This window comes from Thermobia domestica, chromosome 5 (genome assembly GCF_964235325.1).
Source record: "Thermobia domestica chromosome 5, izTheDome1.hap1.1, whole genome shotgun sequence".
NCBI lineage: Eukaryota > Metazoa > Arthropoda > Insecta > Zygentoma > Lepismatidae > Thermobia > Thermobia domestica.
Genome location: NC_137458.1, coordinates 65224010 through 65368188, shown reverse-complemented (window position 1 = coordinate 65368188; position 144179 = coordinate 65224010).

Sequence of the window (144179 nt, the reverse complement as noted above, 5' to 3'; positions counted from 1 at the left end):
AGCTTGAGGACTAATCTGCCACATAGTAAATGCATGGAAAGTAGACTACAATTTGACAATGAGATTGGTTATGATACTCATATAAAATACTACATGTAGTATGTTTAAAGATTGTAGGAGTCTGGGGGGGGGGGCAGTGTAGGTGGCAGTCAGGGGGACAAAAGTAGCTACTAGGGGGCGAACGCCCCCTTGCCCCCCTCTGGCGTCGTCACTGGGGTGAAATAGTCAGTTGTCATCCTTTGCTCATTGTGAGTGCCTGTTAAGGTTTTTGGCACTCATCTCGTCCACAGTGATAAATCAGGCTTTCAGTCAAAATACGATTGAAAAGCAAATTCTCGTTAACGTGTTCCACCAGATTGTCTGTCTAAACACTTGGTCTTCCGCTGCGCTCATTACTGTGAATATTTGAACGTCCTTTTCCAAAACTCTCTGCATCATTACCTGACTTTTCCTTACTTATTACTGTCGATCCCTAAATGACACAAAATTCTAGCATCATTCTGTCCTTTTGCTTTCGGGAAACGTATGACAGATGTTATTTCACATTTGGCGGGATTTTGTATTACGGCAGCCATTTTACCTTACTGTTACTTGCAAGTATGCAACTCCACATGGACAATTCTATCTCTGTTGCAAGCACAGAATACTAGGACATGCTTAACTTCATCAGTGTTGCCAATCCTCGTTATCGGCACATTTTTTTAATGAGCCTTGTATATACAGGGTGTTAATGAACTATACTGACAAACTGTAAGAAGTGATTCCTCACATCAAAATAAGAGAAAAAGTTCATATGGACCTATGGCGAAAATTGCATAGTTTCAGAGCTAGGACTGTCTAAAATCACGAAAAACCTCATTTTCAATATGCCGTATTTTGAATTCCAGAAACTGTGGATGGTGTTTCTTGGCGTCAAGGAAGCCACGCATACAGAATCCAAAAGTATATATTTCATCAATTGTCAATAGGTGTAGAGGGTATTCCCTTCAGAGTGTAATTTTCAGATGTGTTTTCAATAGAGTTTTCAGATATACCCTGATATCAAGAAGGGTCCAAAGTAGGCCGGAGGTAAACCTTGACAACAATGGACATCCAATGCTTCGGAGGGAATGCGGAAGTTTTAAGAACCGGCAGCTCCATACTTCTTTGAGTTCGGAATAACGTGTGATATGCATTTCGTCACGGTATATTTTATGATTTCTTCACTTATAAGCGTGAAAGAAAACATCGCAGGATGCGTTTTCCAGAGTACGAAAAACCGTGCTGCTGACGATCCTTAACACTTCAGACATCGCGCCAAAGGACTTCGTGTTCACTGCTATAAAGGCTTATCGTTTGCCTACTTTGGACCAACTATAAATTCAGAGCATATCTCAAAATTTGGTTGATGGCATGTCTGGGAATTTCATCCTGCAGGGAATAATCTGTACACCCATTGAACATTAATGAAATATGCAATTTTGGATTGTGTATGCGTGATTTCCTTTATGCTGATAAGGTCCACCATCCACAGTCTCTCGAATTCGAAATAGGACTTCTTGAAGTTTGTTTTTTTTTCGCGATTTTGGACAGCCCTAGCTCTGAAACTATGCACTTTTCGCAATAGATTAATATGAAGTTTTTCTCTTATTTTGATATAAGGAATCACCCCTTAAATTTTGTCGATATAGTTCATTAACACCCTGTATATATGAGATATACAGATATTGTAGCACCAATAGAATAAAGAATGGATCAGGTTGCTCCGACCCTAATATAAAAAGAATAGCAACACCGGAGAATTATGTACCTAGGTAGAAAAGTAGAAAAATACCAAACTACTACTACTCTTTCTATATTAGGGTCGGATCAACCTTGTTACCCCTCGTATATTACCTACTAGTCACTCTTTAATTCAAAATTCTTTTTCACTCATTCAGTATCTCTCTATTTGATACACACGAAACACTATAGATAATAGATAGATAAATAAACGAAACAAAAACAATAGAAAGCGCATATCATTTTTTTAAATGATGATTATGAATTTTCAAAGAAATTTACTCACACTGGCGTGCTTTTATCATTAAAGAACAAAGAAAATCTATTGAACTATTTTTTTTAGATCACTTATAACGTAGAAATATGGGACAAACGCGTCTCAATTGAACACAGTGTTATGTCTATTTAGTTCATATGCGATTAGAGAAGACGACTTTTCAGTGAGGCTTTTACGGCATTAATTCTATTTATGCATGTCTGAGCCTTTATTAAAAAATTACAGAGCAAAAAATAATGTTCACTTCTTTGTTCTAAATTTTCTATTGAAACAAAAAGGGAGAGTTTTTTTATTCCTAAGAATTTCAAACTTTTAACAGTTTCATTCTTTGAACACAGCTCTACAATATTCATAGTGTATAAGAAGAACAAAAGAACATCTTTTTTCTGATTAAAAGTAAAAGTCTTGTGTTAACGAAATTGGTAATTACCTCTTGCGACCTAATTTCTTCTGTGTAGATTTTTTTCTTTTCTTAGAATGAGAAAAGGGGGTAAAACTTAAAAGGTAGAGAAGGAACTAGTCTTGGTTATGATCGCACAACAATATACACTGTGACAATCGCTTCCACTTGCTCTTTTTTTTTCTATTTCTTTCTTTGTAATAAGAGGACAACAATAGGGAGCAAGGATTCATCTTTCGAAGAGAAGGAGCGAGCAATCTCAGATCCTCCATTGTCCCGTGTTTCGGCTTCATTGTGCCTTCGCCTTTCGCTTACCTCATTATTTCACGCGGCTAACAATTGTTTTGCCCGTCCCCTGGGTCCACTCCGATTCCATAATTTTAAACTTGGAACTGCTTCGCCTGTTCCTTCGTTAATTGGCCTCGCCTCATTCCAGCGATAACTATAATTCTTATCGCCCGTTTCAATGCGTTTGGGAGGGGACACGGCAGAGTGGGTGGGAAAAGGAAGGAGAAGCAGGCGAAGGAATCCAGCTCTCACACCAGATAAAAAAAAAAAGAAAAAAAGAAACGTGGTACAGAGAGAGAGCTAGAGAGAAGCAGGAAGGAAGTAATATTCAGAGATTGTCTCTCCTCTTCGTTGCTAGTGTTGGCGATCGCAACTGATATAGTTTCGCAAAATGGGAAATATATGTGTACAGCAGATTTATATGATTTTCCAGCAACAAGAATAGCAATTTATACGTAACACACAATATGTACAGTCAAGTTCAAAAGACAAGACTATCAACTTTCTTCACAAAATCATTTACCTATTTTTGAAACTACTTTTTTTTCTTGTACCGTTTAAGTATCGCTAAAATGCTAAAAAAATTACCCATTTCTTGGGCTGCAGTTAAAAGCGTGTTTTTCTTTAGCTCTAGGAAACAGAAGAAACAAACAGACAGGTTACCTATTCCTTCCATGTTGTGTAAAGTTCATTTTAATTCCTTTATGTTACAGCTCCTTTTCAGACATTGCTAAATGTCGTAATAACGCCAGCCAATGTTTAAATATATAAGTTAGCCTGCAATTTACTACTTTATATATATATATATATATATATATATATATATATATATATATATATATATAGGCGGATCCAAGGGGAAGACTATAGGGGCTATAGCCCAGTCCCCTCTTTGACGCTCAAGTATACACTGGATAAAACGGGGGCTTCAATCCTACTTTCTTCACACTGGATAAAGCGGCGAACTATGGTATAGTCCCCCCTCTGATCATAACTTGGATCCGCGGCTGTATATATATAAGGAGCTATCAACTGGAACCAGTTCGTTCTATGTATTATTGGTATAGTGTGTAGGACGATATTCTTTTGTTTAATAGTGTGTAATGGCTAATGTCTGTGTGTGTTGGGTGTAGGAATGTTGTTGATACGTGTTTCCATTTTGCAGGTATAACGAGTGGAAGATGGCGTTCAAGATCATCAATCCGTCCAAACAGGACTAGCGTGCCGTCATCCAGTTTCTGAGTGCCGAAGGTTGTTCCTGCTGAAGCTGAACCAACTGAAGCGTTCCTACGTATGAAAGACGTGTATGGTGATGCATGCGTCTCCAAAACAACAGTGGTGGACTGGGCGGCTATAGCTGCGGATAGACGCATTAGTATTCAATCCACAGCAAATGGGTTAAACATGAGTTATGGTACTGCTCAGAATTTTGTGAAAGATCTGGAGTATCATAAAGTGTGCGCGCAGTGGATCCCCAGGGTGAAGACGGAAGACCAAAAGTTGGAGCGTATGGGTTGCCCCATTGAACATTTGTCACGTTACCATTTGGAAGGTAACGACTTCTTGCTGCGCAATGTTGCTGAGGATAAAACTTGGTGCCATTATTTTGAATCGAATTCAAAGTCTTCCTGAATGTAGTGGAAACACCCCTCATCCCCACGTCCCAAAAAGTTCAAAACGCAACCGTCTGCGCGGAAAGTTATGGTGTCTGTGTTCTTTGATTGCCATGGACCATTATTGCTCGACTTCAAGGAGCCAGGACAGTCCATCAACGCCGCACGCTACTGTCAGACCGTTACACAGTTACAGAGAGCCATCAAAAACAAAAATGCTGGTTTATTGACCGCTGGAGTCATTGTGTTGCATGACAACGCGCATTCACACGTTGCAAACCAAGTGCAGGATTTGTTTTAACGATTCAAGTGGGAAATGTTGCGACACCCGCCCTACAGCCCTGACCTTTCACCTTGTGACTTTCACATCTTTGGAACTCTAAAGAAGGCATTGAAAGGTCAGAAATTTCAGTCTGACGCTGAGGTTCAGGACGCTGTGCGTGATTGGTTTGATAGTCAGCCTTCCAAATTTTACATGGACGGCATTTGTAAGTTAGTGACACAGTGGAACAAGTGTCTCAACTCTCATGATTTGGTGGCTTCTTCTGAACAATTTTTTTACTGCACGCTAACCATAGACGCCTTTAGATAGTGTACAAGTTTCCGCTCGAATTAAAATTTATTTCATGAATTATGACCACTGAACGGGTTCAGTTGATCGCTCCTTATATATATATATATATATATATATATATATATATATATATATATACTACTTTATTTACGTTATCTGAATATAGGGCTTATGCTGATTATTTTCTGTACAACCCCTTTGTCTATCATCTTTCAGTAACAGCAAGTGCTCAAATTCACTACCTCTTACATCTATGTGTTTAGTAACCTATGCTTCGAATGATTCTACGCAACTTAAAAATGTGTATGTAGTTATTCGCTCAATCATGTAGAGTTTTTAGCACTTGTTGATGTACTCTATCTTTTAGGAAATACCACTAAAAAATCTAACCAAGTAAGGCCCTGCCAGAGTATCCATAAATCAGAATTATTTCGTTTTTCTCTTGTACAAACAGATAATAATCCATACTTATGGAGTGAAAGTAGAACTGATGTGACACTACAAAATTTAACAAAATGAAATAACGAAACTAGGCAAAATAAAAGTTCAAAAACAACAAATGAACGTAGTTCAAAGTAAATGAAACAAATCAACGAACGTAGTGAAAAAAAATGCAATCTGAATGTAGTGTCAGTAGCATTCAAAATGTGAAATAAAATAGGCCTTGAAAGTAATACAAAATAAATAAATTAAGGACTAATAAACGACTTTCTTGTCAAATATATTTATATCTTTTCGAATTAAATAAGTGTAAAATAATAAAAAATCAGATAGTTTGTAAGTACCGTAGATGTGGACCACTACACGGAGAAATGGAGCCGATAAAATCCTTCGTAGTCAACTATGACTACCACCGCTCTCTGCACCTAGTTGTACTACCACAAGTGACACATTTAAATTATCTGAATTCACGCAGAATGAAGAGCCATCTTTCACATAATCTTTCATGTCATCTATCACGAGTCATGAAGAAGTTAAAACCTATAGAGATTGGTATTGTTCATCGCGTATCGTAGGGTCTCCCAATTCAGGAACCTTAGTGAAATTAATTTTCACTGCTCACAGCGCCATCTATAACGAATCGAGAAAATATTTTGAATAAGATTTACTTATCTCCCCCCCCCATAATATCCGAATCTGCAATAAAAAATGGGGGTTGCTAGTTTCAGTTTTCAATATTGACCCCCACCCCTACTCCCAGGAGGACAGGAGCCAGCAAATTGTGTCACAGATAAATTTTCCCCTCAAAAATGTTAATTTTCTTGATTTCAAACATGTTTCCCCGTCCTATGCTTATTTTTCCAGATATTTTGTAGCCCCAAGTTAATAGCCTCATCTTAATTCAGTCTATAGCTTTGAAATGATTATACCACGAAAAAAAATCAAACGACCTTTCTTATTTAGAATTTTGTAAACTACAATTTTCCTCATAATTAAGGAGTTTGAAACAATAAGGGCGTAAGTGAGGTTACGCCCTTTTTGCATCTAAAGCATAAGTGGCTTTTACAGTGCTTATTTAGCCTCCTGTCAAAATTTAAAACTCAATATCGGAATAAAATGCTGCATATTACATTTTTTTTTATGTAAGGAAAGAAACATTACTTAAATTTTCAACATTGTTTTTCTTCAAATGCATATATCGGAATTACGCCCTCAAATTTATCAATTATTTACCTCGAAAATTTTTATAATTTTGGGATAATTACAAAAAACAAAGGAAAGAGAATTACCCCTTTATCACTTAAAAATCAAATTCCACGCTTCAAATTAAGGGTACATTTCAGTATATGCTGAAGACATGAAAGTAAAGGTATCCATAAAAATCAGAATTCTTTTAAATCAGTCTAATTTTACTGGGCTACAGACGTTAAAAATCAAAATAAATATTACCCAAAAAATGCGTTTAAAATACCCGTGCACATTACATTGATTTCTAGTTTGTTCTTAAACATTTAGTTACTTAAAATCGATGAAGTTCATTTGATTAAAAGCAATCGCTTTGCTCTAATATAAATTCATACTATGATGTTTATATCTAATTAATTCGTATTTTTTTTTTTTTTTACAAAAAATGTAATGGAATGTAATAGTTCCTTGTTACTGGCGTTTAGTTTATTACTAGATTTATGTACTGGTAGAATGTGCACGCCCTTCTTATGAGATGTAATTTACAACAACGTAGCAAAACATTAAATGTATTTGCAAAACTAGTAGCAATTTCAACCATATAAGTTTTCATTATTTTATGTAACATGGAATATTTTCTGCAGCTGGTGTACTATTAAATTGTTTTAACTACTTTGATTACCTCTATTTCTTTAATGGTAGAAAATCCAATGCGAGAGCACTATTAATACTAATAATATAAGACTACATTAAAACATTTGTAACACGCTTTCCTGAAATATTCCATCAATTTGTTTCTTTCTTTAGCTACGGTGGCTCAGTGGTAGAGCGTTCACCTCCGGTGCTTGGGTTCCCGGGTTCGATCCCAGCCTCGCCAAGTGAACTTTGTGGTGGACAAACACCGTGTGCGTGGGTTTTCTCGGGGTTCTCCCGTTTCCTCCCACTTTCTTCATTCCACCACTTCACCCATTACTCATCTTCACCGTCTCCTTTAGCCTAACCGGCATAACCGCGGGACGTAAAACTCAAAAATTTCATTTTTTTTCTTTAGCTAAAATGATTTGCGTGTCATAAAAATGGTTATATCAATAAAAACATAGTAGTTTATACGGTTTACCCAACATTGTTAGGGTCGTCAAGTCTAGGAGGCTTAGGTGGGCAGGTCATGTAGCTAGAATGGAAGAGAGTAGAAACGCTTTCAAAGTCTTGACTGGTAGACCCATAGGAAAACGACCACTAGGAAGACCTAGGCGCAGATGGGAGGATAATATTAAGATGGATCTCGCAGAGATAGGAATACAAAGTAGAAACTGGATGCAATTAGCTAAGGATAGAAGTCAGTGGAGAGCTTTTGTGAACGCGGCACTGAACCTCCGGGTTCCATAGGCCATAGAGTTAGTTAGTTAGTTAGTTAGAGGAAAGGACAAAGCGAATCAGTTAACTTCAACAGTCTCAAGTGACAACTAAAATTAGGACAAGGAAACTAAAACTTTGAGGAAATATTTTATGATTATTAAATTTCCAAATGATATAAGAATAATGAGAATCTCATATACATAAATGACATTACGTAATGGTCGGGCAAAGAGGATCATGATAGTGCAGATCACGAACGTCGATGTCTTGACCCTCATAATCAGTGCAATTTTCGTGAAACCATGACAGACAAATAGAGCATTGAATCCAGTCTAGTAGGTGCGTGTGAATAGTATTAATGACAAAACTTGCACTGGTAACTACTGTCTTCTTCTTCTCAAGATTTTGAAAGTGATTTTTTCTTTGTAATTCCACGTGCACTTCATATATCTATAGGAGCAGCAAAAATAGTTCTTCTTGCAGAAATATCTTGATCAGTACATTTCCTTCTTTTTTCTGGTAATTATTTCAAGGAAAGTGCACTAGTACCTGCTTTCTTAGTCTTAATGGACTTGCTATACGTCTTCGTACTCTTCTTTTGTAGAGATTCGTTGATAATGAATTGTTATTCTTTTTGCCCCACACTGCCACACGAAACAAAAGAATATCTACAGCATAAGGACTGCGTAGTTACGATTACTTCCAAATATGATAATAAATGTAAGACCCCATCCTATTCATGGATGCTATGTTCACAAACATTCTGCCAAATAGTAGGGAAAGATTTTGAAAACCTTACTTTGTATTTTTTTTAAAAAGCAAAATGCAAATTTTCTTTTCTTCTTCCTTCTCGTGGACACAACAACACGTAGACATTACAAATTAACGTCCCTCTTTTCTTCCACTAGTGGCGCCATAAGCTTGGTCAATCATTTCCTGCCATCTGTATTCAATTGACTGTAAATTACGTTATTCGCTTTACCTCATATATTCACTTAGTCTCCCCTTCTTCTACTAGCTATTCTGATAAATAGGAATTTGCCATCTTATTATGAGACTACTTGGTATAAGTAAGCAGTTCACTCTTGGAACTTTATTGCATCACAGTTATCATTCCTATGCTAGTTATGCAGTGTACCTTTCCTTTGTTTTAAATATGAAGTAGTAACTAGCTTTGAAAATATTCGAGATTTGCCAAAAAACACCAACAAAGTAAATAACAAATTTTACTTCTATCAGGTATCAAGTTTGTTTATATGTTTTAATAGACGTGGATTTTAAGTTTTTTTTTTGTTTTTCGAAAATAAACTTCTTACTGAATATACAGGATACTTCTAGAATTTATCAACACTTAAAGATACACAAATCATTACATACTATACTCCAATAACAAAATATGTTTTAAATATTTTTATATCACACCTTTTGTGGTCCTCTTGTGACATGAAAGGGTCCGATACCGTAGTGATGAAATTAAGAAAAGTCATAAATTGACAAAATGAGACGAGAAAACTTTCAAAATGACGATAAAAGGTTTCTGAAAATCGAGACGAGTCTACACTTACATGTACTCTTCTTTCCTTGTATCCAACTACCCCAAATTTTGTTCATTTTTTCTCTTTACTACTCCTAACACTTCTTCGTTGGTTTTCCACTTGAATTGAGTTGAGTTGAGTTGATTTTGACTTTAACGTTCCTTTCAGCAGCGAGGCTATAGAAGACGGGACCTCCTGATTAACGTGGAATCCGAACCACATGAGCTCTCACCAGGAATCGAACCCGGGTCTCCCACTCCACTTGAATTGAGTTCGAGAACTACACCTAGAGACGGTAGTCTACTAGCTGCTTTCCAAGCCTCCCTCCCACAATATTTTATATTTGTATTTTCGTAGATTAAAATACTCCGCACGAAACATTTGATGAACTTTTCTCTTAACCGTTTATTTAGAGTCGTACCCGGTGCACTTTTTTTCTGGCGATACGCAACTTTGCGCTGTACAGGCATATTTTACTGTTGCTTTTTAAACATGCAATTCTCCAGCTACATTTATGATGAGTACTGTTCCCAGATTAAGAAAAACACATCCCACAAAATAACTTGTTTCTTCCTAAATTTTTTGTTTTCGTTTCCCCATCAATTTTCATATTTCCATTGTTAATTCTACCTAAAAGATAGAAACTAGTGTAGATGATACACATATATTATCATCATCATATATATTTTTCCATTATTGGCAGGTCAATTGCCACACCTGAAAAGCTTTCATGTACTACCGTCTTAAGCTAACCTCTTCGTCATCACGTACGGATTCTTTTGTTTTAATACCATTCGCTAACTGTAGCCGCGATCGTTTCTGCTTCGTTTAGTAGCAAGTCTTTCATAATACAGTTCTTTCTAACTTAGTAACCCAAAGAGTTTTTCTTCCTCTCTTCAATTACATATAAAATTGTTTTTCTTTTTAACTATTTCCAACATTTTCATTCGTGTTCCGTTGGACCACTTAATTCTCTCAGTCCTTCTCCACATTCAGTTCTCAAAAGTCTCCAGTCCTTTTCCATCGCTTGTGCGTACTGCCTTGTGTTTCTGCTCCATAGATTATAATATTCGGCACGAACAATTTTATTAGTCTTTCCCTAATTCTCTATTCAAGGACCCCCCCCCCAAAAAAACAGATTTTTCTTCCTAGTACTGTAAATTACACTTGAGCCCTTCTTATCTTTATTTGTACCGCCTGTGATTTTGATTGATCAAAAGATGGTTTCAGACACACTAATCAAGTCAGTCCTAAGTTCGAAAACAATGTCTGAAATTTAAATTGACCTTCAGGAATGCATTCAACTAAGCACTTAGACAAGTAACGATCTTGTTAGACCAACTTCAGGTGATACTTTTTTTTTACTTGTATCTCGTCCTAATTGTTTCATATGTTTAATATATTTTATTCACTTCAGTTCTTAAAACAATTGTCACATTAGCTTTTTTCTGTTTCAGTCTTCTGTTGGTTATATTCTGATCATTTTAATTTCTCGTAAGATAAGTGACTCTTATATCATGTAGACCTAGGTTCCATTCCCGATGAGACGTCATGTGCCTTGAATCCCGCGTTAAACACTAGGTTCATTTCTCATATAGCCTCACTGCTGAAAGAGACGGTAGACTCTAATCAACAAACTGATATCACATTGCTGCTCTTAAAATATCCTTTGAATCAATACTTGTCTCATCTCGTTTCATGAGTTTTTATATTTTTGTGTGTTTCAACTGAATTCTCTACCCTGACTTGAAATATCTCACAAAGTGTCTGAATTTACTTTCTTTAATCTACGAAGTGTACACCAAAACTACGTGCTGTATCATTCTAATTTTCAAGAAGAAGGAAATACAGAGAACTGATCTGTGGCTATGTCTCAACAAACTCTCCTTCTTTACTAATACACAGTTGCCATCACTCCGTCCATTTTGTGTAGCATGTGGCGTAGTCATCTTTGGAGTGTTCCAGATAATGGAAAATATCACTTCCCAGGGATGATCTACTGGTAAAATGGCGTCTACAAAGAGAATCCTTGAGGTTTGAAAAAAACACAGAATTATCTCATGGCAAAATCTGGTGAGGAGGGTGGGTATGGCAGAGGATCAACACCGTGGTCAGCCAAGAATAAGGTCACAACATTAGCGCGGTGTGGGGTGCATTGTCTATGTGAAGGATGCAATTTTCATTTGTCATTTGTGGTCGTTTTTAAGTCAATTTTGGCAAAACGTCTGTACCTAAAATTTACAAAAGTACTCGCCTGTAATTTTATGACCCTTCCGAACAGGGTGGAACAATATCACTTGCTGGGAATCAAAGAAGATAGGGTACAGCACTTTGTCATTGGGTACCACCTGACGAAATTTTTTGAGAGGTGGTGAATCTGTGTGTTTCCATTGCATCGACTGCCTTTTTGTTTCTAGGTTGAATAATGCAATATGTGATTCAACCATTGTTACACTTCCTCCCCCCCCAAAATTTCGTCGTTCTCTTTCAAAATATGTCGAATTTGCAACACTTAATCGAATCCTCGCTTCTTTTCAATCCTCATTAAGCATTCGTGGAACCTAATGAGAAGGAACTTTCCTTAGGCCCAGTACGTTTGCAATTATTCATTTTACTGTTCGTATTGTTAGCTCATCCCTCCACACACAAATCTCGTGTATGGTGACAAGCTTATCTTCCATTATGAACACGGGCAATGTTAGCGTCAGTTAATACTGTTTTTGGATGTCCAGACCTCTGCTCATCTTTCACACTCATTTACCCTGCTTTGAACTCACATATCCACTTACTAACAGTGTTCCCCTACAAGAGCACTATCAACACACACATTCTCAAACTGGCGATGAATTTCGGCTGATCCGTTGTCCTTCAACCGAAAAGTCCATATCTCTGGGCAGTATCAGTAACACATTTTACTTGTTCAGGCACTGTGACTCAACTGCTGCCATCTAGTAAATGAAACCTGGGCAAATTTCAATTGAATTAACAATTAACAATTAATCTGTAAATTTAATTGTTAATTGCAATTAACAATTGAAATAAGTAATGATTAATTGTTAATTGCAGTTGGCCATTAAAAAAGGAGAATCAATTGCAATTGATCAATTGATTGAAAGTAATTGCAGTGGAAAGTAATTGCAATTGAATTCTGCAATTCAATTGCAATTGAAATTAATTGGCAATTGATTCAATTGCAATTGATTTCCACAGCAATTACTTTCAATTGATTGATCAATTGCAATTGATTTTCACTGATTAATTTTCAACACTGTAGTTCAGAGAGGGCGTGGGGCAATGAAAACTTTAGCCACGACCAATTGACTCACCACCCGTCGTGACCCACGACCCACCGTAACCCACTCTGACCCACCACCCATCATAAACCACTCTTACCCACTGTGACCCACCAAAACCCATTGTCATCAACTCTGACCCATGATTCACGCCCTCTTCTCTACTGACTAAAGAGTTTAAACTTGTAATAAAACAAGCCTATAAAATTATCACTCATCGGAGTTTGAATTTCTACGATCAATCGCTCAAGCACCGCACTAATACAATAACGGCGGATCTGACCTTTCTAATATAAATAAAATAGAGTTTGTTCGTGTGTCTGTCTGTCTATGTGCGGCCTGTGGACGAGACGAGTGGACCGAAACTTTTCAAAATTTGGTCACGGGTAGCTTGGTCTAGGCCCCAGACCAAGACGATGATTTTTTTAAAAGTTTCTTACTAGGGGGTCTCCAGGGGACGTTTACCGGGACCGGCCTGGGGACCAGAAAAGTCGACCGAGAGTTACCAAATTTTGGTCAAAGATACCTTAGTTCAGGTCCCACACCAAGGCAAAGCGTTTTCAACAAAATTCGAACCAGGGGGTCTCAGGGGGGCGTTTAACGGGACATGTAAAAGTAGAACGATATCAATGTCGATTTCATAGTTTTCGCGGTCGCTGAGATCAATGCTGAAACTCCGATCGCATTAACTTCCAAATTCACCGTATTCGGCTGCGGGCCGTGGGTCAACGGGGGGGGGGGGGGTGATACCGAAACGTAAAAGTAATCCAAAATGACCGATATTAGTGTCAAATCCATAGTTTTCGCGGTTGCTGATATCAATGACGACACTACCATTAGCGATGACTTTCAAATTCATCCACCGTTGTATGCGGGCCTTGGGTCACCAGAGGGGGGAATTCCGAGACATGTAAAAATAATCGAAAATGACCAATACTAATGTCAAATCCATAATTTTCGGGATAGCTGAGCTCAATGGTGAAACTCAAGACCGCGTTTACTTTCATATTTAGCCCCCATCAGCTAAGAAAGGGGGGCATTAGAAAGGGGGGCATCACGAGACATGTAAAAATAATCCACAATGACAGATGTCAAATCCGTTGTTTTCGCGGTGGCTGAGATCAATGGTGATACTTCCATTAGCGATGATTTTCAAATTTAGCCACCATTGTATGCGGGCCGGGAGTCACCGGGGGTGGGGAATTGCGAGACATGTAAAAATAATGGAAAGTGACCGATATTAGTGTCAAATCCATAGTTTTTGCTGTCGCTGAGATGAATGGTGATACTTCCACAGGAGTTGACTTCCAAATACAGCCCCCATCGGCTGTGGGCCAGAGGCATTGTTTTTTTTTCAAAATTGGAATCAGAGGATTATAGGGACTTTTACCGGCATATGTAAAAAGTAGTAGAAAATGGCAGATGTTAGTGTCACATTCATAGTTTTCGCGGTATTGGTTGTGGGTTGGTGGGGGCCAGAGGAGATTTTTTCACAATACGAACCAAGGCGGTCTTGAGGGGGGGTTCACCGGGACATGTAAAAGTAGTCGATTTGTGTCGAATCCATATTTATTGGGGTTGCTCAGACGTATAGTGACACCCCCGATAGTGTTTACGTTCGAATTCAGCCCCCATCGGCCTTCCCAGTGAAAACACATGTACGTTGTTGGATATATATTCACACAAAATATATCCAATTTTAGAAATGTTTCTTAATTGTTCTCCCGTTGTTCAGTTTGTTTACATTGATATTTTATCTGTCCGTGCGAAGAACGGGCATAACAGCTAGTATGAAATGGTAAAGTGTTTGTTATGGAACAAATTACAATGAATTCAATTATATAGATAATAATTATAATTATAATTAATAATTATTTCCTTGTTGAATTATAGATACTTTTCAGTGGAAAACTGAATAAAATTTAAAAGTCCCAAATCAACGTAAAGTAGACCAACGTAAAGGAAAAATGTATAAAATTTTCCATATAATTAAGCTTACAAACTTAAATGGAAATTTAGCTTAATTACGTGGAAATTTTTTGTGTCGTTTTGTGCGCCTATTTCCTCGTTTTCTGCGTCACCAGAAATGGTCAATGTTATCCTACAAATATGGCGGAACAAGTTAATGCTGTTCCGTCAGGAACGATTTCGAGGTCGTTTCCTTCACATCATCTTGTGCGTGTTTTCTACCGTTTTGTAAGCCTATTTCCACGTTTTGTGAATCAATGGTAGTGGGTCAAAATGAGCATTCAAAGTGGGAAGAAAAATGATCCACTCTCCCACCAGTATCGAATTTCAAGGTCGCTTTTTTGCATTGTTTAGTGCATGTTTTTACCGTTTCTGCGTATATTTTCACGTTTTGTAGACCAACAAAAGTGGGTCAATGCGGGAGACCCGGGTTCGATTCCCGGCGGGAGCTCATGTGGTTCGGATTCCACGTTAATCAGTAGGTCCACGTCTCATATAGCCTCGCTGCTGAACGGGACGTAAAACTCAAAATCAATCAATCAATCAAAAGTGGGTCAAAGACGACCTACCAATATGGCAGAAAAAGACATATCCATTCCACTTTCAAGGTCTATTTTGACCCTCTCCCACTGATGCACAAAGCGACACAAATCATGCATAGAAAATATGAAGAAAACGACCTCGACATTCGATGGTGACGGAACAGCATTAAGTTATTCCGCTATACTTGTAGGCCCTTTTGACCCATTTTCGTTGTCGCACTAAAGTGGAAATAGGAGCACAAAACAGTACAAAGCAGGCACTATACGGTGCGAAAGAAATGACCTCCAAATTCGATAGTGGCGGAACAATGACTCTATTTCCTCACACATTGATGGACCATTTTGACGCATTTCTGGTGATGCTCAAAACGTGGAAGTAGGCGAACAGAACGGTACAAAATACACACTAAACGATACGAAAGAACCAACCCCGAAATTCGATAGTGGCGGAACAGTGAGCCATTTAACTCCCACTTTAAAGCCCCGTTTAACTCACCTCGGGTGATGCACAAGACGAGAAATAGGCGCAGAAAACTTAAAAAAAGGGCACTAAACGATGCGAAAGAAACGACCTAGATACTCGATAGTGTCGGAACAATGGGTCATTTTGGTCACACTTTGGAGCCCCATTTTGACACACTTCTGGTGACGTGCAAAACGTGGAAATAAGGGCACGAAACGGCACGAAACATTCACTAGTCGATGCGAAAGGAAGGACCACGAAATTTGGTAGTGGCGGAGCAGTGGGCCATTTTCGTCCCACATTCGAGGCCCATTTTGACCGTCTTCCAGTGACGCACAAAACATCGAAATACTCGCACAAAAAGGTACGGGATGTGAAATTAACGACCTCGAAATTCGATAGTGGCGGAACTCTTGGTCATTTTCGTCCCATCTTGGAAGCCCATTTTGACCCACTTCCGGTGACGCACAAAACGTGGAAATAAGGGCACGAAACGGCACGACACATTCACTAGTTGATGCGAAAGAAAGAACCTCAAAATTCGGTAGTGGCGGAGCAGTGGGTCAATTTCGTCCCACCTTTGAGGCCCATTTTGACCGTCTTCAAGCGACGCACAAAACGTCGAAATAGACGCACAAAAGGATACGCGATGTGAAATTAACGACCTCGAGATTTAATAGTGGCGTAACTCTTGGCCATTTTAACCCACTTCCCATGACGCACAAAACGGAAGTAGACGCACAAAACGGCACAAAACGATGTGAAGGAAACGAACTCGAAATTCATTGGTGGCGGAAGAGCAATAATTTGTTCCGCCATATTTGTAGGCCCATTTTGACCCACTTCCGGTGATGCACAAAATGTGGGAATAGGCGCACAAAGCGACACAAAACACGCACAAAAGATGCAAAACAAAGTACCTCGAAATTCGTTGGTGGTGGAACAAGTTAATGACGCCGTGAGCACCAATATAAGTATATACTGTAGTTCTTACCAGGGGGCGCGGTGGGTCAGTGTTAGAGCGTTCACCTCCGGTGCTTGAGGTTCCTGGTTCGATCCCAGCTCGCGCAGTTTGGACTTTGTGGTGGACAAACACCGTGCTCGTGGATTTTCTCGGGGTTCTCCCGTTTCCTCCCACTTTCTTCATTTCATTCATTTACCATCATCACCGTCTCCTTTAGCCTAACCGGCATAATCGTGGGACGTAAAACTAAAGATTTCATATCATTTTTTGTAGTTCTTACCATCAAGGCTGAGAACTGCACGGTCCAATTTTTTAGCCAAAGTAGAAGCCCAACCGGAATAGTGATGATGTCAAATGGCCCGGCTCGGTTTAACTGAGCGTACAGCTTTAGCTGGCTTGGTTGGGATTACCCATCGACTGGGCTCAATTTGAGCCAATGGCTTGAACCGGCTCGGTAAAGACGAATTATCGACTCGGCTTGATTGGAGCCAATGGCTCGAACCAGCTCCGTTGAAACGAGTCCATAGGCTGGGTTCGAGTTAGCTTAACTAAGCCAATGGTTCGAACTGGCTCGGTTGGGGTAAGCAATCAGCTCGGTTCGGTTCAACTCGTGTGAGCCTTAGGCTCGAGCTGGCTCAGTTGGATGAGCTGTTGGCTCGGCTCACTTCTCGGTTCGACTCGACTAGTGAATGAGCTGTGAGCGAGCCGCTTGAGTCGTTGACAACCCTAAACCCGGGTCGAGCAGTTTTAAACATGTTTGGCTGGAGTCCCATAACTTCTAACAATTTTTGGCTCGAGCCCGAATACTTGCTCCTCCTGAACTCAAACCAAGAACCTCGAGACCGATGTCCTTGCCTCCTGAAGATTTCTTGACTACCGAGATCGACAGTTAACTAATTTTTAGTATTCCGATACAAACCGCCTATATTCCATGTTTATACATGTACACGGTGTTATAATAATATTTAGTTATAGTAGTAGTAGTATCATTGATAATTATATTGTCTATGTAGGATACTTGAAGATAGTAGTACTTGGAACTACACAAAGGATTTAGCTCGAATTGGCTCGACTCGACTGGAAACTCGATCCGAATTCGAGTCGAGTTGGGGGAAATTTTTCGAGCCGAGATCTCGAGTCGAGCTCAAAGATGTCTGCTTCGAGTCGAGTCGAGTTTTAAAGAAAACTCGCTCGAACTCGCTCGTGCTCATTCCTATTGTATGCATGACGGGCATATAGAGTTCTTTCGAGGGGGATAGAACCATAAACATAATATATTTAAAAAATACTTAGTTTGACGGCTTTCTTCCCAGGGGGGGAGAGGGATGGTAGGTATCCAGCATTTCTTATAAGTACCTTATTTGAAATGTGTAAAACAATAACAAGTGGACAATACAATATACACACATCTTATCTTCAGTTTTAATTGAAATTTCAATTGCAATTAACAATTACAATTAACAATTACAAGTTTCAATTGCCAATTGCAATTAACAATTGAATGTTTCAATTGCACCCTTTGCAATTGACAATTAACAATTAAAAGTTTCAATTACCTGGTGACCAATTAACAATTAACAATTGACAAAAATTTAATTGCAAATTTTATGATTGAATTCAATTGCAATTGAAATTAATTGTCAATTACAAATTGAAATCAATTGCAATTGAAATCAATTGCAATTGATTTTCAGAGCAATTACTTTCAATTGATTGATCAATTGCAATTGATTTCAATTGATTTTGCCCAACACTGACCTACACTGCTTAGAGAGGAAGGATGGAAATCTCCAACTTTGCAGTTGCTTTTCTAAAACGACGAAAAGTGTGCACTTTCGAACAAAGCGGCACATACTTTTGGTGTGCACCTCGTATAATCATCACATCGAGTATCAGTTTGTTTTGGGCTTGAATGATAAGGTCTTCCTCTTTTAATTTTTAAACCCTATCTGTGTTCATACATACTTAATCCATGTTTTGTTTGTGTTCATGTTTAAGCCATATTTTCTTTCCCATTACCCAACTTATCAGTGCACTTATTGTGGCATGTCTATTTAAAATTTGTTTGGACACCATAAGAAAAACAGTAGCATGGGTCAGTGAAATATTAATTCACATATGCAAATGAATGCCTGTATAATGGTATCATCATTTCTTAGTGCTTATATACAAGCATCCCTAATCCCTACTTGCAATCTTCACATATGCTACTTCTATTTGAGAAGAAAAAACTTACAGTACGTGGGAAAGAAATGGGTCGCCTCGCTCAACTAATCTAGTATTGTGTAACTAGGCAACTGAACTAGAACCTTTGTTCAAGCAGAATACGTGGAGCTAATTTTACCTGAACCGTCAAGTATAAAGGTACGTTAAATGGGAATACCATCCCCATTGTAACGCTGCGTAGTATCATATACCAAGAGCACACGAGTAGTACTGTCGTTTTGTCTTCGGGCACAGGGAATATCATTCCTATTGTAACGCTGCCTAGTATCATACACCAAGAGCACACGAATAGTACTTCTTTTTGTCTTCGGGCACAGGGAATATCATTTCTATTGTAACGCTGCCTAGTATCATATACCAAGAGCACACGAGTAGTACTGTCGTTTTGTCTTCGGGCACAGGGAATATCATTCCTATTGTAACGCTGCCTAGTATCATATACCAAGAGCACACGAGTAGTACTGTCGTTTTGTCTGCGCTCACAGGGAATATCACTCCTATTGTAACGATGCCTAGTATCATACACCAAGAGCACACGAGTAGTATTGTCGTTTTGTCTTCGGGCACAGGGAATACCATTCCTACTGTAAGGCTGCCTAGTATCATACACCAAGAGCACACGAGTAGTATTGTCGTTTTGTCTTCGGGCACAGGGAATATCATTCCTATTGTAACGCTGCCTAGTATCATACACCAAGAGCACACGAGTAGTACTGTCGTTTTGTCTTCGGGCACAGGGAATATCATTTCTATTGTAACGCTGCCTAGTATCATACACCAAGAGCACACGAGTAGTATTGTCGTTTTGTCTTCGGGCACAGGGAATATCATTCCTATTGTAACGCTGCCTAGTATCATACACCAAGAGCACACGAGTAGTATTGTCGTTTTGTCTTCGGGCACAGGGAATATCATTCCTATTGTAACGCTGCCTAGTATCATACACCAAGAGCACACGAGTAGTATTGTCGTTTTGTCTTCGGGCACAGGGAATATCATTCCTATTGTAACGCTGCCTAGTATCATACACCAAGAGCACACGAGTAGTATTGTCGTTTTGTCTTCGGGCACAGGGAATATCATTCCTATTGTAACGCTGCCTAGTATCATACACCAAGAGCACACGAGTAGTATTGTCGTTTTGTCTTCGGGCACAGGGAATATCATTCCTATTGTAACGCTGCCTAGTATTATACACCAAGAGCACACGAGTAGTACTGTCGTTTTGTCTTCGGGCACAGGGAATATCATTCCTATTGTAACGCTGCCTAGTATCATACACCAAGAGCACACGAGTAGTACTTCGTTTTGTCTTCGGGCACAGGGAATCTCATTCCTATTTTAACGCTGCCTAGTATCATATACCAAGAGCACACGAGTAGTATTGTCGTTTTGTCTTCGGGCACAGGGAATATCATTCCTATTGTAACGCTGCCTAGTATCATATACCAAGAGCACACGAGTAGTATTGTCGTTTGGTCTTCGGGCACAGGGAATACCATTCCTACTGTAAGGCTGCCTAGTATCATATACCAAGAGCACACGAGTGGTACTTTCGTTTTGTCTTCGGGCACAAGGAATATCATTCCTATTGTAACGCTGCCTAGTATCATATACTAAGAGCACACGAGTAGTACTGTCGTTTTGTCTTCGGGCACAGGGAATACCATTCCTATTGTAACGCTGCCTAGTATCATATACCAAGAGCACACGAGTAGTACTGTCGTTTTGTCTTCGGGCACAGGGAATACCATTCCTACTGTAAGGCTGCCTAGTATCATATACCAAGAGCACACGAGTAGTATTGTCGTTTGGTCTTCGGGCACAGGGAATATCATTCCTATTGTAACGCTGCCTAGTATCACATACCAAGAGCACACGAGTAGTACTGTCGTTTTGTCTTCGGGCACGGGGAATACCATTCCTATTGTAAGGCTGCCTAGTATCATATACCAAGTGCACACGAGTGGTACTTTCGTTTTGTCTTCGGGCACAGGGAATACCATTCCTATTGTAAGGCTGCCTAGTATCATACACCAAGAGCACACGAGTAGTACTGTCGTTTTGTATTCGGGCACATCCACACAGTGAGATTTTGGTAGGTTCAGAAAAATTATATTGATTACAATTACAGTTAATTAAATATATGCTAGTTTCAATAAAAAAAATCGCAGTAAATATGCTGAATAAAAGTAGTATACTCCTGTTACTTTACGAAAAATACATGTATAATTGTAAATGATAATATAACATTTCAACTATTTCCTTTATAACATGCAAACTGTAATATACTGCATTTGGCATTACACAGGAAATATACATTCCCAAAAAGAAAGTTTTTACTAACATATAGCTTCAATAAGTTTTCAACGGCTTTCTCTTTTTTGCCTTTGGCGTGGGAGGCCCGGGTTCGATTCCCGGCGGGAGCTCATGTGGTTCGGATTCCACGTTAATCAGTAGGTCCACGTCTCATATAGCCTCGCTGCTGAAAAGGGACATTAAACTCAAAATCAATTCAACTCAAAGCTTCTTCTTTCCAGTTTAACATAAATTTTTGAATAATAATAATAATAATAATAATAATAATAATAATAATAATAATAATAATAATAATAATAATAATAATAATAATAATAATAATTTCATAATTTGGTTTCGAATGTGAAGCCACTTCTTATACTATGAATAATCAGATTAACAAATAACTCACCAATAATTTCAACAAAAATTAACCAATTCAAATGGCTTCCTTATATATATATCACACATTCGGAATGTCCACTAGTAATGCACGTAAAAAACATGCTCGTTTTGACCACTACTATTCTCATACTAATATGGAATACGTATCCAATGAAACAATTATACGGTACTTACTCTTCTAACATTCACAGAGATCACTTAAATACATAAACATTCCATTAAACTGTAAACTTTCGGCTTCAAAAAATTTGACTATGAATTCCCATTATACAGACTTTCCAATCACTATACAAAATTCTTTCATTTCGTTACTAGCTGTTTTGTATGCTCGCACTTTTGTATTCAACACCTAAGTAATCTAAATGAAGAATTTTATAGTTAGATATAACTCCACCATTCGCACTGTTTCTCGAGGTGAAACTTACTGAAAGTTACATTCTTTTTAAACAGATCATTACACCATTCACAATAGTTTCATTCCTTTAAAATAACAGTGATTAGGAATGCGCACGAGGCGAGTCGAGACAAGATTTTCCTGACAAAATTCGAGTCGAAACACGGCTCTTCCAATACAAAAATATACATTTTTCGAGTTGATACATCACTTTTACAACACATTTTCGAGACGAAACAACCCCAAATCTTGTCTCATGCGCATCCTTAACAGTGATTGACACTATACCTTAACAAATGTCCTTTCATAATGCCAAATCTACATAAATTGTTATTGATGTGCTTCATTTCCTCGTATGCAAATGACTAGCAGAATCCTCACGTTGAGTTCTTTTTTGAATTAAGAATATTATAGAATTTTAATATTATAGGAATTGTTTCTTTTCTTCCCTTTGGGAACAGGATTTTTTAAAACATTGACACACGTTTTTAGTCAGGTTTAATGATATGGTCCATGTTCATCTTTCTAAATTAAGAAATTCATCAGATGCTCACCTTTTTGAAGCAGAAACTTTTCTTTCCTCTTTCTTTAGGGTATGTGTTATATTAAAAAAAATATTTCTCAACACTCACTTTTGTGACTCAAAAAGTTTTCCTTTCTTATTTCACCTTTCTTGCTGTAATAGTATACCATTGACCTTGATGAATAAGTAAACACGTACCTCATTGAGTAAAATATACTTTTACTTATATATTTAACTTTACTTATAGTTTAAACATAAAAGACGTCTTTGATAACAGTATTTCTCTGATTTGTGTAAATTTACAATCTATTTCAACAAGTTTTACCAAATGAGTAATTATTGGGGGATACATGCTGCTTTATGTTACTTGCTTCTCTCTTTTGTCTAACTGAAATATCTGGGGCTACAGGTAAATCGTTCAGTAGAAGGTAATTCTCGTCGTTGTTTCCGCAGAAGGATTAAGCCACGAAGGCGAAATTGTAAGTAATACCAGGCCATCAGAGCTCCGTCGTCCTGATTAAAACAGAGAATCGTCTTACGTCACAAGAAGACATCTTAATTTATTGCACCTCTCAACGAAACACAATTTAATCCTAAAGGTTGGCACAGCTCCCAGAAGCCACCACGACGATATTGGTTCATTTTCTCTATCTTCCTTCCCCTCCATCCTCGTTTCAGTTCTTCTTGGTTATAATCCACCCGCCCACCTGTCTCATGACCTGTAAAAATGTCTTTTGCATGACAGCTCACCGCCACATCTCTTTCCAAGAAGGAAATCTTAAATATTTCTTCCTTCTTTCTTTCCTTCCCCACCACTGTCTGCTAACCTTTTTACTTTTATCTAGTGGTGGAAACACACCAAGATGAAATATTAGTGTAGCCAGATTTCTCAATGTCACCAGACATTAACCACGATGACATTTTGTTAATAATCTAAAACACAACTCGTTTAAATGGGAAACTCATTTGAAACCCTTGCGTGTTATTTATTAACAGCTTCTTCCGTTTACATTCACTCGGTTAGTTTCCATCTCTTATTTTTAGGTTAATGTTACATAAATCATGATACAGGCATTATTCATAATTTTTCAACGGCTTGTAATATAACCTTTTCTGTAATAAGGTGAACATTATTAAATTTGTAACATGTAATATCGGACAGCAAATATCTTTTTTTCCTTATGTATGTATATCTATATAATATTTTTTCTAACTCAAACGTTTAATTAATTAGATCGTCAAACTATTATATTACCAGTCTTGTATATACATATAGATTGCTTTTATATTAATATTTTTGTAAATATTTCGAATTTGTTTACTTAATATATTAAATTGTCATTACCCTCATCATAGGTATTCTATAATTATTCCCTAGTAGCAAGAAAGCTCTCGGCCAGTTGGAGCGTGCTTGGCTTTTGGATTTCTACGCTTGCACTTGAAATGCATGCTTTCATACAATCTGCCATTTGTTGTACTTGCAAGCGATGCTTTAGACAGCTTTTCCTAACGTGAGATCCGTGGACCCACAGGGGTCCACGAGGTAATTTCAGGGGGTTCCCAAGGCAATCTGAGAAAGGCTCACACATTGGTGAGTAAGAACACCATTTTCTACTTTTCTCTATACCTGATAGGTAGACTGTGTTTAGTTTTGTTTGCGTACTGGATTTATATATGTAAAACATGCTACTCAAGGTGTCGGGCCCCAGGTTCGAAACCAAGGACCACCTGATTACGGAATAGGCATCATACCACTCTAACATGATTATACCAATGCAACGAAATACAAAAACACCTGCACCCCTAACATGAGGAAGAAATATAAATACTAACCGTATATATTCCAAGGAGTCCTTCACATGTATGTGGACTCTAAAGGGGGCCGAAGTGTGGAAAAGATTGAGAAATGCTGCTTTAGACCCTTCGCAGAGTGTCATAGCATCACTGGCCGTTCATTGGCTATTGATTTGACTTCTAACACGCTTGCGTAAAACTTGAACAGAACGCTGAATACAAGATTGCTCCCACGTAACTTCGTTACTGGAATCCAGTTTGCGGAATGCTTGCATGTTTTCCAATCAAGCTGGATGCAAGCTTGGACGACTTGCACTTCAAGCTTACAGCAAGCGTTTTGCAAGTTGTCTCGGCTACTAGGGTTGGGAAGATGCATGTTAGAATTTTATTAGCTTGTATAAGCTTGGACTATGTGTAATCTTTTTATCATTTTATCTCCACGTAAGAATTACTTTTATCTTATAAATTTGTTTTTATCCTGTACTTCATCATCCTTAGGTAAAAGTGATAACATAATCTTCTAACCCAACTCTCTTGCAATCGAGATAGTGTGATGAAGAACCGTCTTTATTGTAAGGATTTTTATTGTTGTAAGTTCTACGCAGTCGCCAACGGCAGTGGATTCAAGCCAAGGTCGTGATTTAAGCACTGGAGCTTACGTTAATAATATATCTTCCATATCCCTAGCAGTGCTCTAAAACACATACAAAAACCATCCTCCTTAATAAGGAAATTTCTTCTCATGTAATACAATAATCAGTTTGTATTTTCCTCATCTTAGCTATACCTACACTGACAAAAATCCATTATCCGGACAGCGGCATATTGTAGAAATATACGGAATGCATATGTTTACTTCAAAATTCTCTACGGAGCATACATTATCCATATGTTACATACCTATCGCATTTTCCCGCTTATATGTTACATTATGCCACCGCTGTGTGACATCTAGTAGTTTTTGTATATTACATACGTATACTTATGTTACGTACGTCTGCTATATGTTTTATACGTCCATCTGTATGTGAAATCAGTACTGCCTCTCTTTGTTTCATACGCAAAGTACTTAGATGAAACACTTATACGGAAAGTATTATAAAACATACGTTCTTAGTTATACGTTTGCTGCGGGGTGTTATATATTGTCGCACGTTAAGTCCGAAAACTACACGATTTTCGCATATAATATACGTTTTTACGTATGCCACAGACAGTTTTTCTCCCTGTGTAGTAGACTCTCATTCCATTCTCTGAAATCTGTTGGGTTGGTACTACGTTTTTGTCAATTTGTTTTTGGACAAAACCCGAGAGAATGTTGGGTTATGCCAATTAGTCAGGCAAGGTATTGGTTACGTATAACGAGACAAAGTGTTGGAAAATTGTAACAACAAATAAAGGACGTTACTATGTAAAAACAAATAGTGTGTTTTTGTATTAATGACCAGAATGGAGCCATAACTGGCTAAAGTTATTTGAATGTAGGAACCGTAAGTGGCTGAAGTTGTTTGTAAAAGGAATATGAGCCAAGAATGGCTGAGTGCATTGTAAAGTTGTTGAAATGCAGTATCTCTGAACCTTGATGGTTATAACGGAGTATGTTAATGTACCCAGAGATATATATGTAGACATATTAAAAGGTTGATATAGTCTGGAAGTTGGATAGACATTCATTGTAGAACATTAGTAAGATAGTACGTTATTAAAAAGTCAACATTTTGGTCTAGTTAATGATTTACAAAATCAAATGATAATTAAATGAAATCTTTCAGTTTAACGTCACATGATAATGTCACTTAGACCAAGAGAAACAGAGGATTAAAGCAAATGAATGATAATGCAAGAATTGGTGGAATACGAACGTGGGAGGAAAATGAAGCCCTCTGAAAAACCCACCAACACGCTGTTGTCCACCATAAACTTATATGGCTGGAGATCGAACCAGAAATCCCCATGCACCAGAGGTTACCACTGTACACTGAGTCACCATGACTCGCTCATTTTATTCATTCAAATCGTTTCTAACACGCGAGTTTGTGATGGACAACGTCGACTTCGTGTGATTTCTAGAGATTCCTGTTCCACTAATTCATTTTCCCAGTAATTTTCTTTACATTGTACGTACAATGTTTTACACGATGCGTTATGTCTTATTCCTAACTTTCTGTTTAAAGATTCGCAAGACGCTCTTCCTCGAAGATTACTTCATTCATCATTCTTATCTTTGAATTTCATGCCCATTCACATGTTAGATCCCTAATAATAATAATAATAATAATAATAATAATAATAATAATAATAATAATAATAATAATAATAATAATAATAATAATAATAATAATAATAATAATAATAATAATAATAACTCTATTTTCTGTGTTGTGAACAGCTCATTGGCAAAAATACAGCACTATGTTAAGACTATTATACAATCTATTAAAACAGAGAAGAAAATTGGTAATACAGAATAAATATTAACATTTTAAGACCCTTGTCAGAAAGTTAATATATTCACATTACAAGATTAAAGCTGATTATAAAAGAAGATTAAAATGGGTACAGTCAATATAATAAAATACTATTTACAGAACTATGGAAATTAAATCTTCATTTAACTATCGTTTAAATAATGAGTCAACCTTGCTTAAAATTTCGTATCCGCTATGTAAAATATTCTGATTACCTATTGTCACATTTTCATATAAAATATTGTTTCTTTGAATAAAATGTTATAACTAAAAATATTCTGTAAATATATAATAACAATAAAATCAAGACCCTTGTCATAAAGTTAAAACAGTTTATTTTTTGGGAAACTAGAATAAAATAAAATAACCGCTCTATTGTTTCTCCCAACATATGTTCATTATAAACTGTTATAAGACATTGTCACTCTTCTCAATATTTCACGTTTTGAATTTAGTGCTACCAATGTCGACTGACATCTTACACTATAACTGGGAACCTTTATTCTTATATTTTCCAAGCAATAATCACTACTATATTTATTATCAAATACCATTTGAATAAAGTATTTATCTATAAAATTTCTTCTTTTTGCTAGAGATTGAAGTCCCCAGAAAGTTAATCAATATTCATACTCGTGTGAATAGTAGTTCTTTTTTCCATTTTATAACATAATAGTCGTATAAAACATTTCTCTACTTCGAGTCTGTTAATAAGTATATTAGATTAACTATTCCAAACGACTGAACCAAACTCAAGTTTGGATCTAACAAGTGTCTTATAAAAGTACACATAAGAACTACTATTTAAAGAATCAGGCCATTGATTAAAGATAAAACCTATTGTTTTTCTCGTTGATTGCACTAAATCATTTACGTGATTACCGAATTTCAATTGTCTGTCATACATAATACCAAGAGTTTTAATTTGTTCTACTTTGTTTATTCTTACTTCATGAATTTTATGTTTGCTGACAAAACATTGAGTTTTATTAGTAAATGTCATATATTTTGTTTTTCCAGAATTAATCGTTATTAAATTATTTTTGCAGCAATGACTTACTGCATCTAAGTCTTTCTGCAGGAGATAATTATACTCATTATTAAATATTCTAAAGAACTTTATGGCATCTGCGTATAACAGTATTTTTGAGTACCTGACTTTTCCTGGTAGATCATTGATAAATTGAGAAAAAAGAAGCGGACCCAGGGGAGACCCTTGAGGTATTCCCTTCCCTGTTTGACCTTGACTAGATGTTACCCTACCAATTTTTACTTTAAAAGTTCTATTTGATAAGTAATTTTCAAACCATCTTATATAAGATAGTGATAGGCCAATGTTTGGTAATTTATTCAGAAGTAATTTATTGCCGGTAGAGTCAAAGGCGCAGTCTCGCAACATTTATGAATTACATTTAATTGTATATTTAGTGATTTTACATTTATTGAGTTTTCTAAGTTGAGAGTTAATGCCTCCAGGAACAAAAATGTGATTGGGGCAATATACATTTTATGAGATTTATTATTATTCAAGGTTTATTTTCAGAATTAAAGCCTTCTTTAGTTTCTAAAAAAGAAAACTTTGTAAATTGGAAATTTATTACAGCATCGATTTAGGACTTTATTTTGCGACACAAACACATACGCGCGGGCGCGCATCGTCAAAGTTTATCCCCGGCCCGGCTCGCAGAAATAACATGATATTTTTACATGGAATAAGTATTTTCTTTCTATATATTTATCAAAAACATCCCCCTCTAGTTCGGAAGTTTAATTCAAATACTGGTTTGGTAGGATGGCCCTATAGGTTTGGTGGGAGATGGTAGAAATGACTCTATATCTGTCAGTAATTTTATTTTCTAGATCTGGCAACACTTTAACGAACCGGAAGAATTGGGTCGTATTGTGTTGTGAGGAGTTCTTTTGTTGTCTACAAGCGCTTTCGGTGGTATAAAATCATCTTTATAATGTAAAATAACCCTTCAAGGAAACGACCAAAACGTGTAAATGTTGATAGTGGCGACGATATTCTAGAAGAGCCAAATATTGCTGGAGACCTCTAACGAGGGAACCTATCCAAGTGTAACTCTGACTTCGAGTCGAGACTAGGGCCGTTGAATAACACGAAAAGGGATACATCCTAGATATCAACCTCTGCGGAGATAGAAGCGTGAAAAGTTAGAAATTGAGCTCCATAGTATACATTACAAAGTCAGATTCCGGGTCAGATTTTTCGGAAACGGTCGAGTAAGAAACTCAGCGAATACATATCAAATTTGTGTGGGGAGCCCAGCAGCTTTTGAATGAAAACAATGTGTCTCCGGGGAACTTGCAGGGTCCCAGGCGGGCTCCAACTCAAAATTTGCAAATGGAACCGGGAGTCAAGTAGCATATTGTATGAAAGCTATTGTTAAATAAAATAAGATAGAATAAAGCTTAATTCTCTAAGATAACCCTGTGCAAACGGACAACTGGTCAAAATGTCAATACAAAAAAATGAAATGAAATGAAATGAAACCTTTGAGCTTTACGTCCCACGGATATGCCGGTTAGGCTAAAGAAGACGGTGATGATGAGTAATGAATGAAATGGTGGAATGAAGAAAGTAGGAAGAAACGGGAGAACCCGAGGAAACCCACGAACACGGTGTTTGTCCACTACCAAGTTCACTTGGCGGGGACTGGGATCGAACCCAGGACCCCAAGCACTAAAGGTGAACGCTCTTCCACCGAGCCACCACGGCCCTCAAAATGACAATCAGAAAATCTATGGCCACGCTTCTAAATCCATTAAGTTGCGACAATAACAAAACATAAAAACACGTTTAAAACTGCAAGGTATTGAAGTAAAGCAAATTGCTGCAGAGTTTCTCTCTCAAAAGCATCCTCCGATATATTTTATTTCTGCACCATTATTCCAGTTTTCTCCAACTCCACTCCTCTCCAAGTTGCCTGGCGGTTTCAAGGTCCTTTTCGTCTTTACCATCATGTTTCTTGTTCAGCAATTCCCCTGATGGAAATTTCACAGTGCAATCTGTGAATTTGCGGTCCCGATGCGCGAAGCATATACCGTTGCCTTTTGACCTTCTCACCCTCCACGACGGTTGCGATTGACAATCTATCCTTTTTCTTATAGGACACGAAATCTAATGGTCATTGTTATTCTATGGTCCATTGGTAATTCGGACTTATACTTGGATAAGGTCCGTTGTGCGACTCTGTGAGAGATTCTGCAGCAATTTGATTTACTTCAATACCTTGCACTTTTAAACGTGTTTTTCTGTTTTGTTATTGTCGCAACTTTACAGATTTAGAAGCGGGCTATAGATTTTCTGATGTAGGTTGTATTAACATTTTGATCAGTTACCTGTTTGCACAGGGTTATCGTAGAGAATTGAGATTTGTTCTATCTTCTTTTATTTAACAATAGCTTTCATACAATATGCTACTTGACTCCCGGTTCTATTTGCAAATTTTGAGTTGGACCCCGCCTGGGACCCTGCAAGTGCCCCGGAGACACATTGTTTTCATTCAAAAGCTGCTGGGCTCCCCACACAAATTTGATATGTATTCGCTGAATTTCTTACCGGACCGTTTCCGAAAAATCTGACCCGGAATCTGACTTTGTAATATAGTATGGAGTTCAATTTCGAACTTTTCACGCTTGTATCTCCGCAACGGTTGCGATCGAGAGTGTATCCCTTTTCGTGTTATGTTCTTTTGGGACAAGGTATCCAACGGCCATAGTCTTGACTCGAAGTCAGAATTACACTTGGATAGGTTCCCTCGTAAGCTGGAAAACAATGTTGGATCCAGCAACAATTTATGCTGGGTTTGCTGTAAATTATACTATTAATTTGACGAAAATTAATGGTCCAGTAATCAAATTCCAGCACAAATTGTTGCAAAATTTTGATCCAGAATATATGCGAGACTGCGAGACCATGCGAGAAAGTCTCGCGCGAGACGCGAGACAAGACTCAAAATTTTATGCGGGACGCGAGACGAGACTTCACATTTGCGAGACGAGATGCGAGACGAGACCAACATTTGAGGCTGCGAGACGAGACGAGACTTTTCATTTCTCGTCTCGTCCCGCGTGCATCCCTATTTGCATTACATACAATATCAAACTCATTTTCTTGTTCACTTACATAAAATGAGTAACTGTTATGTTTGGTTTTTAGTTTTAAGTACTTTCCAACTTCAATATTTACATTTTCTTTCACAAACTCACTAACATCATTACAAGAAACGGTTGGGTCAAACCGTGTAACGAATAAAGCAGCCACACGAGACGGCTTCTGATTGACCTTCAGCTTATCAGTGTTCATTTTTCCTTTCATTAAATTGTAACGATTTCTTTAGGTAGACCTGATTCGCTTTTGGTTTGTTTCTGTCTGCCTTCCTTGGATATTACGCTTCGGGTGTTTGGTAACAACCTGCCACTCACTATCATCAACACTTCTGTCTTCTTGTGATGTGCTGCCATTGACCTTCCTAGTCGTGTTTATATTTTTCCCTTGTACACCGTTCTGAAATGAAATGAAATCTTAGAGTTTTAAGTCCCACGGTTATACCGGTTAGGCTAAAGGAGACGGTGATGATGAGAAATGAATGAAATGGTTTAACAAAGAAAATGAGAGGAAACAGGAGAACCCCGAGGAAACCCACACGATATTTGTGCACCACAAAGTTCACTTGGAACGAGCTGGGATCGAACCAGAAACCCCATGCACCAGAGGTAAACGCTCTATCACTGAGCCACCGCGGCTCCACTGTAGAAGGTTTTGTTTATTTGACGGTGGACTATTTACTACCTCAGCAAATGTTTCATTTCCACTCAATATTAATTCATTCGATTTTATATTTTCTTGTTTAACTGATATTATTTCAGCGTTCAATGAATCATATTTTTCATTCATGTTCTTTAATAATGGTAACACTTGACAGTTATTGAATATAGCAAAGGTAGTACGAATCAGTTAATCATTTTTGGTATACTATTCGTATTGAACTCTCTTTACAACTCCACTCTCGACTCCTTTCTTTTCTTCTAGTCTAAACCATTCTCATTGACTCATACATTAATTGTTCCTCCCAAGCTTCTTCAGTTTTACGTTATAATATTTGAATTCAGGCCAGTAAAAGCTTATTATTCTAGACCAACAAGAATACCTCTCTCCCTCCCTCTCTCTCTCTCTTTTTTTTTGGGGGGGGGTAAATCCTTCATCGATCGCCCTAATAGGCGAACCTTATCTATCTTGCCCTTTACCTCTTTCTGAAACCAAACTGTTCCTCCCCAACCTTTCGTTTATATTAATATATTGTATAATCCCCTATTCAATTCCAATACAATTTTCATTGTCATAGTGATAAATTTGTATATACAGAGTGGCCCAAAGTAGGTATACAGACCTATATATAAAAACATACAGGACTCTATACCTACTTTTGGGGCAGCCTGTAGTATACATAATGTTTAACAACTTGTCATAGGCGTAGGTCTCGAGCCACTTAGTACACATGCAATATATTTTCTCTATTATTGACTATTAAGTTAGGCTGTGGAATAAGTCAATTATTCGTAAAAGAAGAAAAAATACTACTTGGGATGTAGAATAACAAGTAGCAGTGTCGCGTATACACCATGTAAAGGAGTTTGGTTTATATAATATGATATTTTCTCAATTAGTATTAAAACCAGAAGTGGTCGTATATTTCTAATATAGAGTGGAGGTGGAGGTGGAATATGTTTTTGGGATACTTAATTGATTGCCGAAAGCCACTTCTTCCTATATATAATCGTTTTCCATTCTAATAACCATCAACGTTAAACTCGGAAGTTGTATATGTCAAACACTTCCAGTTTTAGTGGAGAAAATGAAATGAAATCTTTTAGATAATGTCTCGCGATTATACACTTTAAGCTAAGGGATACAGATGATTAAGACAAATGAATGATGATGCAAAAAATATGGAAGTGAAACGTGGGAGGAAACGGGAATACCTTGAGAAAACTCAAGGGCACGATGTTGCCTATCACAAACGTACTTGGCCGAGGTTCGAACCAGGAACCTCAGACACTAGAGGTAAGGGCTCTCCCACTGAGCCACTACACTCCCTAGTTTTAGTAGAGGAATTAGAGTGATAATGAAATATCATCTTAAGAGTTCCTAATCTTTGGCTCTCTACAGGATGACCAAATTCGATGGCGTTTCATCTACGGGTGTTCGATAAGGCTCAGGACCTACCCGAATTTCGAGAGTGAAACTTTATCGAGTTGTCATCTTACTCCAAACTGTTCGAATATTTGAAATTATCGAAATTTCGAGTATTATCCAAGCAAGCTAACCCACTTTGCTAGCAAGGTTGTCATGAAATCTTAACCCTTTTCCGCATGATTTTTTTTTCTTTCAGAGAAAGAAATAATCACAGTTGAACATTCTCATAAGGGAACTTGAAAAATGCATTAAAACTTGAATTTTAGATTTTTCCCTTAATTCCGACCAGAAATAAGTACGTGCAATGTATGGTACACTATGAAGTAAGGTAAACTTTCCTAAAAGTGTGTAGGGAATGGATCTTGCCATATACAGTACGTTCCACGAATAACACTAAGGCCCGTCTCCTCAAGAAACCAAGGCAGATAGAAACATGAAATCTTTTGTAACCTTCAAGGGACATAAAAGATAATATTGTGCTGATCAGTGGCGGATCTAGCCCGAGGCCGGGTGGGGAGGGGGGGGGGAACTAGACCCCCTAATTTTCAGAGTGACAAAAATAATTTAAGCTATTATTTATATGTTTTTGAAAGTTTATAGTAAGCTCATGATATACCTATCATAGTCTCGAATCTGTAGACCCCCAGTTTTTACCGTCTAGATCCGCTACTGATGCTGATATGGAGAACTCCCATGAGGTGCGCTCAAGGGGGTTACGGGAGGTGACTACAAAATTTAAAAAGCAACACTAACTGTGTGCTATCTCGTTTGAAAGGTAATCACGTGTGGAGACCAATTTTGGAAACTAAATGTCGCTAGTGTGTCCCTATCTACCATGGCGTTCATTTGTGAAGTACGGTCGAAGTACGTTCCACGCATAACATTAAGGCCCGTTTCCTGATGAAACCAAGAAGATAGAAACATGAAACCTTTTGTAATCGTCAAGGGACATAATATACAACATTATGCTGATAAGGAAAATCCATCAAGAGGGAGGCCTAAGGGAGTTACAGTGGGTAACTACAAAATTTTAAATAGCAACCTCCACCATGTGGTACCTCGTTAGAAAGGTAATCATGTGTAGAGACCGGTTTTGGAAACTAGATGTCGCTAACGTGTCCCTATCCAACATGGCGGAAACTCGTAAGTACGGTCGAAGTACGTTCCACGCATAACACTAAGGCCCGTCTTCTGAAGAAACCAAGGCAGATAGAAGCATGAAACGTTTTGTAACCTTGAAGGGACATTAAAGACAACATTATGCTGATAAGAAGAATCCCCCACGAGAGTAGGCTGACAGGACTACCGTACTTTACGGATGGCCGCCATGTTGGATAGGGGAAAGCTAGCGACTTGTAGTTTCCAAAATTGTTCTCTACATATGATTACCTTTCAAACGAAATACTACACGGTGGGGATTGCTATTTAAAATTTTGTACTTACCCCCGTAACTCCCTTGATCGCACCTCATGGGGGTTCTTCATGTCAGCATAATGTTGTCTTTTATGTCCCTTGAAGGTTACAAAAGGTTTCATGTTTCTATCTGGCTTGGTTTCTTTAGGAGACGGGCCTTAGTGCTATTCGTGGAACGCACTGTATATTTCACTTCATGCGGTAATATTTATACTACAGGGCTACTATATCTATACTATACTCTCAGTTCTTTGGGATTCTAATACTATGCGTCAAGTATCTTACATATACATGTACATATATACTTCCTCAGTACAAATGTTTAGGAAATAAGTGGTCATATTTGTTGTTTTCAGTATAAAACTTTCTCTTTACTGCATTTTTATAATTTTGATAATATTTTTTTCATGGGAACAACAGCAGTTTTTCCTTTCTTTTTTTCTACTTCTTATTCAACTACTACTCTACTTCATTGCTTGGTCTTCTACGTTTTCTTGAACCTGACTATTTAGCTTTTTTTAAACAATGTGCTACTAATAATGTGAAGTCTACCAAAGGTTCTCCTCCAAAGAAGCCAGGCGTTGACGCACACTAAATCAAATAAGTGGAACATTATTTTATGGTACCCCTTCTTTGATCTAATATTTTTCCTATAAGACAATAGTACTGACAAGGGAAGAGATGGAGATTATATATCGAAGTGGAAGATGGTTTATACACCAATCGAAAGCACTAATGACACCTTTTACGAAACTGTAAAAAAATTTCCGAATGCATATACTGTGCGAGTTATATTAATATACAGAGTGTCTAGAAACTCCGTTTCCACCCCTAGAAATCGCAAACGGTACGACAGATGCCAAAACAGGATAAAACGTGTTTGATCATTTTAAAAGTACAATGTATCAAAGCAAAAATTGTTGTCCCAGGGCCACCTGCAGGGTCCCAGGCGGGCTCCAACTCAAACTTTGCAAATTGTGACGAGATCAAGTAGCGTATCGTTGGAAAGCTGTTCCGAAATGAACGAAGATGAAACAAGCCTCTACTCTCTAAAATTGTCATGTGCGAAATGGTAGCCGGTCAAAATGTTAGCAAAAGCGTCATTGTAAAGTCTATGCTTACTCTCATAAACCTGAAATGGTGAGACAGATGTCAAAACAGGAAAACACGTGAGTCATCATTTCGAAAGTAGAATGATTGAAAGTAAAAATATTTGTCCCAAGGTCCTCCACAGGGTCCCAGACGGGAACTCCTAACTGAAAACTTTCAAATTTCAAGGGGACCAAGTAGCATATTGTTTGAAAACTGTTGTTAAATGAAAGTAGATGGAAGAAGTCTGGACGTTCTACGATAACTCTGTGCAAACATCTTGCGTTTTAGTTTTCTTTTTTTTTCTGTAGTCGGGTGTTCGTTTGTTTTCACTTTAATTCGTGTACGCAATGTAAAGAAAGGAAATGCACCTACTATGAGATTCTGCTCTTCGGGGCCCATCAATATGTAAAGAAAGAAAGAACGAGAGAAAGAAAAAGAAAAGAAACGACAAGAACAAAAAACGAAAAGGGACGGAGATTATTATATTGAAGTGGAAGATGGCTTATACATTAATCGAAAGCACAAACTATGCTAATTAAGAAACTGTAATATTATTATTGGTCCGAATGCATGTACGGTGCGAGTCATATGCATGTTTAATTGTAAGTTTCCCCATTTTCACCGAATATTGTATTAAATAGCATCAGAAATGGTTTGATTAAAGTCTGAAACTGATTTTCTAGACATTTGTGTTTGACAAAAGTGCTAAATCGTAGTTAAATTTTACATGCACAGTGAATAACTACTTCCATACACATGTAGTTGTTTCATTTAACAACAGCTTTCAAACAATATTCTATTTGAACTCCCTTGAAATTTGAAAATTTCGAGTAGGACCCCGTCTGGGACCCTGTGGAGGATCCTAGGACAAATATTTTTACTTTCACTGATATTATTTTCGAAATGATGACTCACGTGTTTACCTGTTTTGACATCTGTCGCACCATTTCAGATTTATGAGGGTGGCCATAGGCTTTACAATGGTGGCTTTGCTGACATTTTGACCGGCCACCATTTTGCATATAGTAATTTTAGAGAGTAGAGACTTGTTTCGTCTTCGCTCATTTTCCAACAGATTTCCAATGATACGCTACTTGATCTCGTCACCATTTGCAATTTTTGCTTTCGATTGGTGTATAAAGTATTTTCCACTTCGATATATAATCTCCCTCTCTTCCCTTGTGAGTCTAAAAGGTCATCACCATCCATATGACTAGTCACTAGTCACTAGTGTAAACAAAAATTGAGTATGGGTATGGAATAATTTTATAAGTTTTCTATTTTCTAAAATATCTTTTTCTCACTTGTAAGCTTGCTCCCTGCGTATGTCGACAACGTATTTGCAGTTTTGTTATCATACAATGTCACAAGTGGACTTTCAACATCTTCCGCTGCAGACACATTTTCTTTCAATGAACTCCTTTTTTTCTCTTTATTTCAGGTTCAGCAAGGCCATCGCAATTTAGGATACGATTCGTATACACTGTGCCTAAGGATAGAATGTCTTACTTCTTGAGATACAATTCTAAGGGTACACATGTAATCCAATTTCGAATAATATTTAGAGGTTTATATTTCGAGATACAGACTGAGTCAACCAAACATCAACATTACTACTATCGCCTAAGTCTGGAGCCGCAGTAGGAACAAAATTACAATCATAACTGAAACCTGAAATTCCACTCAGAACAAATGTTTTATAACCCCATTTGTGAGGTTTCTTTGTGTTACATTGTTTTGTCAATGATCCACAGTTTATGGGAATGATTTGATCATCCACTGCCAAGAATTCTTCTTGGGGACATCTCTTAGACCAAAAGGTCAGATCTGTTCAAGAAAAGGGCAAATCTTATGAAGTATGCCATGGGCAAGTTCTCCTGCAGGAACAAAAGTTGAATTGCTATTGAAATGAATAAATCGTTTGATCTTTTCAAACCGATCACAACTCATCACCTGATTTACAGCATCATGACCAAACCTTTCGTTCCAGTAAGGTCTAATAGTTGCGAGTTCAATAATTGGCATGTAGAAATCCATACGATAAGCTGTTCAAGTTTATTTGTAGTCATACAAAATGATTTTGTTGGCCGAACTTGCGTTGAATATAGGTTTGACTGTTTAACTGCGTAGTGAAGAATCTCATCGGTTAAAAAGTAGTTTAAATATTCAATAGGCGTTGATAGCTGTTTTATTTCTTCAAATAAGTCCTGAGGTCCTTGAAATTTTATATCTTCTTGGGACTTTTCCATGTTTCTAGGTTTCCGCTTGATGATTTTCAAATCGCTCGATGACGTAGACCCCTTATCCTGAGAATTATTTATGCGACAGAGAGGGGCACCATCAGCATCAGAATTCATTTCTTCATCGGAATTGGGTATGATGATCCTCTCAGGGGCAGGAATGTTGGTATTTCTTGGATCTAGTGCTGATTCATCTTCGGATTAATCTGATAATTCACTGTCGTCACCATTTGGAAGTTTCTGACAGCTACTGATGAACGTCCATCATAAAAGAAAGCCTTGGATCCATTGCTGTAACAGAATTGCAGAACTACCATAGTAGTTGTCACTTCCGCACTTCAAGGACATGGAAGTACCCGTGAACGCATGGTGTGACATATATGACACATACGTTTTTATCCACATTCCTCCAATACGAACATACAAAATGAATATCATATTGTTGGAAATACATCTCAAAGTACTTATCTTCGATGTAATATTTTTGTTTGGGAAAACTGCGCACAATGTGTCGACAAAAAATTATTTTCACTCACAAAAATCCACTGCTTCACAAAAAACACATGTCAACGTTTTTCCGTCTAATACAACTCACAAAGAACATGCCAGATGACACCAAAATCTTTTATTCATACTTGTCAATATCTCACACAGCAGAGGAACAATCATTTGGGGTCTTTGATAAATCACACAAAAGCTAAAGTGTAAAAAAGGGGATGTTCCATATATGCCACGGCATGCGGTAAGGAGTTAAGTGCCAGTGACAATGCGGAAATTAAAAATATGTCAGGCATGAAAGGAAAAAGTGTTTATTAATGCTTGATATTTTACCAGTAATTTACAAGTTTTGGAGTTTTCTAATGTCGCCCCATACGAAAGAGAGCGAATGCTAGATGTTAAGTTTGCTTTTCAAAAAAAAAAAAAAAAAAAAAAAAAAAAAAAAAAAAAAAGTGATTCAGATTCAAACCTTATAGCCGTCGAGCCATCCACCCATTTTTTCTATCCTCTTTAGTCCGCTCTATAAGAAGGGGTGGGCTAATGTAACTGCTCGAGCAGTGTATGCGTGTGTCTGTGTCATGTAAAGGGCACCAAATAAAGCAATGCTCTTTTGCACACACTAACATTTTAAGTTAATATCACAGACAACAGAACCGGCACAGTAAGATCAGTGTTTCCCCCAGATTGTTTTTGGGGCACTGCCTCCCGGGGCTCTAGAAGTCCCCCACCGTCTCCGGAGGAAACAAAATTTATACGTCTGTAATGTAATAATAGATTAGTACCATGTGAAAATAGTATGTGCTTCTCCGAATACTAAATATGCCCCCTCCCGGAATATTTTTCTGAAAGAAATATTGGGTAAAACTTGTCAGGTGCACCATTTCATTTCAAGAAAGTGGCCAAAAGAAAATGGAGGCAACGGGAAAGTGACGAAGTATAATCGTGCTAATGTTCTAAACTGGTGAACTTAATCGAGTGATTCATTGCACGATTACATTCCTTACTCACCAAAAGTTAAGAGAAAATATTAAATAACTTGTAATCATATTTTCTTTTCTCATAAAGTACTTCGGCGATCCTGAAGAAAATGTTGTATGTTAGATCTTTAGATAAAAGTTGTGAATAATATCACAAATGTGCTTTTAGATACGAAAACCAAAGTCACGCGTTAGCCAATTCCCTAGTACAATGCTAACTAACATGTTACATGTAAAATTGTTTGTGAATATGATTCATAGTGTTTACAAATTGCGTGGCCCATAATTATGTATATGATCTGACTGACTGTAGTATTTGTAATTCTGTACAAAGTGTTTCGATATGTCAACACTGTGTATCCTAAAAGTGGGGAAAACGGTCATTGGACTTGGAACCGTTGGTGCCATACCAGTGCAAGAATGGCTAAACAAAACATTTCCGAACAGCTGAATCGGTCGACGTGGGTCTGTGTGATGGCCAGCTTGATCTCCCGATTTGAACCCACCCGACTTTTCCTTCTGAAGTGTTTCAAAGAATGAAGTGTATCAATATCACATACGCAATTTGGCCCAACTACAAGCTAGCATAGAAGAGTTCCACAGGATACGAGCAAGAATCTGTCAAGCTGCTTGTGACAACGTTAGTGCTTCGTCTCCAGGCATGTATCGATTTGTATGGTGCAACCATGCCATGAAGAAAAAAGATTAAAATGCTTGTAAGGAAAGATATGAGAGTAATGTGTTTCTGTTCAAGTTATGTTGCTAGTTTATTTCCCGCAGTCTTTGAAATATCATATACATAACTATTGCCCGTCCTGTATATTACAACTTTGCTAAAAGGAAAGATAACACTTTTTTCTGCAATCTAGGACACGGTTGCTTGCCGGTGGAGCGCACTTTTCAGGTGCGCGAAGGAACCCTATTGTTTCGATCCCAGGTCACGCCAGTTGTAATGGACAATTTGTGTCCGCAGGTTTTTTTTGCGATCTCTCCCACATTCCCATTCCACTAATTATTTCATAATCAAATACTTTCATCCATCTTTTTAATCTAAAGGGCATAATATGGGACGCAAATCAATTAATTCGTTTCAGTTTTGATTTTCTTTTACGCAATCGAGAAGTTTAATATCTATCTAGAAGAGATAGTGAACAAGAGTCTACAAAATGAAGACGACATTTCAGTAGAGGGTAGAATGATTAAGTGTATACGGTTTGCAAATGATATTGCACTTGTTGCGGAATTAGAAGAGAAAATCAATAAGATGTTACAAAACTTCAGTAAGGGCTGTGAAGAATATGGGATGAAAAGAAATGTGTGAAACAGTCTTGGGAAGTAACGTAACGCAAGTAACGCGTTACTTGTAACGCGTTACTTTTTAAGTAACGTTTCCTAGTAACGCGTTACACTTTTTCCAAAGTAACTGTAACGGTAACGCGTTACAAATTTTTAAGTAACGTACTTAGTTTGCGTTACTTTTTTCGCGTTACATTTCGGATGAGTAACTACAATATATGTATACTTTTTTTTTCGGAAACAAATGTTTCTTTCCTGTAAGTGAATTTCTCAGAATGAAACTATCGAGCATGAACTACGTATGTCAGTGACCGACAGTCACAGACACACATAGAAATAGATAAGTTCGTAGTGCCACTTGCTGTTATTTGAAGATGAGGACAGCCTTAGGGAAATTACATGTACTGATTGCAAGCACCTGGAAGATTTTGTCATAGATTTTGACAGCTCCAAATCAATACATGCAATGAATGAGCTAGGAGTGCAATGATACCGGTAGTCTATTTTACTTTGATTGGTGTTGTTTTTATACAGATGGAGAACGAAAATATTTTACCGATCGAACATTTGAAAGAATACTTTTTTCTTAAGAGCTGAGGACACAGACTTTAAAAGTAAAGTGTCTGCAGTGCCCCGGCGGAAAATATTTATCAACAATTAGGGTGACATACTTAACGATTTACACTAAGAGGTTAATATGAATAAACTGTGTTCTGATGAGCAGGCCTACTTTATTACTAGAAAATAGTTTGCTGATGGTATGTAATATTGGGGTTCTTTCAGATCTGTTTACTTATAATAGAGTCCAATTGATTATAGAGTTTGAAACTAGCTTTAAAAAGCATGCATCGATTTTAGAGTTACTGGCAAGTTTTGATTCACTCCCAGTTCATGTGTTCTCATTTTATTAGTTGTAGTGTAATGTTTCTCTATATTCTGTATTTTTAATTTTACATAACAACATTGTTATTATTATATAATTAGTTTAGCAGAATAATAATAAGCAACAATTTTTTCTAACGCATAGGGATGAGCACGAGTCAAGCTAAAACTCGACTCGATTCGAATTCAAGTCGAGTTTCGAGTCAAGTCGAAGGTAATATCCTCGAGTCGAGTTCCGAGCCGATTCAGTTTTTCGCGTCGAGTTTCGAGTCCATTAGAGTTTCATAAATGGCTCGTTCGTTGTAACTCGTCTTGAAATCATGGCCTGATTACACTGGAAAACGAAAGCCATGAGAAATGTAAGCTAAGCAGCAATATGGAATACTTTTTTTTATAACAAGCTCAGCTCGACTCTGCTCAACTGAGAAGATGGCTCGAACCGGCTAACTTGGGGTGAACCATCGGCTCGAGCTGGCTTGGTAGGAATGAGCCATCTGCTCGGTTCGCCTCAACTGAGCCGAGGGCTGTAGCCGAGACGGTTGGTTGAGCTGTTGGCTCGGCTCACTTCTTGGTTCGGGTCGATAGTGAGTGAGCTCTGAGCCGAGCTGCTCGAGTCGTCGACAATTCTAAGCCCGGGCTGAGCAGTTTTGGAGATATTTGGCCAGTGCCCTATAACTTTTAACAGTGTTTGGCTCGAGCCCGAATACTCAACCTAGAGCCTCAACCCAAATTCAGAAGCTCGTGAACAATGTCCTTGACTCATAGACTTCACGACTACCGAGGTTGGCAATCAACTAGTTTTTTTAGTATTCAAATACAAACCGCCTATCTTGCAGTTTTATATACAGTGTTGTTATAATAATAATAATAATAATAATAATAATAATAATAATAATAATAATAATAATAATAATAATAATAATAATAATAATAATAAAGTTGTAGTAGTAGTAGTGTCATTGATAATAATTATACTGTCTATGTAATATACTTGAAGAATGTACTCGAAACTACACACCAGATTTTGCTCAACTCGACTCGAAACTCGACCCCAATTCGAGTCCAGTTGGAGGAAATTTTTCGAGTCGAGTTCTCAGGTCGAGCTCAAAGATGTCTGTTTCTAGTCGAATCGAGTTTCAAAGAAAACTCGCTTGAACTCGCTCGTGTGCATCCCTACGAGTAACGCAGTATGGCATTTTATCAATGTTACATTATATGAAAATGTTTATAAATCAAGTAAAAATTTGTGCTTGTATTTACATAAAGCGATTCAGAACGTGCAATAATAATAATAATAATAATAATAACAGCGGTAGTAATAGTATTGCGGAAAATTGAAGTCATAATATTTTTCACATTTTTAAAGTTTCGGACCTAAAAGTAACGCGTTAGTAACGCGTTACTTTCGAAGTAAAGTAACAGTTACTTTTGGGGGCAAGTAACGCGTTACTAACGCGTTACATTTTAACTGAAAGTAAAGTAACTTGTAACGCGTTACATTTTTACAAGTAACTTACCCAACACTGGTGTGAAAGACAAAGGTTATGGTGATTGGAACGAAGCGTTCGATGTCAAATATAGAAGTAGAAGGGAAGAAAATAGAACATGTGTCTAGTTTTCGATACCTGGGTAGTATTATTAGTGACGATATGAAGTGTGAAGGTAAAATAAAATCAAGGATAGGAACAGCGAAAAAAACCTTTAGGAGGAAGAAAATACTATTATGTGGGATTTTAAATAAAGAGTTGAGAAAAAGACTCATAAAAAGCTTCGTGTAGAATATTATACTGTATAGGTCAGAAATGTAGTCATTACGCAAAAATGCTGAAAAACGACTGGAAGCTTTCAAAATGTGGGTGTGAAGAAGAATAGTAAAATTAGCTGAGTCAAGCGGAAAACGAATGAGAGGGTCTTGGAAATGGTGGAAGAGAAAATAACAATTTTAGATATTATTAAGAAGAGGAAGAGCAACTAGATGGGAAACACTGACTAAGAAGGAACTTCATTATGAGAGCGTGCTAGAGGGTATGGTGACAGGAAAGATAGGGAGGGAGCGAAGGAGACTACAATTAATGAACAATATCAAAGCAGAAAAATTGTTTGTGAAGATAATGAGGCCAGCAGAAATCCATAGAGCATAGAGGCCTGACCTGTCAATAATAGCAGAATACCTATGATGATGATGATGATGGTTCTGGGAGCCATTATTATAAGTTCAATTATCCACATTATTTAATCCTGTTTTCTTTTTGTCATTATTTAATTTTGAAACACATCAATGTTCTACAAGGGAAATTGACTATTTCTTAATCTAATGCATATTAAAGGATGTGTTACATTCACATCAGAAAACTATTCTTTAACGTAAAAGTAACTGAAGACAAAGAAGTAGTCTAAAATAGCTTCAGCACTCAGTCTTACTAAGAACCAGATCTGACATTAATCAAAGTAATTAGTCATATATATTATTTTAGTGTTAGTTCGTTGTAGACCATACTAATATTTCGTGTTTGTGAAAGCCTTGGCATAACTTTGAAGTTATTAAGGAAAATGGGTTTGAAACACAATACACAACTCCCTGTTTTCTGAACAAGAGAAGTAATTAAGCCCTTAGGGAGAACAAAACCCAGATGAACAGATATCTTACATAACAAGTAGGTTCTTCTGACACAATAAGCATTATTTTTTGTGTGGAAACGTTTCGAGCGGAAAGAAACAATGGCCTTCTGTCGTCTTATATGGTAAAGGTAAAATCGAAATTCTCCCACGAGATGCAGAAGTAAGCATCTTAAGTTTAAAGTAAAAGATTTCAATGTTATAAGTCTTAGATTTCGAAGATTTGTGTAAGAAGAATGGGAAATAACATATTTCTTGTAAGTACTGTGCGCTTTACTGAAGAAAAGGTACTTTGTCATAATATTTCTTTGTTTTTATTTAGAGAGAAGGTAGAAACAATTTCCCAAGTAAAAATATAAGATTACTATGGTTTAGTAGGTTCAAGAAAATAGGTGTAACTGTTATACACTTGTTAATGTGTACGAAAGTAAATATTCGAATCTAGGATGAGGGGAACAAGGTCACTCAGTGGTAGAACGGTCACCTCTGGTACTAAAGGGTGTGATTTTTGTTTACGCATATTTTACAAGTGGTATGTGCGTCACTGATACGAGAAATTGAACAACAATATGGGTACAATCTGCGAATGAATTCCCAAACACATTACTTAAATTAATAAAGAAAATTTGCTTTAGCAGAATAGTAACTATTAACTGTATCAGATTTGCAACGAATGCCCATACTTGTTAAGGTCAAAAAAGTTCTATTTTTAATGATTTACTAGGAAACTACACATCGTCGCTGCGCCTCGAAGAACCGCTGTGTGTTAAAACCACAACTTTTCAGGAGAAGCAAAAAACATTCCGAACTCTTAAAATTTTGCCAAATACACGGAAACACTTGAAAAATATAATAAAAGTGGTTCTGCGTATATTATACACTGAACACTTTTGTAGCTTGCTTCAACAATATTATATTACTATTTTTGTGTTTACGTAGCACCTTTTGAGACTTTATAAGCACATAGAGGATTTGTATACATTATTCAATACGTACGTGATGAGAACCTGAAGCCTATTTATTCACTGTTGTGGTGAAACAATTGAATATTCACTTATCATATTGTGAAGATATGTGTATTTGGACACATGGCAAAGTATCTTATTTTGAACAACGGGACATTTTATTTTAAAACAACATTACAGTGAAAAGAATAACTATTCATTTTAAGTTAAATCACCTTTCGACTTTTTTTTTTTCTAAGTTCGTTTGCCTTTGCTGTCTGTATTTACTTCTTACGTTTGTAATTTCTCAATTAATAAAATAACAGATTGCTTACCCGTCCGCATTCCTATCATCACCTTACCTTGGTTAATCTACAAGCATGCACTTTTTTCATCGAGACGCAATCAGAGTGAATAACCCAGGATATGAACCCGGAAGGAACGCCATACAAAATCGATTGAAAGACTTTTGGAAGAGACAGTCGACATGGAGCGAGAGACGAGTTAGAATGTAGACCACGAACTTCATTTTGAAATTTACGCTTGATAGCCTTGCTCTGTCCTATAGAGCATCTTTGTTTCGGCTAACGCCAGATAGCCATCTACGACGATGTATTGCTTTTTGAGAAGAAGTTTTGAGTTTAACTAAAATTGCGGTCCTCGTGAAGTTGGTTTCTCAGTCCGGGTTTCGCTGACTCTTAACCTTGGTTACTTGAACGCCCAGCCAGCCAAACAGAGGGATGGACGGACGTCGGACCGTTGGAGGAATTGTCAAGAGGACAACGATCAGACCTGCAAGTAAGTGCGAGTAGATTAACCTATCCTGAAAGTTACTCCCTTCTTACCCCTTTTCATTCCCTTTTACATCAGTCTGTTTCTTTTGTACGTGTTGGATTTTATTTAAATGCAACCCAGGTTGGATCCCGTACCTCGTATCTTGTTAAGTCCTATGTTTGCAAATCCTGGGCGCAACTTGTCGGTTCTGTCATCCCCAATCACGTCACTTTTAAGTAAATAATCTGAGCTTTCAGACCGACAAGGGGCGACTGCACAATATTATAAGAGACGCTGCCTGACAGCTTTCTGGTTTATTTGCACGACGCTACTCATTTTCGACAAAATTGTCACATAGCGGTTCTTCGAGGCGCAGGGACGACATTATAATTTCTTCTCAAGTATTCTCATTCTGTTTAACTCTATGCCATCACTCGAATGATCTCATCTTTGTACAACGGTATGATGAAACAAGTATTAAAGTTTACGAGACAATTTTATGCTATATTTCATTAGCCATACTCAGACGCGCATACAGATTCTTGTTGGGAAGAGTCGAAAGTTTGGGGGTAGGTGCAATACTACATAATACTATATCTATGTAGTATTGAACCGGTTTTATTCTACAACCAAAAATAATAAATATAGAAAAATAAAATCTTTGAGTTTTACCCCCCACGTTTATGTCGGGTAGGCTAAAGGAGACGGTGGTGAATGAAATGGTGGAATGAAGAAAGTGGGGAGGAAACGGGAGAACCCCGAGAAAACCTACGCACACGGTGTTTGTCCACCACAAAGTTCACGTGGCGCGAGCTGGAATCGAAACAGGGACCCCATGCATCCCAGAGCTGAGCGCTCTACCACTGAACCACCGCGCCCCTTGAAAAATAAAGAACTAGATTGTTTTTATAAGAAAATAAAGCGTGCATATGGACTGTAACAACAAGTTTTTATGCTGCATCTGTCATTTCTCTGGTAAACAAGTAAAATTTTATTTTTTTAAAAAAATGTACAAAATAGGCTTGAGTATGCCCTCAAGTCCAGTTTTTTACAATTTACAGGACAGCAAATTTTTTGTTGCAGAAAATCTACATGTATTACCGCAATGGCACCTAGTATTTGTGAAAGAGCTGTAATAAGCAATAAGTTTGGCAGACAAAATTAAATTTGAAAATATTTATATTTCGAAATATAAATCGAAAAGTGTAAAATTTTCACCAAAAAATGAGACTTAAACAAAAACAAAAATTGCATGGGCATAAAACTGCTAAGTGTGGAGTTAAAACAACAATTTCGCTCATAGAGAGTTTTAGAAAAGGAAAAAAATAAAGCCATACATTGATGTGATTTGTCTTTGCTTTGCAATGCTCTGTTACCAGTATGTCATATTAGAAGGTTAGTTCTAATAGTTTGTTTCCAAGGTGAGTTCTGTGGAAAAATTATACGTAATGTTATATTTCCATGTTCATACAGTGTTTATTGAGCAACTTGAAAGCTAACTATTATATTCCTAGCCTCTTGTGAATAATGATTATAAAGTAAAAACAACACATGACAGCTGGCCTTAACAACTGCCATATTTTCATATTACGATATCATTGTTCAGGAAATATATAATCAAATAACTAAACATTGTCTATTCTTTGATGTAAAACAAAATATTATGAATATTTAAGTCAAGAAGAAAAAGCTTAAAATACATTAGTAAGGGATAGTAATACTATATGCAACACTCTTTTCTTGTTAAAGTTATGCAGGAAAACAATGAGCAAACCAAGTTACACCTGCAATGATATCTACACAATATCCAGTGATATGAAGTGATGGAAAAGCAAAGATTAGATTGGAAACAAGTGTCTTTTCCCAAAAAATCAAATATCAGATCCATACCTTTCAACCTGAATGTGTGGCTTCATCCAGAAAAGCTTCTGTTTTGTTTGGCACATTGGCCTCGTAACATGTACAAGAGACTTTCTCCACTGACTGTTTCTTTATTTGGATAAGGTCTCATACTTGACATGCTAGATATTCACTTCAAGATAAGACCCTTCCCAAATGTCCCAAAACTGCCAAAAAAAAAAGAGTTATTTTCGCTAATTTTGGACATGAGACCTTATCCAATTTAACCCTTCATACATGTCGAGATACGAAATTTTAGGGGGGTCCTGACCCGATTGACCTCCAGCATGGTTGGAACCCCGGCCTACTGTATACCGTTATGTTCCTAGTGTCGTGATACATAGCTCAATTAGTATATACTTCAGGATCAGCTTCAACTTCATAGGCGTCCTAAGGATCAATTTTTAATTTTACAAAACATAATAGTTTTCCTTGATTTTTGCGAAAACTGAATGAGAATTAAAACTTATCCATATCATTTTCTTTATTTAAATAAGATATACCGATTACTATTTGTTTCTTTTTTGGACATTGTTTTTCATTAGACACTAACAACGAAGATATTTTTTTTTTTTCAGTTTTCTAAAATAACTCCAAAATACAGTGTTAGAGCAAGGCAATCTCTCTTGCGTACACTCCTGTTGACATGAATAGTTTAAAAACCATGATATGGATCTTACCCCAGATAGCACGAATACTTGCGGCAAATTTTTGCTTCGTTTAGTGGAGCAAACAATCTGAAAGTTTGCGAAGGCAAAATTTCTTAATATTTATTAAAAGCTTTCAATATGATCTGCAAACTTTCGCTAATTTATAAAAATAAATTCACCACTGTAATTAATTTGCATCTTTTTTGAAAATATAGCGTCGAAAGTTTGCCGTCGCAAACAGTTTGCAACTCTGTAAAAAACTTGTTTCGAAAAACTTGCTGAAAGCAAATATGTGATGATATTACCGAGTGCGCGCGCATGATACCCAGAATTCACTGCGCTACATCAACTGTGACAAAACAAGCGGGAAACTAGAATCGAGAAAAACCAATACATCAGAGGACTCCAGAATAAACTCACTGGTCTCTTATCAGATGTTTTTATTGACCCTGGCAGCCTGACGTTATTTTGTGAATGTAGTGAGAGTAAGCACAGGGATATGATCGTTGAGTAAGTAGATAAATTGCGATATCCTTTGTCTGTGCGTTTATCGTTCGCAAGTTTCTTATCTTTGGCAAATAGCTAAAGATGTTTAATGCTTGCCACTAAGAAAAGACGGATCCACATTATAAAAATTTTGATGTTTCATAAAGTTAGGTTTCACTGTATAAATTTGCAGCAAACATTACCTGATACATTTGCAGCAAACATTACCTGATACATTTGCAGCAAATATGATCTTGCGATCGTGAAAACACTTTCTGCAATGTTGCTGCAAACCTTTTAATATTTTCACCAAATTCATCAGCTCATTTTCGGAAATTTTGCCAAAGAACATTTGCACAAAATATTTGCAGCAAAGTCCTGGTAAACTTTCTTGCTGTGCAGTCGCAAACATTTCGTTTGTATTGGCAGATGTTTTCATTTTCTGAGGCAACTTTGCTGCAAACTCAGCCAGCGTCAACTTCGTTATTTGCATTGAACTTCCGGCAAATTTTCTCATTTGAAAAGGCAAGTTTTTTGCAAACTTTTTAATTTGCCTTTGCAAATTTTTAAACATTTTTAAAAAGTTTTCTTTGCTATCTGGGACGTTATGTAATATAGGCTAATAAACGCAGGTGATAAAACAAGTGAATAGAATGTTGTACAATAGAATTGATAAAATGAAAAAAAAAATAAGTTGGGAAAACAAGAGAAGTCTAGAATTCTATAAAAGTTTGTACACCATAAATGTATCTACGACATAAAGACCCTTTGTTCAGAACTAGGCATTGTGTCACCTAGGCATCGCACTCATATGTTAAGACGAAAGGTAACACCCGTTTCTGGTGCTAGATTACATTTTCACTCGCAAAGCTGGTTTCAAAGTAAACAAACATGAAATAAAGTTTATAGTTTCTCTGCTAGGATATGTTTCCTAAATGGTGAGAGAAAGATAAAGTAAATCTAGTAAATTTAAACTGTGTCAAATAATAACCTAATTACAAGAACAACACAGTCAGTAACCGAACTCGGAAGCTTACCAATGGAAAGTGGCATCGGTTACTAGGCAATTTGACTACCAAATTTTGCTAGAATCCGGTCAGTAGTTACCGAGAAGTAGAGTACTACATACAAGGCAAGCCGAGCCAATCTGAACCGAGTCCCTGGTTAACCTTGGACACAAACTATAGCAATCTTTACTCCTTAGACAGTGTACTGCTTCGGCAAAAAAAAAAAAAAAAAAAAAAAAAAGTTCTGATTCGGTAAGTAATTACCGGGAAATAAAGAACCAAATACAAGACAAGTCGAGCCCATCCTTAACCATGCTTGGCCACTAAATATAGCGCTCCTTATTCTTTACACAATGCGCTATTCGTCTACGAAATTTGATTTAGATTCGAATAATGGTAACTGAGAAATGAAGTACTACATACATATTGTAAATATTTGGAATGAAACTATAGGCCTCTTACGCTTACTCTGGGAACTAATATTAATTATAATAGAAGATCTTTCATTTGTTTCTTTGTTAGTTACATTTTATTTATTTATTTATTTATTTATTTTTGTTATGGCGAAGGAAATATAAAATAAAAGAAATTATTGGCATTTTACGTGAAAAATACTTCAGAATCCTGCAGTACTTCCGCAACAATTTTTATAGATGTAGTTAGTGAGTACTTCAGATTATATGCCCGTAACCAAACTGCCTGTATAAAAATTGTTACGTGAGTACCTTAGGATTCTGAAACATGTACTTTTGGATAGAGCACATATTAGTTCCTAAGTAAAGTCTTGACCCGACTACGATAGGTCGCATAATTTTAGAGCTATGGACCTTTAAAGTTCATTTTTTCATGTTTTCGGCAACCTATAACTCCGAAAGGAAGCATTTGTGCACCCAGGTTGGTCTATACTTTCGTCTTATTTTGGTGTCAGGAATCACCTCCCAAATGTTGCGGTGTTGTTTTGAAACACCTTGTAGACTGATTAATGCTACTATTAATTTATAAAATATGAACAAAATTCACTGTTTATGTTCAGTACTCGCTTGAATCAAATCTACATAGTCTACTTTAATTGAAAGAAGGTTTTCTATGCTCGATCACATTTTAAGTTCTAAAGGGTCACGCCTGACAAGAAAATCTTGTAGCTCATCTAAACTGTGCAAATTAATTAATCTCGTCACACTGGTGCAAATGAAGATATGGAGAGTAAGGTAGGTAACTAAACTTTTGTTCTTAAGTATTAATTTGATTGCAGTATGTACTTGTTTAATTTCATAGTATCTTATAAATATAAGTTTTCGAGTCGCTTGTGCGTTACGTTTGGGAGCAGATGTCTGTGAACAACACCAGTGCCCTGCTTGCGGAAGTTTAGTGGATAAGAAAGGTATACATGGCCTATCATGTGTTCACAGTGCTGGCAGATACTCTCGACACTCCACTGTTAACGATCTCATTATGAGAGCCCTCATCTCCTCTGGAACGCCTTCTGTGAGAGAGCCAATAGGGTGTAGTCGCTCTGATGGCAAGAGACCTGACGGAATGTCTTTGGTGCCTTGGAAACGAGGGAAGGCTTTAATATGGGATTTCACTTGTACTGATACCCTAGCCCCCTCTAATCTTCCCTCATCTTCCACAAAAGCTGGGACGGTTGCAACTCGCAGAGAATATGAAAAGAGACGAAAATATAACAACCTCTTGGACAAATACCACTTCGTCACCATAGCCATTGAAACTTGTGGGTCCTGGGGTCAGGAAGGTCTAAACTTCATTAAGGAAGTTGGACACCGCATAACTATTAACACAGAAGACACCCGAGCCTCATCCTATCTTATTCAAAGAATAAGTATGGCTGTGCAAAGAGGGAACGTAGCCGCGATACTAGGAACTCTCCCTCCGGGAAAAGCTTTGGACGAAATTTTCCTTTTGTAATCAATCTCCTCTCACCAAACTCCTTGTGGCATTCACTTCGAAAGTTTCCAATTTTGGACAGAATATTTTATGTTACAGAAATAGCTACATTCCTCATCAAATAATAAGTATATTTGATTGTTAAATTTTAAATGTAAAATAACTAGGCAAAAATCGCTTTATTTGTGATTAACAATTTATAATATATGGATATAAGATTAATTGTCGTTTTCACGATTGTAAATTATAATACTGTTCTATGTTCTGTGTTTATTGCATCAGTTTTAGTTTCCTATTTAAAAATACTCAAAACATTTTACAATGTATGTACATAAGGATTTTTAGCATTCAAATAAAATAAAAACTATTGTTGTAATGTAAAAAAATCTAAAAAATATTAAAGTGAAATGTATAATATTGAATTATGTAAATAAATAAACTTCACTATTTAAAAAATTAAATAAAATAAAAATAAATTTATCATATTGATAAATAGCATTTGATCCCAAATCTGAACAATGATAACACATGTGCCGAGTGCAGTCCGGGCGCGTTCACGGTTTGTGCATAGTGTAACGACCCTTAGATATACGGGTTAGCTGCGTAATAAGCAAGCATTCTTTACATATAAGCAGTTGCAAACAAACACAGCTAGAGAAAAAAAAATCCGACAGCAAATCCTGGTACTCCAGGTTGGGTTTTGACATCGGGATCAATCCATGCAAATTGATCGAGAAAAAAGAAAAATTGTCGCTCGACATTTTCAAAAAAACAAATCTATTTTTTTATGAATGTTTATCCTATATCAGGGTACTTTAAAACCACAATTAATTATGTTTTACAACATCCCAAGGCGACGCAATGGCTGCCGCCATTTTGAATTTTTTCCATTTTAGGCGTTTACGTTGTTTTGAATATCTCAGCATGCATTTGTCCTAACAAATTGAAAATTTCTGGACGTCTCCAACTTGTGCAGAGCTAAAATTTTGATCTCAACATTTTTGCCTAAAACCATTTGAAGGGTGTGAAATCAGGGCCTACAGTAGGAAAGTTTTTGGGGGGCCTGGATAAAAAAATCTTAAATTTTGTTAATAGTTAGTCCTTTTAGTATACCATAACACACAACAAAGCGCGTTTTGTGTTTTAGAGCAGAAGGGGGTCAAAGTATTAAGGAATGATGTCATACTCTAGAAGGTGTTTTGTTCATAAAACCTTTTTTGGACGTTGAACACTTGTTTGGGAGGAGAAAACAACTGATGTAGAGGTCTGAATTTGTGTGTGCATGTAGTCCGGGATCATATGTTAATACACAAAAATTTACAGACCCGTATCTGCCCCCAAAGATCTGGAAAAAAAAACATCGTAAATTTGGGGAATTATTCCAATTTAGCATATTTCACTGTCCAATATCTCCAATGGGCCTTTATAGAGAAATCTGAAATTTTTAGAATAGTTAGTCCTTTAGTATACCATAACACACAATAAAGCGCGTTTTGTGTTTTTGAGCAGAAGGGGGTCAAAGTATTAAGTAATGAGGTCATACTCTAGGAGGTGTTCATAAAATCTTTTTCGGACATTGAAAACATGTTTGGGAAGAGGAAGCAACTTACGTAGAGGTCTGAATTTGTGAGTACATGTTGTCCGGGGTCATAAGTTAATACAAAAAAAATTAAAGACATGTAGCTGCTCCCAAAGGCCCGAAAAAATCGTAAAGAGGCATTTTGACTTTCCTTGCCTTTTGCTTATAGCGGTATTCTTCACCAGTGCTACTGTGGGTCTGATAAGACAGTGTTACAACTAGGGAAAAGAAACGAGCTTGAGGACCTTGACTGGACTAACTTTTTTGTATAAATTTTTGTGTATTAACTTATGACTCCGGACTATATGTGCTCACAAACTCAGGCCTCTACGTAAGTTGTTTTCTGTTCCCAAACATGTTTTCAGTGTCCAGAAAAGATTTTATGAACAAAACACCTTCTAGAGTATGACGTCATTACTTAGTACTTTGACCCCCTTTGTGCTGAAAAGTACAAAACGCGCTTTGTTGTGCGTTATGGTATACTAAAGGACTAACTATTCCCAAAATTTCAGATTTTTCTATAAAGGCCCATTGGAGATATTGGACAGTAAAATAGGCTAAATTGGCTTAATTCCCGAAATTTACGATTTTTTTCAGATCTTTGGAAGTAGCTACAGGTCTGTAATTTTTTTTTTATTAACTTATGACCCCGGACTACATGTACGCACAAATTCAAACCTCTACGTAGGTTGTTTCCTCTTCCCAAACACGTGTTCAATATCCAAAAATGTTGCTACTGCAGACCCTGATTTCACCCCTTAAAGTGATTTTAGGACAAAATGTTAAGAGATCAAATTTTTAGCTCTGCACGAGTTGGAGACGTCCAGCAATTTTTAATTTGTTAGGACAAATGCATGCTGAGATATTCAAAAAAACGTAAACGCCTAAAATCAAAAAAGCGCAAAATGGCGCCAGCCCCTGTGTTGCCATGGGATGTTATAAAAAATAATTAATTGTGGTTTTAAAGTACCCTAATATAGGAGAAACATTCATGTAGAATATAGGTTTTTTGAAGATGATTGAGCAGCACATGCTTGATCACTTAGAATGGATTGACTCATCGGTTTACAGGTGGAAACATTTATGAATCGCAAAAGAGTAGGAAGGAGAAAAAACTTATGGTGTAACCCAAAAGCGACGAGCGGATCGATCGTCTTAAGACCGTGAGAGGTGAGTATGGGCTACCTCTTAAAAATAAACAGAAGGAGCTAAATATGCGAACCCAAAAGCAGTAGAAGATCAGGATAGGAACGTGGAACTAAAATACCTTGACAACTAGAAGTTGAGAGTTATTGGAAGCGTTAGCAAGGAGAATACTAAGCATAGTATGCATTTGAAAGGTTAAATGGAAGGGTCCAAGAGGGCAAAGAAAGTAGAAAACGGATATAGGTATCTATCTATCTATCTATCTATCTATCTATCTATCTATCTATCTATCTATCTATATATATATATATATATATATATATATATATATATATATATATATATATATAGATAGATAGATTAGGACCTATGTTCATATTAACTTTTTTTGCTTAGAATCACTCATACTACCATTTCCCAAAATATACGAGGGACAACATAGAAATAATGATGTTGGAATTATCTCGTATAAGAATATGAAGAGAAAGTATTTTACTTCAAGAGATTAAGAAACAGAACTGTGATAACATAGAAAGGATTGTATAAAGATGACAGATGTACCAATCAACAGATCTCGTTGAGTTAAGCAAACTGATATGGGTTAGTGTAAATACTCATACATATTTTTCGAAAAATTGTAAAACTTTATTTATTTATTTATTTATTTATTTTGGTAAAATAAAAAATGATGCCATTATAGAAAAAGGCCACTTTATTAACATGAAATTGATATTGAAATATAGTCTGATAAAGCTGGTTATTATGACCCTAGCAGTATAAAAGTGCATACAATATGGATAAAGAAATATAGCAGAAACTTATGAATGACAAATAGAATTATATTGCCTGTTTTAATCAAGGATGTTATAAAGTAGATGATCTGCCCATATGTATCGTCATCCTATTAACTCAAGGAAGCCAAGAAAACAACCGAGCATTGGCTTATCTGGTTGGCTACTTCCCTTTCCACTATGAATTCTGGCTCGAAACATAGCGATTTTATTGGGCGGAATAGAAGTGGGGAAACTGTGGCGTATGGCTTCATGAAATTATTGTATAGGCAGATTCTCTATTTTATAACATCCTTGACTTTAATAGCACAAACATATGTAGTTTGTTGTCAAGTAATACTGTAATTGCTACTGTTTATTTAGCTGGAAGAGATTAATTATTTATTTACTCTTACACTTCGTATGTACGAGGATGATTCAGAAAGTAATGCCTCCACCCCCATTACTTGGCCAATAGTACTGCTAACACTCTTAACTGTTTAGCATTTGATACACTGATGTTTAGGCTATAGAATGTCACTTTTTCACATTCCTATCTCTTCTCGTTCCTGAGTAATGAAGCAATTCATGGTATACAATGGTGACGTCCAATTGAAGCAGCGGGCTGTCATTGAAGTTCTGACTGCGGGCATTCAGATGTCTAACCTGACAACCTGAAGATACTGCGGGCCAGATTAAGGATCCAAACTTAAGGATCACCTTAAGGGCCAATGCTACACTTGTGACGAGGAGGTGGAAGTACCGCCAGCAGCCACCCAAATTCTTCGCCGATGGTATGAAAAACCTTGTTTCGCGTTGGCGCAAATGTGTTGCCTGTTATGAGGATTATGTTGAAAAATAATGCCATCATTTGTACCTGACATTGCAAGCTTTTCCCTTATACCTGTAACGGTGCTACCTGTCAAATACAGAAAAAGATGTCACCCTAGATGCATTACGTTCTGAATCATCCTCGTAAATATACACTGTTTACTAGGAAGTCGTATATATTATTATTTTTTTCTCCTCAGAGGCTACACACATACTCTTAACAGTATCATAGATACTGTTATAATATATGTTACGATGAAACCATGAAAGTAATATTATTTTTCCCGAACATTTCCTCCTTTAAAACATATTACTGTACGAGTGAATTCTAACATGAGCTTGTTAATACTTTTAATCCTAGAACATAAAAAAGAAAAAAACACGTTTCTTGCTACCTAAACTTTTAAAAAAAGTCAACGAAAGGTCACTTTTGACTGCGTGCTCCCCTGTCTTGTAAATATATCTCTTCCCGTAGCATTTTCAACTCTCAGGTTAAGTACCCACATTGTACACAGCATCCGCAAGCTTTTACATGTAAGTACAGCAAACATACGTGACGGAGTTAAAAAGCGAAAAGCAGCATTATAATTCTTCCTTGTAACGTAGCGTGCACACAAAAGGTTAACCCACAAAATGTGTACGTTAGACTATTTTGTAACTTTCCGTGTGTTTACTACTACATGTGTATGTGTGTGTGTGTTACTTTTCCGCGAAGAGATCGTATAGAGAGAGACGGGGAGAGGAAGAAGAACCGTGGATAAAACTCGTTGTTATTCGGCGCTGTCTTAATTGGAGGCAGCAGAGCAAACGCATCGTGGCCCTACCGCATTAATCCACCATTAAAACTGAAGCTGGCCATATAAATCTAAGGATTTGGACTGCGTATTAATCTGTACGCTTTAAGCCACTTCTTGACTCACGGGGCCTAACCAACGTACTTGATTAACTTCATCTCTCTCTTTTCATTTCCCTCCTTTCCCTTCTTTTCTGTTCCTCATTTTTCCTGCTCTATGTCCATCCTTCCTTATTCGCCATGTGCGCAACCCCTTATTACCTAATTAACTGTTTTTTTTTTCTTTTTCGTTAACGTTTTCGACGGGTAAGCCGTTCTCAAGTAACAAATACGAACCTGAAAGCATGCATTTTTATTCCAGATGAACTCAGAAATACAAGTAAGAAAAGCAACGTTTCTACACAGAGATAGAAATTTTAGATGCAAAAGTTTGGTTTTAAAAAGGTGCAAAATCTTGGTTAAAAAAATGTACAAAATTTTGAGGAAAAACTTGCAAAATTCCAATTTAAATATTCATTGCAAAAAGTACAAAATTATCAAGTAAAAATTGCCAAAGCTGATTACATCATATTTAAGCACTCAAAATTCACTCATGTAGCCTATTAAAAAGTCCACCTAAAACAAATCCCAGAAAATAGTGTTTCAAAGTCAGAACTCACAAGGGGGGCAGAAAACTAATAAAACAGATAACTAATAACTAGAGACCGGATGTTAGGCAAAATGCCTATTCTTTAATATTAAAGATATGATCAAAAATAACGTTTTAAAGCTTATATGGGGGGTTATAGTTTCGATTTAAGCCAATTTTATTTTGCCTATTTTGCCTATTTCGACCTTTACTGCCTAAATAATTGCTTTAGTGCCTAATATTTGCCTATTCTATGCATTTTCTTCAAAATAAGCCTTCATTGGGAAAATATATAATTTACGTAACATAATACACACATATTTACTTATATTATGTGTTTGTAAACACAAGCTCGTGGTACGTTACAATATACATACAGGATGAACTTCAAAGATGTTCACATACTTCGGGAGGTGATTCGTGACATGAAAAGAAGATAAAAGTCCTCTTGAATTTCCCAAATCATCATCTGAAGTATGTGCGCACCTTTATGTCCCGTTCCAATGGTCAGGATTCGATTTCGATTCCAATTTGGCACCCCTGTCACTCGAACACGACGAATTCGACAACATGCAACAGCACTTTTTGTCTTCTTTTCATATCACGAATCACCTCCCGAAGTATGTGCACATCTTTCAGATTCACCCAGTATGTGAAATGCATAACATCCCTCGTTTTTGTATATACAGTAAAAAAAGATATTATTTAACAACCAAGTATGTTTCTATATTCTTTGAACATTATCCATGACTTGAATCTATTTTTAATGGTATTGAGTATTTATCTTCATTATTTTGGGTTACATTTGAGTGCTTATTTTACTGCCTATTTTTAAATTTTAACTGCCTATTTGCCTGCCTATTTTTCATGTTTTAGTGCCTAAACATCCGGTCTCTACTAATAACATTTCAATTTCTTGTAGTGAGATTGTATTTTCGGTCAGTAGAGTCTCACAAACTTCACTGAATATGGGCTAAGAGAGTGGCAAGTTACCGAAAGAGTTGAGTTTTACGGAATAAGGGAGGGGGGCATTCATAACTCATAATATGTTTGCCTCATATCACTCTAATGTGAAAGTTCAAGTTACAATAGAGCAAAGGCATACCTATTAACCTTCTGGCAAGCCTGCTAACGGTTAGCGACAATAGAAAGCAATACGAATGGTGATTGGCAACGCCTACCGGACTCTCTTCAGCCACTTCGTCACTAAGAGGGAGAATGACGTAAATTGGAACTTCCACGAAGGAAACGAAACACGTTACCAAATTCTTTAGACAAATCCAAAATGGGCTTATCCGGTTGCAATGATGTCTGAAATTCAGCTCAAATGTTGAAGAGACGATGTAGATTCTATATTATAAAAGCAAATTGTCCTCAAATGGATGGAACATAGCCCCCCTCCCCTGCAAAAAAAAAAACCGAAATATTAACGTTATTTTCAATTGAAAATCAGTGAAAAACAAATAATTTCTCCACTTATCTCAAAAACCAAAACAGGTAGATCCCTGAAATTTAGCTTAAATATAAAAGGGACTATATAGATTCTATACTTCAAAAGCAAATTGTCTTAGAATGGATGGAACATAGTAAAAAACCAAACATTAACATTAATGTCAATGGAAAATCAATGGAAAACAAATAATTCCTCCACTTATCTGAAAACCCAAATGAGAGAGATGACTAACATTCAGCTCAAATGTATAAGAGACTATGTAAATTCTATATTTCACAAGCAACTTGTCTAAAATGGAAGAACATAGTAAAACATCACGAAACATGAACTTAAAGTCAATGGAAAATCGATATATAAAATGAATTCATCCACATATCTCAAAAACTACAATAAGGAGATGGCTAATTAAAAGCCTATTGTAAAGACATAATGAAGAGCTTAAAAACGATGTATAACACGTAAGATAAATATGGATAGAACATTCTCAAAAGTCAAGGTATTTAAGTAAAATAAATAATAATGATAAAGTATATGCATCTTCTTTGAATTACACAGGGCGCCCCACGAGGAGGTTGTGTGCTTGAAGTATCTCACAACTGGATTTGGAATATCCTGACTTGATTCCAGCATGCAACATAGCTTTTGACTTGATCACATGACACAGCCTGATCCTTATGGCAAACCGGATAGGCTCTTAGAGTAACAAAGAAAAAGGGACAACAGCTCCAAAAACTGAATACCGTAACAAATTTTTGAACAGAGCAGGAAAGCATCTGGACATTCGTGCTCATAATTATGTGTCGTACTATATTTATAATAATACAGTAACTAAAACGTACCTTATACTGCTTTCACCGTATAGGCGATATTAAAAATTATTACAGTTTACAGAAATTATTACAGTAATATTAGAAATTATTATCCCACTAAGTAAGGTTTGTGAAGACAAACACCATGTGGGCAGTCTTCTCGAGGTTATCCCGTTTTTTCCATTTCTTTTACCCCATGACTATCATCCAACTTTTCATCACCTTCTCCTTTACCCTTGATTCATAATTATGGGATGTTAAACTGAAATAAAAAAAACTTGCTGAAACAGACTGAAAAAATCATGGTAGTTATTCTGGAATGTGTTTGAAGCAAGAGAAAAACAGTATTAGCAACATGGTTTAAGTAATAAACTTTATTTTTCTTCTGTACTATACTTAAAGATTATTAGGTTTTACTTTTCTTTATTCAAATTCTATTTTAATTGTTTTGCGTATTAAATCATTACTCAGTTACAGTTTATTCAAATCGTAATAGTGTTGAAACATTATGTTTGAGATACATAGGTTAAATCACAATATTGAGTTTATAGAAATTGAAATTGTTGTAAAATACAGTATAATGTTCTCAAAGGACCTGATTAAGCTTAAGTTTATTCAAATTGTAATTGTTTTGAAACATGATTACTGACAGACGTACCTTACATCATAAGTAATTTTAAGTTTACTCAAATTGTAATTGTTATCAAACATTATGTTCTAAAAGACCAATCTTATTTTATGAGTGCGTTTAGGTTTATATACTTAACTCACTCATAATATAGGTTTATGTACTATACACATATTTTGTGTTCTATATTTTAACTTTAAACACTATAAATTTGACAGTCTGTTTGATAACTAATCATGATGAAATTGAAGTAAGAGTAAAATTGCAAAATAATGATCACCAAAGAAAGATAATGTTTGGCAGACCAAACAATTTACGACTTCCGGAGGAGTTTATGGTTGGAAAACTTTAAATGATGCATCAAAAGAGAAAGGATATTTCCCCTTAACAACCGGATATTCAATATAGATATATATAAGACTTCTTTCTGTGGAAACATGTTGATTTTTTCCTCTTCTTCTTTCCCAACAGGAAGGCATTTCCTGCAGTTTCGAAGGCCCCCCAGTGGTGCTTGGAAGAAACGGACCATCTTCTTCCTCAAAGGTCGCTGCGAAAATCTCCCAGTAATGAGTTGGCTGGATTGATGCCTGCAGCAGCTTGCAATTGATTTCCAATACCAGACTTGAGAAACATGATCCCTGTCAACAAGCAGGCAGTAATCTTTCTCCAAGAGTCTCATCAACTGCTGCTCAGCCTTCAAGCCTCAAGGAACGCGTCTTCACATGGAAAGAGAGAGACGGAAAAAGAGAAAGAAAGAACCGAAGAAAACGGAAGCAAAATACAGGTGGAAAGAAAAAGTGACGAAAGTTTCTTTTGTTATTTAAGGAATTCACTTTTACATGAAGCACTTCTAATTCAGTAAAAATCTCCTATTTCACTTCCTTCTTTATCAGCTTACACAAAATGGAATTTTGCTTTCTTTCTTTCTTCTGGTTGTTAGAGATTTCGTAGAAGAAGCCCTCCAACAGAGCGAGAGACAGAGACAGAGAGATTGATTGAGAGAGAGAGATGAAAAGCTACATAGAAGAAATTCTATGGAGGAACATTCTGTCTTTTCAAAGATTGGCCTAAACATAACCCTTGTACATGAATCTACTCTTAACTCTATTATCAAAGCTAGAGATAGTATTTTTTTAAACTTTAAACTTCATACACCTTAGGAAGCTCAGTTCTGGTGTATACCACATGTCTTACAAAAATCATCTCTTCTTTTTTCACATAATTTCGTGTAAGTTATTCTTAATATAAACGAATGTCATCTCGCCTTCTTATATCTTTGTCTTTGCACACGTACATTTCAGATTCCAGAAACCTGCACTTATTTACCAATAACCGCATATCACCACTTCATAAGAGTAAGGCACATTTTATTATGCTAATTACCTGAGCTTCTTATTAGACTAATCTGGCTGATTTGAGGAATTTCACTTAGCACACTCAATTTTGTTTATCTTTATCGCAAGTTTGATCACGTTCCTAGAAGTAATTTTTAATTTGCCTTAAAACAGTTTATATTCAAAAAGAAAACTAGGTTTAGTTTTAAATATAACTTTTTATTATCTTTGAAAATGATCTTATTCTACAGCAAAGATTCTAAAAAATGGTAAATAATCACATAAAATGAAAATTGGCGTTCTTCGACTTTTAACGATTTCCACTCGACAATACATAATTTTAGAAAACTGGCATAAGTTTTAAATAACTAATCAAAGCTACCTCTTATATACAGTACAATGTGAGATGCAAGAATTCTCCTCATAAATTTGTATTCAACTCTCGCACTCCTGGATATCAGTTTCTGTAAATGGTAAGGAACGGTAACTTCTGTTGTAATAATTTGTATTAGGCATTAAATTAAACTGTTTCACTGACTTGTTATCAGTATGGATCTTAGTTCTTAAAAAATCTTTGGTTGCAGTTATTCCTTTTATTTTACGTGGTTTCTTAGATTATTTAAGCAACCTCAACTCAGTTCCAAGTTAACAGAAGTTGGTACCCTATGCTGCACTTTCGAACCCATGTCCTCGTCAAAAGAATACAATTTTTACGTTGTCCTAACTATCACGTTGTCGTCGATAATGAATTCAATATTAAGTCGCGAACACAAAATCTCATTGTTGAATTCATATTTATATAGCAGGATCCAGCGGCGTAGCATAAGGGAACGCCGGTATGCCCGGCATCCCCTCTTAATAAGAAAAAGTACATATTTCATTATATATAAATTGTTTGCTTGTAATTATCACCATTATTTCCAGTGCAATCTTCTCCATGTAGTCTCTCGCCTTGTTTTGACAAATGGAACCTGCGCATGCGCGTCACGCAGATGCATATTTTCTGTCTTTCCTCTTGCCGTATGCTATGTTCTTTGGGCATCCAGGTCTACTGAAATTGATTGAAAGGGTTTATATGGGCGCGTCGACATCGAGGTCTTTTGCACCCTTCTCTGACAGGAAAAATGAAGTATCCAAGAACAAAATAGCATAGTATCACAGATATAATAAAGTAAAAGCAAAGTCTGGAGTACGTAAAAGTTGTTCGGTCATTTATGAATTAAAATGTCATAGCATTCAAGAAATGTGCAAACTCGATACAGAAACACAAGGACGGGTTAGTACACAACAGCATGTTAATCTTCTCTGCCGGGGCAGCTCGGCAATAGGTGCACACACGTGGGGCAGCCCATAATTAGTAATGAATATGACAGTGCAGTAAAGAAGATAAAAGCAAGGAAATGCTATGACAAGCATAAAACCACCATGAAAAAACACAAACGGAATATAAAAGCAGAAATAAATTAATTAAAATAAATGTGAGAAATGCATTCACAGATCACGCAAGACGTGCAAAACTGCAAGTAGGTGAAAACTTGGTGGATCACCTGGACATCGTCTCCAAGCAAGGTAGACAGATCAGCTGGTAAGCCAAGGCGGGCTCGCTCAGGAGCAAGAGGAACACATTCCACAAGAAGGTGGCGGATGGTCGGGAATGCACCACACTGGGTGCAGGAAGGCGGGTTCTGACGACGTAACAGATAGCCATGGGTCAGATGGCTGTGCCCGATACGTAATCGTGCCAATCGTCGTTCTTCCAGTCTTGAAGGACGAGAACTCGTGGCCCAAACACCAAGTCGCGGCTTGACAGCATGCAATTTATTCTGAAGTTGCTCATCCCAGTTTGTCTGCCAGCGCTGAAGGAGAAGATGGCTGATTACAGGGCGTATATCAGAGCTGTTGGAGCGGTGACGGATACTCAGGTCCTGTAAGGGCAGCTTCTTTGGCAACACGGTCAGCACGCTCGTTCCCTGGAATACCAGCATGGCCAGGCACCCAACAAAATTGGACATCGGAATCTGCAAGTCGTAAGGAATGGCAAGAGAGTAGAATTTGCTGAACTATAGGGTGCACAGTTGACACATCCGTGAGACTATGGAAAGCGCTGCTGGAGTCAGAGCACAGGAGAACATGTCGGAGATGGCGTCGACGAATATAATGCAGAGTCTCCAGAATAGCAACCAATTCAGCAGTAAACACAGTGGAAGTAGGATGGATCTTCAAGCCAGCGCTATGATCATCCGTGACGAAGGCACAGCCAACAGAATCTCCATGCTTCGAACCATCCGTGTAGAAGACAGCGTAGGTACGGTACGCATCCAGAAACGAGAACAACTCCTGACAAAATTGTTGATTGCTGGTAACAGACTTCTTAAATTGCGTTAGATGAAAGCTGACAACTGGTGGAAGAACTGTCCATGGAGGAATGGGCAGGAGGCCCAATGGATAGATGGCAGGGACATGGAGTCCAAGAGAAGCCCCAAGGTCTATAGCACGAATGCCAAAAGGCCGGGTAGCAGTAGGTCGTGCTTGATATCTGTCATAGCGAGCACCAGCCTCAAGGGCAAAGGCCGAAGGATGGTCAGGTACGGCACGGATATGAATGTAATAGCGCAGGAGCAGGCAGTCCCGACGGTGGGAAAGAGATGGTTCATGAGCCTCGACATCGAGACTAGGAATAGGGCTAGTTAGGAAAGCTCCAAGCGCCAAACGAAGGCCAAGATGATGAACAGAATCCAGATGACGTAGGATGGAAGGTCGAGCAGAACCATATGCAACACAGCCATAATCCAATTGGGAGCGGATGAGGCTACGATATAGACGCAACATCACCACACGGTCAGCACCCCACGAAAGATGGGACACCAAACGTAGTAAGTTCATGGAGCGGAGACAGCGGTACTTCAGGTCTTGAACGTGAAAAGCCCAGGTAAGTCGTCGGTCAAACTCCAAGCCCAGAAAACGAACATGATCCACATAGGACAATCGAGAACAGCCAAGGAACAGCTCAGGATCATAGGCACAGTGACGAAGGCGACAAAAATGTACGCAGTGTGTTTTGGTGAGAGAAAAGCTGAAACCAGTAGTGGTAGACCATCGGTGAAGGCGGTTGAGCGCTAACTGCAACTGGCGAGTAACTGTACGGAGATCACGTGAGCGACAGTAGATAGTAAAGTCATCCACATAAAGCAGCCCATGAACAGAAGGGGAGAGATGCGACATCACACTGTTCACTGCAACAGCAAACAATGTGACACTCAACACACTACCCTGTGGAACGCCATTCTCTTGTGGAAACGGAGCAGAAAGAGTAGCTCCAAGCTTAACTCTAAAAGAACGTTGTTGGAGAAAATTCTGGATGAAGAGAGCCAAGTGGCCACGTAAGCCCCAGAGATGGAGTTGCCGCAAAATGCCATATCGCCAAGCGGTGTCAAAAGCCTTTTCAAGGTCAAAGAAGATGGCTATTATACGTTCTTGATGAGGAAATGCATCCTGAATAGCACTTTCAAGATGCGCCAAATGATCAGTAGTGGAACGGAAGCGCCGAAAGCCACACTGAAGATTGGAAATGAGGCCATGGTGTTCAAGAAACCAGACTAAGCGGGTATTGATCATCTTCTCCAAAAGTTTACACAGACAGCTAGTCAAGGCGATCGGGCGGTAGCTTCCAATGGACGTGGCAGGTTTAGCAGGCTTCAAAATAGGAATAATGTATGCTTCACGCCAGGCATCGGGGAAGGAGTCTTCAAGCCAGATGCGATTGTACAGGTCAAGAAGATGTTGCTTGCCATCGTCAGGCAGGTGCCTGAGCATAGCATAACAGATGCCATCAGGACCAGGTGCCGTGTCCTTCGTAGAATCCAAAACAGCAGCAAGTTCAGCAGTAGTAAAAGGCAGATTATAAGCTTCAGCGGTTTCAGAGCGGAACTGAAGTGGCGTACGTTCGGTGCGTTGTTTATAAGTGAGGAATCCAGCTGAGTAGTGAGTAGAACTGGATACATCCGCAAAATGACGACCTAATGCAGCAGCAATTCTGTCCTGATCAGTGACCATTACACCATCGATAATAAGGGATGGAACCGCAACGGAGGAAACATGTCCCTGTAGACGACGAATTTGCGTCCAGACCGCTGTCATGGAGCTGCCAGCAGTAAGAGAAGAAACATAAGTGCGCCAGCTATGGCGCTTAGCTTGCTTAATCAGATAGCGGGCTCGAGCACGAAGAAGACGAAATTGAGCCAAATTATCAGCTGTAGGAGCACGATGAAAAGTACGTAGTGCTCGACGTCGGGCCAGAATAGCGTCACGAATCTCCTCAGACCACCAGGGAACGGTGCGTTTACACCGGGAACCAGCATAGATAGGAATAGAGTCGTGTGCAGCTGCTAGGATACTCTGCTGAAAGGCCTCACAATGACCATCAACAGTAAAACGAGGTTCTAAAGTGAAATGAAAAGTGGCGGAAAAATGATCCCAGTCTGCTTGACGTAGATTATAGGCAGTGAACGGAGCAGAATGGATGAGCGGAAGACCATGCACAAGAATAGGAAAGTGGTCACTGCCACAGAGATCATCATGCACGCGCCAAGTAAGATGGGCACCAAGTTGAGGACTGCAAATGGAGGGGTCCAAATGAGAGTAGGTACCAGTAGCAGTAGTAAAATGTGTGGGACTGCCATCATTGAGGAGCAATGAGTTTGTGTTGTCAAGGAAAGTGGCAATCTCTTGACCTCGCGGCTCAGTACGAGGAGAGCCCCACACTACATGGTAGGAGTCAAAGTCACCAACAAACAGAAATGGGGATGGAAGCTGTCGGGCAATCTGTTCAAGATCGACAGCAGTAAAGACGGCATGACGCGTAAGGTAGATACAACAAAAAGTAACAGGTTGTCTTAAGAAGACACGAACAGCTATAAGCTGGAAAGCACTATTCACATGGATGAGAGCAGAATGGTAAGCATCAGAGACCCCGATTGCTACACCACCTGCTGCACGACCTGCAGTAAGCTGATCATGACGATATACAGTGTAACCAGAGAGAACTGAGTTGCTAGTAGAGGTAAAATGCGTTTCCTGAAGACAGAATATGGTAGGATGAAACAATGTCAGTAACTGCTTAAATTCCTCGTAGCAAGTGGAATAGCCATTTAAATTCCATTGAAGAAGAGACATGTTCAACGAGCATCGAGAACAAGAAGCGAGGTACTGCGCTTGCCTTTTTCACGGCCTTCCACAAAGGTAAAATTATCGAGCTCCTCCTCCACCATATCATCCATAAGAGACTCGTCATCACTAGGTGGACTACGTGACGTATGCTTCTGTTTCTTCGCCCCAGGTGGGCTAGAAGACTGGGTGCGTGAAGATTTCTTCGATGCCTTGGTAGAAGAAGCTATGGAGGAGGGAGAGGCAGCCTTGGAAGCTTGAGCCTGGAGCTGTTTTTCCGTTCCTTCTTAGTGAGGGGTTTGGTAGGAGGCTGGCTGTTTGACTGCTTCAAAAACTGGGTTATGGAGTGATTAGGGGCAGACGAGATAGAGCCAGCTGCCGGAGCGGCAGGAGGCTGAGAAGCAGGAATTGGCTTAACGATTCGTGGAGGCGAATGATCATTCAATGGAAGCTTAGGCTGCGAAGCGGATGATGATCGGTGCTTCGTGCGGGATAGTCCTTTGTTCACAGAAGAAGCAGTGGTACGGGATGCCTTGGAAGAGACTGGCGCACTGGGAACCTCAACGTCAGTCTGGGTAGCAGAATTGACTGTCTGAGTACCTTGTGATCTGCTGGTCTTTAGAAGGGAAGAGAAACTGGTGCCGAAGGTAATTTTTGGCTGTAGCCTTCGTTTAGCCTCAGCCGCGGAGATCTTCTCGATTACCATCAGTTCACGGATCTTCTTCTCAGCCATAAAATTAGGACAGTCACGTGACCAAGCTGGGTGGCCACCTTTACAATTAGCGCACTTCGATGGGGCCGCACATGGGGCCGGACCATGAGCTGCGAAACTACAATTGCCACAGATGGCAGAGGCATGACAAGAAGGGGCTGAGTGGCCAAAATGTTGGCAGTTAAAGCACCGTAAGGGTAGTGGTATGTACGGGCGGACCTTCAAACGGTGGTAAGCAACGTTCAAATGCGTTGGAAGGTCAGGTAGAGCGAAAGTAATGATATAGGAATCCGTGGGCTGTACTGTACCATTTCTCTTCGTAGTAATTCGATGGACGTCTGTCACATGGTTATCCGTAAGTTCGGCACATATTTCCGCCTCTGGTAACTCTCTCAAATCGAAGCATGTGATGACTCCTTTGCTAGTATTTAACTGCCGATGAGGCTCAACCAGAATAGGAACAGGTCCTAACTGAGTACTAGCTAAAAGTAATTGAGATTGTTTTTCTGATGTCGTTTGAACAAGTAGCGTCCCATTTCGTAATTTACGAATATGTCCAGGAGGAAACGTTCCTGTGGTTATATGATGAAGCTGACGATGAACTATAAAGGGTGACAATTTACTTAAGGCTCCAACTGTGTCAGTTGATCTGTCTTTGATAATTAAATATCTTGGTGCAAGAACAAGCTTTTCCTCTCTCTCTATCCTGGGTGGGTGGTTGATGCGAAGCCATAACTGAAGAAAGCCCAAAATCCTCTCAGCTTCCCCGTCGTGGTTCGAAGTGGCCAACGAGGCTGGCAGGTCCTACCTGCATGACCCTTGTCAGCAAGCTAAGCTGTGACACCAAGTCAAAATGACAAGGAGGCAGAGCCACTTGCACCGCCGACTGATGGGTACTTTTGAGAGGACCCATGTCCCACCGTGTAAGGGAAGGGACCAATGGTTCATTGGAGATTCCCGCACCGCAGACTCTCAGCATTTCCTTTCAGGGCATCACTCCTTCCGGTCCTGCTGGGTGCGCATGCGCTGCACTCTTCCGTCCCACGGCCCCGGGTCCAGCGTCATCCAAGAAAATCCAAAAGCAAAACCAGTCCATAGCAAGCTTGTCTTCTAGAAAGAGCAGTCCATATCCGAGGCTTATATTTTAACGACGCTAGATCGCAGGTTTTAAATGCCGGGTGATCGGCCCGGCACAAGCCCCAACCTGGAGGACCAGTGGCTGATTGCACTTCCGAAGAACTGGGCGATGGGGGCGCCACATCCCGACACCACTGGTAGGCCAAGAGAGCCAGCACGCTCCGCCCCTCGCAAAGAGTGCATATGCCCTTCAGTATCTGGATATCTGACAAAGAAATAGGTATTTGCATCTTCAAATGATATATACACTCAGCCCCATATTCCCGAACGGGTGTCTGAGGGTCGGACCTAAGATGACAAATTTCTAGGGGCATTTTTTTAAAGAACGAGATTGAAGTATAATATGCGGCGAAAGAAGCTGACCACGAGAGAGAAATAAAGGGAATTATACTGGAAACAATGTTCCTACAACAGTAGGGCCGAGTTTTCTCGTCACAACGGTAGTGACAAGAAGGAGCTGAGACAATTGCTTATTGGTTTCTAACGTAATCCACGCAATTACCTATGTATGCCTTACTAGACCCGCAATTAGGGGGGCCTGCCTCCCTAATTTTTTTATAACCCTATATTTCCCCTCGAAATAGCTGTGTATTGCTGATTGCAGTAGTATTGTATCGCAGAGTGACTAACTTTGGCATCCCCATTTCGGAATACCACGCTACGCTACTGGCAGGATCACTTGCGAACAACATAACATTTTTATGTAATCTGTAATACAGTCACCAAAACAGGAAATTTCTAGTGCAGTAAATTACTTTATTTTGTAATATAGTAGATGCGTCTCGAAGAACCGCTATGAGACATTTTTGTCGAAATTGAGTTATGTCGTGCAAATAAACCAGAAATCTGTCAGGCAGCGTCCCTTATAATGTCATAAGTCAATATTCAATTGTTTCTGCACAACAATCAAAAATTATACATTGAAATTCTTCTAGTTCTCATCAAATTCTTCTGGTTCTCATCACGTACCCATTGATTAATGTATACAAATCCTCTATGTGCTTATAAAGGCGCAAAGCTGCTACGTAAACTCAAAAATAGTAATATAATGCTGTTGAAGCAAGCTACAACAATGTCCAGTGCGTAAGATACGTAGAACCTATTTTATTATATTTTCCAAATGTTTCCGTGTATTTGGCAAAACTTTAAGAGTTCGGAATATTTTTTTGCTTCTCCTAAAAAGTTGTGGTTTTAACACATGCCGTCTAAGGCTCAATTCTATTTAGCGTAGGTGCGAACATAAACTGCCACAACTCAAAGTTTCCAACATAATATTTCATTATTAACCCTAACATATGATTAAGTCAATTTTTCTAATGGATGAAAAAAAAATGAAATGAAATCTTTAAGTTTTACGTTCCACAATTATGCCTGCTGGGCTGAAGGAGACGATGATGATGAGAAATATTTGAAATAGTGGAATGAAGAAAGAGGGGTAAACGAGATAATTCCGAGAAAACCTACGCATACAGCGAATGCCCACCATAAATTCCACTTGGTGCGAGCTGGGATCTAACCAGCGATACTACCCTATGTATGGCCAACTAGGTGCTCTGCTAGGATAAAATATATTGCATCAACACACAAACAACAGCTCTGATGAAATGGAGAATAGAGTCGTAAAAGTCGTGAATGGGAGCTAGTAGGATATTACATTACTCAGCGTGCATTGCGTCTCTGAGTTCTGTGAGCCGGAAATTTACGGCGAACTCGTGCCTCCAACTGGACCAGATATGTTGAAATATATTTAGATCCGAGAACGGGATAGGCCATGGGAGAAGCTATACTTCATTTCATTGTTCTTCAAACCATGCCCTAACGGTTCTAGCTAGTATATGGAATCATTACCCGGAAACATCTGGGCCAATGAATCCTCTAAAATAGGACACAATCATGGGAAGTGACACTATCTGTAATCATCACCAAAGAGCTAACTGAAAACGTGAATATTACGGACCAAACCATCACAGAACCGTTTAAGTGTTTTACGGTTGGGTTGAAACACTGCGGATCATACGCGTTTTGGGGGTCCGTCACACAAACATGGCCCTTGTTTGAAATAAGATGAACGATGATTCATCTGACCTTATCACACGTATCCAGTTATCAGTGGTCCATGTTGCGTGTTCGTGGCACAATTGGAGCATTGCTAAAATTATTACGGTCCCTTGTAAGCGGTTTTTCCCGTGTAACACAATGACGCATGTCCATATTATTCAACTGCGTCACTCAGTGATTGTCAAAACAGATTCTAGGAAGTGCTGCTCGAGTTTCTTCGTTGCTTGCACCACAATCGCACGACGGATCCGAGTGAAGATTCCCTTTTACTAAGGGCTCTCTTCCGACCGCTGTTTATCTTCACCGATGCAGTGTTGCCGTGGCTTTTCTAGGTCATTTCCTTGGACACTGTTCATTGCGATACATCTAACACTCTTGCTACTTTCTCCTGTTCGTGCCACATAAACTACCGCCAACAATTCGACCTCTTTGGGAATCAGAGATGTTGCCCATGTTATGCTATCACCGTCTGCTCAATTCACTGCTCACTGCCGTTCTATCGCTCCTGCCCCAACACAAAACCGCCAAGCACAGGAATGCGAGTGCCGCTTGACCGTTGCTAACCCAGACATTTGACTATGCTATTTTATTAATCATGTCTATTAATTACGTAAACAACTTTCAATTTTATCCAGCTTGGATACCTAGCTCGAACTTTAATATAAATATTATAAAAGTTGATATAACAATTATCAAAACTGAAACAACTCTCAAATAAACAGAGTTATGACTAGTATGTGTTAGAAAAGATTCTCTGCGCATACTTATCAAAAGGGCGAATTCGTATTCCAATCCCAACTAGAGTAACTTGGGTAAAGATACCGCATTTTTTCATTATTATCCATTTTCCACTCCTGCAATCGAAGTGAGGTTGAATTTATAATCAATTAGAAGATTAATGTCTTGTTTGTAATATCTCGAAAGACAATTTTATTTCAGTAAGTTTAAGAACTTGAAATAAACAATTTACAAAACCTTGAAGTGGGGCGTCTTCGGCATGCATGTTGGGGAAAGATTCCCCAGTTTCACAATTTTTCAAAATGTGTTCATAAACATCATAGAAACAGGCAACTACGCTTTTGTACCACTAATATTACTAACTTTAATTTCTACTAACTATCTACCTAATTATAAATAAAATTTTCAACAAAATGACAAGTATTCACAATGTTTATTTTCTAAATCCATTTTTAAACAATGGATAAAAATAAAAGAAAAGGGATTGAGAACCTTACATATTATTATCATTTGTTCATTTTCTTCGAACTTGGATTCTTACGATCACTATTAATGCAGTGACATGCAGTGAACCTACAATTTAAATTCATACAACTGTAATCGTTCAAATTTTCAAAGGCGTTCACACCAGGAATCGAACCCGGGATTTCGTGCACCAAAGGAACACGTACTTGCCATTAGACCTGAGGAGAGGAAGGCTTTCTTTTAATATGTATAAACCTGCTCCCTGAAAAAAAGTAATGCTTCCCCTTATAACAACATGCTAGCTACGACACTGCTACACCTATGATGATATCTGATTTATTAGTAAAAATGCTGTTCATTTTGCAGAGAAGGGATATTTGATTCACCATTTCAAAATAATTCAACTAGATAAAGGAAGTTGTAATAAATCAAGAATGTCGCAAGACTCCTCTCTCAAGGATATATTTTAATATTTTGAACCACCCTCATACATATTCAGCTCGCATAAATGGCTTAAAACTCAATCTATGCACATTTTTCTGATTCAGCTTGCTGACCTACTAAGGTCATATACTGTACATATATGTGAAGTTCATTCAGTCCAATATAGATCACGTAAGGAGCGAAAAGAAAATAGATCATAAATAAAATATGACATCGTTGAAAGCAGAAACCCAACCAGGAGACCAATCCCTTACTCTAAACGGGAATTTCCCGTTTGCTTCTGAGTGAACAATTAATTACAAGTTATTGCAGAACAATTAGTTTTCATATTTAAACCAAACATAGTTTAAAACATAACGAACGTACGAATCCTTGCAACACCTCATGAACTGGTTGTCCCGAACAGAAATCTTAAAATGTTAATGTTATAATGTGGGACATCTTTGCTTCGATTCCACTGGGGCAACTTTCCCAATTTTGAAGCAAAGACGCTCCAGTCGATCACGTGACATACTCATAGACGCAGAAACACAAGAAACCACATCAGCGTTTTTAAAGACTGAAGTTCTTAAGCAATTAGGTTTTACTTAAGTACTTCTATTTAACTACCATCAAGAGCATTACTATGTTTCAATCTCTGAAATTGTAGACACTGAAACTAAGAGCAACTAAGCTTTGTCAACAAGCCTGAACAAAAGCAGTTTCTTTCTCCGATGCAACTTCCACATATATTTACTCAAGACAGTGTACCCTGTCACGTGTATGGCAAGTGCTGTGACCACGAGTAACAGGTCTTGAGCAATTCGAGCAGGGGCGTCTTCACTCAGTGCGGCATCTTTATCCAAGATCTATATACTAACATCATTAAAACTGGATTGGATTGTCAAAGACCAATAACGAACTTTCTTTCTGCAAAGATGAACTTGCAGTTTATTTAGGTGAAAAATTTTATTAAGGAAGGTCTTACGAAACATTTTTTTTAAGTAACTGATTAGAACTTCTGAGCATAAGAACTATTAGCTCTCCCTTTCCCAAGAGAAAAAAATCATGGATTACAGACCTTATTGTACGTTCCATAAGGATCAGCATGATTTACTATTAATACAAAATACATCTTTTTCCTTCCTAATTTGTAACCGTTTTCTTTTATTATCCCTGTTCTGAACTGGAATCATTAGTTTACGTGGGATTATTTTAGCAGAGACTCACATATTAGTACATCATTGCAGAAGATACAAACTTCATTAGCTTACATTTTATTTCAGTTGTCATTCATTCAGTAAGCGTTATCACCCACAATTGGAAGATTTGTTTCCATCTGGACAATATGACTCATTACATCACTCCGGTATTCAGGCCTCGCTTTAGTATTGGATAATCCAATGTCGTAATTCCCACGATCTTGTCCTCCCTGCTGGAAGTTACAGTGAAAGGACCTCTTCAAGTGTAATTACATCGTTCATCTTGGTTTGCTTTCATTGAGAACTGCGCTGCAACCCTTCCCCAACAATAGGTTATGAGAAACATGAGTCATTGTGATATGCAATAATACGCTTTCAGCGCCCTTGGGTTAATTAAACTTGTACGTACATCTAATCCTAATTATATATATGAACGGTGTATATAATTTTGTCTACTTTGAAGTGTACTTCATACAATACAAGTTACTTGGTAATAATGCAAAGATTTGAATGAGATTCAATAAATGACAAGAAGATTAAATGACGAAAGCGTAATCCTGAGGATAATTAAGTTGTTTGTTCCTTTTTTTTATGATAAAGTGTTGACAATAGGAAAATAAATTGTGTATAGGGTATTTTATGTGAAACTACACACAGTAAATTTTTCAAGAAAATAGTTTTTCTTTTTTGTACAGGGTGTTTCAAAACAAAACCAAAAATCTTCGGGAAAGGAATCCTCATGAAAAGGCATGGAAAATGAATTTTTCATACATTCATAGCCCACCAAGGGTTAAAGATTTCGATTTGTTATATATACAGGGTGTTTGGAAACCACACCTGATAACCCTGAGATATGAAAATGTTTAAGTTTCAACTCTCATGTTATGCCGGCTGGGCTAAATGAGATGGTGATGATTGAAATGGTGGAATGAAGAAATTGGGAGGAAACGGGAGAACCCCGAGAAAACCCACGCACACGGTGTTTGCCCGCCACAAAGCTCATTTGACACGAGCTGAGATCGAACCAGGAACCCCATGCACCAAAGATAAACGCTTTACCATATAGACACCGTTGCCCTTCTGGGATATGAATCCTCACACGAAAATATTTTTCAAATATTAGACCAACATATGTACACAAATGCAGGAAGAGAACTGTGAGATTTTAATTATTATAATAAAATGTCCATATTTTGCCAGCTGTAAGACATGAGGACATTTTCTAGTTTAAGATATATTGCTTGAAGAAAGTATGATATCTGTAGAGAATATTTGTCTAGCAAAAGCATATCCTGAATAAATTAAAAGAAATTGACATTTTCCGATATTTTCGTACAGAAAAGAGAGCGCAGGGAGAGAGGAAAGTAATTCGAACAAAAATAACACGCTGAGTAGTGGTATTCAACTTAGGGTACATGTATTCCAAGCGGAACGCAATGGCTTCATAGGAGATACATAAAATAATACAGTTTTATAAAGTAGCTATTAAATTTATAGCGTAATTCTCCTGTTCATAGTAAAACTTGGTTATTTCATAAATATGTAGTAAATTCTATAATTTATTTTTTGACGTACTTAACTTCAGTTTTAATTCAGAATATTTTAAATTTGGAGATACACGCTTAAATAGGAACTACATAAAATAAAAGAAAAGTTCAATGAAAACCACTGATTTATTTATACTCGTCAAACTAGCATGAAAATTGTATTTTAGTAAATGTTCTGCCGCCTTACCACAGTTAATATTTTCAACTTTTCTTGTGGCGTCTACACATGCGTGCCCCATATTGAATTCACACACTAGATTAACATACACGTATTAGATACCTTGTAAGCAGAAATTTCAAGTGGCCTTGTCTTTAACAATTCAAAAAAATATAGAAACTAATAATATTTAAAAGGTTTCCCGTCTTCAATTTTCAAAATTGGATAACGATAAATTCAAGATCATTAAAATCTACTTAAAATATTGATCTATCATATCAAAAATAATGGCGATATAGGAGGCACATTTTCCATAAACTTAAGAACATTTTACAAATTTAATACTTTCAATTTTAATTTTAATTAATCATATTTTAAATCTATTTCCCATTTCTGTATTGAATGTTCAAAAATTAAATATAGTTGAAACCATTCCCAATTAATGACTTATGATACTATAACAACAACAAATAATAATAATAGCCTATTCAGAAAGCAATGTTTTCCTTCAAACCAGCATATACGAAAATAATGAAAATCTCTGCTGCTGTTTCGTCATGTTGGATTTTTACAAATGAATGAGTTGTTTATAATTTCGGCATGATAAAGCCTCTTATCATATCAAGTGTTATGTCCTTTCGTAACTAATAACTAGAAAGAATTCTATACTAGTAAAAAATAATGTGTGTGTCTATAGAAAGACAGAAAGGATCCGATCCACATAGAAAGGATCATATAGAGCTACCAAATGTTATATGTAGATAGATCTTTAGGAGATCTAACCGCGTACAAAGCCGTTTTTCGATTTTCAGCTGCAGGGGAGATTGGCGGGGTGTCTATATATATTCACATTTCTGGTTGTTTCTAAGAACGCCGTACATGAATGCAACGAATAATACATATTTTTTTATGCGAGCTTACATAATAGGAGAATATAAAGGTGTTCTTCTCTTCTTATTTATGTCACTCATCCTTTTTTTAAAAACTTTCTTATATTTTGCATAATTTTTATAATCACCGTGCGAAGAACTGGCATTTGAGCTAACACTTAATACTATTTTCCCTTTCCTTTTCTGAGAGCTGAAATTTTCAAAACTTTGAACTCGTACTAACAAGTTTCAGGAGGTGTTATATTACCATACCTAAAAATGACACCTAATCATGCAATTTCTAATCTACGTGTTAGACAAAAACATCTAATACCACATTTATTGTTCAATGTTTGAAACTAAGTATAATATAGTATCACAAGGACCTTTTCCCAAACAATTTTGGGAATCTCTACAACAGTAATAACGCAAGTGAGACAGACAGGGGAGTGTATATGTACAGTACTTTAGTGTAGAATACTATGATAATGATATAATTTGTTTGGAATATATAGGAACAATAAATATTGATTGAAAATTTGACGTCTTTCAAAATGTTTTCTTAGGGAAAAGTGCTTATACAAGTACCATAGGCAATCGTATTTCATTTTCGTTAGAGATAAATATCGGTATGACGTTTACAGCAGTTTCATATCTCAAACCATTCCGGAGACATGATAAGATTTGGTAAAGTTTGCAATACCGATTGTAACTTACTATTATTACATCCATCTACCAAAAACTGTTGCTGTAATGTTAAAGAATACATACAAACAAAAGCAATAATTATTTTTAAAAATTCCCACAAATATTACATTTTAAGCATTATAGCGATCTCGATCCATTTGTTTCCCACATCTCTGGATCAACATGGGACGTCAAATTGCTGTTGTCTGCCTGAGTACAACTATATTCATCACGACACCACGAAAATTTCATTGGTGGAGCAAGTTCTTGACCACTACGGTTGCCCGATTTAACAATTGTAGACCTCTATATAAGGTGCCAAATTAAATAAACAAATTTTATTTCTCATCTTCGTAGAAGTGTAGACGACATGTAGATTCGGATAAAAAAAAATACTCTATTTCAACCATCGTTACGGAAACTCAGATTGTTCCCATTAACTGGTTGTTCCAACGACACAAATATTAAATTGAGTAGAATAAGTACTATTATATAAATATTGAAAAATAGAAATACGCGTACTAACTCTTGCACGAAACGCCATGAATTTTGTTGAATTTGACAATAGGTTAAAAGAGAGATAATAGGTCTCTAGGTTTGAAAATAGGTTAAGGTTGACAATAGGTTTCTATATGATAATATTTTTGACAATAGGTTAAGGATCTTTAAAAGTTGACACTTTATCTAAATTCTTAAAATTGAAAATAACAACATAACAATTATAATAGTCAATTCAAACATTAAATGAAGCATGAACAGTTATATTTAGGACCAGGATATGTTGTACTTAAATCTAAGAAATAAAATACGATATCACATGATCAAATGGTCTGACAGACTATTTGACCTTTACTTTTGTCTCCAGTTACTAAAATCCAAAAGTTCTACATGAATTTCTACGGGGTTGAGGAATTCAGGAGCGTATTTTGAGTCAAATTTATTTCAAACAAATATATTGCACGAAATAATCGATAAAATGCCCTACATGGCTCCGCAATATAAATCTCCCGAACTAGACTCAAGACTTTGTCCTACCAAATTCTAAATTGCAAAAGTATTATTGAACGACATATCACGCAAAGCGTTCGAAAGCAATAGAGCCAAATGAAAATTTGGCGGCAATCTCGAGAATATGCAGAATTCGGTTGTATTTCTCTTCGTGGCTTTGGTCACATTGGTTATATGAGTATGGGCGTTGTCGTGTTACACAGCTTCTCAACCTTTTCCATTGAGTGAATGCAGTTCATTTTAGTTTTTATATCAAAATCTGTCTTTTTCAAATATTCTATGATCGCTTCACATGGTGTTCCGTAAAAGAAAAAAAAAGGTAATTCAATCTCTATTCATCGAACCTAATTGGTCGCTTTGGCTTTGAGTTCAAAATTCCCATTTTGAAGCTCTCCTTCTCTATACACAACACAAATATCACGAGCAGATTCGGCCCTAGTAAATCCTTGATTAAATATAAAAAACTAAATTATGTCAAATATGTTCAGTTTTGTCCATTTCGCTTTCATTTTAGTGATCTGAAAAGACTAGACACGCACCCAGAATTTTTTGTTGGGAGGGGTTAAACTTTCGGTGGGGGTCCAATACAACAAGCCATGTCTATGTAGTATTGAGCAGGTATTGTTCTCTGCACTCACTAGACAAGACAATAAGTGACTAAAATACTTCCATCTAAATTTTCAGAAAAAAATGAAAAAACTAGATTGTTTTTATAAAATGAAGAGTAAAATCAAATTGAAGTGTAAAATCAAATTTTCATACTACACGAATCATTTCGCTGTTAAACAAGGATAGTTTTATTCAGAAAGTATACATGTATGTTGAGTTAGGAATTTTGAGGGGTCCAGACTTGGTGGACTCCTCCCGTGGGCGCGCCTCTGGAAAAAAAGCACAAAAATGAATTACATTGGAAAATAAACAACACTCTCTTGAAGAGAGATTACTTCTCTCTTAAATATTACGAAACATTTTACAAAACTGTTTTATATCTGCATGTATTATTTTAATTTGAAGCCACATAAAATATTCCCTAACTCAATAATAATAACAGTATAATGTAACCATACATTTAGAATTCCTAAATTTCTAGAAATATCACTATTTGCAGCATGGTCTTACACATGTAAATAAAATAGTTTAATATAGCCGATTCAATACAATTCCCCTTGCCCGGTATAAACACAATTCATCGTAAACAGTATAATTCTAGCTTCCAATTAAAGCAAAAGTTCCGAAAACAGATTAACCAAAACTTTTAATTCCAACAAGTCATAGTGTCATGTGATACAGTTGTGTTGCATATTACAAGTGGTAATACATGAATACGTATCTACACATACACACAGGGGTACTTAAAACAACACCGACAACGTTTGGTAGGTAATTATTGACACCAAGATAAGACAAAAAGTATAGACCAATCTGGGTGCACAAATGCTTCCTTTTGGGGTTATAGACAGCCAAACACATGAAAAAATGAACTTTAAAGGTCCATAGCTCCAAAACTATGTGACCTACCGCACTCTGGTCAAGATTTCACTTAGGAATTTATATATGCGCTATCCCAAACTACATGTTTCAAAATCCTAAGGAACTCATGGAAGAATTTTTATAGAGAGTATTTACGGGCATATAATTTGAAGTACTCAAAAACTACTTCTGTAAATATTGTTGCGGAAGTACCGCAGAATCCTGAAACTTGGAAGTTTGGATACGACACATAATACTTCTTAAGTAAAGCTTTGACCCTACTACGGTAGGTAACATAGTTTTGGAACTATAGACCTTTAAAGTTCATTTTTTCATGATTTCGGCAGTTTATAACTTCGAATTGAAGCATTTGTGCACCCAGATTGGTCTACGCTTTTCGTCATATCTTGGTGTCAGGAATCACCTCCCAAGCGTTGTCGATGTTATTTTGAAACACTCTGTATTTATATATGGGAAATCGACTTTTTGCGATCTATATTTTGGGATCAACTGGATGGATTACCTGCATTCACGAATTCTATTTGTGACTTTTGACTTCAAACATCCTGGTCAAAATTATTGGTGATCCCTCGAGTAATGGACTTCAGTCATGACATAATAGGAGATAACACTGAGCATTCGTTAAATAGATTTCAAATTGTAGTGTTTAGTAACACGACTCGCAATATTATATTTTCATCACGAATCAATTTTTGTGAAGCAAATTTTCGAACTCCCTATATTATTATTATTATTAATATTATTATTATTATTATTATTATTATTATTATTATTATTATTATTATTAGTAGTAGTAGTAGTAGTAGTAGTAGTAGTAGTAGTAGTAGTATCATTTTGTAACTAAGATCAAACCTTTAATGAATACTTTTTGAATATTAATTTTTTATGTTTCATAGATGTATATTTGATGGTGAATTAAATTGTTTTTTTTTTTCTGTTTCATGTTACATTTTTAAACGAGAAAAGGTCTGTAAAATCTCATATGAATTAATAAATATTTGCAGTAGCGCATACGAGTCAACAGAAGTTGTTAGGAAAACAAACCATGAGATTACGTTCAAATACAAACTACCTGTCAGATATTAATAATAAAAATTATGTTGCTAAATATGGAATTCAGTTACCATACTACATAAAAAGTGTGAATTTGTCAATATTTATTATTCAGAGATGTGTTTCGTATTTAAACAAACTAATTTTTTTTAAATTAGTATACATATACTGTAAATTTACGTATATGGAATCTCAAAGGATATATAACCTGTTTGCTGTTAATACAAAGTGTGTTGTCAGTAACGATAAAAACCTAATATTAAACTTTCCACAAGTTAGAAAACAGTAATTAATATTAACGAAAAATTACACGTTTTCCATAACATTACTGCAGCTGACAAATAAACTGAATGGTTGAGCAAGACTTCATCTATAGATAGTTAATTCAAGTGGCATTTGGTCCAGACACAATTCATCCAGAAATATTTGGTACTAAGAAAATTTCGTCCGAAAGACATTGCGTCCAATAGACATTTGGTCCAAAATGCAATTCGTCTATTAGATATTTGGTCCAAAAGACATTTGGTTCGGAGCTGTAAAGATATCAGCTTTAATTACTTGGGGAAAGAAAGTGGAGGGCCAAGGACATTTTTGGGAGGAGCTTTTTGGTGTATATTAAATATAAGAGTTTCGTATTACTTGAGTTACATTATAACACATCATGACTGCAGTGTCGGATCAAGAAAGTGAAAACTGGTGGAAGGCATCCAGAACCCGATTATGATAGATATAACATGGATTTACTATAAGCTTTCAAAAATATATAGCTAAATAAATACAAATTACTTTTGTCACTCAGAAACTGGGGTTCTAGTCTCCCGTCCCCGGGCTGGACCTGCCAATGCACCCAGGCATCCATAACCTTTCTTAATATGTAATATGTCAGGGAATTTAGTTTTAGTTTACCTTAAAGAAAAGTTTGCGATCACACACACACACACACACACACACACACAATATATTCAAATGAATTCAAAAATGAAGGTTTCTGTGGAATTCCTTCAGATGATATTTTCCTGAAGGAAAGTATGATAGAGAAACAAAATTTTAAAAAAAAGGTCGATATATTGGCCGTCTTGGGTTTCTAAATGTTTATATATTATTTTTTTGTATTCTGTTTTGATAGAAAGTATCACAAAAATATATGAATGTAAAAAAAAAAGTATGCATGCTTTTAGAAAATTGTTTTAGACAAGAAAGTCTGAATACCACAAAAGTATTACTTTCGTAGAAATCGAGTTTCTATTTTTCCTAGAATATCTTTTCCCTCTTTCTCTCTCTTTAAATGTATTCATTTCGAAAGGCAAAATGAAATAAAATAAATAAATAAAAATCGTTTGAAAAGCTCATCGAAATCATAGACGAAGTTTCTCCTTTTTCTTCCTGTCAGTCACTTCTTTATATTGGATAGCATGTCTGATCAATTGCTACAAAGACTTTCTGTCGTGAATAGGGTTCCATGCAAAGACGAATGTTTTTTTTTTTTTTTCAAAACATTCGCCTTAGAAATACAGTTTAAATTCCAGAAGCGAGGAGAGATTGCCAATGAAAAGTAAGAGATCTTAATGAGGTTATTATGTATACATAAACAGAAAAATGTAAAAAACACGACTTAGGTATAAACATCTCTTTTTAGAAATATCAAGTGTCACTTGCTTCACTCTACATTCTACTTATTTCTGCCTTTTTTGACAGTAAAGACTTGAACACTTATCGTAATTAAAAACATCAAAGCGGTCAGGTTCTTTTCCTTAATTCACCAAGTTGTTGAAAAATGCTGTTAAGATGTTTTTTTCTTTTTTTCTTATTAAGAAAAGGAACCATTTATTTCTACGAGTCTTTTAGCAACTTAAAACGTTCATTCAGAGTCTCAATATCTTCTTTAAATTGGATTCACAGTCATACCGAATGTTCAAAAAGTAATGTAAATTTATGGTGAAAGGATGTTTTTACATTGCATGCTTGAAACATCAAAAGAAAACGGTGCTAATTTGCTTCATACCACTTGATATGTTGAAACGTATTTTCGAACTGATGTGGTGACACGTGTTTGTGATTTTCTATTCTTATTACACATCAGATATTCCCTGCATTTAGAGAAACAGTACCAACCAAGACCAGTGTTTCTTCCAGACCTGTTTTCTGGGGGCGCTGACCCCTCCCTTAGAGCTCTGAAAGTGCCCCCGGAGCAGACCAAAATAATACGTTTGTAATATAATAGTAAATAGAATAGTATCAGTAGTGCCCTCCTTCCCCGGAATACTAAGTATGCTTCCCCGGAACATTATTTTTGAAAAAAAAAAAACTGATTAAGACAAAAACAAATTTCATCTTGTCAGTACACATGAATTTTCCTTCCCACCTGATGTCACAGATTGTAAGAAATACAGTAAGTTTTGATCGCATTCTTGTCTACAAGTAGCCATAATTACATGATGATTAACATGCACTGTTCATAAGGGCCTTATAGTTTGATTTGCGACGTCCGTATACTTTTGAGAACCCCTATGTGAAAAATTGAGATTATTTTTATATGGTACATTCGTTTGTTACGTGCACTTTGGTATACAAGCGCTATACTAAAATATGCTACAAAAAAGTCCTATACTGTAACACTAACTGAACAAGAAGTCTCCTATGGTGTGGATGATAAAGATTTTGAACTGTATAACAATTACATTCCCTGAATCAGTCAGTTATAAAAGTTGGTGTTAGTTCTGTTAAGATACCGTGCTCAGCGAAATCAAGTAATACGATGTATGCATAAAGAAAGCACATGTGAGTACACCAGATCAAAACTGATCAAATTCTTCAAAGTAGAAATTTCATCTTGAGGAGATAATGAACCAGAAGAAACTTGTGAAACTTGTGCAGGATTTTTTTAAACCTTGCCTAGCACAGAAGTTGAATTGTATGAATTCTATAACACCATATTCCATGTGCAATACAATATATGGTGGACAAAACAAGAAATATGTGGTCTGCAAACGGAGGATTTCAATCTCGGATTCCTATTATGATCCTGTGAATGAAGCAGATATGTACAATTAGCACAGTAATTTTATTTAGGAAATAAATGGAACTACTCTCGCCAAAGTGCCAACAAAGAAAGCATTATCCTATAACAGTTATAGAGAGTGATGAAACTGAAAAAAAAAAAAAAAACATATGACCTGCAGTATTAAAACGCTTTCGCTATATATACAAAACAACATTTAGAATTCCGCACTATGGTGTAAGTGGGTGCATCTACACAGATGTCTGTTTATGTGCATATAGGTATTGTGCTAATTTTGAAATTCTCGTGTCCTGGAGAAGGAAGACTAACTTTATACATTTGGTCAAGAAAACATAACAGAAGACTCTTCTGAGGTTAGGGGAATAATACAGTTTGAAGACAGATGTCGCTCATGGGAATGGAGAAGAGTTGAGCCCCTTCTCTTTAGTTGTCGCTAACTTGTTGTCAAACTCCAATTTGATAATTAATAAATAAACTAGATTAAATCTTGTGTTTTCCTTTTCTACATATGTTTCATTATTAGTTAATTAATATCAGACTTCCGAAGAAAACATCAACTGAATTTATTGACCGTGTCTATAGTAACAACTCCCAGTCACGACCTCTCTTCAGTTTTATTTAAAAGTAAGAAAGAGTGCAGAAGAGATATATGAAAGTCGAGAAGGGAGATAGAAGAAAAGAAGAGAAAAAAATAGAAGCAGAAAGAAAGAAAGAGGAAGCTAGAAAATGAAGAAATACTGGATAATCATGGAAATATAGTAAGAAGGTTTCAATACGTATTAAAAGGTAATTCATACCCGAATTTTATTAATTGAGAATGAATTCTAAATTGTTCTTGATGAGACACATGTTTGTTCCCTCATAGTACTCTGACCTGGATCCAGGTAACTGCACAAGTGGGAGTTACCCTGACCCAGCCCAAATGATAAGAAATATTAATTTAATTGGTTGTCTATTATTTCGGAGCATTAAACCACTCTTATCCAGTCATTGAATTTCCATAGTGGAGGTCAAACAAGTTTGAATTAGCCAACGAAAGAAAAAAATTCACATAGTACATATGCTTTCCATAATTTGGAGTTCCTGAAATTCTTGAAAAGACAGTCGTTATCCCAGCTTATTCTGTTATTTCGGCTTTCCTTCCAGAGCCGATTTAGATTAATTCGGAGTTAGTTATCATTCATGACCTCGACCACGAACTGATACACACATATTATAGTAATACACACATATTGTAAACACTATCATCATAAATCAAGATTAAAGACTACCACTTAAAACTAAAGTTATTATTCATTCACACACACAAGCAACATACAGGACAATGTATTGATATAGGTAAATCAACTTTGAAGGAAACTATCAACTAGCTACAATTTGTCAACATTTATTACATCTATTAAAAATAAGCACAGAAAATGTAAATAACATGCAAATGGGTATACATATAAATGTATCATTACACATGGAATCTTGGCTTACATCAATATAGATTCAATATTACAAGGAGGATGAAAGAAAAAAGAAAAAAAAAACTAAAATTTTTATAAAGCGTAAATTTGAAAATTTAGTTACATCCTATTATATCTCATATGAAGAAAAACTTATATGAACTCATATGAATATGATGGTTATACGAGTCTTTTCTCGTGGTTTCAGGTAATATTTTATATTGCGTGTCCCTAATGCACACTTTTTGTGTCCATGCATGTTACAACTTTATTTAGATACGCATATAAAACAATATTTACACACTTGTGAATTACACTTATTCAGTTTGTAAAATTATTCATTTAAGCATTTCCAATTCATAGATTGAGAAAGCAAAGTTTTGGCATAAATTTCTCTGTGACTATATCATCCATTTCGTTATTCCATTTGTTATCATATCTGTCCACTAATTTTTAAATTGCTATCACATTTTATCATGTTAAACTCACATCTTGGTAGTTATAGTATTAATACAGTCTAAAGAAAACACAATTTTCCTTAAATCAAAGAGGTTTTGGTTGTACGTACTTTCGTATCAAGACCACAATCACTCATTCAGAAAACACTATTCGAGTTCGAAGGTTGTAAATGACAAATGAAATTGAAGAATAATTGTACGGGTGATACTAGGTTTACTGACTTGAAGATGAATTTAATGTTAACTAAGGGTTACGACAACCTGCTTCAATTAAATGCCACATGCAATTAGTACAACAATAGGAGATGTTAATACATACCCATAGAGGTTAACTACGTCTCAAGGATTAAGGATAATGTTTAACATGGGACAGTTTATTCTAAATTTACATTTGTCGAATTTTCTGAAATTATGGCAACCAACTTAACAGTTCGGGGTCGTTAATAACATCCTTTATACATATTTTTCGAGTAAATCAACATTATATGCTTCCCTTCAATATCACACATATTCATTACATATTTATATTTCATCAAAGACATATTTATTCATTATTTAACCTTTTAAATTAATTACTCCACGCAATATAATTCTTAGGTTGCAACACTACATACAATAAAATTAATTCGACTATATAATGAATGAATAACCGCGCATTATGAAAAACTTTTATATTTTTGACAATTTCGAAATAGTGGACATTTAAAGTGCAAGGCAGTTACGTAAATAAATTACAATATAGAAATTTTATTTTTACAATTTGTCATCCGGATGATGAAATCTTAAAATTTAACAACACCTATGGGACCAAACATCCACACGAAATCCATCTCCATTGTACTTAATACAAACAAAAGTGGAGACAACGAATAATACAACGGTGAACTCCAATTAAAGAATGGTAAGGGAGACGAAAGCAAAGTTAAATTGTATACCGGACAATCGGTCTCTACTACAGTGGGTCGAATTGTGATGAAAAAACGGTCCCTTGATATCTGACGAAAGTGAATACCTCCACGAATTGTGTCTCGCAATATCTCAATTGAGTATTCAGGTTCAAATGATGTTCGTTAAGTGGTAAAAATTTGTCTAGTTAAAACCTGGGGGGAAGGTTAAAAGAATTCTTAGAGGAGAGAATAGAAATATAGCACTGTTCAACAACGAAAATGTAAATTGAACAAAATCAGCTAATTCTTATTGATTTTGTGGTGCTGATCACGAATTTGAAAGTTATTTTCGAATATTAGCTCTACTTTTCGTTTTACAGGCTTGTCTAATAATAACGCTTTAAAAATAAATATATTCGCTTCGTTTGGGGTAAAATGTTACACTGATCCGGCAACACTGGAGAAACTATATGAACACTTGGTTTCATTGTGTTTCTTATCTCAGTAGTGTTCTGCTATTGTTAGAAAAGACAGGTTTAGTGCAGTTATCAGCGTTTTGGGTGTGACGTTTGTGTAGTGTAGGACATAAAAATACAACTACAAGTACGCAAAAATACTGGTATTTCGAATGTATATTTTTAAATAGTTGTCGGAACTATTTCAAGTGACATTTTGAGGATTTCAATAAACAAAAATGCCGCGAAATTGTGTAAACAGTGCGGATAGCTTCTGCTACGTGAGTGGGGAAGTGACATTTTCCTCACAAAAGCAGACTATAACACCACTAATAAGAAAAGCCTATCAATATTACTTTGGTTGTAAAATTGGAGACCAAGATAAATCTTGGGCACCCCACATTGTGTGTAACACTTGTGCCAGCAATCTAAGAAATTGGATTAATGGGAAGGGGCGCTCAATGCCTTTTGCAGTGCCCATGATTTGGAGGGAGCCAAGCGACCACAACAGAGACTGTTATTTTTGTATGGTTCCTTCCGTCAAGAAGGGAATTTCCACGAAGAAGAAGCGGGCCTTGATCTCTCCTAACATTCCTTCTGCAATGCGCCCTGTTCCACATGGAGAAGGACTACCTGTTCCTGACCCACCTAAAGAATACGATCTTTTTTCTGATGATGATCAAGAAGTTGAAGCTCCTGAATCAAGTACTTCGAAGGACCCTACGTTTGTTGTAGAAGAACCTCCATGTGAACCACATAGACTTACTCAAGAGGAACTAAGTGATCTAATCAGAGACTTGGACCTCTCGAAAAGCAAAGCCGAAATTTTAGCGTCACGCTTGAAGCAATGGAATTTATTGCAGGAAAAAGTAAATATTTCAGTGTATCGGAATAGGGAGAAGATATTCACTTCATTTTTTACTATGGAAGACACACTTGTGGCATGTACAGATGTAAATGGTCTCATGAGGGCACTTAAAATTAATTACGAACCTACGGAGTGGAGGCTCTTTATAGATTCGTCCAAGGTGAGTTTAAAGGCAGTCCTTTTACATATTGGAAATGAAATTCCTTCAATTCCTGTAGGTTACGCAGTTCATATGAAGGAATCTTATGAAAACTTGAAACGTTTACTTCAAGCCATTAAATATTACGATTTTCAGTGGCTCATTTGTGGTGACCTTAAAGTAATAGCACTGTTGCTAGGTATGCAGTTAGGGTATACAAAGTATTGTTGCTTTATATGTGAATGGGACAGTAGAGATCGTGGATCTCATTGCCGCAAAAATGATTGGAGTACCAGAAAAATTCTTCAGCCGGGAGTGAAAAATGTGCAGCATGAACCACTGGTAGATCGTAACCGAATTTTGCTTCCCCCTCTACATATTAAATTAGGACTTATGAAAAGTTTTGTTAGAGCATGAACCAAGAGGATGAGGCCTATAAGTACCTAAGAGGACAATTCCCTCGATTAAGTGATGCCAAAGTTAAAGAGGGTGTTTTCATAGGGCCACAGATTAGGCAACTATTCAAAGATCACAAGTTCGACGAATTCTCCAAGGTGAGGAGAAAGCTGCGTGGAAAAGCTTGAAGAGTGTTTGTTCACAGTTCTTGGGAAAACACCGAGCAACAAATTACATACAACTGGTAGCAAAGTTGTTATTGTGCTACGAAAATCTTGGTTGTAATATGTCTCTGAAACTCCACTTTCTTCATTCACATCTAGACTTCTTTCCCGAAGATTGTGGACCAGTAAGTGACGAACATGGTGAGCGTTTCATCAAGATATTGCAGCCATGGAGAAGAGATATGAGAGAAAGTGGAGTTCTAACATATTGGCCGACTACTGTTAGACTATTGCAAGGGATGCTCCAGATGTAACCTACAAAAGGCAAACCAAGCGAAGAAGCTCAAAATAAAATAAACATAATCCTGTACAAGGGATCACTTGAAACTTTTGTCTACATTGCAGTGTAGTTCTTGCACAAAAAGGTATTTGTACATATTTTTCATGTTTTGATGTTAATACTGATTTTTATTACGGAATTGTTAATGTTTAACTTGACCATGGTTACTTTATTTTCTGTATCGCTGTGAAACTGGTATTTGCGCAATTTTGAAAAAGGAAGTACAAGGGTATAGAAAGCTATAGGTTAGGGCACTTCTTAACTCCCCAGCTTATCACATCACAGTGAAATAGATAAAAAAAGTGAAATGTAGGTTTTTACAAGGTTTTTGCTTAAATGTTCTATAAATATTAATACATTTGTATATATACAGCTACTGTTGTACAAGGGCGTTTTTTTCACAACCTGAGCTAAGAAAATTCTTCTATTATCATTTCCTTTCATATTATACTTAAATGAATGTAAAAATCGCAATTTCAATGAATTTACATACTTTCGAACAAAATTTGTTGAACAGTGTAGTTAGAGGAGAGAACAGAGGGCACGTCAAAAAAGATAGAACTCTAGATACTACAGAGGTAAGTGGTAGATTTTAATGACAGGACAATCGTCAACTTCACAACCAAATATACATAAATATGCCAAAACAGGTGGCCTACTAAATGTGTGGCCCAACGGCGTCTGCAAGTGCCTAAGTAAGAGTCCGTGCCTTCTAGGCAACCATCTTACAAGGAATAAGCCTTGCGGAATGATTGACTATTAACCGTTTCCGGTACCAATTCACTCAGATTAGAGCAGGTCCAACCGGATGAATGGTGTGGTCTCTTAATTTAGAATTTCTAATAAAAATATCCGGCCCCTCAGAAACTGTGAAGAGTTCAGATTAAAGTCTGGAAAACTAGTGTAAAAGTCGATAAAACAAAGAAAATCTTAACTGGGATTTACCAAAATAAAAAAAATAAATTTTGTACTAGCAAGTTGTTTGCCAATTTCTTGCTAGAGCTCCCAATCCGCAAAATTCGCTACATCTTGATGTGTCGATTAATTTCGATTACTACATAGTTTAGAATTAAGGAAAATGAAATATACAGAATTATTGTAAATTTCTATTACGTACTAATTTGCTTATTAGAATGGACCAGAAGAGATGAATAATTAACAGTCAACAATGCAGTGTCCTTAAATATATTAATAATACTCTCACATATACATCACTCCTACTAACCACATACTAAATTACACATATATATGCTACATCACACATAAACTAAAACTACACATACTAACACATATCACTATACAATTTAATTACTACATATAATTCAAACTAATCACTGATATTATCCCATTTTAAACCGGCTCGGGAACTGAGAAGGGAGGAAAAGGGTCAGAGCCAGATGGGCCTTCTATCAACTAACCCATGTTTTCAATTATAAGATTGTTGTCAATGCCCCGGGAAGAACATACTGAAACTATTAATTAAAGAAGATTCCTTTCCTGAGGGAAAAAGAATCTTTAGGAAATTATTCAACCCATTTCAGTTGACAGCTTTGGTTAGTGAGAGTAAAAGGGAGTCCCTGTTAGAATTTACACTGACATGGTGAAAATGACCTTAACTATAAAAAAACCTACACATACCGCCATGTTTAAAGAAAATCACATATACTACACACAACTATGTATATATCTGGACAGGCTACCGCAACCCGATTCTGAATTTTTGGGGGAAGGAGAAATTTTTGATGAAAGCACTAATTTCCAAACGTATTTAGATGAGATCACATGTTCGGAAAATTAACACACTTCACTTTGATAAACCTGTCCACAGCTACTTGTAGATGTAAACATGGCACCTGCAGAGCTGAATTCTATATTTTATAATTTCTGACTAGGTTCACTGCATAATTTTAACAGTTCAGGACTACGTTCTGCTTCCAACGAGTTTATTTCCTATTCCATATATTATTACCTGGTTGCTACACTTTTTTCTGACAAAATCCCAATTTTCCAGGAGCAGAATTGACGGTCCGTCTCTAGAAGTGACACACGAAGAACAAAGCGAAAGCGCGCCAGAATATTGAGGTGGAAATATAGTTTCCAATCAGAGCAAAGGAATTTTCGCGGCGGAAAATATAAAGCGAATAAAAAATGGTAAAAACTGGATGAAACCGGATTTTAGCAGGATATGGGCATCTCAGAGGGACGAAGGGAGTCTAAATTATTCTACCAAATATTAGACTTTCGGTAGAAATGAAATGGTCAAAACAAATTCCAATATGAATTGCATGATTGTTGTCAAATACAAGAACTCAATTTTCAAACAGTAGCGAACACCTGTTCCATTTAGCTAGTTATCACATTTCTGATATGAAAAGTAGTCTTGTCTTTGCACAAATTCCTTTTCATTGAAGGTGGAAACACATTTCTTTTTAATTTTTTAACAGATGTAGAAGGAAAATCAAGAAGTAAAAGAGCTAGTTGCGCTGGAATTGCAAACTGATATATTGAGATTGAAGATCGATATTAAATTCTATAAAAAAGATTACCATCTTCCCTCTATAGATGTGTTTTCTTTATCTTTCACTTACGTAATAGATTTAAAGAAAATCTATATATTTTGTAAATTTATTTGTACCTATGTACATTTAAAGAAGAAAAACAGACACAACGTCATTGTATTTGTGATGTTTAGGACTACTTAAAATCGTGTTTTTTAAGATTTATTCTTTCTGGAGAAAAGGTTTGGCAAATGATGTCATTGCGCGGACCGGCAAATTGCGTAGGGCCGGCCCTGCTTCCAGGATAAATTTATAATCCCTTAAGCTTAAAATTTGGTATGTGTGTGTACGTTCAACGGTTCTACCTCTAGATGAGTGTATATAGATCGACAGGAGGAATTACATAAATGTCTATTCGACATGTAAAAATGCCATGAAATGTATAAATCTGTTAAAATCTCGAATGCAATGTTTTCCGCTGTATACATACTTCCTTCTCTGCTATCATCGCTCGAAAGTAAGAAAAAAGATAGTAAATATACGTACATCAAATGAAAAATAACACGAAATTGAAAGTTGTTGAAAGACACGCTTTGTATAATGCAATTTCAGCAAATACATGTGAAATTTACTTTTCTGTCCATTTTAGTCCTACGTAGCATTGAACTATACATACTCGTAAAACGAAAAACTGGTTGAAACTACTTGAATATTTGTTTAATACTAATACTACTTAAAAAAAATAAATACAAACTTACTGCCATGATAAGTAAGGATAATGCAATGAAACTAATGGGTACATTAGCTTCTGAAAAACAATTTACTTTTCTGTTTACAGAGCAACTAAAATTGCTGTAATGACGTTGTAGATCCCTGGCGAATTGAATTCTGACATGTAGCATAAAACCAGCAATAAATTACAAGTGCATATAACGAAATAACGTATAATTATATATATATATATATATATATATATATATATATATATATATATATATATATATATATAATTAGCATTTTGTTCTTCATGGTATGGCAATGATTTTTTGAGGAAATGAAAAAATAATGAAAACAAATGCCTTGTTATTTCACAAAATCCCTTTTTATCGAATTAAGCCCGTTCTGAGCACGCGGTTACTTTTGTGTGTAATTAGTTTGGAATTAAACCTTCAACCTGCAACTTAATAGCATCCCGATTCTATGGGTTCCAACCATGGAGAACCTTAATTGACTAAATCATCCCGGATGAATTAGAAGGCATAAAATGTGAAATATGTTGGCGGTTATTTTTAAATTCTATTGAAAGTGCAAGCTGCGGATTTCCCATTGAATCCTCTAACCAAGATATAGAGGTTTCTGTTTCACCGGCTAGCACACACTCTGTTGTAGATGAAATTTGCTTCATGATCTCCTATTTTTGTTTCTATTTCTGTGTGGAGGTAGAAACAGGGAGTGGAGTCTAGACTAGTGTTTGCAGTGTAGGTAGTGCTAATGAGTTTCTATATGAACTTACAATAAGTCTAATCCAAATTATCCAATGGACAAGATTGCTCACTTTTTAGTGTTATTAATACATTTTAGAATATATGTATTTTGAGTATTGAATAGGTTCCAAAATAAATGTAAATAACTATTTAAAAAAACTCTTAAAAACAATATTTATATAAAAATTCACACAAAGAAAGTACATAGATTGCCTGTATTAACATACAGTAAAGCCACAATTATTCGAGAGTGCCACGAATTTTCTTTTTAGAACTTCTGCAGTCTCGTTCAATTATTTTTCGTAAGTAGTCGCTGCGAACTGACACTCTGCATGCAAATAAGTACAGTATGTTTAAAAAATAAAAGTAAATTCCATTATACAAATCAATATTTCCAACAATAGTGCAGGTTTCAGAGTGCAACTCTATTCTGATAAGCAGAAGCCGATTTTTGGATGAAAAATAGGAATTGGGAAAAGTGATTTGCTTGGTAATAAATTACATTCATTGCTCACTGTGGAGTGAGATTCCGCGGGTGATCACTCGAGGGTTAATTACAAATCTAAAAAAGGAAAAAATCAACTTTAATCCAGGGCAATAACTAGATAAAAATAATAGGCCCTATAATGTGAAGGTCGAAAATTACTGACAGGTTTACAGTACAGTATTGTTTGTTGTTTACTATTCTTTATTTTAGTGATTTAGAGGTAGAGCAAAGGAATTTTAAAATTTTTATTATATTTTTCGTACAATAAAACATAATTTTTGTACTCAAATATTTTTTTCCATGTTTCAACCTCATTTTTAGTCTTTTCCGAGTTATCTGCGATTTTAGCCATCCGAGGTGTTGTTGCCATCTAATTCCGCGAATAGTCGGGCTTTACTGTGCTAAAAAGCGATAATAGCAGTTCGATGTTGGCGATTGTCCGTAAGTTCCAATACTAAGTCTACAGTAGTTAAAAACCACAGTTACATCATGAAAGAAAAAAGAAGTTTTGATTCCCGGCCGGAGCTCATGTAGTTCCAATCTCACTTTAAGCTATAGATATACGTTTCAAATAGCTTCGCTGCTGAAAGGGACTCTAAACTAAACATCTAATCCAAAGAAAAGAGGAACGATACGGTACTGTACTTGATTACTTCTTGTTTTGCCTCCAGCACTTTGTAGCTATATTTTTGATCTTATATTTAGGCAGAACAGGGATTCCTACTCTATTTAATGTTCACAAGAAGAGATATTTAAATTTCAGGGAAACATGATATTAGCTTTTTTCCCGACATTAGCAGTTCCTTTTAGGACCCTTTGATTTTTATGCATCATTTTATTTTAGTATATCATTTGCAAGCGAGGAAGAATAAGGTGTTTACTTTGTCCTATGGCAAAGAAGGACATTTAGCTGGAAGCTATTTTATCCATGGCAAATATAGGGGATATGGCGTCAGAATAATGGAATTCCTAACAGTTCAGAATGGAATAAAAGTGTATATGTGTGTACTCAGTTTGTTATTGAGGAGAGGTAAAGGAAGGGAAAACAGAACAAGGTGCTAAAGTAACTTATTTTGTGGTAATACTTGCAAGTAAAAGGACTATTATTATTATTATTATTATTATTATTATTATTATTATTATTATTATTATTATTATTATTATTATTATTATTATTATTATTATTATTATTATATTTTTACTACATTCACTAAAAAGTAATTTTCAAGCAGATGTTATATACATGGATATATCAAAAGCCTTTGATTCCATTGATCACAAATTGCTACTAAGTAAGTTACGAAACATTGATCTCTCACTATCATATATTAGATGGTTAGAAAGTTTCTTATCAAATAGAACTTTTAAAGTAAAAATAGACTAATGTAACATCTAGTCAAGATCAAATATGGAAGGGAATGCCTCAAGGATCTCCCCTGGGACCGCTTCTTTTTTCTATATTTACCAATGATCTGCCAGAAATAGTCAAATATTCAAAAATACTATTATACGCAGATGATATAAAGTTCTTCTGGGTAGTTAATAACGAGTGTGATAATTATCTGCTGGAGAAAGATTTAGATACAGTAAATCATTGGTGCAAAAATAATTTATTAATGATCAGCTCTGAAAAAATTAAACACATGACATTCGTTAATAAAACTCAATATATTGTCAGCAATTGTAAAATTCATGGGATAACAATAAACAAAGTAGAAGAAATTCAAGATCTCAGTATTTTGCATGACAGACAATTGATATTTGGTAATCATATAAATAATATAGTGCAATCAACAAGAAAAATAATTGGTTTATATTTAATCAATGGCCTGATTTTAAAAATGGTTGTTTTTTTACCTATATAAGACACTTGTTAGATCCAAACTTAAATTTGGTTCAGTTGTCAGGAACAGTTTTTCTAGGACCCTTGTTAACAAAATCGAAGTTGTACAGAAATGTTTTATAAGGTTACTGTATTATAAAATGAAAAAGGATTACTATTCACATGACTACGAATATTGGTTAATTTTCAGGGACTTCAACCCTATCGAAATGAAGGAAATTTACTGATAAATTCTTTATTCAAAAGGCATTGGATAACAAATATAGTAGCGAATATTGCTTAGAAAATATAGGAATAACAGTTCCGATTTATAGTGTTAGAAATCGATTGACATTGGAAGCACTAAATTCAAAACGTGAAATACTGAGAAGAGTGACAATATCTTGCAACAATTTAATATGAACATGTGGAAGAGTGCTACAACTCAAGAAATGAAAATTTTGAGTTATCATCGTTCGAAAGAGATTAGAGAGAGAGAAGCGAGCTCTACCTGGTGGTATTTTCGCAGAAACGTAACTAAACAAATTAACCACTAGTTGACAGAAACACCAGTATTCCAGGGAGCGATTTTGATAGAATAACAAACTTTAAAAGTCATGTTCCTTCAAATGTGTATTTTTGACTTGTAAGTCTTCCACCGGGTGTGCGATGTGCTAAGAGGTTCTAAACTTTTATTCCAAGAAGCAACTACCTATGTCGAAGTATGATAATAAGTGACCAAGGGTTTTTTGCATGCCGGATGTACAATTTTAAGTAGGGCCGACTCATTCTTTTAAATGGTAAATGGTACTGATGAAACTTTTAATTTGCATAGTTCTGTTAATACTACATTATGAAATTGACTATTTATTTTAATCTTGTTTAATAGATCAATTCGAACCTTACAATTTGAATATACTAATTTTCTGACAAGTGCCTTGACCTGCTCTAATATTCATTCTATACTATATATATATATATATATATATATATATATATATATATATATATGTGTGTGTGTATGTATATAGATAGATAGATAGATAGATAGATAGATAGATAGATAGATAGATATAGATATATATTTGGTTTGTTTAAAATGATTATATAATGGTTTTAACTTAGTGTTGTATTTTTTGCCTGTGAGCTGTTCACAACACTTAAAATAAATTATTATTATTATTATTATTATTATTATTATTATTATTATTATTAATTGTCAGAGTTAAAGAGAGAGTGAAGGAAGATTTGTGGAGAGTAGGAAGGAGTTCTATGGTCTTCGTCGAAGTTCTCGTAGAAGAATGATTAGTTTACACCTAGAGTGGCCCATACGTTTGGATCCCACAACCTATGTGTGATCAAAGGCGCTGAGGTTTCGTGTCTTAGCCGCCTCTGTAGCCAACTGTTAGCGGAAAATTGGGTAGCCCCAGACATCGGATAGCATAGGACAATGTTAGTTCCGAAATAGCCATATGAGCTAACGCTACTGTATCAGCAGAAACAAAGAATCTTGTTCATCAGCGCACATACAAGTAGTAGGAGTTTGTCTGTAAGCAAGTGTGAATGTTCTACTAGTCCTTGTGTTCTTGTGCGCTTCGTTCCAACACTGGTACTTTTGTCAAGTCATTTATGGTAATAAACTAAATACAAATAAACTGCCAGCGTACTGACTGCAGTTTGAAGAAATAAAGACAGTCCCGGACAAGTTACTGGCGGGTAACAAATAGCAAGATGTTACAGCTTTGATGCAATGGAACGAAGTATTCTAAGCAAACTTCCTGTCTTGGTTGCAGGTGACAGTGACTACTTTAAAAACATGTCTAAAATTAAAACAGAACAATAAGTTCGCGTGTCTTGGACAGAAGATGGGTGTGTCGTTACTAAGAAAGTTAGTGGGAGAATAGCTGCGACCAGAGTTAGTGTCCCTAAAAGTTATTTGCAAGACAAAATTTGGAAACAAAATGAAGCGGTGGAATTTCGTGTTTCTACGTCTGATAGATTTGAAAGAAAAGACTGTTTTCAGATAGTTATGAGGAAAAGTTGAAACTCCATTTGAATCAGCTAGCTGATCGATTCGTGTCATTGTCTTGAAAATAATTTCTGAGACTAGAATTTGACTTTGCTGAAGAACTACAGATTAATCAAATGTTTATGAAGGAAAATTAGAGTGTTAATTTTTTTTATTGCGAGTTTATGAAGCAACAGCCAGAATTGTTTCTTAAAACGCTTAAATCTAAGAGTGTAAGGAGATCAACAGGTATCATTAAATAACAAATAGGATATTTCTTTACAAACTTGTGGACATAGATGGAAAATTACTCTTTTTCTTTGCAGCGAATCAGTATCTTTACATGTCATAGAAGAATCTGAATCTCCTCTTCAACCATCAACTATTAAAAATGTCTCTATTATTGGAAAATTATCAACATTTCCAGAAAATAGCAAGAAACGTTTGGCGTCAAGAAGAAAACGAACAGAAATCATCTTCACTATACGTATAATGAAAGACTTGAAAGAAAACTGACTTCAACTCAGAAACTATCACGGAAAGGATGCATGAAGTTAATGACTCATCAAAAGCTTGTTTGTGACAAAGAAGAAGAGAAATTATGCCCAGCTGATCACGAAAGCACAATTTTAGGAATAATTTGTAGGGAAACAACACTGTGAAACCTGCAAAGGTTGGACTCATTAAAATAGCACCCATATTGAATCAACATGTATCCATTACGCATGTGTTTTTGTACTTCGCGGCAGATGTTCATACTGTTTACTATTAGTGTAGAACGTGAAACTTTTGTAAATATTAAGTATCCAGTAGTGCCCGCCAATATTTGTAATACAAAGAAATTAAGCCTTGTATATTTTCATTTATTTCTTCTTTTACTTTTACATTTATCTTGACATATGTGCTCTGTCAATAAAGCTCACGTTCCAAACAAATATATAAGATTTTTTTTAAAAAAGTGGTTATATTACCAAGTAGCAGTTTAATATGTGAGAATGTTTAGAGCTATCCGATTTTCTCTACTCATATAACCCGTACGAGGTCTGGCGTTCTCACTGATACATTCCACACGCTCTTCAATTACATTTGCCGGGGCTAGCACAGGACAGTTTTCTCAGAACGGAAACTATCTCTAATTGAATTGCTCACGTTAAGTGATAATTTTTGTTGGAATCTGATGTACTGGCCACACCTCACTGGCTGAAATGTAGTCATCTAGTCTACTAGAATCTTTCATGACACGAAATTTACTGTTTTATTTCAGTAAATAGAAATGATATGAATTGTAGGAGAGACTGATTATAAAGAAGGCACATTCTTCTTAGATCAGTTTTCCGTAGGTTAGGCGACACTCTTTTGCTACATCTGATAGAGGCCTACCGCCAGAAAAAATCTTCATGTTCAACTGTGTGATGCAGGGTCAACGCATCCGGTCCCAAGCGGCATTATTTCTGCTTTTGTGGGCCAGAGATTGCTACTTAGTTCCGGCAGCTCGCCAATTGTCTTACGATGCTGGTTCAACATAAGAAAATTGTAGTGCTCCCACCGTGAATATTAAAGCGACCACGCGCGATAACTATTAGGCTAACTAGAAGATCAATAACATTTAAAAAAACAAAGTAAATTTGGACAGGTGGGACATTTCTCGATCAATATTGAATACATAAAAAAGAAAGAATAAAAGAAAAAGGAAAGAAATGAAAACTTATTACTCATAATTAGATGTTTTGTCAATTTGATTAGTTTGAAGCTTAGGGTCCCTCTCCAGCACCCGAAATTTATAAGACGTGGACCTAAAATTTAATGTGAGATCCAAATGGCATAACCTCCCACCAAGAATCGAACTTGATTCTTACTTTGTGTATTAAATTAGAAATAGATAATTTGTTATAAGCAGTGGTGTAGTAAAGTTCCTTACTTGCTGAACGGTCAGTATACGCACCTTTGGTAGTTCGGGTTCAATTCCTGGCGGGAGCTCATGTATTTCGGATCCAAGTTAAGCTTTAGGTCCAGGTTTCATATAGCTTCAATGCTAAAAAGGATGCTGAACTCTAAACCAACCATCCAAGTAAAGAATTAGTAAATTAAAGGTCACCCCTGTTGGGACAGGTCATGAACAACCAGAGGAAATGTGTGGAGATAAGGTCTTCTCACTTTCTAGACTTCGTACTCATAGAAGTTAGCAACACGTTTCGGCCGGCCCCTTTACCTTTCCAGGTTGCCACGAGTGCCCATTTTCAAGAGACTGGATGTATCTTAGAGGAGCATTGCAACGAGAAAAAACATCCCGCTCTCATAGCGAATCGAACTCGGGTTGCAACATTGGCCTTAACGATAAGTGCTTATTCCATTTCTCTTCCTCATAACTAATTTGGAATAACAGTTTGTTTTATCTGTGCTCAGTGTACCAAAGAAAACGTAAGTTTCAGTTAATCAGCTTTTAAAGGTTGGAAATCACTGACAAAAGCGTTTGCAAGTAACATGTCTCCGTAGGATATTTATATACTTTAATATATGTATACAGTAGCATTTACACGCATTCTTTATTTAATTCTTTGGCAAGCTAAATGCATGTACTGTACGTATTTGGTGTCAGCAACAACATTTTTCCGTGTGTCTCATGATTACATCAGCAAGCGTATGTACTTTCATTGTAATGTGTCTGGTGGCAAAATACGAGCTCGTAATGACTAATCCAGCGCGTTGCATGTCAACAGCATGATGTAAAACAGCTGGAGGTTCTTTTTTGTGACTGTCCCTCACAAATAACACTATTGCAAACTCAGTTTAGATTACATTTTTCTTTTCTTTCTTTTATTCTTATTCGGTTGAGTTTACAATAGTACCGATTGAAGAGAAACTGCACACTCACTGGAAAAGGTCGAACCCTCCAAAAAACCTGTGATTTTTTAGCTATGTTTGCTGTATATTTTATTAATGTTACGCATATAGGCATATACAGTATTTGTATTTTTCTGTTTCTCTAATATTCGTAGAATATTTGCAAGTTCTAATTTTTTTATTTACCTCGAGTCGATGGGGATGAATGAATGGGTGGAACTACTCAATCAGTACGTCAAAATTTCTGGGCCGGTTTCAGGAAGTGAAAACATTATGTACAAGATGATGAAGTGAAGCCTCTTCAGCTGTATACGTAGTCTTTACAGAACTACGCTTGTTGATATAGCATTTGTAATGCCCTTTGGTTTCCTCGTCACTGCTATCTAGATTGTCTTTACGTAATGAAACATGTTACCATTGAGTTTTAACTTCGGGAACATGAACTGATCTGCTGAAACCAAATCTGGCTAATAAGGTGGAAGGTCAGCTAATGCGAGTGATCTGATGTTTGACCAAAAGCACTTTGACAATGTTAGAATTGTATGAGTGGATTTTGTCGTGAAGAACACTCAATTAACTGAATCTGATCAACTGTGGCTTTGCATGCGTCTTACGCTTGAGGAGTCGCTTCACGACCTCTAAATGTCATTGATAGGATGGCTCTCTGTAGCACATTTGCGGTGAATGAGGCCCTTAGTATCAAGAAAATCACCCAGAACATACTTCACTTGTGACTTCTACATCTCAACCTTAATTGGCCTTGACTTCCCTCAACCGACCCACGCAAACGAATATTAAGTAGTGAGTTAATCTTCTGTGCTACTCAAATGTCATTATTCTAGATATTGCATTCTGTGGCAAGCAGTAGCTGATTTTTGTTTGTACAGCTCTAAACCTGACTGTATTGAACAGAATATAGAAACATCGAAATATAAATGAGTTCGACATGCTATCTGTAGCACATATGATTCGACTCCCAAATTACGTAAATTGTTCCGCCATAACATTAGTGGTATCTACTTGTTAATAACTTTAGTTGTAAATTATGCTTGCTGAATGTTTCTTCTGTCTGAATATTTTTATTCCAACTTGCCTTAAAATGATTCACACTTCATTTGTAACATTTGTGATGTATTGGAACCTTGTAAGACCACGAGAGCTCGAGTTACTTATATTATCCTTGGACATAATATAGAAAAATATATGACAAAATTTTGTAATGAACGGTGAATAAACAGCAGACAATTTCCTTCTTCCTGACAAGCTCAAACAAATCTTGCTATTTCCACAGTTTAACAATCTTTTCACAATCTTTTGATTTTCTGATCAGCTAACAAACGAGGAAAATGAATAATTGGGAGGATTCTTGCAGAAGGTAAGGCGGGAGCAGGATCCAGGTACATACATTGAGCTGAGAGGTAACAAACAGCGCCGTTACTATGGAAGTGAGTGCATCCATCGAGGCTGATCCATGACAGAATGTAAGAGAGGAGACGATTGGAGTTTGGGAAGATACAGCCAGAATTCCCAGGCCACCTTATAAGAGGGAACCGACTGAGGGTACAGATTATCGACGACGAAGAACTTATTGAAGAAACCATCCAAGGAGAACCGTCCCATCTGTCTGACCGCACCACGCCATCTGGTCAACTTAGCCCTCTGAAAAGCCCTGGAAGATGAACAAAACTATTTACCAAACACGGAAATATGACCAGGGAGGGAGAAATACCAGATTCCAAGGGTATGTACTTGAGGTTTCTTAATATTCCCATGTCTTATCCTCACTTTCGTTTACCTTCTACTATTCCCTTCGTCTCCTTCTCAGCTAAGATTAGTTTCTTTCAACTATTCCACTTCTCTGATGAAGTTAAGCTACGAAGTACGTATGTTATCATCACCTTCGATATTATTGCTTTTGATACAGCTAACACACTGGTAGTCTTGGATAAATTTGCTTAAATTTGGATAACTAACTCTAATTTACTCTCTTTGAAAGTCGGAGAAGTTTCGCATTTTGCACTACCAACATTTGGCCTATTCACATACACACAAATTCGTGTTACATTGTCTTTCGTACAACCCATGACAAACTAATACAGCATAAAACTAAACAGCTGCAGCAGAGAAATATTCTGTATTAAGAATTTACAAATACTTAATTCTTGCAATATATCGTCTCCATTATTTTAATAACTATATATTTGTTTATTTTACATCAAATATTGTACATAGAGGCCCAAATGTCTTGTCACCCTCTATACTATGTCGGATACGTTCGTGAATAAAGTGTAATCCTGTATATTTTGTAGCAGCGGTGTTTTACAAGGAATCATCTTCTTTTAAACACGAGCTCCTACAGTTTCGAGGTCAGAGTGATTGCAATTATTTGGACAAACGAATATGTGTACTCTGGCAAATGCATGAAAGATGTGCGATAGAGGACAATACTGAGTTGGAAATATCTTTTTTTGACAGGATCAATGAAGGGCAAACCGAGGAGAGGATTAATTTCTAGGCAAAGGAACACATGTGCAGAGATGGAGATATCTGTGCTATGATTACACAAGAAATTAATTTAAAAATGGTCTTCTGAGCTTGTAATATCAAGAACCACAATGTTTAGGACACATAACAAAGGATCTTCAAATTAAAAGAGTTTAAATCAACATTTGTTAAAGAGCTAAACAACAATGACATGGGGATAAAATGTGTGGCATGTGGGCGATTGCTTAATGTGTTTCAAACAATCTCGCAACATGGAAAGCTGTTTTTCTCCGATGAGTATCTTACTCTCTGGAGCAAACGAAATCCATACACCTCTATCACAAAGAACTGGAGCATAACCCTCCACATGTGATGATCTGGGCCGAGATATGGAGTAAACACTTGATAGAATGCTATTTCCTCAACGACTGTAAAAACCAGCCCTCAGACCTCACCGTGTTAAGGGAACTGTTTGATCTACAGCTAAAGAGGCTGAACGTCGATGTGAATGATTGTTGATTTCAAGAAAATGGTGCATCACTCCATTACATAATCCATGTCAGGAAGGTTAAAACATGGTTTTCTTGATAGAAATAGATGGATAGGTAGAGGATCACAAGTACTTCCAATACCTTCCGATTAACTTCCGAAAAGTGCACACCTCACGTCTTTCAATAACTTATTATGAGGGAACATCAAGGAATATGTTTCCTAAAAGCGATTCGGGATAACCCAATTGTTGAATGACGCTGTTAAGGCAACTTTTGCTACAATTAGCAAGGCAACACTTCGTAAAATATCACACAAGACACGGGGCCGCATCGTTTTGAGTCAGTAAACTGATGGTAGTCATACAGACTTCTGGATGTGAGTGTTCGTGAATGATAGTGACAGTGGTCAACTAAGTCCGTTATATGTTTCTGGCATTATTCTATTGTTCTTACAAATTTCTGTGAAAGATGACATTTGGATCTCCCTGTGTGCACATGCATTTTTGTGCTTACGTATAGCCGAATTATTCACTCGCATGCTTTTTCTACTTGTAATATCAAGTTCGTTTACCTGTTGAATCTCAGAATTTTGCAGTTGACCCAGCATCGTCACTACAGATTTTAATTTAAAACAAAACAACTCGTAGCCCTGTTCTGGAAAGACAAACGAACAACGATGCCATCCGATATGCTGACAATACATTACTCTATAGTCTAATTCCGTTGGTCTCAACCTTTTCGTGCCTAGCGTCCTCTTGTGTGAATGTGATTGTCCTGAGTGCCTCCCGTCATCTCCACCCAATCCATCAACGCACAAAGCTGAACATAAGACTTGGACGAAGACGTGTAAAAACCAAAAAAGTGCTTCAATTCTTAAAATAAACCTTGAAGAATCAGCCTTGTGTGTGTGTGTGTGGAGTGTGAGGACTGTGAATTACTCACATTAATCTCTACATATGAAAGAAGACCTGAAAGATACTGACTGATCAATTTCAAGTCCGTTAAGCTAAAAACTTCAAACTTTTTGTTTAAATAACAATCTATTATGTTAGTGAAAGGTAAAGCAAGCACGCTTGAAAGATGGTAATACTTTTTATATAATTCAATATCGAGCTTCAATCTCAATATATCAGTTTGCAATTCCAGTGCAATTAGCTGTTTTATCTTTATTTCTTGATTTTTCTTCTACATTTCTTAATTTCTTTTTTTTTTTTTAAAAAAACTTATTTCCATATTCAATGATAAGGAACTTGTTTGTGACAAAGACAAGACGAGCATTCATATCAGAACTGTGATAACTAACTAAATGTAAGAGGTGTTCGACATTGAGTTCTTGTATTTGACAACAATCTAGCAATTTATGCTAGGATTTATTTGACCATTTGCTTTCGCACTGTCCATGTGACCTTAAACTAATGCGACCTAAACATGATTTATGAAGGTAGTATTCGTAGAGGTCAGCTTAGTAAATTTAACTAACATCATCATGAATTCTGTTTCCAACAAGAAATATTTAATTTAAATAATAAGCTTATGACAGATTTTGCCACCTCGTGAAAATGCATGTGTTGCACATATGGTAGAGCCGGTCCTGCAGATCATATATATCTAGTCGACAAATTATTGATGTGTGATATTTAGAAAAATACTAGTAGGCAAATTAGTTTTAACATTTAGACAGTTATTTGCATTTTGTACTGTACGTGATCTTATTTTCGTACTTACTAAAGGCCTGCTTTTACGAAAAAAAAAATTCATTTATACTTTTGTTTCTTGGTTAATGTCGGTGAAACACTGCTGAAACTGCTGGAACCTGTATGTTACTCATATATATTGTATCCGTCTCTTTTAGCCTATCTGGCATAACTGTGGGACGTAAAAATCAAAGCTTTTATTTTCATTTATATATATATATTCTAAAATATTTGTACCATATCAGTATCTAGCGTTTAATTTATGTTGCATATTACGGTAATTACCTACATAAAATACTTCTTATTTATATAGACGTTAGATACAATACAAATGACTACCTATTTTACGGACAATAAGACGCACCTTAATTTGTAAGCATTTTTTTTAAATACCGTAACAGTTTTACTATTTTTGTTATTAAATTGCAAAGCTTTTGGTTGTTGCAATGGTCTGTCCAAGCAGATTGATAAAAAATCAGCGTGGCATAACAACGAAGTTTGCTTCTTATTTCTTAAAAAAAAAAGTTTTGTAACGTCACTGTAGGGGCGCCAAATTCTATTTCGCTAAGGGCGCCGAAATCTCTACCTACGGCTCTGAGTACCACTAAGGAAGGGATTCCTGGAAATTTGATGAACAATGGGGTAAATAGGGTGTAAATTATTACAGTAAAAGTTTCATACTCCAAATCTCAGAAGGTAGATACATGAAATTGACAGTATGGACTTCCATTTAAAATAATTAGGCAAGTGCTTTGCCTTTATATTTCCCTAGAAAGGAAGAAAAAATAAGATGGTGTTACAATTGTTAAAAATAAGATGGCCATATCTCGATATCCTTATGCACTCGATTTGAGGAAGAATAATAAAATAATCTGGAAGGGATAAATTCTGAGTGAGAGACAACAAAGTTTTCATTTAAAATAAAGATGTATTTTTTAAACATTCTTTTTAAATGTTTCCCCTACAAAGGATGAAAAAGGCGGGAAGGGAAAAGGCTGGAGACTACAATTGCGTTTAGGTTGTGGAGAAGGTGGTATTCAGGCTATTAATTTAAATTAATAAAAGGCATGTTTCACTTTTCTTTTTATATTTCCCTTCGAAGGGAAGAAAAAGGCTGAAAATGAAAGAGTTAGGGTTACTATTGTTATAGTTACGGGAAATATCTCGAAATCCTTTAAAATTAAAGTCATGTTAGGATATGAAAATTTGTATGTAAAATTCTTACACAAAAGAAGTGAGAATACGCTACGTTTGCGGATTTTCCACTTCCTTCAACTGAAGGACGGACAATTTCTCATTTGCTTCTCAATATATAAAAATGACTTCTAGATTATTATGTCTCATCATCACGGGAAAGCGGTTGAACCACTTAAAGTGAACTTTTGAACACATATCTTTGTTGTCTTCTTTTTTTAAATCTCATTTTGATAGAAATCCGTATTCTAAGAAGGAAAGGAGTTTATATTTTTCTCAAAAAATAATGGCATAAACGTATTCTTACTATGCGAAGAACGGAAGCAAAGGTGTTGAAATACGGGCTACATTAAGGGACACTTCTGGATGGTACACCCATATGGAAATTTATTGCAAAAGTGTTCCATGCAGAAGTGTCCCTTACTGTACAAGGCTGTAGGCCGAGCAAATGCAGGAGTTTGGTGGCCAAGTCTCTAGCTAGCTGAAGGCTAGTAGTGAATAAAGTTTCACAAAATACAACTCAAAACCAAAAGCTATTATAAACTCCAACAATAATGTTGCATTGCTGACCTTACAGGACCTTTTCCAAGGGGGGAATGCAACAGAATAATTTCAAGAGGATAAAAATTCCACACACAAGCACACTTGCTAGTATACACATACTTTGATACATACGTACAAATAATACATCCTATAACACAACAATAATCAAATCTAGCACCATACTCAATTAGGCAGAATATCTATAGCAAGTTCCAGCAAGAAACACCTAACCGTTGTCTTTTTCTTCTTTGTGGAACAGGCGAGGCTTCCGTTTAACTTCACAACCGAAATTGGAGATTCCAACAATGCTCACATCTTCTATAAAGCTTCTGTTACGTCGCGTCGTCTCTTGTGTCAACTGACTGCTTCTTTGAAAGGTTATTTGTGTGACTAAAGAGATTTGAACGTCAACATTTGCAATTCATTACACATCGTCTTACTAAGTCTCCGTCTGGTTTCAGTAGTTATAACTACATTAATAGTGTGGTTTCAGATAGACAAGCACACTGCACATATTTAATCAGTCCAGTAGTCTTAGAAAAGAATGTCTCGCATTTACACGCTTTTATGTCTATAATTGTGTCTACAAGCGACACACAGGTTACAGTATGCTGCTTGGAATCGCTTGTATTAGCCAAAAGATAAAGGTTTTATTTTCATATACAGGAACTATTCTACCTTTATGTCACACGGTCACATGCTTATCCTGAAATATATGTGTATAAAGAACTACAGTTATAACAAAAAGTACTTTTCTTCTTCTTGTACGCTTGTACAGTCACCTACATAAGTACCTGGACCCCATGACCGTTATAATTCCATTACTTGCGGTCCAGGTACTTTTGTGGGTAACTGTATGCTTATATTTGTTTCTAAAACAAACATAATACGGAAGTCGTAGTTTTTAAGAAATATTTTTTCTCGAGTAAGTTCCTTTTATAGAACTGAACTATCAAACAAATAGTACAGTCAACTATTTGACGAAAGATCGTATCTCGAAATCTAACTTTTTCAAACATAAAGAAAGAAATGTAATTCCATAGAAGAGAAAAAGTAAAATATGTAATAACTGACTATGTATTCCACATAATTATTAGTTAGAGAAGATCAGGGCCGCCCACAGGGGGGATGTATGGCGCAAGCTGCGCCATTGAGAAAAATTTTGGGGGGGATTTTACTCTACTTTCGAATTAGCAAATTTACTGTCGGAATAGCATTAAAACATGATTTTGAGAAGCTAATTTTCAAAAATTTTCCGGGGTGAACCCCCGTATCCCTTGCTTCGATACTCGATGAATGAAGTACCGCGGACCAGTAATAATTTAATCCAACAAAATCATTCCTGTAAAAAAAAAAAAAAAAAAAAAAAATGAGCGGCCTTAAAAAGAAGTGAAATCACAAAAATGAGCGCCAAGTTCTGGTGAACAACAGTTACAAACACTGAAGGAATCACTTTCAAATTTAGATTTGAAACTTGACTATGTTGTCTGTTGAAAATTATAAAGTAGTTTGACATAATTGTGAGCTAGTGGTAACCATACAGACAACAGCCAAGTTTCAAATCTAAATTTGAAGTGAGCCAGTGAGTGTTTATAACTGTTGTCCACCAGAACTTGGCGCCTATTTTTGTGATTTCAATTCTTTTTAAGGCCACTCGTACTTGGTTCTTTTACAGGAATGTTTTTTGTTGGATATCACTTCTTTTTGTAGGCTAATTTCGAGGATAACATTTTCTTTTGGTATCAAACTCAATAACTTGTAACTTGCGTCTTACTTTTCATGTACAAGGGAATTATATCAATATTTTGTAAAGAAAAAAATAATACTACTAATTGAAAAAAAAGAATACCTGTGCCAGACACAGTGTGTTGAAGTTTTTATACCCTTCAATATCCTTATAGAACATATTTAGTATTGTACACTACCAAGACTACTAATAAAAGTAATGCCATTTTTATAATTATTACTGCCCCTACTACTACTACAAGCATTCTATAATACTACTACAGGAAATAAAAACAACAACAAAAATAACAATTACTAGTACTATAAAAATTACTGCTACACTGGGCAATTGTTTTTAGAGGACTTGAGTTTTGAGGAGGGAAGAGATTATTAGTTTTGGGGGGGTAGTGCGCCATCAGCTTTGGGGGGGATGGGCACCCCTGGAGAAGATAGATACATTACTAATGAATTTCTTCTATATCAGGACAGAAATTGGAGTTGAGCTCTATAGGTTGCACTTTCTAAAGTTATTATAGCAATATTAGTTAAATTTTATTATATCAATTTTCCCCTCTAAGAAAAATGAGCTTACTCAGCCGCGATTCGTATTTTAAAAACGATTTGGAATATATATATATATATATATATATATATATATATATATATATATATATATATATATATATATATATATATATATATATGTGTGTGTGTGTGTGTGTGTGTGTGTTTGTGTAACTCCACCGAAAAACTTTGGGAGGTGATTCCTTATATGAAAAGAAAGAAAAAGTTCTAATAAACATGGGACGAAAAACGTCTCCTTTCAGAGTTATGAACCGCCGAAAATTCGAAAATTCACTTTTCGAAACGCTCTGCCTTAGAAACTACAGGACCGATCCCAAGCGGTTTAAGGAATTACAAAGGAACTAGTATGCAAACTATCTAAATATCTATGTTTTACCATCATCCGTTATCGGCGAAACGAACTGTAAAAAGGGAATTGAAGTATAGGGATACTCCTTTAAGGACTAATAACGCGTTCGTTTCGCCAATAACGGAGGATGGTAAAACATGGATATTTAGATAGTTCGCATACTAGTTCCTGTGTAATTCCTTAAATCGCTTGTTATAGGTCCTATAGTTTCTAAGGCAGGGCGTTTCGAAACATGATTTTTCGAAATTTTCGGCGGTTCATAACTCTGAAATGAGACGTTTTTCGACTTATGTTTATAAGAACTTTTTCTTTCATTTCATATAAGAAATCATCTCGCAAAGTTTGTCGGTGGAGTTACCTACCACCCTGTAGACTATATATTTAAATTACTTGAATTGGTGTGAACAAGCATTATCATTAACCAAAATTATCCATTTGCTTGAAAATTTACTAAACATTTGACATAAGCCTCATTCATAGTCGAGAGATAACCAGGATGCTTTAAGTATTTAAGTGGTGTTGGGTTGAAACCAAGGTAGTATTGTCTATGCTCTAAATAGAAACGCAAGTATAGTTATTATCTTACTTTAATCAGTAGCCCATGTCTCATATTGACTTGATGCTGAAAAGGATGTATAATTCCTATTAACCCACTACTTGCCTCAGTGACTTAAATGTACAGCGCTTACCTCTAAAACAATAGATCTTAATGGACATTTCTAGCTATTTCTGATTGTTTTCCCCTCTCAAATTTGTCCACAGACAACCAGATGGACAGATCGAAAGAGTTGGTTCATGATACTTTCCCTAGTCATGTGCAGCGAAGTTTTCAAGTCTAAAGTCATCCTATTAATTCAAATTTCTGAGAAAACTCGGAACAGGTATATGTTTCCTCCTCAAAAATTGACATTACTTAAGATTGAACAAGGAACCTTTCTTACAATAGATGCAAGCTACTCCAATGAACCATTTCCTCAAAATGTATTAAGTTGCTTAAATTATCTTTTACTGAACATAAACAAGTTCATTTTCTTTTGGTAAAGATAGGAAGGTGTTATATGGTGACACTTAAAACATACATAGTTGAGTTGGCAAAGCAGGACATTGGTGGTTATGTTTCTGGCTGTTGATTCCCTCACGTTCCTAATCTGATCTGACAGTTAACTGTGAAACGACTAAAATGGATCCTTGTACACGCACATCCACCATTGTGTTTGTCGTAAATTATTGTCAGGAACTATTTCTTCCCATCCCACGCTACAGAGTGCTTGTGTGTTTTCTAAAAGGACCCTTTTAATGTGTGTTTTATCGTTTGCAGTGTTATTCATAACTTGAACAGTGGCGGCGGTAACTACCGTAAGGCAATTTTACTGCAGCGTCAATGTTCTTTTCGTAGCTCCCATCTCTTCATTTGGCGCTTATTTCGTGCGAATAAAACCTGTTTTCAACGCTATTAAAAGTTTCCTCCGTCGCGTTTCACTTCCTCCGTCTAGTGACTGTGGAACACACACAGACATATATATATATATATATATATATATATATATATATATATATATATATATATATATATATATATATATATATATATATATATATATATATAGACTCATATGTATCAACTCACAGTGGTGGTAGCTATGATGCAAGCTAATCTATATGCATACAAACTAAAGAACAAGGTCCAGTGATAGCTTTATTTAGTACAAAACAGACTGACCTCTAACCCTTGAAATTTTATTAAGAGTGCAGTATCTTGCGTAGATGTTAGACAGTAGGAGTATTTGATAAAAATTATTGCTTTCAACATTGGCCTACGTATACATAAATTCTATCATATTCTAATGTTGAATAAACTGGCAAATTTATCAAACCAGTTCAAATTTCCTTTAAGAAACATCAGCACTGCCAAGTGCATAATTATTTAAAAGTGCATAACTAACCAGTTATGGAAAAAGTGCATAACTAACTAACTCTATGGCCTATGGAACTCGGAGGTCCAATGCCATGTTCACAAAACCTCTTCATTGACTTCTACCCTTAGCCAATTGGATCCAGTTTCTACTTTGTATTCCTATTTCTGCGAGATTCATCTTAATATTGTCTCACCATCTGCGCCTAGGTCTTCCTAATCGTTGTTTTCCGATTGAACTTCTAGTTAAAACTTTGAAAGAGTTCCTACTTTCTTCCATTCTGGCTACATGACCTGCCCACCTGAGCCTTCCAGATATGATGACTCTAACAATGGTAAACGATATAAATTATTCAGTTCCTCGTTACAAAGTTTCCGCCAATCCCCATTCCCATTCCTCTTGGGTCCGAATATTCGTCTCAGGATCTTGTTCTCAAACACTTGCAGTCTACGTTCTTCCCTCAGAGTAAGCGTCCATGTTTCGCAACCATACAAAACAACAGGCATTGTAATTATAGTTTTATACACTTTAAGCTTCAAAAATCCTCGACAGAATTCGAGATGGCAAAAGATTTTGAATTGAATAGTAACACGAATTCCCTTATTTTAGTCGACATTTGATTCCTTTGTGAATGTGGTTTTCATCTGTTAATGTTGATCCTAGAAAGGTGAAGGTATCCACTTTATCAAAAGTATTATTCGATATTTTAACACATCCATAATTTGTCGTATTAATATTCCGACGAACTTCCATGTATTTAGTTTTCTCTGTACTTGCTTCTAAACCCATGTCTCTGCAAGCATTCAATAAGAGTTTTGCATTTCTTTCTATTGTTCTCCAATCATCCCATATCAAATTTACATCATTAGGAAAAAGTGTATGCTTGGATACATTTCTAAGTGTGCTTTTCTCTATTATAATTTGAAGGCGCAGAATCCAATAAAACTATTTGTATACATTTTCGTTCATTAGGTCAGGAGAGAAGTGACCTGGAAATTAAGACATTTATATTCATTTGAGATTTTTTTTTCTCGTGACCCTATGGACGAGTATGTTTAAAAGTAGGTTCCATTTTGATTTTTCTCCCTCAAATTATTATAAAATGTTCAATCAGAAATTTATCCAAACTTTGGGTGGTTTTACTACTGAAGTAACAGTGGTTAAAGTGACACAAATGTGAGATCAGTTTTCTCCTGATCTCATAAATGGATATATTTTAAAAAAGAAAATTGTTTCGTTGGATTCCGCATTCTCAAATTATTGTAAAACCGCAACTAGAAATGTATCCAAGCATAAGCAGTTTTACCATCTTTATAAGCGATTTTTTAAGAAGAGAAATTCATCTTAACTACAGTTCTTGAAATCTACTGATTAGTTATCAGATCTATCCCGTGTCTCAATCAGTGTTTGCGGTTTGATACATTTTTAAAAGAGGAGATTTGATATTAAAATTCGTTATACATTAAAAGAAATCGAAATCTAAAATCGTTCTAGAGATATGAAAATATGGTAAAAATTGTTATATTTATTGCTTAAAATGGCGTATTTGTGGAGCGTTCTAAATCATTGGTTGTTTTCCTTTGTTTCTATAACATAGTAAAATCAGTTGTAATTATAAAGTCTTGGAATTACATAATTATAAGAAGAGCTGCAAACTTTACCAGTGTTTACCATATCTCCAGAATAATTAGAGATACCAATTTGATGTAAAGAGGATTATTATCTTCACAATTAAAGAAACATTTTGAGTTTTACGTCCCATCGTATGCCAATGAGGCTATAGGAGACGGTGATGATGAGAAATGAATGAAATGGTGGAATGAAGAAAGTGGGCGGAAACGGGAGAACCCCGAAAAGTCCCACGAGCACGGTGTTTGTCCACCACAAAGTCCACACAGCTCGAGCATTAGTGAAAACCATGTACGTAGTTAGATGAGAATTTATCCAAACAATTTTTCAAAATAAAGGCTTTTGAGAAAAGATCAATTTTCAATCCTTTGTAACTTGGTTTCTTTTCATTCAGAATCCCCCCATATCATGACCATAGAATTAAACACTAAAGTACCTTGGGTATGCATTGCTCTGTCTGTCTCGCTTACGTTATTACAATGTAAAGGTCACCAAAATTTAGATGTTTGTGATATTGTAGCGTCCTTAGTATGAACACTGAATCACACATGTGGTATTGAAAGTTTTTGTTTGGCATGTAGATTTGATATATAGGGTGGCTCAAAAGTAGTTATACACCCTTGCATTGACCAAGTATAACATTCTAGCTTATAGGTTTATTTGCTTCGGCTATTCCGACCTTAAGATATAAGTAAGGAGACATTAAGAACAAATAATAAAGAAACTAAGTCTAGCTGATGGATAGCAATAAGAAATTATATAAAAAGCAATGAGTTGATCAGTACGGGACTATATACCTACTTTTGGGCCACCCTGTATGTAATAGTCAGAGCTAATGCTGTTTGAAAAAAAAATAACTTTATATTTGGTTCACCAGCAAAAGACAAAAGCCATGGCATTTGGAACGAAAGGGTTGCTGCCAAATTTTGAAGTAGGAGGGAGAAAATAGAACAGGTGACTAGTTTCTGATACCTGGGTAGTATTATTAGTAATAATATGAAGTGTGAACGTGAAATGAAAGCAAGCATAGGAATGGCAAAAGAAGCCTTTAGGAAGATGAAAATATTATTTTGTCGGACAATCAATAAAAAGTTGAGGAAAACACTCATAAACTGCTTCGTGTGAAGTATTGTACTCCATGGATCAGAAACAAACTTTTCGGAAATATGATAAAAATGACTGGAATATTTCAAAATGTGGGTGTGGAGAAGAATTGACAAAATTAGCTGGGTGGAACGGAAAACTAATGAGAGGGTGCTAGAAATGATGGGGGAGAAAAAACAATTTTAAATATTATTAAGCAGAGAAAAGAGGTACCTAGCGAAAGAATGTGGAGCATGGAAATTTCTCAGTTGTAGCAAAGACCTGCCAATAATGGCAGAACACCTATGATTATGAAATTGAGCTGGCAACACTGTTAGCCTAGTGGTATCGCTGATTATGTCAAACAATGTCTAACTGCCAATGTTTGTATGTTCTATATTGTTGACGTTTTTTTCTGTTAATTAAACAATTACAAAGGTGTATCACGATAAATGTATATAATTACAAATCATATATATATAGCTATTAACAAACTGTTCCAGCAACGATAACGGATGACATGCTTTTTAGATTCACGAAAGTTTTCTTTTTAAGTTTCTCGAAGACTACGCATGAGGTCTTACACTGATCTATATCACATGGTTCTATTCAATGAGAAATGTCGATTGGCGTAAGTATGACTGCTTTAAAAACCATAATAAGATTGTATAATTTATATATGTTACGTATATGGAAAATATACACAGTCAAGTGTCTATTGTTGCTTAATATCGAGTGAAGTAGCTCAAGAGGTAGAGCGTTGGCTTGGCATTCGGGAGGTCATGGGTTCGAATCCCGCTGCCGACCATCCTGACTGAGGTTTTCCAGGGTTTCCCTCAGTCCTACCAGGCAAATGCCGGGATGGTACCTATTAAACAGGCCCTGGCCGATATCTTCCCAAATTCTTTCCATTGTTATTGCTGTTGTTGAATATCCAGTGTAAAATGGCCTCTGAACTGTATCTGGAGATTGTTAAATAAATAAATAAATAAATTCTATTTATATTCATACACAAGACTCCTAACAATAATGTACAGTCTACAAGTATAATAATAATAATAATAATAATAATAATAATAATAATAATAATAATAATAATAATAATAATAATAATAATAATAATAATAATAATAAACTTTATTTACGATAGAAAATTGCATATAAAAGTAAAATACGACTTGAAGAGATTATTAATTTTCCTCTAACTGCTTCAGAAAAGAGGAAACACACAATTTTAAAAAGAAAATAAATAGGTAAAGAAAGAAACTATTCTACATTTCTTTTTTCTGTCGTTTTGAACACACTCTAACATTTCCAGACATAAAAAAAAGAATCTACATTTTATTTTCTATTCTCTCCTTTTTTTTTTTTTTTTTTTTTTTTCCTCTATCACATTTCTTACTCACGTTCTTAATAGAGCTATGCTACCAGCTCTTCAAACAACGTTGAAGTTTCGCAAGAAAACTTCTTTTTTTTCTTCTCTTTCTGTCTTTTCTGCAGCTTTCCTGCTCCTTACTTTTTCTTTGTCTTTCCTCTCTACCTTATACCTCTATGTGTGTGCCGTTGAGTTTATCCCTTAGATGCTGCACTATTTCAACTCATCCTGTTCATCTTTCTCCTTTTTCCTCCCTTTCTTTTCTTTTCTTTTCCTTCGGAGAAAGTTCTTCGCCATGATAAATAGCACTTTAAGTTCCATAGACTGCTTCTGATCTCCCTAAGAAAGCATTATTCAATAGTATTGCTAACGATATCACTCTTAAAGTGCTCATTCTCTCTCTCTCTCTTTTCACGCTGCCGTTTTTAGAATATCTGCGATGCTGTCGCCTCCTTATGGCCAAACCCCGAAATTATATTGCATTTCCTTTACTCCCCATTTTTACTGCATCGGATTTTCTCTGAACTTTTCTTTACTGATTACTCGACGTTCATATAGTTACATTAATATGATTTTTTTCTTTTGAATGGACCCCTTCGCAAATTGTCCAGCATCATTTATTTGTCTCTTTTGTATATTAGAAGTCTAGTGTCTTCCATCTTAAAAAAAGAAAAAAAAGCAGCGTGAACGGTCGCCAAGAGGGGCATGGGGAAGCAGTTATAGTTCCTAATATTTTTATATTGAACACTATAACACTAAGTATTCTTTACTGTAGTTGATAAAGATGTATGCGCAAATAACTATTTTATATTTATGCGTGCTGTGTATGCGTGTATCAAAGTGTGTATTCGTGACAATGCTCGTGTATCACGTTTTGTCCCCCCTTGGAATCGGTCTTTAGCCCCTCCCTTGTAAGGAAAATGAAGTGAAAATGAAGGAAAATGAAGTGTGATTGGGACTTTTACGTTCCACGACTACATTGGTTCTACTAAAGGAGACGGTGATGGTGAAAATGATTCAAATGGCAGAATGAATAACGTGCGGCGAAACGGGAAAACCCCGAGAAAGTCCACGCACACGGTGTTTGTCCACCACAAAGCTCACTTGGCGCGAACTGGCATCAAACGAAGGACCCCATGCACCAGAGGTGAACGCTCTACCACTAAGCAACTGTGGTCAACCTTTGAAAAGAATCCTGTGAGCATCGCTATGCACGAGTAACGGTGCACAGTGGTAGGTTATTTAATGTTATTTACACTTACCTATTTTTATGAAAATGTGTTTCTTAATTGTTTTTCCTTCTTGTCTTCCAAAGTATGATAAAAGTACGAGATATTACATTACTTCAGTTACGTGGAAGAACAGTGGTTCAGGAACAGAGTGCCCGTAAATGGTGCAAAAGTTTCTTGATTCGATAGCAAGCCATTCTAACTTGTGATGGACAACATCGCATCCGTGAATTTTCATATGAATCATCTGTTTCCTCCTACATTATCGTTCCACCAAATCTATCATAATCATTTACTTTCATTAAAAGGAGGCAGGGACTGCTGGATGTAAAACGGTAACCAAGAAAGTTCTGTCGCTTTCTGTGGAGGTCTATGTTCAATTGACCTTCACACCGTGAGGTGAATGCGAATGGAGATAAGGCGAAGGTCATCTGTTAGTGTAGAAATATCCAACATACTACCTGGTTGTGGCAATTCAGTTACACTATGAACTGGCGTAAGGACAGAATGAACATGGGACCTCCACAGAGCGTCTTAAGAGTGTGTACGCTGTACGAGTACAAACTGGTGTCAAACGCCGCTGCAGCAGGCCGAAGATACGCCAGGCCATTGGTGAGAGTGTCGTGACTACGAGAACAGTGCAGCGATGGTTTAACAAGTTTCAGGACGGTGATGAAACACTCGAAGACGCACAACGTGCCAGAAGACCAACACACGTACAAAATGAAGATCTTCATACAGCACTTGAGGCGAACAGTAGCCATACATGTGAGGAACTGGAACTATAATTTAGTGTAAGTGGTGAAACCATTCGGCAGCACCGACATCAACTTGGGAAGCACTGCAAGCTGGGCTGATGGGTCCCACATGATATGACTCCGGGCCAGAAGGTAACGCGAACAGACCCCTGTGTTTCTTTTCTGTCTTGTCTAAGGAAGTAGTCATTTCTGGACAGTGTGTTGACATGTGATGAGAAGTGGGACTTGTGCGAAGCACCACGGCACCGTCATAATTGGTTAGCATCCCTTGAACCTGTTCTAAAACAGCCGAAACAAGCACTGCACCAGAAGATCCTCTTGTGTGTTTGATGGGCTGCTCTCGGCATTCTGCATCGTGAACTGCTACCAGCAGGTCAGAACACCAATGAGTCTGACTGTGTCTGTTAGCAGTTGAGCCCTGTTTAAGAAAAGCTCAAAACTCTGGAGCCAGTACTTCTGAATACCAAAGGGGTCTTTCTGTTACAGGACAACGCTAAACCCCACGTGGCTAGGATGACGTTGGACACCATTCTACACCTTGGATGGGAATCACTATTACATCCGCCATACTATCCCGGACATTGCACCGTCCAATTATCACCTGTTCCATTCCTTGGATAATCACCTTAGAGGACGCCAGTTCAAATCCCTAGTAGAGGTGCAAAATGCACTTGATACCTTCTTCGCTTCACGGCCCACCAAGTTCTACCGCAATGGAATCTATGGCCTTCCAGAACGTTGACAGAAGATCGTCGATGCTGATGAGGACTATTTTTGATCTTCCAGGTACATCTTAGGTGACGTATCGATGTTCGAAGGTGGTATGCGAAAAAGCGACAGAACTTTCTTGGTTACCTTTATAGTTAGTATGGATTTAGAGCTTTGATTTAATATGGGTCATACGCACTTTAATAGTATATTTCGGGTCTATTTTATTTTTTAAAATTTTATTTTCTTTCTTGAAAATATGATACAATACTTCAATGAAAATCACATGTACGTGTTAATACAACTGTGTCAATGAAAGTGCTATGGACCATGTCTAAAATTCTACAAGAAAATGGATTGTTAATGTAGTAAATTACAATTTTAATATACCTATATAGTTTCTCGGTACAGCTGCATTAACTATCTTCATTACATTTTTGTGTAACGGAAATAAATTAAGCGAAATTTTTCAGTTTAACGTTGCACGATTATGCCTTGTAAGGTAAGGGAGACGGATACATACGATTAGCAAAAATGTATAGCTGCAAAATAATTTAGTTTTATGTTTGGGCTACAAATATTTCAAATCCGCTACTTTTAAACCACAGCCACGCTAGTTTTTAATCTTCAGATCTGGCAACACTGATGCCAGGCCAGAATTTTTTTTTTGTAAATATTGTAGCCTACCCTAATAGTTGGGATTTGAGCTGAAGGTCAACGTCTGTTATAACCTCGGTGTTGAAAAGTGCCCGTAAACTTCGAACCAACCAAACAATCTAATTGTATTTATTATTCTCCATCTACATGTGGTTTTGTTGCACTTGTATTTTTTTTTTTTTTTTTTTTTTTTGTATTTTAACATGCAGTTCTCATTAGTTTCATATCGTATCTTACTCATTTAAGATTGATTTTTAAACACCTCTGCACCTGTTGAAAATGTTTAGTAGACTTTTTTCTTTTGTTTTTAACAGTATGTATAAAAATAAAAAAATATGCATATCGTAACAAAATTCAAAATAACATTTTAAAAAAATCCGGTATTAGATTGTAATTATATTCATCTTTTCCGATTATCTTCACGACCCCTAGTTTGAGAAATCATGGCTTAACGTATCAATACCAAATTTTGAACTTTAAGTTTTTTTTTATAAGATTCTCATAGGAGTTATACAAATTTTCTTCCTACTTCCCAAAATGAAGTAATTTACTGAAGTGTGAAAATTAAAATTTGGTATTTTCTCAAAAACGGCTCTCCCGATTTTGTTCATATGTCTTAAATCAACGTTTCATTAAAAATCCTCTAATATCGTCTGATCCTCTAATATGGTTCTTTTTTTCCTTTTAGCATTGTTGTAAATCCTTAAATATCAACATATTTAAAATTGTGACTGGAGTAAAGTCCTCTGTAGTATTTCATAATCAATTGACTTTCTAATCGGATCGAAAGTTCTTTATATAGTTTCACCGCTTACTTTGACGGTACCTTTCTTTGTTGGAACTTTGGTAATCATTCCATTTCCAATTCTTGTTTGAGTTCAGACCGACTCTATAAGAGTTTTATCTTCGATTTCGCTCCGTGAACTTTTCTTTCTCTCTCTCTCTCTTTTTTCTTACCTCCGTTGCTAAAGCAAAGCAGACGATATGCAAACAACCTGCAACGATTTTATTCCTAACTCAAAAATAACCCTTCCACATCCCCCTCGAGAGAAAAAGAGCACAAAAGGAATTATTATTTTCATAAAAGGGTTTTAAAAGCTTTTTAGAGCGTTGCCAATGAATATTACATTTCCCAAAGATCTTCCCTGCATAAATTGAGATCAAGGTGGTGTGAAAAATGGCGGTTCTAAGATTTCCAGCCATTTCGCCGAATAAAGGAAGGAATTCAAAACAACGGGGAACATTTATTCAGTATTCCAGACAGGGATGAAACCAATAATCATCATTTCTATTGTCAGTAAAATTTCGTAGAATTCGTAATAACTTTATAGAGGTAAACGGAATATTATTATATGAACACTTGAGTTTTTAATTTTAGCATGAATGTGAGGATTTAAATCTCTTCAGTAATCAGATTTCTGTAATTTCTACTTTTACCTTAACGTGAAGCTCTGCTTTATTTAAACATAGTATTCTCCACGAGATGAGACACCATATTTGTGTCGAGATATAAAACGAGACGAGCTCTTCCAAAAGAAACATTACTTTCCGAGGCGAGACTACACTTTTAGGATTCTCTTTCAAGACGAGATAGCCTAAATTTTGTCTCATAGGCGACACTTCTTAAACATGATAGTATTATTACCTTGTACTATATATTCCTATATAGCACATGACTACGGAATATCCTTTGAAAGTATCATAATTTCCGTGTCTTTCTCGAGGCATTCAGGATTGCAGGAGAAATTTTATAGATAATGGAAATAAGCACAGAATTTATTTTGATTCCAATGCGATGTGCCTATCACGGGATGAAACTTGTATCCTCAAAAGTCATCCTGTGACTGTCCAACAAAGAGCCCAGAAATGTCACACAGGAATTCTGCGGTAATCTCGTTTCTGGAATATAAATGTGCATCTGGATTTGTACTCGGTGTCTAGGTACATCCACTAGCAAAAATAGTCTTCGAATGGACACTTAGACGTGTCTGTGATATATGGGTTACTTGATCATTACCTGAAGAACATTTGCAGCAAAGACTAGTGGAGCATGGTAAAAAATCTCTTATATTACACCAGATATACGTGTACCAAATGCCTGAAATTTCTACCTTAAACTGTATGATTCACGTTACTCAATACAGCACACCGAAGCGAGACAACTGTCAACGCAGATGAACACACGAACAATCTCCTACAGTAAGACCAAGAAACCAAAAATCATATTAAGTTACCCAAATACTGAATCGAAACGACAATGTGTCAAATGTTTTAGTGGCAGTAAATGTTAATCTGCGAGTGCTTGAAAGTTGTTAGCATTGATACCTGGCTGTCCTCTACCGGATTTGCATGGATTATCATGCTTATCATTTCTGTTTATGTCACAGAAACTACAACATGTCTTTGCGAGATAAATCAGGATTTATTGCTTCTCAGTAAGGACAATTTTTTCCCCCTTTGTCGGTCTACCATCGTGTTTGAATCACCGTCTACATCGAAATCAAGAAAAACTGGCAAATACTCTTTAAAACTAGGATCAGCACTTTCGATTCATCCGTTGTTTTCAATGTTATAATGTATCTTTAATCGCTTAGCGCGTCTTTACTGTCGCAGGCCGTGAGTTAGGAAAAGCAGACGCGCTTCATACAAATATTTTTCTCGTCTCTGAGAATGCATCTATAGACGCAGTTTTCTACGAATGCGTCTTATCATAGTTTGGGATTAGTCAAAGGTAAGAAAGCATTTTCACTAGAGTTAAAACAGTTTATGAAACATCTCACTTCTCAACTTCTTTGCAACCATTAGAATTACAACTTTTGTACCCCTGAAATATTTATTATTTACAGAGCCATAACTATGGGGGGCGAGGGAGGCAGTCGTCCCGGGCAACTGATAGTAAGAGGGCGCCAAACAAGTAAGAAGAAAGGAAAAAGTGTTGGAAATAAGTAATGATGCGTCGTCCCGAAAAGGTATTGGCGCCCTATAGAATCAATATTGTTATCGGTTTGCAAAGAAATAGATTTGATAAAGATTTTCTTGCTCGCTTCCCTTGCCTCGCCTCGCTTCCCTTTTTCAGGTCGGCCACCCTGAAAGAGGTTTTCCTGGGTTTTCCTCATTCACACCAGACAAATGCCGGGGTGGTACCTAACTTATGTGTTCCAGGCTTCCTTCCTTCCCCAATCATTTCTTCTTCCCCTTTCTCCGGATAGTGTACTCGCCGAGGGACGTCATCCCTAAAAATTGGCTATAAATGCCGAAAGAACAGAAATCTAGATCCTATATTGAGGAAGTTATTATATATGATTTGTTAATGACGATGTGATATACAATGTGCTGAGTAATCACTTATAGTGTACACACCAGCGTTTTCAAAATCAGAAACGGTCAAAGTCTGAAATACCTGTTCGGCGTTTTGATGGTGATAAGTTTGCTTAATCATGTTTAAGAGCTCAGAACTTAACCCAACCAATTTATTCTTTTTCAAACACTGATCACTACTAATGATGTTTTTTATTCCATTGATATATGAAATGCTTCCAATTTGAAGGAATTTGTATGGATCATTTCTCCATCAACCACATGTATCGTCAGGATTTATTGTGCATGCGTATCTAGTTGTGTGATTTTTTATTTATCTGCATACATATAAAACTTATATACCCACATTATATATATACACACCATATATATAATATATATAATGTGTGTGTTAGTGTATTTTTAATATGTTAATAATAAGGAACCTTAAATTCAAAACTTTCAATCATTAAGAAATTAAGTAATTACTATAATTTCAAACATAAAGTAGCCAAACTATGTTTTGAATTTTAAATACAAATATTAAACATATCTTTCACCTTTATTGATCAATATTGACAAATTCGCAAAAAGAGTCCTTCTGAATTTCCTTTACATTTCACAAAATATTTTTTACCGTAAGAGAATAGTAATTAAAATGCTGTATGTGTGGTTATATACAGAAAAAATTACAGACGTTTGCAATTACGAGAGCCACTACTTATATTTTAAGCCTTGGCAACACTGATTCTAGTTAGGCGCTATTTTTTGTTTGTGTAAAAACGTTTAATATGTTGAACATAACGTATTTCAAATGTTTTGTCAACAGCTTTATTTGTGTGGTTTACGTTGACTTGAAGATTGCGTGACAACAGAAAAATGGAATTAACTCGTGAAAATTTTCTTACGATAATTTGTTACGATGTTTGACGTGAATTATCAAGACAAGAGTGCGTTGATCAACTTACTTCCACATTTGGGGATGAAGCCCTATCCTTTGCCACTGTAAAACGCTGTATAACGATTTTACTCGTGGCCGCCATTCGCTCACTGACGAAATTCGCAAAGGTCGTCCAAAATCAGTTGTTATTCAAAAAAAACATTGATGCTGTGCAAAATCTAATGCTGCAAGATCGGCATGTGACATACTGTGAGATTGAGGCAACCCTAGGCAATAGTTCCACCAGCCTATGTAAAATATTACATGCTCATTTATCTTTGAGAAAGGTTTGTTCTCGTTGGATCCCAGATAATTTGACAAAACTCAAAAAGAAGCTCTCGTCGATTGGTGCACACAAACTCAAAGAAATAGAGTGCTTCAAAAGACGTATATAAGATTGTAACAGGTGACGAATCATGAATAAATGCATATGAGACGGAACGTAAACAGCAGTCGATTGTATGGGTGTTTCAAGACGAACCAAATCCAACAAAAGTTGTTCGCGCTCGAAGCACATCGAAACAAATGGTCGCCTATTTTTGTGGAGAACTGGTCATGTGGCAACTGTGCTTTTAGAGGAATTTAGAACGGTCAACTCTGAATGGTACACAACAATTTGATTGCCGGAGGTTTTCGGTCAAATACGGAAAACAAACAAGCGCCGTCGGATCATTCTTCATCAAGGCAATGCGAGCTCTCACACATCTAATACAACAACCAACTATTTGAACACTCAAAAACTCGGAATTGATGGGTCATCCGCCCTACAGTTCTGATTTGGCACTTAATGACTTATTCCTATTCCCGAATGTCAAGAATAAATTGCGTGCACAACGATTTTGCATCGGTGGAAGAAGCCGTTTAATGCATTCAAAAAACCATATTATGGAGGTGTCTCAAGAAGATTGGAAATAATGCTTTGACAAATGGTTCGAACGAATGCAAAAGTATATTGATCATACAGGAGAATATTTCGAAAAACATTAAATAAATTTTCAATGACAAATAACTGTTTTTTCATTGTTAGGTTCAAAATATAAATAGTGGCCGTCGTATTACTGGAACTTAATGCTCTTACCCATTTCGAACATTTTAAAAAACATATAGTTTCTGATGTATTGAAAGTTAGTTTCTTATCGATACTATGAAATGTTGTAAATAGTTGAAAATTTTCATAACTGTTTTCCAAGTGGATTTGTATACAACCACGGTAGTTTTGTCAAGTTTAACAAAAAGTCTCTTGAAAACAGCTCTTATTTATAAAAGAATGCATAATGATTAATTTTTGCTATTGCAATGGTCTGTCCAAACAGCTTGATAAAAATTCAACATAGCATAACAACAAAAGCTTCCCTGTAAGAAAAAAAGAAAAAAGAAAAGTAAAGGAAAATAAGGCGAGTGTAGGGTGAGCCGATTTCTACTTCGCTCCGGGCACCGAAATCTGTAGCTACGGCTCTGATTATTAATGCGAAAAGCTATAACGCTTTCGGAGACCGAGTTTTAGAAAAGTTTCATAAAAATGTTTAAACAGTTTTTAAATAAATTTTACAAGCAAGCAAGGATTGCTCACATTAGAGAGAGAGAGAGAGAGAGAGAGAGAGAGAGAGAGAGAGAGTATACATGTATGTGTAATGTCTTGGTTCGTATATAGGTATATATTCGTATATATTCAATTCGCACATTGCATAAAAATAGGGGGGGATTTAGGATTTAGGTTTCTGGGCTTTTGGCATCTAAGGCCATTTAGTCCTTCACGTTTTGAGGGATGACGTCCCTCGGCGAGCACACAATCCTGGGAAAGGGAAGGAAGAAAGGATTGGGGAAGGAAGGAAGCGGCCTGGGACCTATAAGTTAGGTACCACCCTGTCATTTGCCTGGTGTGAATGAGGAAAACCCAGGAAAACCTCATTCATGGTGGCTGGCCTGAAGAAGCGTTTTACACTTTTTCGACCGAGTGCCTCCACCGGGAATCGAACCTGGGACCGCTCACACCGAATGAATAAAAATACAGAATATTGAATACAATGTGAAAATTTGTGATGTTCAAAACTATAGAAATACTTTTTGAAATTAGTTCATCATATTACTCCTTATAGATGTAATTTCGTCTCTTTTAATAAATTTTATGCGTTTCGTCCTCAAATCCATGTTAAAGAATATAAATCTTGCAGTGAATATAACAATAGGTAATTTCTTGAGAATTTACTTATGTCAGTATATAACAAAACTCAGGACTAACACACTAAGACAAGAAAGCAGAGACCACATTCACAATAGTACATTTATTAATAGAACCCAGAATCTTTAGGGTCAGATTTCAGCTGTAAGTCCATATCTCAAATGGTCTTGCTGGTTAATAATAAGAACAATAAAAAAAAAAAATACAAACAAAACTATTTTTGAACGTGTAAAATACTTTCTTTTTCTCTTTAAGAATTACGTTACAACTACCAAATAATAGTAATTCTATTAGATTTTTATACCAATTTTCATGGGAGAGTATGTAACTTTTCTTTAAAATGAGTTTGTGTGTACAAACTACGTGTTACAAGTCAAAAGACACGATTTAGCCTATGTTATTCCTCTTTTTATTATACAACGTTTTTTTCGTTATTTGGCAAAACAAGAAACTTACAAGTTAAAAAGACACTTTTTTGATACGAAAGCACAAAGCCTTGGGAACAATTAGCAGATATATATTAGGATTTGTGAACATGTCACATAAAAGTATTTACGACCGACTACACTCATTCTCTGGTTTCTTTCAAAATGAGGAATCCTGCGTAGTAAATGCTTCTCTTTTGGAAACCATGCTCACAAATTGCGAGCAGACTTCGTTTTGTTTGTTACTTGGTTAGAGGGCGCTGGTGATAGTAATCCCTCAGAATCCGCAAATGCTACAAGTTCCTCTTGTAATTCAGTATTCCCTGGACTCCTGTGTGCTCGACTAATGAGGTTTCAGTTTATATGGGAAGAAGGACGGGATATTGTTGGAGAATAGGGTAAGTGGGGAGAGTCTTTTACCCCCCGGACGTGGAGATTACTTGGTTAAGCCAACCTTTAGCTAAAGTCCACAATTAAATCCTGCCATTAAGTTAACACCTTACATTATTTCCAGTTTAATTTCTAACTTCTGCCCCATAGCCTTTCAAGCTAGGCGCCCGTTGTGTTTGCTAGTCGCACGCGAATTTTTAGATTGACTCTGAAATTAATGCAGAGTCACAACACTTGTTTTTTTTCTATACATTAAAAACCAGAAGGAAATAAACCCATTGGAACATGAGTTCTGTTTTAATTTTCCTAGGATATTATCTAATTTGAATATTTACGAGTTGTTTATTTAAGATACTTTTTCGTGCATTGGTTAAGTGCTATTTGCCTCTTCTTCAATGTATTTGGTATAATGGACTTGAATCAAGTACAAAAATAGCAGTTTGCTCAGTACAAATATGAAGCAAGAAATTCGGTGGTTGATATCTGTGTTCTTTTGAAGTGTGATCTGAACATAGAACAGAATGTTTTGTATTTGATGTCCCTCTGTGAGAGAGTTTCTTCAGCAGTTGCTAAAATAATTAACATATTGGTTGGTCAGGTGCTATGTATGAAGCATTGGACTGTATAATTCAGAGACTTGTACAGTGCGGAAGTGAGAGAAGAAATATTTAGAGAGCTTCGAAATCTGATGTTGAAAGAAAATGAAGAAGATGAAATGGACAGAGAGACAACAAAGATGTTTTAATTAGAACGGATAGGAGAGAACAGGACACTTCTATCTAGAATTCTTCGTCGGAAGGCCAATTGGATTGGACACATCTTGCGAAGAAATTGTCTTTTTCATATCACCATAGAAGTAAAGATGGAAGGAAAGCGAGGAATAGCAAGAAGAACACAATTGATCGATAATTTGAAAAAATAGAAGAAAATATTGGGAGTTAAAAGATAAAACTGAAGATCTAAAAACGTGGAAGAAACATTTCCAGGCCCAAATCTAATATTGAAAATAAACTCATTAGTCCCACGACCTGTCGAAAGGCAGAATACTTAATAATAGGTAATTATTATTATTATACAGATTAGTCTTTCTTAGAATCAACCTGGAATGTCTATCACCATGCAGAAGTTTATAGTACAAACTTATGTCCAACAGAGGTGCTACAATATACAAAATTCATTAGGTAAAGTCTGCGTAGCTCATATCTTTAATACGTAATATGGTGGGAACTTGTTTACTAACATAGTAGGGATTATAAAATTAAAAAGAAAAAAATGAAATCTTTGAGTTTTACGTCCCACGCTTATGCCGGTTAGGCTAAAGGAGACGGTGATTATGAGTAATGAATGAAATGGTGGAATGAAGAAAGTGGGAGGAAACGGGAGAACCCCGAGAAAACCCACGCACACGGTGTTTGTCCACCACAAAGTTCACTTGGCGTGGGCTGGGATCGAACCCGGGACCCGAAGCACCAGAGGTGAACGCTCTACCACTGAGCCACCGCGGGTTCTTCCCAGTTGCGGACGTCTCAGTTGCGGACGCTGCTCTTATCTGTTAAAATCTTTCCCAGTTGCGGACGCACAGGTGTTGCTTGGAATTTCCATGACTCGATTACGAAGCAACTAGAATTGTTAGTCCCAGTTGCGGACGCGTGCGGGAAAAGAGGTAAGATCTATTGATAACAAACAGCAACGTTGCTACATTTTTCATTTCATTACATTTACTACTCTGCCCTCAGCAACGAGAAGAACTTTTGTTGCAAGAATACAATTTGCTGAAAAGAGATAGATTCATTCAGGAGTGTAGCTAGTGAGTTCTTATAGGGGCATGACTTCTTTTAGGAGCCTTAGCCTTTTTACAATGTCGAAATAAAATTCTCCTCACAAATTTTTAGTGAGGAGAATTTTATTTCAAAAAATATGATGGGAACCGCTCTCCACACACAAAGATTTCGTACCCTCTATGCAACTTCCCTTCACACACAACCAGGTTTAGAACTGGCAGTGTCAATGTTGAAACTATTGGCACTGGCGTGTTTACAAGTTGCAGGAGAATAGCCACTGTCGAATATTATGCCTATATGGGAAAGAGCTTGCAGTTCTCCTTTGTCAGGTAGTGAATTATATACAATATTTACACAAACCAAATATATACAGTATTTACACAAAGCTACTCAAGTCTCTGAACATATGCTATGCATCGCAAACACTTCTTGATGTTGCCAGTATCCTGAAATTCCACAAGAATTCTATGCATTCTTTTGTCTAATAGTATGGCCGATTTCTTTCTTCTTTTCCCGCCAATTTTTAAATCCAAACGATTGTACAGTAGGGTGTATCGAAAAAAACTTTTTTACGAAATCCGGTTACGGCTAGTGCGGATTTTTGGCCAAATGGCATCAATAAAACGTATAAAAAATCTCAACTCGATCAGACAACTCCTTCTGCTGCCGAGTAGAGCCCAAATATTAGAAAAATCAACAGAAGATTCACTTTTCAACTGATTTGCCAAAAAATATTTTTTAAATATTTCCTATATTTTTCGGTCTTTTAAATTATTGAAATAGCATTGGAAAGGAGAAATAAATACATAAAACAAATTTATTACGGTGATTTCTGTACACCATAAGCATAAAAACCTAGTTAATTATTTGTAAAAATGCACTGATTTTCTGGCGTATCGTACAATTAAATTTTAATATAAAATTATTGAAGTCTCTTGAATAACGAAGAAAACACTTTAGTGTTAAATTCTAAGAGCAGTAATAGTAAAAATAATTTGCTCCCAATGTCGTATGCATCTGTTTATCACACTAGATCATCTGTCGCCCACCTCTCCCCGAACGCCTCTTCTCTTGTATTTGGCCAGCTGAAAGGATCTGTCTTATCAGTCGCCAGTAGTCAACCAGCTGTGTCGAACGTAATTGTCGCTGCTTGAGTTATTTATTAGTGCTGTAGGAAATTTGAACTAAATAATTTGTTTTCGTGTGAAGTGCAGTATGTAGAAGTGAGAACAGTGTTTCAGTTGTGTTAAGTACTTTTTATTAGGAAGAGAGTGACAGATACGCTGATGTTACGGCATCGACAAGTTTGTTACGGTCTGACGTTAGGAATAGCATTATTGGGACACCAAGGAATTGGGTAGAACACAGCTACCAACCGTTGAAATGTATTGAAACAATACCTATGGGAACGAGAAGAAAAAAATGAGAATTTCGGGATCCCGGAAAGAGCCTTCAACAAAGGATTTATCTTCTATTGTCGCCAGGAAGATTGTAGAAAATTGAGATTACGCCTCAATCTTGTGGTTCTTTGATCTAGAAGAAAAGGCGCCTCTAGCACTGGCACTTTTCTTCCTTTCTCGCAGTTGCAGGCAAGAGGATCGGAACACTTACAAAAGGCTACATCAAATGAAATATTTTTGGCAGACTGTTGAAAATCAGCAACTCGTTGCGCAGAAGTTTGGAAACCGGACTTTGCTGAGTTTTGCAAGTCACGGACAATATTATGGTTCTTCAATATCATCGCAACAATCCTTCTGACACTGAAAATTGCTTTGCCGCTGGTTGAGGCGTAATCTCAATTTTCTACAATCTTCCTGGCGACGATAGAAGATAAATCCTTTGTTGAAGGCTCTTTCCGGGATCCCGAAATTCTCATTTTTTCTTCTCGCTCCCATAGGTATTGTTTCAATACATTTCAAAGGTTGGTAGCTGTGTTCTAGCCAATTCCTTGGGTGTCCCAATAATGCTATTCCTAACGTCAGACCGTAACAAACTTGTCGATGCTATAACGTCAGCGTATCTGACGTCTCTTCCTAATAAAAAGTACTTAATACAACTGAAACACTGTTCTCACTTCTACATACTGCACTTCACACGAAAACAAATTATTTAGTTCAAATTTCCTACAGCACTAATAAATAACTCAAGCAGCGACAATCACGTTCGACACAGCTGGTTGACTACTGGCGACTGATAAGACAGATCCTTTCAGCTGGGCAAGTACAAGAGAAGAGGCGTTCGGGGAGAGGTGGGTGGCAGGTGATCTAGTGTGATAAACAGATGCATACGACATTGGGAGCAAATTATTTTTACTATTACTGCTCTTAGAATTTAACACTAAAGTGTTTTCTTCGTTATTCAAGAGACTTCAATAATTTTATATTAAAATTTAAGTGTACGATACGCCAGAAAATCAGTGCATTTTTACAAATAATTAACTAGGTTTTTATGCTTATGGTGTACAGAAATAACCGTAATAAATTTGTTTTATGTATTTATTTCTCCTTTCCAATGCTATTTCAATAATTTAAAAGACCGAAAAATGTAGGAAATATTTAAAAATATTTTTTGGCAAATCAGTTGAAAAGTGAATCTTTTGTTGATTTTTCTAATATTTGGGCTCTACTCGGCAGCAGAAGGAGTTGTCTGATCGAATTGAGATTTTTTATACGTTTTATTGATGCCATTTGGCCAAAAATCCCCACTAGCCGTAACCGGATTTCAAAAAAAAGTTTTTTTCGATACACCCTATTGTACAGAGTCGCTGTCCCGAGCTTCATCCTTGAGAACTCGGACTAACTCTGAGACATTTGGGTTTGCTTTGTTTGTAATAGAACGCAGTCTGTTGGGCCAGCCTTCGAGTGCGTTGTTCGTCCTGTGTCTTGTGTTATGGCGGTTCCAAATCTCTGTACTAAAAGTCGAGTTCTCCAACCACTGGACGACGAAATAATCATAAAAGTGCTGCAATTTACTGTTGCATAGTGTGTCTTCTTGAATACACAGCCAACCATCAACGACTTTATCTATTGGCAAGTATGCCAAAGCAGCACACATTCTAATGCACAACCTAACCTCATCATTATTTGTGTGTTATTGTATATACAAGCTCAGGGCAGGAGGAATAAAAATGGAAGTGTTATTTTGGGCTAGCATCTACGAAACTTTCCCTCACTAAAAATTTGCTGGGATAAATGAAATTAAATAATGCACAAATCTGCAAAATAATTACAGGAATTCTTATGTAATTTACATGTATTTCATATGTAATTAATGGATAAACTAGTGGTTAGCAGTATCTCCAATATTACATAGCTTTTTAATTATAGATGCTCGTGTACTGACAGATTTGAATTCTTTATATCGAGGCAGGGTAGTAAATGTAATGAAATGAAAAATGTGGCAACGTTGCTGCTTGTTATCAATAGATCTTACCTCTTCTCCTGCACGCGTCCGCAATTGGGACTAACAAGTCTGGTTGCATCGTAATGGAGGCATGGAAATTCCAAAGAACACCTGTGCGTCCGCAACTGGGAATGATTTTAACAGATAAGAGCAGCGTCCGCAACTGGGACGTCCGCAACTGGCACGGATTCAGCCACCGCGGCCCCAAAATTTAAAAAAAAAATTAAAAAAAGAGTTGTTAATTAAGGAAACTATGTTTATACTCATCAATAGGACTTTCTGTATTTTTTCGGTGAGTAAGAGATGTGATATGGACTAAGGAAACATCCTCAATAGTGATGATTATCATTTCAAATTGGTTATAGGCTAACTAGCACTTTTCGTCTTGCATGTGATCCCTGGTTCGATTCCCAGTGATAGCGCTCTGAAATTTAAATGTATTATGATGATTCCACTTCAAACGTTGTGTCCATGCCTCATATAGCCTCGATGCTGAAAAGGGACGCTAAACGTTTACAAACAACAGGAACAATATCCATTCTTTGTTAATTTTTCGTCTGTGCTGAGATTGGCTCCAGAATGGCAACGAACTCTCCCAAGTTTAATTTGAGATGGCTGCAGAATGTCTCAAGATTTACTTGATAATGGCCACAAATTGTCACAAGACTTTGAAAACGACTACAAATTTTCTCAAGACTGGTTTCAGAATGACTACAAATAGAATTAATGCGATTGTCACGAGAAATGTCTTGTATGAGGGAGGATCAAGAGAAAAACCTTAAAAATGCAATCAAATGCCGCAAGTTGGACGGCTGCTTCGATACGTGGCAGTAATATGCTTTGGGTTGCACTTAATGTTGATGGAAGAACGATGAACTATGGTTGCCAACTTAGCCACTTTGAAGCTTTGGCCACTTTGAGAATCTGGCTAGCCACAAATTTTCCAAAAAGCCACTAGTTCCTTTTCTAACCATGTGATTTTTGGTTTTAGCCATTTTCTGAGTTTAGCTACTTTTTAGTATATTCTTTGTGTCATTTTGCTATTTTCTGAAGTTTGATTCCTTCTCTAAGTGATAAAATTCTAAACTCCACTGCTAGCATTTTCCCCATAAAATATAGCATTGATAATCATATAGATCCTTCCTCATATCTTGGTTATATATCAGAGAATGAGCTCAAAACCTAGACATCCTTCAGGAAATGTGCCTTTTCAGTGTCAATAAGAATTCGAAACCGGTGAAGCATAGGCCTTTACTGATTTAGCTTCAGATTTGTCTGAAGTTTGAATGTAATATCGATAAAATTGAAAATCAGTGGGGAACATAAATTTCATGAAATGAGTAAATAAGTCTTCAATGGAAGAAGTTTTGCCAGAAGTAAGTCGTTACACAGATGCTGGAGGAGAGAATCTATTTTTAGATTTAGTTTCGTTGGCTTTTTATAAACATTAATGCTTCCACATTTGAATGCGGAAATGAAGCGTGTATTCAATCAGGTGAACAAAGTCAAGAACAGACTCAGGAACACGTTGAAAACGAAAACACTTTCTTTAATTTTAATGGTGAGAATTGGATTGCGCCGTGTGTAAAAATGTTATTCTCTGTACGAAATTTCATCCACAATTTTGCAGCTAGGTGAAACAAAAGTAGCCCAGTACAAGTAACCGAGGTAAAAGAAGTTTCGCCTCAACCTGAAGAAGAAGATGAAATTTATCTCTGTGAGGGGAGTTTTGCTTTATGTTATTATAGGATTCGGATTTATTTGTCTTTGTCTCAGAGCGGAAGTTTGCTTTTCTCTAGTCATTTCTGGCCATTTTTAACTATCAATTTTAGTCACTTTTTCTCGTTCAGTGTTGGCAACACTATGATGAACGCAGCAGCGTCAGTATGAAGATGGTCGCCAGTCCGTCCACATGCACCACGTTAGAACAACGTTCGGTGAACCGTTCGTATTATTTTGGAACCTATTCCGTTTGCAACATTCTTTATAGTACTACTGAAAGATTATTTTATATTCTGATACAACTGACTAAACTATACTTTCTTCTTTCACTTGAGGTTAGGATAGTCTTCTTTCAAATGGAATGAAATGAAATGTATAGTTTTATGTCCCGCGTTGATGTCGTTTAGGCTAGAGGAGACGGATGCATCAAAGATGACCGCTTTACCACTCAGAAATTGATGCTCCCTCAGGACCGGATCTATAATCCTGCAAACTACGCATTTGCAGGAAGCGCTAGGTGAAAAGGGCGCCAAACTGGAAAATGAATTTTGTGTTTTAAATGTGAATATTTATTAGAGAAAATGTTATAATAAAAAAAATTCAATTAGCTTCAAATAAATATTGTACAGACTGAGGTACAGACAAAATACATAAAGAAGACAATAAAGGTGAATCGTTTCGTGGGTAGCTGTAAAACACCTATTTACAATCGAAATTGACTCGTACATCAATTGGCGCCAATGCTACACTCACAAGTGATGCTAGCTTGAGGAAAATTTTCAGCAGCGCAGGGAGATTTAGGAAACATTTTTTTAAAAAGGGAGATTTTACAAATATGAGAAGAAATGTAGGGAAATTTAGCTTTTCAATAGATGTTATATTAAGCACTACGACAGTACGACTAAAGACAGCGGCATTCTTTCCACAATCCCTCCATATGTACAAAATACAAATATAACAGACTTTTCATTCCTCTCCCAACAAGCCTTCCGCGACCTTGCCAATTACGTCTTTGAAATGGGAGTGGATCAACGAACAAAAGGAAATCAACTGCACGTGTTACTTATGGATTGAGTGGCATTATCATAGTACAAAGAAATGTCTTTAAGGGTGCTTCACCTTGTCATAAACAGTATGCCCGCATAGTGCTTCGTTCGGCGTAAATGAAATGTGCATTATCGAAGTTCAAGCGACTAGGCTTTCGTTTTCCATTGGTCCAGGGAGAGGGGCGGATACTAAGAAAAGACGGGCGGTACAAATTGAATTTTTGATCATTTCTGAGGGAAATTTAAACTTAAGTTCCTAATATCAGTGGCTCGCAATTGCTGCCCACTGCGTAATGCTCACTTTGATAATGTTTATTAATTCATTCGTCATTCGCCAACATTTTCGTTTCTATCCTAAGTCGTTTCGTGTTCTTATTATTTATAATGATGTGTGCTTTTACTTTTCAATAGACTTTGTTTTTGATGTAATAATAATGGCCAACGATAAGAAAAGAAAAAAGCTAGTACGCATTTTATCGGAAAAAAAAAAAAGCTACGAAACTTGAAAGATAAAACCGAAAGCTCTGAAAAACTTGCTTTCGCCTTCTGGACAAAATTCCGAAAGTGATAATCATACAAATGTTGAGGTGGGGGAGTTGCTGTTAACGAAGCATTTGCAAGTTGACAAATTTTTTAAACTGTAAGTTTATTTTACTTGATTGCAGTAATTTAATTGTTAAATTAAAATGAAATGGATACGACCTCTTTGGTTAAGAGGCTGAGTTAATTTTAATGTATTTCAAAATTTGTTTGAATACAATTACTTTTCAATCAGTATATTCATATATAACTACAAAGGGTAACTGTAATAGAAAGGTGATTATGATTATAAGTAATAGTTTTTTTAGAACTCTTATTGTCAATCACAGCAGTGTATACATATTTTCATTGATAACAGTGTAACAGTCATCATCAATCCGTTCTCTCGTATTAAATTTAGATGGAACGACGTTTTTAAACATTTGGTAATAGTCATAATGCAAAGTACAGTTCTGATTATTACTTACCAGTATTTGTGTTCAGGGATGAACCGATGAAGGTGGTTTGAGAGTCCGGATCCCTCAGAACTTCCAATTTTGAAGAAAATCATCACAATTTCAGAGGAGAAATGCACATATTTTTTATTTTTTTGTAGGCTACTCCGAAAATTTTTGGATTCAAAAGAGAAATCTTGGTGCGCCATTGCTTGTGTTTACATTGTGTTACTCATTGCCTAATTTCGAACGTCTATGTTGGAAAGAGACATAAAAGAACTGGATTGTTTTATAGGCGTAAGACGCCCTGAAAAGAATTTTGCGGCGGAGACGTGATTTTGAAGTTCAGCCACTGGTTCAAAGAAAAATTAAATATCGATTATGGTACACACTTTCGTAATTTGTTGTGTATTAAACAAGTTCGTCTCAAATTAATAAAGAATCATTTGTGACCAAATATATCTCAAGAATGATTAAATAGACTTGTTTGGCCATTGAAAATGACGTATTCAATGGAATGGATACGGATTCAATAATAAGAGAATTTGCCCTATTGGAAGCTAGAAAAGTGTCTTATAACATGAACTTTTCAGTAACCAGGAAAACGAGAAGTTAAGCTAATTGCCATAATCGTATCACTAGATGCTTTTAATGAAGCATAAGAGCATACATTTTTTTCAAAATCAAACCTGTGTTAATGTTAGATTTGAAGCTCGTGAGTTTTATTCTGTCTCGTCTTTTATGTTTCAATTGTACTTGTCAAAATACATCTTAGATTTAGCTATATATCTTAGTTGTGCCTTGCGCTTATTTAATAAAAAATGCTATTAATTATTAAAATTGGAACATTGTTAAGTATTCATCCAGTCAATTACTTATAATTTAGCCATTTTTCATTATATTCACAGAGAGACTACAGATATTGAAGAAATTCTGTAACAATTATTTGAAGAATTTTGTCTATTACAACTTTCTACTCTTTTATTAGGATCTAGGTGGGGGCGCCTAAATATTGTTTGCTTACACTAAATGTCTAGAACCGACCCTGGGCTCCCTCGCCATACATAAACTTCTTTGAAATTACAATTTCACCAGAAAGTCAATTTTACTCATGTATTTTACAATCTATGGACTAATACTGGAGCAATGAATTTCTTGAAATTACTATTCAAGTTTGAAACACTGCTACATATCAGACACTTAGAAATATTCTTAATCACCAATATCCAGCTATACTACATTGTTTGAAATTGAAAATGTTCATATAGATTTGGCAATATTGCATTACTTACGGCATTAGTGATAATGATTTTGGATAGCCTCTATGGTGTTGTAATGTTGTCAAAATTTCTTATTGCTCAAGTAGGTTACATTTGAAGATATTTGAATTTATCCCAAATTTTTACCACTACTTGATTGTTGATGATCTGTGCACCTGCCAACCGCATTGAATTCAAGCCCGACTGTAGTATGTTAAATCTATGGTATATTAAATAGTAGTTTCGTTTTTCATAACCTCAGAAACGAAGCAAAAAAAAATCTCAATTTTTAACGTTCCATAATGTCATTATTTATAACCATTAACAGCTACGGCTTTGGAATATGCTACAGTTTCAGAGAAACTACCCAAATATGCTTTCATATTTTTCATAATCCATTTCACAGTCGGAAGCATTCCTTGTTAGTAAATGAAAATCAAATTAAATATTTCAGTTTAAGTTCATTATACTAAGAGAGACGATGATTAAGGCAAGTTAATGAAGATGGAATAAAAATGAGGGTGGAAATGGTACGATAGTTCCCCGAAAAAAAATCACAGACACGATGTTGTCCACCACAAATTTACCTGACCGGGGATCGAATCAGGGACTCCACGAAAATAATGTGTTAGGTCTATAAATCTCAAACAGAAACGTGTCATAAGATTTTGGTACGTTTACACTAAAACCAGCTAGCGTATGTCAGCCGGGAAAAGAACCATGAACATAAAATGATTTACTTCAGTATACCGTCAACCAAGTGACTAACACGCCAACGAAAATTAGGTTTTACTTATACAAGATGAAAATAACATTTTTTAAAAAGCCATAGCTCTAATAATATCAACATTAAAATTTTCACAGAGGAGAAGAAAGAGTTATTTTTAAGTTATGTCTTTTCATAACACTTCTACTGTTCGTTGATACCGAAGTAAAAACCGGGCAAACATGAATACCGTTCAGAAAGAGAATATGTAGAATACGATGATATACAGATTTCCGTTTCGTGTCTGCTGAAATCTGAAAGTTAAAGTTTGTTTCACTAAGAAACCCGTTGGAATATTTCCGTACAAACTTCCCAGGCGTAAACTTTCGGGTGAGAACAGTGCGAAATGATTTATTTACTGAAGCAGACGTGCTAAAGAGGCTGCTAGGTTGGTGAGCTGAGAATTTCGGATTAGTCTAACTTTATGTAGTCTATATATATGTGTGTGTTTCAAGATATCTGGTTACTAAAACCCAATAAAGGCCCTTTCTCAACGTTATTTCCTTGTAAGAGATGAAGAAACGGAATAGGGTGTTGTAAATTCTGAAAACTTACATGTCTATTATTTATACGTATAGGCATATATATATATATATATATATATATATATATATATATATATATATATATATTATATACTAAGGGCGGTATTCAGATAGAATTTGTTAATCACGCGTTACTCACGCGACTAGTTAGCTCTGTATTAAGGAGGGTGTACTTTTCGGTACTCAGAGTCTACTTGGGGGTCAGCTAATAAGTTGGTTTGGGTATACTTAACTAATATGACCCCAATAAATCGGGTGAGAAAAAGAAATGTCTGTAAAAATGAAAATATATTAAATGCGAAATTCGAAATGTTTTGTTTGTGATTTGACATCAAAACAACTTATCGTTTGTTTTCCAAATTATCCGAGTTACGAAATCGAACTATAATTAACTTATTTATTTCTGATGGATACATTTACTGGGGGGGGGGGGAATTAGAAGTCAATAAATATTAGTGACAGCATAAGGATTACGTTCTAATTTTAATGGATGATAATTTATCGATCAGTTGTGTGTATCCCTCAGAAAACTGGAAATTTTCTACTAATCTCTCACTGTTCACTTTAATAAATAGTTCCGCTATTGTAGAGGACTCGGCTAAATAACTGCCTCATGGGTAATTCAACCGATGAGCTGAAAATATAATGAAAGGCAGATAGTTACCTTTGTATTCTTATAATGTAAGTTTATTGCGGCTAAACCGTGGTTAAACCAGGGCACCCTCTGCTTCAAATTAATTAGTCACATGTAATTAACTACAACGTGCTAATCAGACATTCTGAATATACTTCTGATAAGAATGCGTTAGTCAAAACCTTAATATGGTGCTAAGCACACATCAAAACGACTCTGCATAAGGCTGTAAGTGTTTTAATCATCCGAGAAAGTTGATTTCTTTAAATTACAGTATAATGCTAAAACATTTCCTTCCATAATCAGCCTTGCTCGATTTACTAATTCACATACTTAAAATTTGCAACATTTGACCTCATTCGATTTATTGTGGAGAATACTGACTTCAGTCTATTCAATAATTCGGATTCAAGGTTTGCATCGTTGATCTTATTTGATTTAATAATCACATTCAAAATTGACAGCATCGATTATAATCGAATTACTAATTAACACTTAAATCTGACCGTGTCCAATTGAGTCAATTTAACAAGTCATAGCTAAGATCGGAAATTAAATAGAGTATTATAATTCATAGTTAAGATCGGGACCGTTAACCGTAGTCAATTGAATTACTCATACTCGAAGTCAAAAAGGGAATAGTGTTATTAATAATTCACATTCAAAATCGCTTGTGTTGACCTTAGCCGATTTAATAACTCAAACTTAAAATCGGAAATAGAATAGAGTGTTGTAAATTCTAGAAACTTTCTTGCTTGTATGTAACGGGTGTTCAGAAATGTTCAGAAAGTATACATCAAGAGTTCCAATCACTTCATACAGTTAATTTGCTTAAATTATAATTTATTGTTAACGCAATTTCTACTACAGACGATCTTAGTGGATTTGATGACGTCATACTTTTTTATCCTGACATCTTTTCACATGTCTAATTAGATTTAAATACAGTATTGACTGTTGTGAAAACAAAAATACTTTTTATTAGTCATAAAATTCGTACTTGAACTATTTTTGAGCTTTGGTTATTATTCAGGGTCAAAGTGAAACTATACATATTTTTGATCATGTTTGGGCCCAATTGATATAAAAGCACATTTTTAGTCATTTTAAGGCGAATTTCATTTATTATTTACAAATATATTTGCTAGTATTGGCAATGATATTATTTGGAACTTTTTCGTATATATATATACATACATATATATATATATATATATATATATATATATATATATATATATATATATATATATATATATATATATATACAGGTTGTTTCAGATAAAACGTCCAGTGCTTATAAATCCGAAATTGCTGAGAATAAAAAGATAAAACAAAAACTGAGATAGGAAAATGTCATAGGGCGCATGACATGGTGTTGTCGTGGTGACCCACAGGGTCCTCCTTCAAGAGGGCCCAGGGGCCAACTTCAAATTTTTAAATGGGAACAGGTATTGAATCATACCTCATTCAATAGTCCTTGAAATACGAAACAATTTTTGTAGGAAACAATTTTCGATTTGGGGCACCGTTTTCAAAATTGCCGCAAAAAGTCCTGTATCAGTTTGAAGTTGGCACCTAGGCCCCCTTCACTGAGTTTCCTGAGGGTCACCACAACAACACCACTTCATATGCTTTATCATCGTTTCTATCTCAGTTTTTGTTTCATCTCTCTATTATCAGCCGTTTCTGATTTAGGCCTATAAGCACTGGACGTTTTATCTGATACACAACCCACTTTTTGCGGCCATTTTGAAAACGGTGGCCCAAATCGAAAATGGTTTCCTACAAAAGTTGTTTCGTTTTTCAAGTACTATTGAATGAAGTATGATTCAATACGTGTTCCCATTTGAAAATTTGAAGTTGACCCCTGGGCCCCCTTGAAGGAGGGCCCTGGGGGTCTCTACAACAACACCATGTGATATGCCCTATGACATTTTCCTATCTCAGTTTTTGTTTCGTCTTTTCATTCTCAGCCGTTTCGGATTTATAAGCACTGGACGTTTTATCTGAAACACCTTGTATATATATTTACCAGTATTGGTAACGATGGTGTTTGGAATTTTTAATAAAAAAATATTTCCCAGTATTGGTAATGACATGATTTAAACTTTTAATAAAAATATATTTCCTAGTAATTGTAACGTTGTTATTTTGGAACTCTTTCATATAAATATATTTCTCAGTATTGGTAACAATATTATTTGGAACTTTTTCATAGAAATATATTTACCAGTGTTGGCAACGATATCATTTGGAACTTTTTCAGAGATATATATTTACCAGTAACGATGTTATTTGGAACTTTTTCATAGAAATATATTTCTTAGTATTGATAAATATGTTATTTGGAACTTTTCCTAAAAATATATTTTCTAGTATTGGCAACAATGTTCATTGGATCTTTTTCTTAGAAATGTTAACAAGATTTGAAGGAATTTGTGTGAGGGTGGTTGACCTGGCGTAACATCAATCACATTGAAAAGAGAGATCAACTCCTCACTTTCTGTCTGTCTGTCTCTTTTTCTTCTTTCAAAAATACCTTAAGTCAGTTTCTTTAAATACAAAAGCACTAATATTGATGAGAGAATAGTGTTAAGAACCAAGAGTTATTATTTTCTTACTACTCGTAAATATTTCGCAAACCCAACTCTTTATTAATTCGCTCGTAGGTTTTCTTGGGGTTCTCCCGTTTCCTCCCACTTTCTTCATTCCACCATTTCACTCATCTCTCATCATCACCGTCTCTTTTAGCTTAACCGGCATAACCGTGGGACGTAAAACTCAAAGATTTCATTTCATTTTTCTTTATTAATTCGCATAGTCCTTCGGTTTACTCCTTGAACTGCTTCTTTTCCAGTTTCTTTGTTGCATATTAGTTGCAATTACTGTATTTTCATACACATCCCGGGGAGACTTTAAATATGCGGAAGATTAAAATAATACTGCGAAAATTTTGGTTTCATTTGAGTTTAGTGTCACTTTCAGCAGCAAGACTATATGAAACGTGGACTTACAGCATAATGTACAATGTGAGCCATACGACCTTCCACCGGGAATAAAATCCAGGTCTCTTACGCCATAGGCGCGCATGCTAACCGCTTATTCAACCGAAATTGTTGGTAACCCACAGTAAGCATAATCGGAGAATTTCCCCCGGCTACCTCATGAAATTTTCACTGGTACGTATGACAAGATTCGTTTTACGCTGGAGATACAGATATTTTACAGGTATGAGGAAAATTTAACAAATGTTGCTCGCAGTTTTATAATAGTTTCATGCGTAAAGTCAATCGCTGAGTTTCAAGATGTAGTCTTGGGGCCATACATAGAACCTGTTGGAAAAGTTGCGTATACGGCATTTCTCTTTTGGAATAGTTTGTATGGTAGTAGTGGACTATTTATGGGTTGGTCACGTGATCGGGATAGTGCGCAATTTCTCCTAATATGGCCGCCAATATGGCCGACCAGCCAAAGTGCAATCTTTGTGAAAAAAAACACATATCTCCTAAACTTATAGTCCAATCTTCATGATTTAAAAACTAAATGACGTAGAAGATAACAGACTATAAAAATTATCTAAAGTGTTTGACTAATCATTGAAATAAACACTTATTAAAATAATTGTATATTAAAATTTGCATTTTTTATGATGGGTATAACTCATATTTTTAAACATGACAAGTAAACAACTAGAACGATCGAAGAACACATTTTTTAACTTAAAAGGGTATTAAAATATCTTTCATTTGACACATAAATCATTAAGGTCGGTTAAGAAACAAAGAAGATACAACGAATTAGTTAGGAGCATTCATAGGATCTGTTGGAGAAAGTTTCGTATACGTCATTTCTCTTTTCGGATAATTTATGTGGTGTTGACGGACTAATTCTGGGTTGGTCACGTGATCGAGATGATATGTGTTCTCTTTTAGTTTTGTTTCAAATTTTAACCCTTTGCGGACAGTAGTATATATAGATTTTATTTAGAGTTACGTCACTTGCTTGCATATGTATTATTGAATTACAGTGAATTGGTTGCTTATAATACCTTCTTCTGTTTTGTGTCGTTTCTGATATTTTTTCTACATCATTTGAAATGAACAATTGTAGAAATGAACAAATGTTTTTCTACATTTGAACAATTGTAGTGCGATCTCCGATCAAAAAGATATCGAAAACAGAAAACAATGCGAATCCGGTATGTATTTTTTGCAAGATCCAGACTCGAGGGAAAGAAATTTATGGGACCGACAGTGGTAGAGAAAACAATTCATATTCTTCGCGGAAGCTTCAGGATGGCCTGTTAGATAAAGTGGAGTTCAGTGAAATTTACTGTCACATTGACTGTTATAGACCCTACGTGTTAAAAGGGAACGAATAGAAGAACGAACATGATATGTGGAAAATGTTTGTGTTGTTGGTGACAGTGGTAACTACGATAAAAATCGAGTTTTGCGCAATCGGAAGAATACTTCCATAAGGGAACGTTGCGTTGTGTGTGATCAGATATCAAACAAAACTGACAGAAAATTGTTCAGGATTTGTGAAAGAGACAGAGCTGCTCAATTTCTCGCAGCATCTCGATACTTTCAAGAAGATATTTTCTCAAGGACAAGGACTTTAACAAACGAAGATTGTGTCTTTGCCAGTGATATCGTGTACCATTGCCAATGCATGAGCACGTATTTGTTAAAATACATTAGGGATACAAACAACCAGGAAAAAGATGTGAGTCTTGTTGTTTCAGAAGCATTTAAGAAACTTCTTGAGACGATTTCGTTTCCCGCCAAAGGATATGAACTTTCTCAGCTGTGCTCCTTCATGAATGAAGAATGCAAATCTACCGAATATGTGACAAACAAGATGCTTAAGAAGCTATTGATAAATCATTTTGGTGAAGAAATAATGTTTCTAAAGAAAAGAAACAAATCGCAGTTAGTTTACTCATCACAAGTACGTATTCCAGATGTTGTTGATAAAGTGAGGAATGTAGAAACTTCTTTACACAGTTTTACAGTAGGAAAGTTGAAAAGAGCGTTCAAAGATTATGATTTTCAACTTGAAAATTCCAACTAGCGACAGGGAAGGTAATTGGGAACTGCATGTGTTCGCTTTCCGCAGAGCGCTGCCATTATTTTTTTGCTTTGGAAAGATAAATTACATTAGGTGGGGAAGTACTCACTTTGAAGACTGTCTTAAACTAGCTGAAGAGCATCCAAATTTGTATGAAGACTTTTTAGGAGGGCATTTCGTTGTGCAGCAAAGACATTTCAGTAGTGTCGCTGTGGATCAGGCATTAGAACAGGTGTACAACAAGCCTGCAAAAGGCCCCAGTGGAATCATTGCAATCACCCGCTGAAAAGAATTTGTAGCGCTAAGAAATCTCGTTCAACATGAAAAGACTGCAATGAAACATCTTTTTCGTACTTTATGTCGGATGCAATTCTATGACGAATTCGTGACGCACCATGAGTTTTCAAAAACACAAACAGCTCATGATGAATAACTAGTGACAAGACCTCTGAATTTCATCGCTGAAAGGGGCAACCCATTTTCCTTATCCAATTATGGAATTCAGAACATCATCACAGGTCGTCACTGAAGAAGAAAAGAAATGTAAGCTAGAATGTGTTGATATAGGAGAGAAGCAATACCAGGAATTTAGGAAATATGTTTTTGTTGAGAAAGCAAAGATACTGCTTTCACCCTTACACCGGATGAAGAACAATGTGTTTCATTCAGATCCAAAGAAGTCAGTTGATGTTCAGAAGGAAACCTTTGACGCCTTGCAGCTTGTAGATATAGCACGTGGAAGAGGCTATTCAATCGATCTCTGCTATGTTGGGAACTCACATCTAGATCTTTTTACTTGATGAGAAATGGATTCCTCCGTAAATCTTAAAAGTCAGAAATAGTTTGTGAGCTTGAGAAAGATTTACCTGATGGAACGGTACTGAAGCAACTTCCCGAGTCCACTCTTCCAAGCGCCACCATGATTGACTTCATGCTTCATGTAGCAGCCGCCGGTGGAAATTCATTGCAGACCTTTGGAGATCTAGTAAAGAGCGTGTTTCAAAGAATACTTCATTTATCAAAAGGATCTGTGAGGGTAGATATTGTTATGGATGTTTGCTTGGAAGGAAGCATTAAGTCGTCAGAGAGAAGAAGAAGAATGGCTTTTGATCCTATTGAAATTACTATATCTAACATGGAAACACCTCTACCAAAGGACATGAATTCGTTTTGGGCGTCTACACACAAGTACAATTTTCAACAGTTCTTTGCTCAATACATTATGGAACATGGCTCCCGGCACAATATTTCCATCTACATAGGCGGTCTTGGAATCAACGAGAAAAAGAGTGTACGCATTTCGAATGGCGAGTCTACTGAAATAGAGGATTTAACATAACATCTTGAAGAAGCAGATGAAAGACTTGTTTTACATGTGAATCACGTCATCAGGACATCAGAAATGACACGCGTTGTACTTGCTTCATCCGATGCTGATTCATTTGTATGTGCAATGTACTTTTTTGCATTGGAATTTAAGAAAATTTTCGACAAAACACGCTGCTGTTAAACGTGCGAAGGAGTCACCCCAACTTTTGGAACATTTTTGGAAGAATGAGTTAAACAATGTAATGGTTCAACAAGCTGAGTCATTTCTTGCAAGTACAATAAAAGCAAACTATTTCTTCGTAGAAGACGGTGATTGGTTACCATCTGTAGTA